At 46.6% G+C, this 144,179-nt stretch overlaps 1 protein-coding gene across 1 annotated transcript; it reads left to right on the top strand.

The window, feature by feature from the left end:
* The first annotated feature begins 38,665 nt into the window (after window positions 1–38,665).
* Window positions 38,666–88,182, top strand: Ubl3 (ubiquitin like 3). Its single transcript, XM_052754556.1, has 5 exons — window positions 38,666–39,153; window positions 81,160–81,268; window positions 83,067–83,153; window positions 86,213–86,290; window positions 86,579–88,182. Exons 1-5 carry the CDS (start codon window positions 39,127–39,129, stop codon window positions 86,629–86,631), a joined length of 354 nt encoding a protein of 117 aa, XP_052610516.1. The 5' UTR covers window positions 38,666–39,126; the 3' UTR covers window positions 86,632–88,182.
* Window positions 88,183–144,179: the final 55,997 nt, after the last annotated feature.

Raw genomic sequence — 144,179 nt, 5'->3', positions numbered from 1 at the left:
GCAGTGCAGCCAGCCTCTCCCTACCCCTGCCGCCCTCGCTGCTCAGCTTTGACCCCTTGTGCCAACTCTCATTCATGGCCACCTAGTTTGGTAGCATTTGTATCTCCTGACCTCAGATCCTCCTTTGGATAGGAAGTATTTGCTTTTCTGGCACATTTGTGATGAGTAGGGGTAGGAATATTCTAGAGTCCTACAATTCAATGCGTAGTTACTAGTCGCACCTGGCTTCTTATAGTGCTCAAAATGTAAAGACACCTGAGCCACAAATGTTTGATGGTCACGTGTAACTGACACAGAACACACCCATCAGGCCACAAAGTTCTATGGACTGGTCCTGATTTAACATGCCCACTTGTGGGGCGGTTGGTTTTTTTGGTCTTTTAATGGGTTTTGGGTCTGGGATAATTTTCATTGATTAGGGGGGTTGGTTACAAGTTGTTGTCAAGGGTTAGGAAAAAGGCTAAGCAAAGGAGATTAGATTTAAGGTTCTTATTAAAAAAAAAAAAGAAAGAAAAGAAAAATGTAAATACTTTACATTGGATTGGATTGTTTTATATTGTATACAAATTATATATATTGAAATTGATATTGTTAGAAAATGTTATATATATTTTTCTAATTGTACCGTTCATCTAACAATGTAATGCAATTTTCTGATCCTTGAATGTTATTACCAACTATTAGGATATAAAGAAATGAAAGTTAGTAGTTAGATATTATAATAGAACTTGTAGTTATATTAGGTATGTTTTCAAGATTGAGTAGATATATTTTAGATAGACAGGTTATCTTCAAACCCTTCAGAGATCTACAGAATATGGCATTTAAAATGTTTTAATAACTTAGAAAATTTTTCTTTTTTGTTATGACTATGAGACATGTCGGCTCCTGGCAGTACCAATCTACTTCAGAGAAAATATGGGCATTGAAGAAACTGCATATGGAGTTAACTTTCATTGTGGCAAAAGTTAGCCACTGGACAACAAAGTATCCTCGAATCAACAGGACAAAATGGACAGACAGGACATAAAACAAAGGATTACTGATTCTTGCCAAAACAAGTGTGGTTATGGCTTTATCAAAAGGCATCTTCAGAGGCCAGGACAATATGGCACCATCCCTGAAGTGGCCTTCGCAATTCGAAAAAGGTATAGTGCCCTTTCCTTCGAAGGCAGCTGAACAGGCAGTGGGCCGATGGCCTCTGATGTGCAATGGAACAGCAGCTGAAACAGTTATTCTTGAAGAGTAACTAAGCTCACGCCTCTCAATAGTAGACTGGCATTTGATAGAGGGATATGGAGAAGAATGGGATGCTGAGATGAAGCCATATATACACAGCCAAGAAGAATGGACAGCTGAATTAAAAAACCATCAACAATTTCCAGAATTTAAAATCCTGAATCATGACATGACACTAGTGGAATTCAGGTGTTTCTGGTACATGGACTACTCTCACTCAATGTGAGGTTGAACTGTTGACCTTGTGTACATCCTACTTCACAAATGAGTCTGTCAGATATGCTAAGCCTATAGGCTGAAGATGATGCCCCAGCACTTCGGAGAAACCTCAGGTGACTGTCCAGACAGCTGTCTGTTTCTGTCAACTCACAAATTTTTTGGAAGTTGCTTATGTGCACTTCCTGTTTTTATTTTTGTTAGCTAATATTATTTCCTTCTTGGGTCTCTGAGGGAGTTGAAGATTAGTTAGTTATAGTTGAAGGTTAGTTAGTTATAGTTGAAGATTAATTAGGATACATTTTGGACTTACCAAAATAGGATAGATAATGAAATTATTTTCTCTGAATTTGTCAAATACAAATGGACTAGACATTGTTTAGGTATTTATTACTTGTATATATTGTATATAGTTATTGTCCTTTTGTATATAGTTTTTCTTATATTAGTTATAAGCTTTTTCTTTTTTTTCCTTTTTATTAAAATAGAAAAGGGGAAATATGGTGATATTTTATTTGTATTAAAATGTTATTTGTATGTTAATAAATAAAGTTGCCTGGGGGTCAGAGCTATTAGCAAGCCATAGGAAAGCAGGGCAGTGATAGCGTACGCTTGTAATTCCAGCACTTAGTAGGCAGAGCTGGGTAAGTCTCTGTGTGTTCAGGGATACAGCCATTATTGGATACACATGCCTTTAATCTTAATACCAATCATGGAAAACCTGGAGGCCTATACAGACAGGCTGTGAGGAGGCGGTCATGTGGTTGGGTTTACAACCAATGACAAGGCAGGACAGGAACTCTATATAAGGACTTTAACACAGGGGTAGCTCTGGTTCGGAGAGGTAGGACCACCGCAGGAGGAAGGGTAAGGTTTTGGCTCTTGGCTCTGACCTCTTGGCTTTCTTCTTTGCATTGGTTCTGTGTTTATTGTTTGATGGGAAGGTTGGATACATCTACACCCACTCCTGTCCCAACCCCAAGGGGCTGAGTATCTTCACAAACATCCTCACCAAATCTCCCTGCAGTAAAAGTGCTATGAAACCCCAACTGACAGAGATGGGCAGGACCCTGCTGGCATCTTGCGACAGCTGAACGTGTGGCTCCTTCTGAGGCCTCCACAATGCCTGCAGCAGCATTTAAACATCTGCATCACCAAACACATGGACTCTCAGGACCACACATGATGGAGATCTAAACCTTCCTCATTTTCCAACCCAGAGAAGTCTAGAGAAGACAATCATGATATCCAGCAAGCAAGCAAACTTTGGCTGCATGGCACACAGAAGACAACACTATGACACATGTTTGTTTTCTGGGGGGCGGGAAGGGGTGGCTTTGTTGCAGGGTCATCTGGCAGGGAGGCCAGAAGATGAAAAACTAACTCTGTCTATGGGATGGGTTGCTAGTTGGGAATTTTTAAAGGAAGGAAGAGAGAAGAGACGGTGCTTATTGACCAGGGGGTCAGAAGAGTGTGTTAGCCTTCAGCTCTGCGCATGCTCAGAGGATCATCACACATCTCTGCAGATCTCCTGTTCTCTTTGGGAGGAGGTACTATGTTCTATTTAGGAGATTTTGAGCTGGCGGCATCAGAAGGCCACTGATGGGATGAACTGGCTTGTTTTGCACACACCTACTGTTGGAGTCAGCTAAAACAACCTAAGCATTTTTCTATTTAAAGAATGTGAGCTCTGGATGTGTCCAGGCCTTAACTGATTTCACTAGAAACACTTAAATACCTCTTCCAGGAAGCAGCGAGAACAGAGGGGCCAGGAATAAGATATAGCCCCCAAGAACACACTCTCAGGGACTTTCTTCCCCCAATGAGACCCAACCTCTAAAGGTTTCTACCACCTCCCAGTAATGCCCTCACATTGTGAATCCATCAGCAGATTCACCCATTGACTCAGTCAGAGAAATCTCCATCCAGTCACTCCCTAGAACTTCATCCACTGGCAACTAAGCCTTTAACACAGTGAGCCTTTTGGGGAGACTTCCCTTCCAAACGCTAACAAATGTTATTGTCATGGCCACTCATCACAGGAGTGGGCTTCTGGTGAAAGGATCTGAACTCAGCCGTGTTCAGATGTAGCGGGAAGATGATACAGATATGATAGGATGAAAGGGTAGTGTAGTCAGAAGATTTCCTGTGTTGCAGCTGGCCGGCCATTGGGATAAATCTCTCCCATTCTCATCCCCCAAGTAAACACACAGAGGCTTATATTAATTTTAACTGCTTGGCCATTTGCTCAGGTTTATTACTAACTAGCTCTTACACTTTTTTTGTAGTTCTTTTTTTTTCTTTTATTTAATGCCAAATGCTGTTTATTGAAGGAGGGAAGAGGTCTTAAATATAGGCTTACAGCACAATGGGAGAACCCTGGAGGGCAGAAGTTTGCTACCGATGTTTTACAATCTTGCATCTAAACTGTTAATGCCCATTATGCAGGATACACAGACAAGGAACTTCCTTTAAGCATTCAGGAGGGTGGAACCCAGGAGGGAATTAGCATAGGGAGGAGATCAAGGTCAAGGTCAGCAAGCAAGGCAACAGTTACCCAAAACAGGGGCCAGGACCCTACAGGTCCCCCTTTTACTAAAAAATGAGCTTCTGACTTAGGTTGTGTGGGACATTAGCAGGTCACCTTACCCGTCATCGAGACGCCTGCCCAGGCCACACAGGCGCTCTGTCTTAGGTTGGTGAGCGCCCCCTAGGCATTACCCATCTCTGAATACTCATTATCATACAGGCTCAATCATGTGTGAGCTGCAGAGTTAACTGCTGCCAAAGATCTCAAAGTGGCACTGGACTTGCAATCTGTGTGTTTGACACAGAAAAGATCAACAGAGGTCCTCTCCCACCCATAGCCAGTAGGCTAAAGGCAACTGAGCCATTCCCTTCCTTAATGTAGCTCTTACACTTAAATTAACCCATATCTGTGTTTAGCCATGTGGCTTGGTACCTTTTCTCAGTTCTACCTTCACAACTTGCTTCCTTTGTATCTGGCTGGCGATTCCTGACTCAGCCTTCTTCCCAGAATTCTCCTTGTCTGCTTATCCCATCTATATTTCCTGCCTAGCTACTGGCCAACCAGCATTTTATTTATCAATCAATCAGAGCAACACATTCGCAGCATAGAGTGATATCACCCACCAGGGTAGATTATTGAATCTACTTTTAAAGAGCAACTTGTTTAAAAATGTTTTACATTGCTATAATTTTTGATACAAATTTAAAGTTAATTTTGTTTTACTGTATGTATATTTCTACTCTTGTTTAAACTATTTTGTTTGTGCAACTCATTTGAAATTGTAGTGTATAGTTGAGAAATACAGATTAATAATTAGTCATCTATGATAATCAAACTTATAGTCATGTTAGTTAAGTTTTCTAGGTATACATAGATATATTTCAATTAGGTTGGTAATCTTCAAACACTTCAAAGACCTACAGAATATGACATTTAAAATGCTTTAAAGCTTAGACTTTTCTGGACAGTGAGACACATCTGCTCCTGGCAGCACTGATTTATTTCAAAGAGAAAGATGGGCATCGAAGACACTCCATATGGAGTTTATCTTCTTCTTGGCAAAAATAGCCATTTGGGTAAGAAACTGTTCTTGCCTGGACTGCTTGACAAAATGTTGTATCAACTGGACATGCAGGACCCATAAAAGGTGACCACTGAAATTTGCAAGACAAAATGGTCCTTCAGGTTCCTACTTTGCAGAGGAGACTGCCAGACATTCTACAGGACACAGAGAAAAAAATGACTGAGAGACTAGGCCTATGGGCTGAAGATGAATGCCCCAACATTACAGAGGAACTTTGGGTAACTGTCCAGGCAGGCAGCTGTCTCTGTCATTTCCAGAATTTTGGAAGTTGCTTACAATGCATTTCCTGTTTACTTGGATAATTTTATATCCTTCTGGGGTCTTTGATGTAGTTGAAGACTAGATAGCTATAATTATAATTTTCCTTGGTTATGATAAAAGATAAATTAGATATGAAACCTTAGACTCACAAATACAGGATAGATAGAAATTTTTTTTGTTTGTTTGTTTTTTGTTTTTCGAGACAGGGTTTCTCTGTGTAGCTTTGTGCCTTTCCTGGATCTTGCGCTGTAGACCAGGCTGGCCTCGAACTCACAGAGATCCGCCTGGCTCTGCCTCCCGAGTGCTGGGATTAAAGGTGTGCGCCACCACCACCCGGCGAAATTTTTTTCTTTAATTTTACAAAATACAAATAAGCTAGATATTGTAACTGTAATTCTTGCTTGATAACTGTTTCGTTATATATAATTTTAATAGGTTAAAGTTAAAACCTTCCTTTTGTTTAGACAGCAAAGGAGAAGTGATGGAGGAATGTCTTTCTGAATGCTGCAAATATGTGTTGCTCTGATTGGTTGATAAATAAAGCTGTTTGGCCTATAGCAAGGCAGCTTAGAGGCAGGTGGGAAATTCAAAGAGAGAGAGGAAGAAGGCAGGAGGTGGGGGGTGGGGGTGGGGATGCCAGCGAGCTGCCCAAGGAGCAACATGTAATGGGACGCAGGTAAAGCTACAGAACACGTGGTAATACATAGATTAATAGTTACGGGCTAATTTAAGATATAAGAGCTAGCTAGCAAAAGGCTTGAGCCATGACCATGCAGTTATAATTATTATACGCCTCTGTGTGTTTATTTGGGGGATGCGAGTGGGTGAGATTTGTCCCCACTGCCAGTAGGCCAGGACACAGGACATCTTTCGACTACAAGAAGATGCTAGACCAAGCTTTCAGTCATCCTAGCTTCCTGGATGATGAACCAACTAACTCTGTTCTTCTGAAATTCTGTTACAACCACAGAAAACAAACTCAGGACAGTGCCTAATTGAGGAGCCCCCAAAGAACAGTGTCCCACACATGACGGAACTTCATTTCTTTCTTAGGAGGTGTTCTAGATAGTTTTAGATTGGGAAAATGGGGATTTATTTAATTATATGGCCTGACCACACTCCATCACGGAAGGCAATCAGGGCAGGAGCCTGGAGGAGGATCTGCAGCATGGAGGAGGAGCACTGCACACTGAGGTGCTCCCCTGGCTTGCTCAGCAACCTTTCTTATATAACACAGGACCAACCTGCCCAAAGGTGGCACCACCCACACTGGGCTGTGACCTCCTGAAACATCATTAATTAAGAAAATGCCTGCTCTCCCCCCTCCACTGCCCTGCTGGCCCATCTAATGGAAACAATCCTTCAGTTGAGATTCCCCCTTCTCACAAGACCCTAGCACAGGTCAAGATGAGCACAATAACAACAACAATCTACAGGTGGAAAGATAAAGTTGGCCTCTAGAACGACATGAAGGTTCCTGGTCCTCCTTTGGCCTTATTTAAAAAATGTTGGTCCATCACTTTATGACCTAGGTTCTGCACTGTAGGAGACAGAAGGATGGGAGACCACGGTCTCTCGCTCTGTAGGAGCTGCTCTCTTCCTCTCCCCCACAATGCTTAGTACCGTGGCTGCACGGGGTTACAACAGAGGTTAGAAAATGTCATCCTTACACACACAGGGCAGACATCTAGTGTCCTCTGTCACTTACCACCCACTGGCCTAAGGTGCTGTGCTCCTCTGAAAATCCTACCTACAGAGGTAAAAGCAATAGCCCATGCCTGTCGATAATGAGAAGAGACGGCATTAGGCCGAGGGTTTTATTCACATCGCCAATATTCTCTCCATAACGCTGACTGCCAAGCGCAAATCTCATCTCCCGAATGCTTATTATTATTATTTTTTTTTTTACTGTGAGATAAAAGAAAAATTGATATCGGTAGGCATGACCATTACAAATGTTCTTATACATTAAGACAAAGCCCTTGCAAGGCAATAACAAAGCCATAAAGCACTCAAAGCGGGGAATTAGAACATCTAAGTTTACATATAAAAATAACATCAGCTCGGTTGTATTGGCTATGGTATTGTAAATTTCCAATTACTCAGCTAATTGCAGAATCTTAGAAGAGGACGTGGGAAATGGGGAAATAAATGAATGTTGCCATGAGAACCCTATTTTTTTTCGATTGTAACTTTGAAATAACTCCATGTCTTTCATTTTTATGCATAAAAGGGAGGAAAGAGCAGAATGAAAATGCCACTGTGCGACACCCACAGTGACGGAGTCCTCGGGGACTTTGATGCTAGAGAGCAGCAGAGTTAAGAAAGAACGGGTCACATCTCACCTGCTGCTAATGTTCTGCTGGGGGTAACGACACCTCCACGGAGCTTTCTAAGCTGCAAACAGATATATTTTGCCATGAAGTCCTTATTCCTTAAACATACCCACAGATCTCTTTTAAATTGGGACTTAGAGGAAACTGACCAGTGTCTCCCTGGCTTTCGCCCGATGGCTGATGATCGATCTGATGACAGAGTTCCCCTTCTTTTCCCCACAGCTTTCTGACTGCCTGGATAGAAAACACCTCCAGGACTCGTCAGAAACTGTCAACAGAAAGCCACCTTGTCCTTTTTTTCGAAGCATCCCTGGCACTTCCTGACACAGGCCATCTCTGTGACTTGGTTCCCTACGGCATCTCAAACTCTGCTAGTCACTCAGGGCCCCCAATTTCATGTCCCAGGGACACACATTGTACACTTCAGCAGCATTGTCTATAAAAACGGGGGAAGCTGGGGATGGTGAGTCTCTAACCTCAACGAGAAGGTTGGTCTGTAGCAGAGACTCAGTCCCCGTTGTTTTTACTCATCTTTTCCTGTGATAAGTTCGACTCTCTTTGTTTGGTTGCTGTTGTTTTGTTTTATTTTTTGAGACAGGGTTTCTCTGTGTAGCCCTGCCTGTCCTGGATCTCGCTCTGTAGACCAGGCTGGCCTCAAACTCACAGAGATCTGCCTGCCTCTGTCTCCCGAGTGCTGGGATTAAAGGTGTGCACCACTACCACCTGGCAAGACCACATTATTCCAGTTATGTACGTGGCTATCTCAAAATAAATGCCAGTGCCTCCAGTTTCTTCTGCAATTAACTGTAAGAGCACATGTCTGCCTCTGGCTAAGAAGTTATAAATAAAAACAGAAGCAAAACATTTTGCCTTTTCCCTCCTTATCTGTTGATGAAAAGGTACATGCAATGGCAGGAGCTCCAGCAGCTCTCCTGGGCTATGAAACGATATAGAGGATGGAAACGATGCAGGAGGTGAGGGGGGAAATTGGAGGCTCCCTCGACACTGGCATGCTTTAGCTCAGAACCCACTGCTCAGAATTACAGAACAAGGAGGAAAACACATCTTTCTTGATTGAGCCACCGTTAGTAGCCTGTTAGCTAGAACCAAACTTAATCTTAACTATGCTAAAAACACACACACAGCCATAGTTAAAGCAGAGACTAGGTATTTTATCTTCTGGACCATTTTTTAGAAACCTGTCTCACATAGATCCCTACCTTCCGAAGTTTGTTGACCCGACCCGTCCCGGTGCCGGCACCCTCCAATGTCACCCCCGTGCACTGCTTTTTACTCATTTACCCATTTCGTTGCTTGTTTATTTGGGTATTCTCTGGTGCTGGGATCAAGCCCACAGTCTTGTCTATGCAGGGCAGACCCTGAGCTCTGAGCTCTGGTTCCTGGGTCCAGGGTTGCTCATCCAGTATCCCCTTGGGATCTGACCGCCGCCGCTGCTGACTGACTAGGTGATGAGATAAGAACAATTACATTACTATCAATGTGGGAGTGGGGGGCGTCAGTGAGTATGCGCGCAGAAGGGCTAACCCGGCACCTGGCAGGCAATTACGGCAGGGGTTGTCAGGCAAGCAGGCTTCTTGACGTTTGGTACAAGAATGTCAAGTGCGGCAGACTGTCAGGCAGCATCGAGCTTACACACGGCACATGTCGGATGCAGTTAGCGTCTCCAGATATGTATCTCATCTTTCCCTGTGCGTTGCCTACCACTGTTGTTCAAAACAGGTCACATGGAACTAGGGAAGTGTGGAGCTCAGGAAGATTCAATAAGTGGCATGTGTTTTCTTTCACACACAGAATGTGTGTGTGTGTGTGTGTGTGTGTGTGTGTGTGTGTGTGTGTGTGTGTGTGTGAGATGGAAACAGAAGGAATTCAGAGTGAAAGGAGATAGATATGAACAAAACACACATCATATATACATACATACATACATACATACATACATACATGAAAATGTCATATTGAGCCCCCTTGTTTTGTTACTTAACTTCTTCAAAGATTTATTTATTTTTGTTTGATGTGTTTGAGTATGTCTGCACAGTGCATGCAGACATGCATCACCTAAAGAGGCCGGAAGAGAGCATCAGATCCCCTGGAACTGGAGTTACAGATGGTTGTGAGTCACCATGTGGGTGCTGGGAACCAAACGCGGGTCCTCTGGAAGAGCAGCCAGTGCTGTTAACCACTGAGCCATCTCCGTAGCCCTATTATTTTGTACAAAGAACATGTATTAACTGAATAAACAAATAAATGAGGAAGTGTGGGAGCTACAGCTGGGAAGCCTTCAAGTTCCCACAAATGTATTATATGAGTTTTCTTCCACAGATATTAGAAACTTTTGAAAAGAAGGCCCTATGTCCAACAAGTGTGCAGGATAGTCTTAGCGCCCCCGCCCCTTCCCCCCAGTCCCCCCTCTCCATGTACCCACCAGCTTCCCTCAACCCTGCACTTGGGCTTATCACATAAACAAACCACTCTGTAAAAACAGTACTTCCAGACCACCCCCTTGAGGCCAACCCTCCCAAGAAAATTGGGATACCCCTCCCCCTCCAGAGCCTTCTATTTAAAAATCCTGCGCTACTTACTACTGGATGGCACAGTATCGTGTTCTTACTTCTTCAGATCCACAAAACCAAGTATAGTAATGCTTTGTACAATGGCAGAGTTCTTCTTATATGAAGAATTCGCTTTTCTCTAACATCAGAACTCACAGCGGGCCGACAGGGGTATGTACAAGGAAATGCCGGCTACGGCCTGGGTCAGCAGACAGACTGAACACACACACACACACACACACACACACACACACACACACACACACACACGTCTTCTTAGCTTCCATCAGCATCGCTTCCAGTAGAAACAGTCATTGGAGCTCTCGCCCCAGACCCCAAGGCAGCATCTTGTGAAAGACATGTAACTATAAACCAACTTCCTTAAAGATATCAGCGCCCTGAAACCCCTGTTGGCCTTGGAAACCAGGGAAGCAGTCAACACCCACCCCTACCTGCCCAACCTCCCTTACCTTCCTTTCAACACCCTTCATATCAGCCTCTTCTTTCCCCATCTCTTTTCCACCCTGTTACTCTCTGCAGCTGCATAGACCCCCTGGCAGAAAAGAGAAATAAGTTGTTCCCCACTATATATCAGTGTGTGTGTGTACAAATATATGTATATTGTAGTATACACATCCATGTTTACATATCTAATACCTCTCTCGTTTCCAAATTTGCCCATTTGGATATACGTGTGTGTGTGTGTTTATCAAGTTATTTTCCCCCTTTTTATTTTTCCCCTAAGAAATGTCTGTTGGGGGAAAACCTCACAGGGACCCACCTCTAGACGAAGAACTAAAGGCCACTAAAGGATGCTGACAGCAGAAGTACTCTTCCCCAGGGATGAGTCTCTTAATTGGTTATCCAATACCAAGTGCTCAGCCCCGAAATCATATACACACGAGCACACTAAAGAGACTCAGCAAGTTCTATGTAGGTCTCTATGTATTTCTATACAACACACACACACACACACACACACACACACACACACACACACACACACACACACCAGAGAAAGAGAGGATAATTTGGTGGGGGGCGGGTAAGGAAAGGGCTGGAGAGGAAAGGGAGGGGGAAGTAATATAATTATATTGTAATTTAAAAAATTATTTTACCAATCCCAAACCTTCAACAAAGAAAGAAAGAAAACGATCCTGTGCTCCTGTGTCCAGCCCCTGACTCCTGACTCAACAGGTTAGAATGCCCCTCTCTCGAGGTCACAGTCCCCAGGCACACAGAGCTGGGACGGGGCTCGGGGTTGGAAATACACCCCTTGGTGCTGCCTCTCTTCTAGGCGTTGTGCAAGAGGAGATGGCATCCTCTGTCATGACTGGGACAGGCAGTCATGTGGAAGACAGAGGCGTGGTGGATGACCCAACCACAGAGCAATGACAGAGGAAACTAATTAGCAGTGACGTCATAGTGTACATCAGACCGGGAGGTCATGACCTACACAGCTAAAAATAGATCCTCGGTTAGTAAGGACCTGGGCAGGCAGGTAAAGGTGCAAGCCTCAGGCCTAGGAGAGGTGTGAGCCAGGACAACCACAGAGAGTTTTCAAAATGGCTCCAGGAAGTTGTGTGGGTGGAAACTGCAATCTGCCAGGAGTCTTTGGTGATTTTGCAAGAGGGACTCTGTGTGGGTCCACTTACTGTTTTCTAGGAGTGAGAAAGCCACCCAAGTGACGGCATAATGACCCTTAATTCTCAGGACACCCATCTGGGGAAGGGCCCAGAACGTCCTTTGAGATGCATCCAAAAAGGACAGCAGGAGATGTCACTAAGACTCTGCTGGAGGGAAAAACGAAGAAGAAATGAGATTTTAATCTTCCTTCTAAGTCATATTATGCATAATAATGACTAATTCTAATCTTTTTGTAAGATGAGCAATAATTTAGATGCACTAAAGTCAATATTTAATTACCCATGAGTTCAAATAATTTTCCCTTTGCTAATGTAAAATTCTTGCCATTAGGAAGAAAAACCCAGTTAAAAGGAGTAAGCTTGGGTTTAAATAAAGACTGCTTCAAACATGGTTTAACTTGTTGGGGTCATCAAATCATGGTTTTATGTGAAGTAAGACAGAAAATGCCCAGGACACTGGCTTAGGAAATGCTCATTTATTCTTTGTTTTTAAACAAAATTGTTACAATTAAGTTATAACATTTAGAGATACAAGTTATTGGCCATTCCAAATTTGTCATGAACTCGCTCACCTCACGTTTTCCCCGTTTTGGAAGAAATGAGAATTGTTTGAAAATGTTTAGCTTTTAAATTCTGCCGGACCCTTTCCACGACTCTCGCCTATCAGGGCTCTGGGCCAGAACCTTCGTTTGTGGGCTGGAGAGGCCAGACAGCCTCAGCAGAGACCGCTGATCTGCAGCTGGATTTAGCTTCCTGTGTCAAAGGGGTCTCCACTGCTGACAAACCAACCTGCAGCTGACACAGTTCATTAAACACACCTGCAGACAACATGCCTGCTGCCAACACAGTGCATGCAGCACACCTGCAGACAACACAGTACATGCAATACACCTGCAGACAACACAGTACATGCAGCACACCTGCAACTAACACAGTACATGCAGCACACCTGCAGACAACACAGTACATGCAGCACACCTGCAACCAACACAGTACATGCAACACACCTGCAGACAACACAGTACATGCAGCATACCTGCAACCAACACAATACATGCAGCATACCTGCAACCAACACAGTACATGCAGCACACCTGCAACCAACACAGTACATGCAGCATACCTGCAACCAACACAGTACATGCAGCACACCTGCAACCAACACAGTACATGCAGCACACCTGCAGACAACATAGTACATGCAGCACACCTGCACCTAACACAGTACATGCAGCATACCTGCAACCAACACAGTACATGCAACACACCTGCAGACAACACAGTACATGCAGCACACCTGCAACCAACACAGTACATGCAACACACCTGCAGACAACACAGTACATGCAGCACACCTGCAACCAACACAGTACATGCAATGCACCTGTAACCAACACAGTACATGCAGCACACCTGCAACCAACACAGTACATGCAATGCACCTGCAGAGAACGCACCTGCAGCCAACACAGTTCATGCAACACACCTACAGTCAACACAGTTGGTTAAACATACCTGCAGCCAACAAAATACATGCAACACATCTGCAGCCAACACAGTGCATGCAATGCACCTGCAGACAACAAGCTGCTGCCATCACAGTACATGCAACACACCTGCAACCAACACACCTGCAGCCAACACAGTACATGCAGCACACCTGCAGCCAACACAGTACATGCAGCACACCTGCAGCCAACACAGTGCATTGCAACACAGGGAATATCGGTCTGTCCTTCGTCTTTAACGACTGCCACCAATCAGCTGGTCTCTACAGTAGTTACAACAGCTGATATTCTTTAGCAGGTGGTTAGTGTCTTTGGGCGTTTTGACCACTCGCAGGGCACTGCATGCTTGCCCAATAGGAGGCCTTCAGACAAATGCCGGCAAGCCCAATTATTTTAGATGCAATCGAGCTTTCCAGCAAATCCTCTAGCTGCTCCTCTGCAAAGTGAAGGATTCTCTTACAAAGCCAATAATTACATCCTAATGCACAGGGTTGGCCATGCTGGAATTTCATCCCCCAGGTTTGCTTAAAATGGGCATTTGCTAATCTAAGGATTGGTCTCTGGGCTTAATTTTAATTAAAAGAATAAAAACAATCAAGAGAAGAGTGCCCTCATTGCATTTGTGTTTTGGAGGAGTTGGTGATAGATGGGTAGAGAGGAAAATATTTATTCTAATGGAAGGGCATTGGAGGTGGGGGAGGGGTGGTAGGCTGGTGGATCATCAAAACCACCAAGATCACAGCACAGCCAGAGTCCAAATGCCCTTGATCATCATCAAAATCTCTGAAGTGTAGCACCCTCTAAGACAACCAAACCTGGAGCTGGAGAGATGGCTCTGTGGTTAAGAGCACTGGCTGCTCTTGTAGGGGACATGGGTTCAGTTCCCAGCACCTACATGGTGACTCGCAACTGTCTGTACCTCCAGTTCCAAGAGACCCAGCATCCTCTTCTGACCTCTGGAGACACCAGGTGGGCACACGGTGCACACACATACATACAGATAAGCACTCATACACATAAAATGAAAATAAATCAATATTTTAAGCAACAACAACAAAACCCCCAGTATTCCACATTTCACCAAGGGAAGGCTAATTCAGCAGCCTGATAGCATGAGCTGGAGAATCTAGCAGGAAGAGTCACTTAGACCTGGGCAATCAAGCTCGCGTACACACACACACACACACACACACACACACACACACACACACACACACCCCGCACTGTTAATGTCCATCAAAACCAATAAGGTGGAAAAAGATGCAATTAGTTGGAGATATACATTTTCCCAACCCAGAACAGAAAACTAAAACTAAACCTTCTTATCAAGCAGGGCAGGCCTGTGCCTTTAAACTCATCCTTTGTACCACACATGCCCATGCTCCTGTCCTGTCCTGCTGCCCGCAGGCCCTCTGGGGAGGAAAAGAATCCGGCCTTGTCTCTGTCAGACCTTTAAAAGAATGTCGCCCTTTTGTCTCGGAGCTGCTTCTCCTTTGCAAAATGCTGATAGAGTCCCTACAAACTGGACGAAACCTGATGGTGGGAACACAAAAAGAATTTTCCTTCCTGTATCCAAGACGGGATGCATTTTACATCACTGTCCCAGGAACAAAGGGCATGTCCAGCTGGTGGCCTAGACCCTGCATGCTTTAGGGGTTCCTTGCTCGGACCCTAAGTCAAGCCCTGTGAGAATTATGAAGAAAAATAAGCCTGCCCCCATCTGTCTAAACTGAGGGTTAGTTTGATGTTCTTTTAGGTGGTGCGTTTGTAATTGGAGACCTCCACCCTGACTGCTTAGCTTGACCAAGCTCTTTGAACTTGGGTTTTCTAAATCCTCCGTGGGCTGGACGGCTTGAAGCTGAGCAAGAGGGCATTTTAGGAGATCAATGGCAGGAAACAGGAGGCTCCTGAGCATCTCCAGTGTAAAAGATGCTGTTTCTAGCAGTCAGGAGCAAGAGTATTCGGAACAGTTCATTATTTGTCTGACTACGTTACGAAGTCCTCCATTGCTAGAATGTAATGCTAAGACTGCCTTCTAATGAAATTTGAGCGAATTTCATGTCACAGAAATAAGACTTAAAAATCAGGCTGGCCAACAATGGCATCTCCCCTTTGTTGGGTCCTCAGAATAGAAACGTTCCTGAAGTGGGAGACAGGACACAGACGTAACTTCCACCCCAACCCCCAAGAACCTAGTTATGCAACTCCAAAGATATTGTGGAATCTATTTTTAATTTTTATTACATTTACTTATTTACTTATTTATTCATCTGCATGTGAGTGTATGTGTGTGGGCATGCATTCGATGGTGCATACACGGGATGCATATACATAAATGTAAGCAAACACTCATATGCATAAAGTAAAACTAAAAAACTTTAAAAATAATCACAAATGCCAAAGACCTACTTTATCTGCATTCGATAACGTTGAAAGGATGTAAAGCCAGAAAAAAAAATTCTATCCTGAGACCTAACCCTACCGTGACCCCAACCATTATGCTTATTTCTAAATTTATTTTAAATAGTGGAGCTCAAACTGCACGTCTAATTTAGCATCCGGCCCTTTGTGCTACTGTTACCATTTGAGAGCATTGGAACACTTTGTAAACGCCAGTCATCGATGGTGGCACACTACTTCATTGTAAAGTCATGTCACAGCATCCATAACTTAAAACCTACAACTCCCTCATTTAAAACTGGCGGAAGAGCTGTGTTTATATTGGTGAGTTATGCTTCTACTGGGAAATATCCTTCATTCCATTATCTGCCTTTTCCAACTAAATACATTCAACTTTATTCCTTACTTTAAACATTTTTAACATTTATTTTATGTGTGTGTCTGCCTGCGTGTGTGTGTGTGTGTGTGTGTGTGTGTGTGTGTGTGTGTGCACTGTGTGTGTAACTGCTGCCCTTAGAGTCAGAAGAGGACACCAGATCCCCTAGAACTGGAGTTTACAGATGGTTGTGAGCCACCATGTGGGTGCTGGGAGTCAAATCCAGGTCCTCTGCAAGAGCAAGCAGCCTGTGCTTTTAGCTGCTGAGCCGTCTCTCCAGCCCCAGCGTTTGTTAATTTTAACCAAGTTTTAAAAGATAAATTCACGTCCATGTCACGTCAGCACCGAGGGATTCTCTGTATTATTATTGTTTCGTGTGCTTATGTCTGTGGTCTGTACGTGTTCACGGAACGTGCGAGTGGCAGTAAGAGGACAAGTTGCCGGAGTTCTCGCCTACCATGCGGGTCCCAGGATCGAACCTCAGTTGTCAGGCGCGGTGGCGGCAAGCGCCTTACAGGCTGAGCCACCTGGCCGGCCCCTGAGGGAGTCCTAATTCATCCTTTTCTCAATTTTGCAAAGGGCCGAGTTAAAGACGTCCTGTCGGTGTCACACAGGACTCCCCAGGGGCTGTGGTGGTCACAGTCCAGTTCCACGGAGAACAGACACCAAAAGGCTGGCTCAGGAGAAGTAACACATTCCCCGTGCCGATTCAGCCGATGGCGGACTCCATGTACGACCACAGTGTCCCCACTTCGTCACTGGTACCGCTGTAACTGCTTAGTTAGTACAATCCGTGATGTTCCCACAATGACTGAACTGCCTGATCACGCGTTTCTCAGAGCACGTCCTTCAGCATCACATGACTGGACACGGCACACTGCATACATGTTAAATGACCATTAATCATTCAAGGTTGCACTTTAATAGGAAATAAAAAGGTTTTTGTTTTTTTTTTTAAATATTATTATTACTGCAGGGAAAAGCAAAGGGCTTCACCCTGGCAAACATGGAAGCCGAGCATCTGAGGGGACCCTGCCCTTGAGTCAGGGACATCTACCAGGAGCTCTGCCGGAATGGAGACTAGAGCTGAGCTCCGAGTAGGGCGGGGTTGGGATTAGCACAGCCTAGAAGGGGACACAGGAAGACCAAGTTTGTCAGAGTCTCCCTGAAATCAGCCCTGGCTCATGAGATCAAACAGATCCACCTTGGGACTGGAGTCACCAGACCAAATGCGACGATTTTCTCACCTGTGACTAGATGGCACTTTGCAGAATACAGAGACGTTTTCATGGCCGGATTCACACATCCCAACCATGATGACCTCCCCCAGAGAAAAGTGCAGAGACTTTGGCTGAGGGATAAGGGAAGCGGCTTAGGCTTTCCTGGAGACAAAGGGAGAGGCCCAGAGCTCTGCGCAGCCAGAGGGACCTGTAGAGAGCAGTGGTGCTAATTCAGCTGGAGCCCCTCATCATGGCTGCAGGCATTCCTGGGCATCACTCAAATGTCAGCACGGAGTCTTGAGACGTTATCGTTGGCCTTTTTGTAAGCTTTTCTCCTGTCTGTCACTACGATCCCAGGCTGAACCCCTGCGCAGAGGGGAGAATATTCTAGAGAGACCTTTGCACCAGTCTGTCACGTTATTTTTTCACTTATAAAATGATCGTATTAATGTGGTCTGCTGGAGTCAGAGCTGAAGCTGGTCACCAAAGAAAAGATACATAAGGCTTCTCTACCCTACATTCGTCAAAGGAAAGGTCTACCAGATGAAGAACTCTACCAAGACCAATCTGGAAAGAGTGGGATCCTACACTCCTTAGAACCTGATTCTTTTTCTCTTTCATAATGGATGATCTTTTTTGAAGTTTATTTTTATTTTATGTATATGAGTGTTTTGTCTGCACGTAGGGCTGTGTAGCACATGTATGCAGTTCCCACAGAGGCCAGAAGAGGGCGTCACAACCTCTGGAGCTGGAGTTACATATGGTTGTGGTTGCTGAGAATCAAACCTAGGTCCTCTGGAAGAGCAGTCAGTGCTCTTAACTGCTGAGCCATCTCTCCAGCCCCCTCATAATGGATGATCTTTTAGATTTCATTTTCCTCAGCCCAAACTTGAATTTAAAATCCTCTCTGTAATGGAGAATAGCTATAGCCTAGGACCACCTCCCCTACCCAGGAAAGAGCTGGTCAGTATGTCTCACGTTTCAATTTACATTGGTTTTATCTTTCCTTGGGGCTTTTTGTCAAGGATAAGGTGGTTATAAGGATGGTGAGCAAAAATTACACTTCTTTCTTACCCCATTTTGGCCAAACTGTAAATAACTTAATTTTCCTTTGCCAATTCCTGGTTCCTAATTTCTTTCCATATACTACGGGAAACCATGGCAGACACAGGTGCTAAGTAACATTGCTGGAGTACAGTGTGCCTGATCAGGTTGTCTCTGCCTTAAACACATCCAGAACCAAGTCACCCATCCTCATCTGCTCCCTTCTGCCCAGTTAGTCAGCATTATTTCCTTTATTAGAAAAACTAAATTATCAGCCAGGCATTGTGATTCATGCCTTTCATCTCAGCACTCAGGAGGCAGAGGTAGGTGGATCTGGGTTGTAGAATATCAGTTTAACTATGTAAAGATGTGTTCCATTTGTTTATGCTGTGGGGTATTGCTTTAACTGTGTAAAGGTGTGTTACTTTTGTTTATGCTGCATTTGTTTGACGATGTAAGGATGTGTGTTTAATGACGTAAAGATGTGTGGCATTTGTTTCGCCTTGCCTGCCTAAGGCACCTGATTGGTCTAAGAAAGCTGCCCAATAGCTGGGCAGAGAAAGAATAGGTGGGGCTGGCCGGCAGAGAGGGAATAAACAGGAGGAGAAATTTAGGTTCTAGAGGAACAAAAGAAGATAAGAAGGAGAGGGAGAGGGAAGAGGGAAGAGGGGAGAGGGGAGGGGGGAAGGAGGAGGAGGGGAGAGGGGAGGGGGAAGGGAGAGGGGAGGGGAGAGGGGGAGAGGGAAGAGGGAGGAGGGGACAGGAAGGAGGGGAGAGGGAGGAGGGGAGAGGGAGGAGGGGAAAGGGAGGAGGGGAGAGGGGGGAGGGGAGAGGGGGGAGAGGAGGGGAGAGGAGGGGAGAGGGATATGCCCGGGGCCAGAAGCCAGGAGTTCACGAGCCAGACAGGAGAAGCAGTGTAAATAAAATATACAGGAAGAAAGAAAAGTGAAAAGCCCCAGGCAAAAGGTAGATAAAGAGAAACGGGCTAATTGAAGTTAGAAAAGCTGGCTAGAAATAAGCTACCCTGAGGCTGGGCGTTTGTAACTAAGAATAAGTCTCTCCATTCTTCCATCCTTAGCTACTGTCAACCGCCATTTTATTCTCTGCTCGGGTGCTTTGACAAGTGGTCATAAATACCTAGAATATGGTTAAAAAAAAATCTCCAAGGGCTCATATAAAGACTTGTTCCCTAACACCGCTCAACTGGGAAGAGGGTGGGACCTTTAAGGGGTGGGTTCTAACGGGAGGCTTTGGGTCAATGGAGGTGGGTGCTGGAAATGGTAACAGACAGGGGACTCTGTCTTTTTCCTCTCCACGAGATGAGCCTTGTTGCTCTACCATACACTCCCCACGGTGAAGTACTGACTCACACCGACCAATAGCAAGAGAGTATGGGCTGAAACCTGTGATATCAAAAGCCAAAATAAACCTCTTCTGATAAGTTTCTTAACAGGCCAGTGCAAACAGCCAGTGACATGCCTGTGCAGGGCATCAACCCAAACCTTCAACTGGGTTGACAAGCTGACATGCTGACCTCTGACCTCTCTGCGGGCACCCGGGTCCTTCATTCACACATCTATAAGCTCTGCCTCATCTTGAGTGCCCTGAGCCAGCTACTAGATTTCAATTTCAGCCCTTGATGGTAGCTTTATTGGTGTAACTTATGCCTTTCTTCTTTTTTAAGAAAAAATTATTTTTCGATTTACTTTATGAGTATTTGCTTGCATGTGTTTATGTGCACCATGTTCATGCAGTTCCCACAGCAGCCAGAAGAGGGCGTCAGAGCCCCTGGAACTGGAGTTACAGGAGGTTGCAAGCTGCCATGTGGGTGCTGGATCCTCTGTAAGAGCACCAAGTACTCAACCACTGAGCCATCACATCACCCCACCCTTTTTTTTCTTTAGTAGATTTTTTTTTCAAATACAAAGTTTTAAGTGACCACTCTTAAATACTTTGTAAAATCCTATTATTTTGCTAAGCAAAGTAACCATTGTGTGCTTCCCACCGTGCATCATGCGGTGGGGTGGGAGCTTGTGAGAGTTTACAGGGGAGGAGCACAGTGACTGCCCCCAGCAGGTCTGTTGGGTGATCCTGTAAGAGCCTGGCAGAAAGGACAACGTTCTACAGAGGAATGTGTGCCCTTCCCTTTAACTACCAGGGTGTTGAAACCGCAGCACTCAGGGAATTGAAATTTCCCAACATTCTCTTGCTGGGGGCAGGGAAAGGTTGAAGCCTGCTGCCGCCGGCCACAGGAGAAACTTGCCTTCTAGAGAGAGAGTCTACACAGTCCTGACAACTTGTCTGAGACCTTGCGGGAGAGACTGGAACCACGACAATGGTAGGTCAGCAATGAGTGGGACCACACCTTGGCTGAGGACCGCTTCGCTATCCGAATCTTCCTTGTGTTAGACCTGAACCGTGTGTTAGAATCCTGAAGATGAACTTGGGGGAGGGGGGTCCACTGGGCCTCTTTGCTTATCCCTCTTCCTGATGTGACCACACTGAATACATCTCCTTTTTCTGGCTTTCACTATTACGTGTTTCTTTAATTGATCTATTATGGATGGGTGGCCAAGCTTAGCTCGGTACGGCTGCCAGGACCCAGGCTCCATCCCAGCAGCCTCAGCAACAATCCCACAGGAACTTTACCAACATCCAGGCTCTCTGGACCTTGGGTTTCTCCTTCATCTTCCCGTGGCTTGTCTTCTTGCCATAGTGCTCAGGGTAAATGTCGCTCTTCAGAGAAGTCCTCCCAATTATTCCGTCTAAACTAACCTGCCCCATCATTGCTTTGTTGGGCATGTTAATTGGCATAGCCAATTACATTAACTGAGCTAAAAATATAGGCTAACACAAACAAACAAAACTAACAACATTTTAAAAAAGATTTTTAAAAAAAATCCCCAGGGCTGGAGAGATGACTCAGTGATCAAGAGTACTTGCTGCTCTTGCAGAGGACCAGAGTTCAGGTCTCAGTACCTCACAAGTGTAACCCCAGTTCCAGGGGATCTCACACACTCTTCTGACCTCTGAGGGCACCAGGCATGCACATGGTACACACATACACATACATATATATATACACACAAACAAACACTCCTACACTTAAAAATAAATACTTTTATATGTCCTATTTTTATTCCATGGTGAATTATCCCATAAAACTTGGCCCTTTCCAAAACTGGTAGGTCTCTGTCCTTGATACAAAAGCTCTGTCATATATTGCCGTCAGCAAAGAAGTTTTTACAAGAATGAAAATAAACACACATCTACGCAGCTATAAATAAGGAGGCACGCGCGCGCGCGCGGGGCCAGCTCAGAGGCATTCCAGCGTTCCGAAAGCACAGAAGTTCACCCAGCAGCTGTTTAGGGCAGCACAGCACACCCTTGACAATGAACTCACTGGGCTTTATAACTAAGTTTTGTTTTGTGCTTGGGCCTCATTGCTCTCGTTGTCTGTCAATCTGAGGCTTCGCACGTCTGAATTCCTGAGGACAACACAGTGAATACCGGCCCGTACTCAGGTGTAATTGGCGTTTAATTTTTGGAAAAGAGGAGCATCTCCAACAATAACAACGGAGCCCTCCTCAGAGTATTTTTGGGCCTGCAAATTGGCCCTTTCCAAAGGAGTGGCCTTATTTATAGTAGGGCAGTTTGTTAATTTAGTTCCTCTGCAGTGCAAGCCCAGTAAAACCACCGTCAGGTGTCCAACAAAAATCACCATTCATCGGACTCAGAGGGCTTTACTTGTATCCTTGGGTCTGGACAAGAGAAGAAGGGGTAAAAAGTTACCAGGTCTGCTCAGTTAGAGTACCAAAGATGTGCCTAAACCTGCCATTGTTTTTTCTAAATAACTATTAGTGGTGTGATTCATTTTAAAATAAGCAATAAACATTGATTCTGTCTTTATAAAACTACCTCACGATTCAGAGCCACCTAAAATCATACTTACATAGAGATAGAAACACTTTTCTAGGAAAAAGACAAGCCCAGGAGTGGATTTGATGAATAAATCATAAGAGAATCCCAAAGGCCAGCATTTCACTATGTTAATTACTTATTTCTGGATCCCAAGAACTCCTTGCCCATTTTGTCTGTTTGTGGAAGAGAAACGTACTTACAGGCATGAGGTACCGAATGGGAAGCCTGTGTTCTGAGGTTGTAACTCAACTCTGTATTACTGAGTCAGTACAAACAGCCATATGGCGCGTCTAAAAAGATGTTTATTTTCCCTTCAAGACAGAGGCTCACTCTGTTCTAGATGGTCCCGCGGCACACACTGTAGTTCAGTCTGCCCTTGAACCCAAAGAGATCATCTTGCTTCAGCCTCCCCGGGGCTGGGATTACAGGCACACACCACCGTGCCCTGCTTAAACGGCACTTGGCCTAACTGTCCCCTTCTTCATCCTCTGAGTGAAACAGACTTGAGTGTGAACTTCAGGGACTAGAGGGGGGTGCGTGAGTCTCTAGTTATCACTTCCAATAGCACATGCACGTTCTGTGACATTTCCTGAGGAGACACAACACCCTGTGTCTCCTCACCCCAGACAGGGGACCCACAACAGACCCAAGTACAGATACCACCAAAGTCGACCTTGGTGAACCAATGAGTTTTATGGGGTTGCTGACAGGGGCAGATATGACTCACAGACAGCTGCATCCCCAAAGCCCACCCCAGCGTGGGTGACGGCTCACAAAGCTGGGAACCTGGAGCCCACTGCACAGCCTGCAGGCAGATCAGCCAGATCGGAGTGCCCTGTCCGAGCGACTCTGGTCCATGTCTCTTCCAGGCAGCTGGTCTCTCTCAGAGTCCTCACTGCGGTTCATCCCCCTTCTGTCTGAGGGGACTCTAAGCTTTGACTGCTCACTCTGGCAGGGTTGGGAGCCTCGTGAATCTAGTCCGTTTCGGGAACTTCCTGAAGCTGCTTTGAGTTGTTCACCGTCTTGCTTAAGGAGGTTCCTGCAGGGTGGAATGTTTTAATCTCAGAGGGAACTGTTTTGCAGCTGCCTGACATAGCGATGTTGCCGAATTGCTTGCAAAGCCCCAGAGACTGTCTGACATAGGGTGGTCCCTTGGGTCTAGCCAATGTCATCAACGGCCCTTCCTTTTCCTTCGACTCCTCTTTTTCTTCTTCTCAATTTGTCCTTACCACTACCCCTGCTCCCAACACACACACACACACACACACACACACACACACACACACACACACACACACACACACACAGAGGCAGATCTGTGGTCGGATTCAAGAAGGTTTGCCGGGCACACTCTAGGCCGGTGGTTCTCTGTTGGAGCACCCTGTACTTAAGGCTGCAGCCCACCATGACCAAACAGCTCTCTGGGCTCAGTGCAGAATGGAGGACACCCTTTTCAGCAGGACTCCCTCCCTACCTGGATAGTGTCTCTAGCCTTGGAGGCCTGACCTTATTTATCCGGAAGCTGTCCCTAAGCCTGGATGCTTGACCGATCTCAAGCGAGACCTTTGACTCAGGTCCCTGCAGACCAGCTGCTCCCCTTGCTGCCACCCATATGATAACTAGGTGTTGTGCTCCAGCTGTATGGTAGGACCATCCTGCCAAATGCAAATCAGGTGTCGCCCCAGCTGCTGTCCCCATCCTATATATCTCCCTTACTCTGGAATAACGCTGGGATGTAACACTGAAAACTGTCTCCCAGAAAGGGCAAGCCGTCTGAACCCCGTTCTCTCTTCTGCTCCCTGCTCCCTCTCGGTCAGGGGGCCAATGATCCTTGGGGAAAAGGAGACCCACAGCTCTCAACCTTCCTCATGCTGCGACCCTTCAATACAGCTCCTCATGTTATGGCGACCCACCCCTACCCCCATGGAATTATTTTATTACTACTTCATAACTGTAATTTTGCTACTGTTATGAATCATAATGTAAATATCTGATATGCAGGATATCTGATATGCGACCCCTGTGAAAGGATCATTTGATCCCCCAAAGGAGTCACAACCCAGAGGTTGAAAAACTCTGTTCTAGGCTCTTTCCCTTCTGCTGAAGCCTCTGGAGCTGGAGGATGAGGGAGAGGGTATGCACAGGGCTCAAGCATTGGTCCCCACTCATGCCCTAGGGATGGCTGCAATTGAACAAGGTAATTAAGCAGTTCAGAACTAAGCTGCAACATGGGAGCTCAGAACCAGACTGATGGAGAGAGTCAGCATCTGCCCCTGGGTCCTCAGAGGAGGGAAAAGGTGGGCAGGGGTACCCATGCCCTTTTGGCCTCTTGCTCATATTGGCTGCTGTTCTCATCAGTTGGCTTATTCTTCTGAAAACTTCATGCCTGGGTATATCATTCATCACTCTTCCATTTCTGTTAGTGTCCAACCTGGATTCGATGTTGCACCCAGAAGTTTCTGGGGGTGAAGCTTGCTCTGAGCTCACCAAGAGCTAGGGGAAGATAATCTGTTAAATGTTAACTGTTGATAGTGGAAATTGCTGGGCGTAAAGTTTTACGTCTTCCGATCAGCACCCGATGTCGCCTAATATATCTTTATGCAAATTGCTATAGTGTTTTCTAGCTATAAAAGAATATATTTTAGGGAAACCCCTCATGTTGTATGGTCTGTTATAAAGAACCTTTACTCTCAAGTTTGAGGTTGGTTTTGAATCCGTGTGTTTCAGTTTCAAGGTGAGTCTAAGTGTTTGTAACTTCTAGTCTGCTCTAGCACTGCTGAGCATGCATTCCCTGCAACTGTGAAGTTCTTAGCTTGTAAGACAGCAGCAGGGATTGGGAAGGTGGCTCCGGGGTTTAGAGCGCTGGGTGCTCTTGCAGAGGACTCAGGTCAGGTTCCCAGCAGCCACATTGGAGCTCACAGCAGTTTGTAAGTCCAGTTTCAGGGGACCCAACACCCTCTCATAAACTCCGTGTACACCCAGCACACATGTGGTGCACAGAAATGCATGCAGACAAAGCCCCTATACAGAGGACAACTCAAATAAAATAATAAAAAAGGATCCAACAATAACAAGCTCCTCAAGACGGCCTACTGCTGCAGCGTAGGACTGGAGTTTGTCTCCCAGCTCCAAGGTCGGATGGCTCCCAACTGCCCGGAACTCCAGTTCCAGAGGAATCGATGTCTCTGGCTTTAGTGGGCATGCATATGCACATGTGCGTATGCACAGACCCACCCATATACACAGTTAAATTTAAACCCCCGATCACGGTGTGGCCGTCTCTTCCGCGAGCACCTCGCTGAGGTTCTGCTCGCTGTGCTTTAACGTCACTTGGGTGCACAGTTGGGTCAGTCAGACAAGTGACGATAGGGAAAGCGACACAGAAAGCGGCATTCTGAGCAGAACCCACCGAGCCCCCGCAGAACCTCAAAACTGCCAGGCTGTGCCTACTCGGGGGCAGAGGCCAGCTTTGATCTTGAGTCACAAACAGCAGCCTCCCACCCACACCCCATTCCAACCCCATCTCCACCCCTGCACCTCCGCAACCTTCTCCTCCACCCCGTCCCCTCCCCACCTCTGTTTTCCCGCCTACCCCAGGCAACGCAATGAATGTAATAAAGGAATGCTTTCCCAATGGGGAGACGGTAGGAGATTCTCAAAAGATGAAACAAAACAAAAACAATTTTCCATCCAATTCTCAGTGTCTCCTGAGCTGTTACCACTCCTTAAACCCTGACGGCACAGCTGGGCTTTGAGATATTTTCACACAACTACCTTTATAGGCTAGGGTCTGCACATGAGGGAGAACAGTCAGGTTTTTCCTTTCTGAGACAGGCTGATTTTGCTGAGTATTACATCCTCTAAGCCCGTCTACTTTCCTGCAAAGTTCTGATTTGAGTTTGGAAGCACCGAGAAACTGGCTGTTTTTCACTCTGTTCTCATTCTAAAATGCATCATTGTTGCTGAATGAATGCACTTTCAGATTAAACACTGCGGGGCAGTGTGTTTATGCGGGGTCATCAGGAATGTGTGCCTCATGCAGACCACCAAGCTGGCCAGGGACGTCCAGGCCCTGGGTGGGACCAGCGATCCGTACAGTGTTTACAGTGGGCTGTGGAATTTGCAGATGTGAAAGGTGTCGCTCTATTGGAGTCAGAGCAAGAGAGAGGAGGCAGCCCTGATAGGGACTGGGGCCCTACATATAGATCATTTGGCCCACAGGAAGATGGGCAACTGTCAGATAATGTACTTCTATTCTGTGTAAGATGCATATTGACATATAGGATAAAGATGATCTATAATAATGTCATACATAATCTAAACGTATTTGAATCACTCACCTCCCCATTTACCCATTGCCCCCTCTTATCTCCCACCCACTCTCATTGATCCTCTTCTTCCCAATGAGTTTCCTCCTGCTCTCATGTGTGTGTCTATGTGTGTGTGTGTATGTGTGTGTGTGTCTATGTGTGTGTGTGTATGTGTGTGTGTGTCTATGTGTGTGTCTATGTGTGTGTGTGTCTATGTGTGTGTGTGTCTATGTGTGTGTGTCTATGTGTATATATATATATATGTGTGTGTGTGTGTGTCTATGTGTATATATATATATATGTGTGTGTGTGTGTGGCTCTGTGTGTGTATATGTGTGTGTGTGTGTCTATGTGTGTGTCTATGTGTGTGTGTGTCTATGTGTGTGTGTGTCTATGTGTGTGTGTCTATGTGTATATATATATATATATATGTGTGTGTGTGTGGCTCTGTGTGTGTCTATGTGTGTGTGTGTTTATGTGTGTGTGTCTATGTGTGTATATATATATATATATATATGTGTGTGTGTCTCTGTTTGTGTGTCTGTGTCTCTATGTGTGTATGCGTGTGTCTGTGTGTATGTCTGTCTATCTTGTGTCTGAATGTGTCTGTGTGTATGTCTGTCTATCTTGTGTCTGTATGTGTCTGTATATGTGTGTGTCTGTGTTTATGTCTGTCTATCTTGTGTCTGTGTGTGTCTGTGTGTGTCTATGTATTGTGTATGTGTTTATGTGTGTATATGTGTGTGTCTATGTATTGTGTATGTGTTTATGTGTGTATATGTGTGTGTCTGTGTGTGTGTCTATGTATTGTGTATGTGTTTATGTGTGTGTCTGTATGTGTCTTGCGTATGTCTGTCTATCTTGTGTCTGTATGTGTGTCTATGTTTATGTCTGTCTGTCTTGTGTCTGTGTGTGTCTGTGTGTGTCTATGTATTGTGTATGTGTTTATGTGTGTATATGTGTGTGTTTGTGTGTGTGTCTGTATGTGTCTGTGTGTGTGTCTGTCTATCTTGTGTCTGTATGTGTGTCTATGTTTATGTCTGTCTGTCTTGTGTCTGTGTGTGTCTGTGTGTGTGTCTATGTATTGTGTATGTGTTTATGTGTGTATATGTGTGTGTCTGTGTGTATAACTAACCAGCAGCTACACCACTGAAGAAAAAGATTCCCTTTTCTCTGGAAACCACTGATTTCCACTTGCTCCCCTGGTAGGTCAGGGTGGACACTTATGAAACCTTCTTCCGTCCCTGATGGACTGTAGATGGATCCAAGCTTCAAAAGCAATAATTTTAACATTAGGAAGACAGGGAGGAAGGAAGGGTTGTGGAGAGGGTGCTGTTATATTCTTGCCTTGAAAGCAGGAGGATCTGAGTTCAAATCTCAGAACACATATGAAAGGTTAATACTATATTATGCTTGTAATCCATCATTGCAAGGTAGAGACAGAGGCGTCTGAGGGGCTCACCATCAGCAAGCCTAGTCTGTCTATTGAGTTGGGGGGGGAGGTGAGGGGGCTCTGCCTCAAAACAGAAACAACAAAAAATTTAAAGTAGGTGGTGTGCCTGGGAAACCACACCCAAGGTTGTCCTGTGACTTTCACACATTCACGTGCACACACACTTATGCACATGAACATGTGCCCACATATACATACACTCATCAAAAAAGGAAGAACATTCTTTTTAAATAAAGAGTAAATGTGTAAATTGGAAAATGTTTTCTCTGTGAAAATTGCATTGTGTTATTTTCAACATTTCATCACAGATTAGTAAGCATTCTGTCTGGTGCTTGGGACCTCTGACACCAAGACTTAACTAGATGATATGAGCTTGGGTACACAGGAGAGCATCATAGGAAGCAATTTATCTCAGGAAAAAATGGTGGAAATGCAAATTAAGGATGAAAAAAATGGGTATGAAATGTGACTGGTCAGCTTCGGATATATTGAGAGTTAGACTGGGTAGGATGTGGGTGTTGGAGTTGAGCAATGGGAAAATGCTCAGGAAAAGGAAGATGGACAGCAAGGTGGAGAGAGAGGCTTGGGACAGTGTGGGATGCTTTGGTTTGCAATGTGTTGGCTTTGGGATTCCAGCCGGACAACCCCATAAAAGGTCTAGTAGGAAGTCAGGGTGTCTGGCTGGAGCCCAGGGAAGCAGGTTATGCCTGAGTCGTGAAATCAGACGATGTCAGTGAGATGTTGGCAGCTGGTGAAGCGGAGGAAGGAAGGGAGGGAGGGAGAAACGGAGAGAGGGAGGGGATGGACAAGAGCCTACCATTAGCCTCGTGGGTGGAGAGCATCAGCAGCCAAGGGTCAGGTATAGCCCAGACAGTAATGAAAGTGAAGGAGAAGGAACAGAGAAGTGGTTCAACCCCAGGAAAGGGGGTCCTCATTTAAACCACGTGCCAGTCTTAAAAAGATAACCATCGTGATGATTCAACATTTATCTCTCCTGCGCTGTGCTAAATGCCTTCCAAACCACTTCCTGTGACCCTCACAGCAGCCCTATAAAACAGAGTCTATTGTTGGCCACATTTCACAGCCTAGATGCTCACATTTCACCTAGATTCGGTAAATGTGTCCACGGTGCCAGTGAGTGGTAAAGCTGGAATCCATTCTGACTCCAGAGCTAATTCACAGGTGAGGGAGTGGCCCGTGATGTCAAGAACTCAGGGCAGTGATCCAGGGTGACAAAATGTTAAAGACGTCCTTGGCATTTGGCAGTTGAACATCTTAGCTCACGAGCTGGAGTGAAGTGTGCAGGATGTGAGAAGTCAGCTGCCCCCTGAAGTGGGCAGGGCCCCAAAGCATGGCTCTGACCTTGGCTGCTGCACTGTTCCCGGGGACACCGTGCATGTGGATTCCAGGGTGACCCCTCCTGCATGCTGCCATGCAGCAGCTTTGAGTTCCAGCAGAACGCAAGACATTTCTTTGCAAGTGGGTCCAGAATCACCGCAAGAAGCCCAAAGCCTCAGGTGCTCAAGTACCTGTATAAAATTCCACAGTAGTGCCTGGCCAGCTACACACATCTTCCCATGTGCTTTAAGTCACCCGTCATTCATTTATAATACCTAACATGGTACGCATACCGCCCAAGCAGATGGTCTGCGGTGGTTCGGGAACCATGACAAGAGAAAAAAGTGTGCAGCTATTCAGTGCACATGCAGCTTTGCGCTCCTTTTCAAATATTCTCAAGGCACAGTTGGCTGGCCCCGTGAATGTGGAAGCCTTGGCTATGGAGGGTGGTTGACTGGAAGATTCTTGATGTTAAGGGAAGGAACGAGAGTGGAGGAGAGCATCCAGAAACAAGTCAGCCTGGTTTCTTTAAAAAAGACAATTGCAACGTGTTCCGGTTCTAAGGAGGAGTCCCCTGGCTTATGTGGGGTAGAGCCAGCCAGCTTGCCCGCTTTTCTAGCGTCTTTGTCAGTGGCGTTCCTTTCTCTTCTACCGTTTCCTCGGTGGAATTATGCATCCTCCAGACAACTCTCAGTGGAAGAGCCAGGAGAGAAGGAAAGCAGGCCGTTGTACGAGAGGACGGCCGGTTTGTTGGGACAAGTTTCTGAAGACAGAGCAGCTACCTAAAGTGGGTAGAGGGGGAGACCTGAAGGGAAGAGGGAGAGGCTCCCTATGAACTACTGGAAGGGCGGATGCTGACAGCTAAGCCTATGCTCCAAACTCGTACAGTCCCTGACTCGACCCCTTCCCCTGTGAAGGGGGCACCCACGGGGCTTTCGGTTGGAGTGTACGTTTTCAGCTTTGTTTGCTTTGCTGTTTCAGCCCTTGAGGTAACCTCCTCATAACGCATTCCCGTGGCTCTCTATAAGGAAAGGCAGACAGCCTGGGGAGAACCGTGCTGAACCTGAAGGAGTAGGTTAAACACAGTGTGAGGGTCCGGCTCGGCTGAGGTCTCAGCTCATGTGAAAATCAGCACCTTGCTTCATTCAGACGATTCCAATAGTAATTATTGAAGGCTTATGACCTGCTAGAAAGTGTCCTAAGCTTTACATTGTCATGCTTTTCAGAAAATATTTAATTTTATTTTATGTATAGGAGTGTTTTGCCTACATATAGGTGTACTATGTGCATGCAGTGCCTACTGAGGCCAGAAGAGGGCTTCGGGTCCTCTGGAATTGGTGTCCAGGTGGTTGTTGTGCCACCCCGTGGGTGCTGGGAATGGAGCTTGGATCCTCTGAAAAAGCAGCACGACTCAGCCTCTGAGCCATCTCTCCAGCCCCAAATTCGCATGTTTTTAGGAAATGGTCCAAATATATACTTTTCTATTTTAATTTTATTATTTCTTTTTAAAAACATTGATTGATGAGAAAACAAGTAAGTTACCCAGCTTCTCCATCTAGTAAATGTCAATCCTGTTTTGAAAGGTGGGTCTGCACTCTTAGTCAGTATATTCTCTCTCTCTCTCTCTCTCTCTCTCTCTCTCTCTCTCTCTCTCTCTCAAGTTCATTTCAGGTCCTTTCTTCTCTGTGGCATCAAGTCAAAGGCTGACATCCTGATCAATTAATCATCTCGGAATCTTGCAAAAAAGATGAGCACGTAATCTGATAGGCAGGCTCCTGGCAGCCAGACCAGATGCCAAGTGAGAGGATGATCAGCTCTTTACAGCATGGCCCTGGGAGCCGGTGAGGATTGGTTCTTACCTGAAGTTTCTGTCAGTGTGCTGCAGAAGGTGCATGCTAACTGGATTATTCAGTTTAGGAGACATGGTCATGAAATCCACACACGTGGGCCCTTGCCCAACAAGGCCTGACTCAAGAACTGAGTCAGCCACGGCAGAGAGGCCACTCTTCGGCTACAGCCATCTTCCATGTCATGACCTCTCGTCAGTGGTAAACCTTCAAGAATAAGCTGGAGGTTTGGAGTAACATATCATTGATTCTCAATGAAGCTCTTTTAAATGTCAATGATAATTTCAGTAGCTTTATTTACTTATGTATTTATTTGAGCTCAAGCTGGCCTCAAACTTGTAACCCTCTTATCTTAGTTTCCCAAGCACTGGGATTATGGAAGGATATTGCTACACTTAGAACTTGGTGTCCCCTTGGTGACTGCAAAAGAGCAAAATTTGAATATGCAGAATAATGATGGATGATAATTCTATTAATAAAAAATAATAAAACACTCACAAAATTACATACCATGACTAGGCTAGAGTTATTGGGACACAAAGAAACACGATTATAACCTCAGTGTTAAGGAGAATTTGCTCGCCTACACTGAGGGGAATATATTGCTTACACAGAGTTGGAAAATGTTTTGAATAGAATTTTACTACTTTTGGCATTGACATTTTTTCATGAACTAGCCTTATAATTGTGGGATGATTGCTTATGACAATGTGAACCAGGAATAACGATCATTGTGTCTTCTGATACTAATTTGGTAGTGAATTCTATACTTGGGGGGTATTTGTCATGATTTCATATAAAGCTATGTAATAATTCAACAAATCCATAAGGCCCACCACAGGAGGCCTTCTGTCTTTGTTTCTCGGAACATCTTAGAGGCAACACATTCTCAGGTGCCTTAAAACTTACCGAGAAAATGCGGCTGCTTCTCAAGAAGTCTTCATTTCCTCATTTGTTAAAAAGAAACAAACTGGAGATGATGTCATTGCTAAGCTTCCTTCCCATCAGCAACTGCTGTTTGAGTGACCCCACAGCACAGACAAAAGTGGGGTCACGTCAGGAAGAAGTGCATCATGGGACACTGGCATAGGACAAAAAACGTAAGCAACCCTTCTCTGGTGTTCCTGGGTTCTTGGGCCCCCCCAGTTTAAACCAAGATGTGCTTGTAAAGGTAGCTGTGGCCGTACCTCAGTGGTCCGAGGAGAACCATGTCCCGCTGCTCTTTGCTCTCCCCTCCTCACTGTATCTGACTACAAGACGTTGACTTCTTTCTCCCTGACACCAACCAAGTCCCTGTCCCAAGATGTTCCCCACCCTCCTTTACTGAGGGTCCAGTAAAAGATACAGACGGGGTGAAAATGAAAACACAACGTCATGAGGGCGTGGACACTCCTGTAGGAACAAGGTGGGCACTTGAAAGCATAAGGGAGAAAAGGCCGAGACCCCTTGAGGTGCGTGGCATTTGGGCATGAGGAGGACAGGTGATCAGATGGGCTGGTCAGGAGAGGATGCCTGTGCCAAGACTCAAGGGCAAGGGGTGGAAGCGAGGGCAGCGGCGGAAGCGCCCCCTTACCCCAGTGGCCGCTGGGTGTTGGGGTTGCATGGGTTTAGGAAAGGCTGGAGGAAGGAAGTAAATCAGGAGGGACGGTGACTCAGGTGAGCTGCCTGGGGTTAGTCTCTGAGAGGAATGGGAGACATGGAAGGGTTTGGAGTGAGGTGGGCACCGTCCTGATAAGCTGGGTTTTCATACTAGCGTGGAAAGAGGCTTCCACACTCATAGAGAATTTTTCGTCTCTAGGTCCTAGGTCATTGCATAAGCATGAGGTGATTCTACAGTTGAATATCTGAAGTGACTCTTACGCTGGCTTGAGTCAATGAGCACACTTAAGAACGTCAGGCATGACGAGAGACCTCTTTGGTCCCAGGTGCTCTTCACTGGAAAATCTTGGTCTGTGCCTAGGCTCTGGGCACCTGTAGACTGGATCACCTTGAGCAGACTCAGATAGAGGTGGCCCAGACCTCTGAACCCCGTGGTATATGGTATGTCCACTGGGTCCCCTCACCCCTCACTGAGAAAGCCTTTCTCTGCCTCTACCATCTGATCATTTTGTAAAAGACAATGAACAGCATAGTGAGGTGACCACATGAAGAAACACCTCACAGAAGGACATGGGTTTTCCCACTTAATTTTCTGTTTGTTTTATTTGTGTGTGCAAGCACATGTATGTGGAGGCCATGGGGCAACATCAGGGGCTTTCCTTAATCCCTCTCCACATTTTTTCAAATTTAATTTGTGTGTGTGTGTGTGTGTGTGTGTGTGTGTGTGTGTGTGTGCATCTGTGTCTGTATGTGTGTGATGTAAAGTGTATGAGTGTGTATGTGTGTGTGCCCATGTGTGACTAGAGAGTTTGTGTTCATGTATGTGACATGAAGAGTGTGTGTGCCTGTGTCTTTGTGCATATCAGCATGTGTGATGTGAGAGTGTATGCGTGTATGTGCATATTCTTGTGATGTTGGTGCCCCCATGCCCTGGCCTGTGTGTGGCAATCAGATCTTCCCCAGCCAGTGTTTATCTTTCCACTTGTTTTAGATCAACAGTTCTCAACCTGTGGATTGTGACTCTTTTGGGGGGTCGAATGACCTTTTCACAGGGGTCACCTAAGGCCATCAGGAAACAGATATTAACAAGTCATAATGGTAACAAAATTACAGAGATGAAGTAGCAATGAAAATAATGTTATGGTTGGGGGTCACCACAGCATGAGGGACTGTATCAAAGGGTCGCAGCATCAGAAAGGTTGAGAACCACTGATTTAGATGATCTCTTCCGGCTTGTATAACCCAGGCTAGCTGGCTAATGAGCTTCCAAGCTTCTACTGAGTCTCCTACGGACCCTTAAACGACCATATTTGGTTTTTCCACAGGTTCTGAGGATCTGAACTCAGGTCCTCGGGCTTTGTGGGAAATGCCTTTCTGCACTGAGTGAGCTGCCTCCTTATTCCTCTACCTTAGCTTTTGAGATGCAATCTGAGTCCAGTGGTCATTCACTGGCTGCAGAGGCAGGCTAGGGGGTCTGTCTGTCTTCCTCCCCCCGCCCCAGGGTTCCGTGAGCACTCGGCTTTTTTACGTGAGTGTTGGTGGTCTAACTCGGGTCCCATGAATGCTTTCCTGACTGAACCGTCTCAGTATAAGTCAAGTCCTTCTTTAGATACAGGTGGCTGTCTGGGTCTGGTGGGCATGTCCAGAAGGGTTCTAGGCCTTTGTGTCTTAGAACAAGGAAGTAACCAGAGAGATAAACTGATGGTAGCAGAAGCTGGGGTGGATCCTTAGGACCGTGGCAAAGGATGAATCAGGCCAGAGCAGAGACATTTAGAAACGCGGCAGCTGCTCTGTACAATGGGTTAGAGCTGTTCTGTCGCCCAGCAGAGGCTTTGGGGGGCGTTTGCACAGCGCAGGCTTTTCCATGCACGCTCTGTTCACCTAGCTCTACGTATTGCTTCATGCGTCACATGTCTAGCTAGTGATCTTATATCTCCACCCAGGGGTGTGCAGCTTAGTGTACTATGAGCCACAGGTCACCTTCAGACAGCCCTGGAGTGTCTCTGTGACTGTACCAGTGGCTCCTGCCGTTTCTAGTCTGCCTTGGCCGGCAGGTTTTTCTCCTATGCTAATTTTGCAGCCTGCTCAGAAGGCCTTCCGGACCTCATCCTCCACCCTACTCTCCAGCCTCACTTTCATCCAGTTTCCTTGGGAAAACAAAGCATGACTCTGAGATGAGAATTGCTTTAGACCCTTCCCATGGCAGCTAGGGCGGACTTTGTGGAAACTGCTTTATGGAGATATGACTTCTATATTGTTAAATCCAGCCGGTTCTCAATAGTGAGAGGGTCTGTCCATGGATATGCGTACAGTGACGTATAGCTTACCCTTAAAAATGAAGGGAAAATTTTCACAGGCTACAACATGGATGAACCTTGAAGCTATTATGCCAAAGGAAAGAGGTCGTTCACAAGAATACAAATGCTTTTTCCCTTCCCATGAGGTACTGAACAGAGGGGAAAACAGTTGTCTAAACAGAGAGTAGGGAGTGGGAGAGGCGAGTTACTGTTTAATGAGCACAAAGATGAAGAGAGATGAGTGGAGGGGTAGTGAGGATGATTCCTCCATAAGTGAATGGACTTCATGTCACAGAGTCGTACGACTAAAAAGGTGACCATGGTCGCTTTTATTTATGTGTATTTTTCTGATATTAAAAACTAACTTCAAAGCCATCCTGGCCTACAGAGCAAGATCCAGGACAGCCAGGGTTACACAGAGAAACACAGTTTCAATCAAACAACAAAACAAAAGAAAACAGAACAAAAACCTTCCAGGGCTAGAGAGATATCTCAGTGGTTAAGAACACTGGCTGCTGAAGCGTGCAAGCTCACGTGCACACACACATACACACAAGTAAAATTTAAAAGCTTTAAAAAGAACTTCTAAAGTGCCCAATTCAGTAGTTTCTAGAATGTTGACAGTTTTGCAAATTTTTTGTTTTGTTTTGTTTGAGACAGGGTCTTGTTATGTAACCCTAACTGCCCTGGTGTTAATGTGCAGCCCAGTCTGGCCTCAAACTCAGGGCAATCCTCTTGCCTCGGCCTCTGAAGTGCTGGGATTACAGGTGTCTGTCACCATACCCAGCTGTGACCAATGCCATAACCTCCTTTTCTAACCTTTTCCTCACCCCCGTGCCCCTCCAGAAAAAACCCTTTCACCTCTACAAACTGGAGGGAGCTATTTTTGACAGGCCACCACGGTGTCATCGCAGAGACTCAGAAGGGCCCTTGGAGATTTAGATGAGGCTCCCCGGAAGAGGTTTGGAGAGGCATAGCAGATCGGCAAAGGCCACACAACTCGCTTGTGGCAGAGTTAGCTCTTTGATTTCTTGGGAGGTGAGCTTTTCCGTATCAAAAAATGCTGTGTCACTCACTTCCTCCCTAGTGATGCTGACAAGAGCTTCTGGGCACACAGACAGTGTTAGATGTTCCCAGGCTCCTCTCCGCAGGCTCTCCCTCCACTCTCCAGAGCCTGGGAGCCAACAGCGGAAAAGTCTGTATGTGTTCCGCAATGCTCCTTCACGCCTTAATTACGTCTGAGAAGGGTTCCAACGAGTTTTGTTGATAATAATATCTCAGCCTGTCTTATTAGAAATGCAACCAGGCTCAGTGAGTTCACTTTTGAAAGTCGTGGCCTTTTACAGCAGGGGCAGTGGCGAACAGTATCCTATAGCAGAAATGTCAAGGGCGTGGGCTCAAAGTCGGGGTCATCTCATCCCTGGAGCGGGGCTGGGGGACAGCTGGCTTCCTCCTTCCACGGTCTGCCTCTTGCCTTTCAACAGCACTCAGGTCTGGCAGAGCCATGGTCAGGGAAACTACAGGGAACCTAGGTGTGGTGTGGGGAATTACCATCGGGGAGTGTCTTTAAATGGTAATCCAGTATTCCTCCAGAATCTGTTGGCGGATTGAAGGTTTTCAATGGTCGGGTTGATGGTGGAGAAGGGTCTCACGGTTATTAAACACAGAGAAAGAGAGACCACGTTAACAGAGGCTGTGGCAAATCGTGGAATCCACAGATGCTGAAACAGCGAGAGTATGGAAGCCTCACTGGGTCTGTATTCCTGTGATATCGGCCCCTAAGAGTGCATGGAATTTCTTCATCCAGGCCACTCAAGTGACAGGTAGGTACTCTCAAGCGTCCTGTGAGTTCCCATCGCATGAGGAAAAACCTGACTGAGGAGATGGTTATGGGGGATGACACAGGCTTCTAGACAACGAGCTCCCTACGGATAGGGACTATACAGCTCATGTTTGAACTCTCAGTGGCCAGAGAGTGCTTGCTTGCTACGTGTGTCTGCTGAGAGAGAGAATGAGTAGCAACAGTTCACGTCAGGAGATGTGTTGTTATTTACAAAATGACTGATGGGCGCCATGCATGAACTCATCTTCAGCAACACTCAGACCTTAGCCCTGGAAGGTAGGCAAGGCTGCTTCGCAGGTGAGGTCACACAGCTGTAGGTAGGAGAGGTGGTATCATGTCGAGACTGCCCTCCCCAAAGGCCTGAGATATGAATAAGGCTCAACTAGATACCTGTGGCTTCTGTATTCTAATCCCGTATCCGTCCGTGGTAGACATATTTTTCACCTAAATCTTGCAACATCAGCATTGTATTATGCCGTTTAAATTGTCATAAGACGATTACATCACCGGGCCAGACAGGGGCTAGGCCGGCAAGTGGGTGAATCCACATGCGGTCTCTGCTACAGATCTAGCATGATAGCGCTGCTGTGCCTAATGCAGTTTCTAGTCCTTTCGATGAAGTAGCTTGTAGCTTTATGGCCCCGGGTCTTCAGGAAATGTGTTCAAACATTGCCTCTGCTTCATTGAGAGCCTTGTTTCTGTTGAACTTCCACGGCCTTATCGGAAATCAATGATTGCTTCAGATCTTCCAACTGTCATGTGGAGGAGACCTAAAGATGAACTCACTCACAATGGTTTGAGATGGCAGAATGTGGAGAACTTGCAATCACTGAAACGCGTGCTCCTGCACCAAGGTGTGTGCCCCATTTTAACTGTGTCCACGTCGTGCGCGAGGGAATCTCTCCATGCAGATTGTTTTCCTCCAACAATCCGCACGATCATAGCATTTCAGGACAAGGGTAGGGGCTAACTCCCGGGCAGAGAGCGGCCAAGCTGAGGCGAAACAGAGGAGCTATCCTATCCTAGCAACTGTTGCCATGCGGGGGCGTGGCATCGATGCCAGCGAGGACGCTCTCGCGACCCCGTCCCCTCACCGGCACGAACTACATTTCCCATGATGCTCGGAGAGGGCTCCGTTGTGACGGAGGGAACGAGCGCGCACGGGGGCGGGGTGAGGGGGGGGGCGCTATTCCCAAGTCGGCTCTTGGGTTCGGGCTGCCGCCGCCGCCGCCGCCGCCATGTTGGGCTGAGGCGATGACAGGAGGCGGCCGGGGCGTGTGGGATTGAGAAGTGGCGGAGGAGGCGGAGAGTCAGGGCTCCGAGGGGGAGCTGTTTCCCTAGCTGAGGGAGGAGCCCCCGGAAGACGCCGCGGAAGGCAGCGAAGCGGAGGCGGCCGGAGCCCGGACGCGATGCAGCCCGACCCGCGCGGCTGCGCCGAGGCGCCCGCGGCCTGAGCCCCTCCGGCGCTGCGCTCGGCTCGGTTCGGCTCGGCTCGGCCCGGCCCGGTTCGGCTCGGCTCGGCTCGGCCCGGCTCGGCTCGGCTCGGCTCGGCGGCCGGCGAAGTCGATGCCCTTGAGCGCGGCTGCGCGCGGCCCGGCTGTGCGGCCCCGCGGCGCGCGCTGAGCCTCTCGGCGGCCGGGGCCGCCCTCAGCCCCGCGCTCGATGTGTCGCCACATAGTTATCTGTACACTTGGTCGCCGGGGCTTTAATGAGGACCTGAGTCGCGAGCGCGTGTGAATCACCGCCTGGGCCCGGCGAGGAGGAGGACGGCGCATTTAACCCCCTCCCACCCCGCTCCATGTCCGTGTGTCACTCGGCTCCGTCCACCTGGCGCGGCGGGTCCTGGCGCTGCCACTGCTGCTGACGACCGGCTGCTCCCCTCGCGCCTCTCGCCCCAGAACCTCCTGGGCTCCCACGGAACTTGTACTTGTTTTGTTTTCTGTCGTTTTTCCTCCTTGGCAAAGCTCGGCAAGGAACCACCGATCGGAACTGTGAAGCTTTTCCATTTCCCGTAGCCCCAGCACTTCGGCCCTTGTCTTTTCTGTTTTGTTTTCTGCGTAAACCTCTGGCCCACTCTCAAAAGGCAAGATGTCCAGTCATGTCCCGGCGGATATGGTAAGTGAACGATAAGTTCTGACGTTCGGATTGCATTGTGGTTTCCAATCTGATTTAACCCGAAAACGACGCCGGCGTCGGGGCGAAGGTTTCTGGGGCCGGGCGGGGGGTTATGGGGGGGGCACTGGTGTCAAAGCCACTTGGCTTTGGGGAAGTTGTCGCTTCTGCTCCCCCCCCCCCCTTTTTTTTTTAGGAAGCGCTGGTTTTTGGTGTGGTTTTGCTGTTTTTTTTTTTTCCTTTCTTTCTTTTTCTTCTTTTTTAACCTCGGGAGTCACTGGCTCGTTTGTGTTTTCTAAGTCGCCGGAGGCAGGGAAATGCAGCTGGAAGCGGAGGAAATTCCTCCCCGATTGCTAGAAGGCTCTGAAGGCTTGGGTTTAAACGCTTCGGGGAAAACGTCAGGGGCAGTGTGGGCAGAGCCGGGGACGGGCGCCCTGCTGGATGCCTAGGGCAGGGAGAGGAGATCTCGCTCAGTGACAGACAAAATCATTCGGGCAGTAGGTGCACACCTGATAGGTTTCAGGGACAGAGGCGCACCTCTTTGGAAAAGTCTCGCTGCGAGCCCTTCGAAAGGTCTGGCTGAAGAGCTCTGACAACCCGAGCTATTTAGGATGCTTTTCGACTCTAGGCTGATGGCATAAGAGATCCTTCTTTATCTAGATAGTCCGATGTTTAGCAGGATTGCATTTTAGGTTTTTTGTTTGTTTAAGCCAACGAAACATGCTTATTGAGCTGGATCACTGGGCGACGAGAACTGGAAACAAAAAGTGCTCTTGTTTATTGAGGCTTTTCCCTTTGGTTTCTGAAGGTTAGGGTTGTGAGTGTGTTGACTGACAGTTACTTTGTAGCCTTACAGTGCTGAGGGGTGGGTTTGTGGGAGTGTGAAACGACACTTTGCAGTCCCGAGGGCAGACAGAATGCATTTAACAGGGAGATGAATAATCCTGTTTATGAAAGAATTGAAGTTAATGTAATCATGCCCACTTATGTCAAGTTGACATTTGAATGTATGTGTATTACAGTGCAAAACCAGAGTTGAACTTTGCTAATGATTACATTTTTAAAATGTCAGATATTTCTATGGAGGGGACCACTTTTACCTCTGTAAAAGAAAAATGACCCTTAAACTGTATTTTGACCTTGGCTTAAAGACATTTTGTTTGATTTTCCACTTAATAACCTATTCAAATGCAAAGGAACCACTGGGTCTGTCTCCTGGGCGCCACACCGCACACAGCCTTTGCTTCCGGAGTCTTTAAACCCGGCTCAGTCCTTTTAGTTGTTCCTTCCTCTTGATGTGCACAGAGGGAACGGTCTCTTGCCTGCTAGAGTGGCTGCTGCCATGGTTCCCTTTACACTATTCTCAAAGTTGCCTAGAGAGGTCTCTACACAGAGCTGCAAATGCGATTTCCCCTGTTTGATGAGTGATCTGTGGGCTCATAGCCTCCGGCAAAGATTTGCTCTTTGTAAAGCCTCCATTCTACATCATCAGCACAGTGCAGGCTACATCACCTGAGTGCCATTTATTCTGTCAGAGAAGTTGTGATGGAATAGGTTTGTGTCATTAAAACGGTGCCACTACTTTCTTCAGGCCCAGTGATAAAGGAAAAGTGGGGCGGACAGCATCAGCCACACATTGAGGTGATTTGGGGGAGTGCCTTCTCTGAAGATTGGAAGCTGTGTTGGGGCTGGGGGGCTGAAGTAGGGGCAAGGTTTTATTAATAGCTGCAATTACAAACTGTAACTACTTGTCTGTTTGAGATTGTGTGTTCAGGCCTGATGACTCAGTGGTGCTTGAGATCCCTGATTAAAGGTGATATGCAAGGGCACAGCAGCATTATGTAATAAACATAGACTGCCTGATGATGCTCTTCAGAGGTAGCCTGACGCTGTGCGGACTTCCAAGCTCCAAGTGGGTTTTGTAGCTCGTCTTCATCTTGCTGGAGGATGTGATTGTTTGTGAAAACCTTTTAAACCTCCATTTTCCATTACTTCAGTTTTAGTTTTCCTTCAGACGTGTCTTTGTTTGATAAGTTCCTAGACTCCTCAACTTAAGAAAATACTTATAATATATTAAATACTGGCTTGAAGTTGTTGATTTAATGTTTCCTAGTTAAACTCCTCGTACTAGTACCTGACAGTTAGAGTTTGCATCGGTGACTTACAGTGAGGACGGTTTACCACTTTTTCATCTGAAAGCCATCTCGTCACTCCCATCCATGTGCCCACAAGGTAACATTTCCTTGCAGCCTGACTCTAAATTGATTAGAATACAAGCTGTCACAGACCTCTGAACTTGAACTTGCAAGTGCAGAATCCCTTCCTGTTAGGTGCTGTGATGTGAACCTTTCAAGTGCTGACAGCCCTCTCTGCTGTTTAGACACAAATGTTCTACTGTTCCTTTACATCTTAATGGTGCTTGTCAGCCCGAGGAACAGCCTGCTCGGAGGTGGGGTGGAGCATGATGTTAGAACCCCTGCTCTGTTTCATGTGCGGTGATTCCTTCCAGACGATGATAATTGCTAAATCACTTGACATGTGGGTAAAGTCTTCTTATGGCTACCATTGTGACTCATTTTGCAACCTGTATTTTAACACCAGTTTTAGTTTTGTAAATAGAAGTCTCACTTAAAATTTACTTTTAACCATTAAGTACATTTTTGTTTTACTATAAAAAACATTTTTTATAATCCAAATTTAGAAAGTGCCCCTGTAATGAGTGGATTTGTTGCGCCTTCTATAAAATAATTTGCCAGGAGCCTTTTGCAAGGAGCCTTCTTATCGACACACACACACACACACACACACACACACACACACACACACACACACACGTGTGCACATTCTAGAAACATAACTGTTTCTATATACAGGATATATGCATACAGGAGATGCTGATGTTTTCTTGTTAATAATGATAGAGTTGGAAGTACTCTATTTACTAATATCTCAGTGTAGCAACCTGCCTGTGGGGGGGAAAGCTGAAGATAACTGGCGCAGAATTTCATTATAATACGTCATATTTAAATGGATTCCCTTTATGTTTTTAAAAACTGAGTTCACAGTTTGTGGTCTTCCTTGGGCATTAGCCATTGTTTATATTTGTGTAGTGATCTGTGAGCCGCTCTACAAAAAGACATCTACTGTGAAGACAGGACTGGGGAGGACAGCATGCGAAGGTGTTGGAGCACATGGGCATGTGCTCATAAAACTGTTCCTTCGCTTGGGAAACCACTTAGGACTTTGGACTAGAATTGGACTGTATGACTTTAGGACGTCTATTACGTCAAAAACTATCTGCAAACCACCTGTGAGCCGGGTGTGGCAGCGCACGCCTTTAATCCATTGCTCTGGAGGTGGAGGCAGAACCTGGGAGTTCAAGGCCAGCCTGGTTTGCATAGTACGTTTTAGGCCATCAAGGGCTACATAGTGAAACCTGTCTCAAAAACGGGAAGAAAAAGAAACTACCTGCAAAGGAAGTTGTATGAGGACAGTGGACTCGGGCTGTTATCTTACTGCTCGTTGGGTTGCTGAACAGTTACTGATCAATAGATTGTAGTCTGGGGACAAAAGATACCCTGACAGTTTTGTCAGTTCATTTCATGTGTTTAGTAGAATATTCTAATTGTAATGCTTGTTTTATTTCTTCTATTCACGAAAGAAATATTTTTGGAGCCCTCTAGTGGGCAGGAAATAAGTAGAATAAATTTTCTTTCAATGTGAACTTTGATCAGTTTCCTAAGTTAAAGTGAAATGACGTGGGAGGAGGGGCCAAGCCCAGAATGAGATCCCGAGAACAGAATTGGCTATGGGAAAGTATCCGAGATAAAATACCAGACTCCCTCCTTGCTTACAGTTCCTTTTTCGTTTTCATCTCCTGCCTCGTATACTGTTTTCCAGTTGAAGTCGGAAGAGCCCTTCCAGCTCAGGAGTCGAGTGAGTATGGCTTGCCAGTCTGTGTGACTTGGTAATAGTGCAGTAAGCAGTCTCCCTGTTGAGTGGTCCTCCGGTTGGTTTACTTGACTGTGATTCCCAGTTTTTGAGCTGAAATGGATCATTCTGGGTCCAGGAGGACTTTCCCTTCTCTCCGAAACATTTTCTTCGGCGCTTTTGTTGATGGTCTTATACTTACTTGGTCAGGGGTGGGGACAGGTGTCTTAGATTTGTTACGTCTTCCATGATTTCTAAATCAGAATTGGTGTTTTAAAACTTTGACTCATGAAGTGGTCCAGTTTGTTACTTAGAGAAAAATAAGAGTGTTCCACCTCTGCTCGTAGATGGGGATTTATCTTGTCCTCTTTGGCACTTTGAATTGGAAAGCACGCTGTTCAATGTTGAAGCTTGGATGTCCTTCTATTAGTGATAAGCGGTGCTGGCCCTGCTCGTCTCAGTGGGGAGCACATATGTGCTTTGGTTTTCAGGTTTCGTTTTGTTTCTTTCTTTCTTTTTCTTTTTTTGGTTTTTGGTTCTTTTGAGACAGTTTCTCTGTATCCTTGGCTGTCCTGGAACTCACTCTGTAGACCAGGCTGCCTCCAAGTCACAGAAGCCTGCCTCTGCTTCCTAAGTGTCTGGATCAAAGGTGTGCGCCACTACCACCTGGCTATCAAATTTCTTTCTTCTTGGAGAAGAAATTGAAGTGAATTCAATTCGTAATAACCTGGGCAGGCACCTTGGGTCATTCTGAATTGGGGATTTTTTTCCCCAGTTCATGAAGGTTTTGAAACAGCCCAGTGTGATCGTTTTGAGTTGCTGCTTGGTTAAAATAGGATGTGGTGTGCTTGGTCTAACTTCCCTTGTTTGGGCTTTTTGAGTCAAGTACTGACTGTGTTGCCCAGGCTGGCTTCCCACTAGTAATCCTCCTGCCTCAGTCTTAGTGCTAACACTATAACGTGGGCCACAAGCTTGTCTAGCTGAGTTTTGGTGGCTGTCAATTCTGTTTGAGTGTACTGCAGACACTGTAATTGCAAACTTCTGTATGCACCTGTGAGGAGGCCCTGAGCTTTCTGCCCCTTCTGGATCACTGCCTTATAAAATGAAGTGAGGCAAGTCAGTCAAGGTCTGAGAGTAAGAAGATTAGAACTTGCTGTTGGTAGACTTCTGGCCCCCACAGTGTGGGTGAGCTCTTTTTCCCCTCCTCCTCCCTTCCTCCCTTCCTCCCGTCTAGATTAACCGTGAATGGAGTTTGCTGAGGAAGGTGGGAGAATTGTGGAATGAGGCGGCCAGCAACAGCACTGTGAAGTCAACTCCTCAGAGGTTTTGCAACTGATCCGTTCCTGCAGCTAGTTAATAGAACCTGCTGTTGACTTAGGATTGAAATGATGGGCAAAGCTGTGCTTTCAAAACTTTAAATCCCAAGTGAGGAAGTTCTTACGCACTGAAGAATCTAGTGCTGTGGAAGGAACATCCAAGAGCACATTTAGATATTGCCCATCTGTTGAAAGGCCTTCTCTGCAAACAATTCCGGGGAATTTTGACTCAGCAGAAGCAAAAGACAAAACTAGTTTTCCAAAAACGAAGACATCAGGAAAAATGAAATTTTATTAACAATATCATTAGGTAGCTAACTTCTAAGATAAACTAAGTTGATAATAGAATGGAAACTGTCGTGACTTTGTGAGCTGGTAAGTGATGTGCCCTACTCTGGATCTGCACCTCTTTGTGAGCTAGGGTTTTCATTTTGCCTTAGGACAGCTCTTAAAACCACATGTCAACAATCCCAGCCAAAGGGAGGCTGAGGCAGGACAATTCCAAGTCGGAGCTCAGCCTGTCTATGAGACCTTGTCTGAAAACCCAGAACAGATAAAATAACAATAATGGAAGAAAAACCAATGTCAAAATAAACTTACCTTCTTCTGCTAGAAAACTAGTTTTAAGAACTAGAGAGGCATGTTCAGAAACAGCCCTTTTATTAATGTGCTAATACTTTCAGTGGTTCCAAGATCAAAACAGATTCATACATAGTTAAATATAAAGTGACTCAAGCATTTTACTCTTTTGTTTCAGTTCTGTGAAGTACGTGTGTTGTTTGACTTACGGGTGGATATACACACGTTGCAGGTCTGTGCACTGTATGGCATAGTGCAGAAACCAGTGTAGTAAGTGACCAAGCTTCCTGGGCGTTTTAGCTGGTGTTTGATATGTATTTTTCCTGAAATCAGGATGCCTGCTTACCCTTCTCTTTTTGTGGGTGTTGACTGTAATTTGCTGTAGATGTAAAAGTTAAGCGTTCTATAATATAATGCATATTAAGGCAGAGCAAAAGATGCCTGGGCAGGTTGCTCAGGAGTCTGTCTTCAGTAAGGTGAAACGTCCTGTGATGTTGTCTTCAGTTCATGGTCTTGCCCTGTCTTTGGTTGTCTGTACATTTGGGAGTTTGCTGACTGGCTCTTGGCTGTGTTTGGGTTGTTGATGTTTGAGCCAGTAGTCTCCCTTATGTTGTTAAAGGTAGCCTCAAACTCCTGAACTCCAGAGATCCTCCTGTCTCAGCTTCTCAAGAAGCTGGAACTACAGGTGAGATTCCTGGTAGTGAAGAGCTAGGTAAATGAATTAAAGGTAAAGTTGTAGCTGTTGTTTCCCTTTGAGCTCATAGAGAACTTCAGCTTGTTGGGTACTTGCTGTTTACTGGGCGGATACTTGGTACTTTTCACAGTAGCATATCATTTGCAGAGACACTGCATAGACAGACACACTCATGAAGAAATTGTTGGTGCCCACCTGGAAAAGACCACCAAGGATACATGTATAGTGAAAGAATTTAAGGTTTGGTTTCGCAGCAAGGACACTGCTTAAGGAACTCTACAGTCTCCTGAAGCGGGGAGTGGCCTGGGCTGTCTGTGCCTGAGGACTCTTAACTCCGTACTAGGAGGGACCAGGATTGACCATCACCATGCATGAAGTAGAGTAGGTTAGTAACTAGGTCTTCCTGCTCAGAGGCAGGGGAGATGAGGGAAGCTGGGGAGACAGTGTCACAAAGTGGGAACCATTTGGACGGAAGGAGTTGTAGTGCGGCCTTAGAAAAGCTTCAGTGTAGCTGGGCGGTGGTGGCACACGCCTTTAATCCCAGCACTCGGGAGGCAGAGGCAGGCGGATCTCTGTGAGTTCAAGGCCAGCCTGGTCTCCAAAGCGAGTTCCAGGAAAGGCACAAAGCTACACAGAGAAACCCTGTCTTGAAAAACCAAAAAAAAAAAAAAAAAAGAAAAGCTTCAGTGTGCTGCTTTTCTGCTGGTCTCCTCTGTCCTCCAGACTTGAGTGGGATTATCAGCCGAGCTCCTGCTACCTTCTTAGAGGACAAGAAACTTGAGGTCTCATAGCTAGGAACACTGAATTGGTGGGAATTTGGGTCTGATGGCATCGAATTGGGCGTTCTGTGCCTCCCCTTCCCAGGCAGTCACTGCTGAGTTCCTCGGGCACATTTTCCTTCTGATGCCTCAGATTCCTTCCCAGACTGTGCTTCACGTTTGTTACATGGTAAAACTTCCTGTACAGGTGCCTGTTGGAATGTCTCGTGTGTAGCACGTAAGTTGACATGTAAAGAGCTGAGTTAGTTCTACTGAGCTTTTTCCTTCTGTCTTCATGCTGAAGCTGCTTATCTGCAATGTGGACTGTCTGTTGACTGAGTCAAACCTACTAGTATTTTCTAATGGTCTCTCTTCTCTGGGCAATAGTTCATGAATGGATTTTCTTTTTGTAATGACTAGCTTTTGAGGAAAAACATGTTCTTCCTGGTGAAGAAAACTGTTGAAGTTCGGCATTACATCTCATTTAGGTGCTTAATTTAGGCAACACTTCACTATGTCTAGACAAAATGCTCTTGCAATATGTTTAATTTTCTTTAGTAGAAAAGTAAATTTTGCTTTATAAATACTCATTTTTGTCATACATGCACATATTGTAAACATCATTCATACAAATAAGGATAGAACCGCACTGTAATTTTAAACTGATTCTAATAGATGCCAGTTATTTGTATATTTACATCTAATAGATGCCAGTTATATTGCGAATACAATTGTATATTCACAAGCATCGTTTTGTTGCATTTCCTGTTGCTATAGTCTAGAGAACACATGCATGCTGAAGGAGAAGAGGAGAACCGGAGGAGTGGGGAGAGGGCCTCATCCCTTTCCTAAGTCCCCACCACTCCCCAGGCTACTTAGGGATGGAGCTCCTCATGCCTGACTCTTCAGGACATGTTTAGATCACAGCAGGAATTTAAAAGCTGTGGGAAGCCATAGTGTAAGGACTATTCCCAGACATGTCTCCTGTCTTGTGAATAGTTCTTAAAGTTCTTAGGATTGTAGTTGCTGTGCCAAAAGACATGTTAATTTATTGAAGTCATAGATGGGGAGGGTACCAATTTCATAATTAAACAAAATTCTAGCCTTCCAGATGAATCTGGCCATTTCACTATGCCTTCTCTCTTCCCTCTTCCCTTTTGTTTTTGTTTTGAGACCAGGGCTCCAGTGTATCTGCATAGCCCAGGCTAACCTGGAACTCGATCCTCTTGGTTCAGCCTTCTGAGTGCTGCAATATGCCACCATGCCTAGCTGCATTCTCTTTTTAAAAATACTTTATTTTCAGATTTACTTCTTTATTTATGTGTGCGTGTGTTGTCTGTATGTGTGTGTGCACCACATGCATGCCTGGTACCCGAAGAAGTCACACAACGACATTGGATCCCCTAGAACTGGATGTACTGATAGTTATGAACGACTATGTGGGTGCTGGGGATGGAACCTGGATCTCTGCAAGAGCAGCAAAGTGCTCTTAACTACTGAGCCATCTCTCCAGCCCCACAGTTTTTAGGATGCTAGCTTATCCCTCACATCAAATGCTTGCATTTTTGTTCATGGAAATGGTTGATTAGCAGTTTTAGTTTCTTGTAAAAAAAAAAAAATCTTTGGGAGCTATAAGTGTCAAGATTATATTGACCTTATCAGATGATCTGGGAAATGTTTCTGAATTTTTGGACGAGTTTGTGGGTATTGATTTTATTTCCTCCATAAATGTTCGAAGGAATTCAGTAGCAGGGCCATCTGGGGTTTTCTCTGGAGATTGCCGGTACTGTTTCTTTAGCACATGCAGCACTCTGCATTCTTAGTGTGTCAGACTTTGCTTTTTTCGGGGTTCTGACCATTCACCTGAATTCCACCTCCCCTTGAATTTTTTTAGTGTCCTTGTCATTTTGATGACCCCTGCTCTCAAGATCTATCTGCTTGTTGGTAACTTGTGTCTCCTGGTGATTTCAGGAAGGCAATTTAAAGTTTATTGTCTGCTGGTTTCTATTTGCTCTTTCCCCTCTACTTGAACAGAATTTAACATGCTGTTCTTAGTCAGTCATTGTTACCAGCCACTCCCATTTTAGTTCATACATTTGTTCATGTAGGAAATCTCCTTCTAACTACAAATTAGCTCGATCACACAGGTTCAATCTATGTTCTTTTTATTATCGTTTAATTCAAAACATTTTTAGATTTCAAAAAAAAAATCAATATGCTCTAAGATTTCCACTCAGGTGTTTCTATTGACCCATGGGTCACCTAGAAATGTGTTACGTAACAGTTAAGATTTTCTACCTGTGTTTTGTTATTAACACCAGTTTGTCCTATGACTTCACAGATGGGTCATTTGTTGAAGCCTGTGTGCTTTATAGTTTCTGAAACCTGGGTGTGATGTACCATGTATATCAACTAAGTCAAATTTACTAATCATGCCAATCTGCTCTATCTGTATTGCTTGCTTTTGCTTTGTGATTCTGGGGGTCACACTCAGGGCTGTGCATGCTAGGCAGCCACTGGGCTATACCTGTAGCTTGCTATTGCCCCGCCCCCCTAACATTCAGTTGAAAAAAGTGCATTACAGTTTCCAGGCTTGTCCAGACTGTATGATCTTTCAGTCCTCTCAAGTCCTGCTGAGAATGACTTCATGGGTGTTCCACTTTCCTGTTGGCGCAGTCTGCTTACAGCCTTTGCCATCTTTCCACTTTCATCCTTGGCCTCTACAACTTGGCCTTGAAATAAGTTTGAGTATCGCACAGTGGACTCTTGTTACAGTGTGAAAACTACTGTGTGCCTTCCCTGGGTGGGTTTTCCACTCCCACCCTCAGTCCTTCCTGTTTCTGACTTCCGTTGGGAAATGTCAAGTACTTACTCTGAGCAGCCCTCAGTGTGTTTGTTACGGTCCTCTTCCTGTCTTCGCTGCTTACACTGAAGGTGACCATGCTCTTTGCCTTACTTGGCCTGGGGTAAAGTTCCAGCCTCAATCCCAGGAAAACGGAAGGGCTTTACTACATCTTAGTCCAGTCTACTCCTCTTCAGCACTTTGCTCTATTTGAAATCCAAAGACATCGTTGTTGTTGAAATAATAGTAACCATGGTAATAGCAGTAATGCTGTTTAAGAAGTTTGTACTTAAATTATTCCAACAATTATACTCTAGGGTCTTCATTTTTTTTCTGTATTGCTGCATTTGCATATGGGTGATCTTACTTTTGGTGATGCTTTTAGTGGACACGTCTCCTGGTAATGAAGTCTCCATGTCTGTGCAAACATGTGCATTTGCTTTCATCTTTAAATTCAGGTTCTGTGGCTTGAGTGCCCTCAAGGTAGTTCCCAGTGCATGTGGCCTCGCTGTGCCTTCAAGTCAGCCTTTGTGCCTCTCATCCCTTGTGGCTAGGGTTTCTCTTTGCTGCCTTTGGGATGATTATTTGCCTTTGGTTTTCAGGGTTATGATTAAGAGCCTTTCCTGGTAGTTCTTGTGCAGTTTGTAGACACCTTCCCTGAGTTTGCCTTGGGCTTGCTACCTTTTGTCACTTGGAAATTTTCCTGGTGTGTGCTCTCCTTTAGTTTTTGAGACAGTCTTTCTGTGCAGCTTTAGCTGGTCTTAAACCCATGATCCTCCTGTCTCAGCTGAGTGCCAGGTTTACAGGCACCCTATGTTAAGTATGTGTATTTTGTTGTCCTTCTTCCCTTTCAGACTTGAGCTGTATGGGTATCTCCCCACCGCCCCCGCCCCGTGTCAGTTTGGATATTTTCTGCCAGCCTGTCTTGTGACTCATTTATCTTCTCTTTCTAGTACCCAGTGACTAAGTTTTGTATGTGGAGTCCTAAAGTACTTGTAGGTTCAGTTTCTCATGATAGGCTCATATTTTCTTGGGTGCCTTGCACACTGTTATGAAATGTTTCCATGTTCTTGTTTTTAATTATCTGATTGTTTTTCCTTGGATTGTGATGAAAAAATATAGAAGATCTGAATAACAGTCTATTTCACCAGGTAGGCTCTCCTATTCTCACTTGGCAGTTAGAGACACATTCTCAAGTGCATACATCTGTGATTGAGATATGACATGTGGCCGAATTCATCTTATTCTGATATCCTCTCTTCTGGTGTGTGGCCCTATTAAGGTCTGAGTTGAAGTGTGATGTCTACCAAGATGCCTCTTCTTAGTAAATTCTGGATTCAAGTATAGTGAGTAAGGCTAGATGACAGCCCTTCTTAGCTTGCTTTCTTTCTTCTTCTTTTTTTTGGGGGTGGGGCGGAGGCGGTTCAAGACAGGGTTTCTCTGTGTATCCCTGGCTGTCCTGAAACTCACTCTGTAGACTAGGCTGGTCTTGAACTCACGGACATTCGCCTGCCTCTGCCTCCCAAGTGCTGGGTTTTAAGGCGTGCACCACCTCCACTGGCTCCTTAGCTTTCTTTTTAGCCTTTTCCTGCTTTCCCAACTCTCAGCTGGGTTATGTGTGATTCAGCACGTGCCTTAGGGACAGAGGTTGAGTGGATGCCAGGCTTACACATCAAAAAGATGGTCGCTTTTACCTGGGGTCCTCAATTCCAGGCTACTTTGGTAGTACGAAATCCCAGGGTTTGTCTTTGTGGGTTAGGAAGATGGATTAAGCTCTCTCTGGCACCTTTCCTAGTCATTGGCAAGTGCCCGAAGACGATGACATCTTCCCATGCCCTTGCTCCCCCCCCACCCCCATTTTCAAAGAGCTAGATTATCAGGGACAGGATGGTCATAGCGTGTTGTAGTTGTTTCGGTGGCAAGTTAGGTGTGACGTCACTGGCCCCTCATAGCCAGTCTTCACTGTTTCTTCTGTCCGTCCTTTAAAGTTAGCTGTGCTTCTGGCTTTGTCTAGTGCTAATATAAAGTGGTCTCACTTTCTTCCTCATTAATTTGGGCAGCAAACATATTTAGATGCCACTGTGCTGGGAAGAGCCTGTCAGTAGTTAGAGCCAATTACTTTCCTTTAGGTCCCTGAAATCAATTCCCTTGCACTGTCCTTAGCACCTTTACCCTCCAGGAGACTTCTTTCTGTTACTGTATGCCTTCCATCCTTTCTCCAGGTTTGCTTTTTGAAAGCCTCTTTTATCCGGCTGTTTTGCTTGACAGTGGCTGGTCTTCTTTCGCTGGCTAATGGACCAGGCTCCCAGCCAGGGAAGCATTCAGGCTCCAGCACTGGGCTTCCAGGCCTGTCTCATGGCCTGCCGTCGCCCTGCTTGTCCACAAATCTTGCCCTTTGCTGGTTGCTTTTCTTCCTTTGCTTCTCTTTCCTCCTCCAGGCTAGTCTGCCTCAACTGTGCCTCTCGTCCTTTGCAGTTAGCTCCTCCGTGCTGTCTGTAGTGTGACCAGGCAGCAGTCACTTAGTAAGCCACATGCTGGGAACTGTAAACCAACCGAGACAGTTGGTCAAAGCTGTCTCCTTGGAGCTGTCTCCTCGGAGAGACAAGAAAAACACCAGAATGGCAGGATGGCTTTTCCCTTTGGTATAAAGCACCCGAGGGACAGAACTAACATTCTGCTCAGATGTTGACATCTTTGGTTCTGATGGTTCGGGAATATGTAGGGAGCAGTCACAGTATCACTTGCTGTGGAAGGCTGCATGAGCCAAGTCCAGCCTGCAGAGAGAAGGCAGGTTCAGGAGTTGATAAAGGATGAGAATGTTGCTCGTTGGTTTAGAATTCAGAGTAGGCACCACAGAATTGGTTGCTCTCATAAATACTGCTACCTCTATTCTCGCAATTGTAACAATTGCTGTTTGCACACCAGCAGACAGACATGCTTTAAGGACGAAGATGGCTTATCTTTCTGTACCGCTGCCTGTGCCTAGCACAGTACTGTTAATCCCAAAGATTCGAGGAGAAAGACCACCACCCAAATTATTATGACCAAATTCATTAAAACAAACAATTAAGTAAAGCAAGCTTTTTTATTACTATACAATGGTTGCTTCCCCCTAAGGTGGGGTTTGTGAGGTCAGCATTGGATGTGTGGAAAACAAGGCTTATAGCTCAGGAGTCGGGGGTTTCCAAACGGAGGATTTGGTGGGCAAAATAGGTGGGTTACAGGAGCAGAACATAAGCATAACAAGGTAGTCCTTCCTGAAACAAAAGATGATTGCCGGGTGGTCATAACAAGGTAGTCATAGCAGCAGGTTGTCAAGGTAGTCATAACAACCTTCTGAAACAAAGGTAGGTTTGCAAGATGGTCAGTACAACTTTCTGAAACAAAGACATGATTGCCATTCCTGGCAGTGCAAAACCATTTGTAGTTAAGGTTACAGGTAGGGTACAGCCCAATCCTTGAGAAATAAGTTTAATCATAAACAGGGATGAACCTAGTTTGCCTTATTAGAAGATGCTTTCAGGCCTAAGATGGAGGCAGGCTGGTTTATCAGTACCTAGCACAGTGAATGCTTAAAATGTAGACTAGCCCTGTACAGTAAGCTAGTCACTAGTGGCCTGAGACTGTTGAGCATTTCTAGTTTGGCTAGTGTAATGGAGGACTGTATTTAGTTAAAGTAGAAATAGGAACATGTTGCTGGTGGCTGTTTTGTTGGACAGGGTAGTAATGTGATTTATACAATTAACCTTCATAATGAGGTAAGTAGACTTCTGTGACTTTTTTAAAAAGTATGTTTGTGTGTGTGTGTGTGTGTGTGTGTGTGTGTGTGTGTGTGTGTGTGTCTTTTCTGTGTCACAGGCTAAGCATTCCATTGTTCTCTGTGGTCAGTTTAGTGGAGTAAGGCAGACTCTGATGAAGCTGGTGTTATCAAATGCATATCTCGTTAGTAGGTTAAGGAAATGGCAAACATTTCTTAGCTTTTTATCACAGATCCTTTTCCTACCTACATCTCCTTGCCTCATGTCACTTTCAGCAGTTAAATACAATTCAGTGAGCAGGTATTGATGGGCCAGGCCAGCACTAGTCTAAGTGCTTTATGCATGCTATCGGAAAAGTTCGCTACAGTTCTCTGAGATCAGTATTACCCTATTTTACAGGTAAGGAAGCTGAAAAGAGATTTTTGAGCAATTTGCTGCTGCCTGATTTAAACCCAGGCATTGTTTGCAGAACTTGATAGGACTCAGGGAAGGTGTACTGAGCTATTTACTATGGGCAAAAAGACAGCATACAGGCTTGGGTGTGATGCTGTCCACCGTGACCTCAGCACTGAGCAAGGAGGACTGAGAGTCGAGGGCTGGGCTGCATGACCTGGTAAGGCCTGTCTGGAAGAAGCAAATCAAAGCAGCAAAGACAGCATTCATCCAGCACAGAAATGGAAGCATTACAAGGGTCAAGTCGGGGTCTTCAGCATGTGGTCAGTTCACTGCACATAGAACCTAGTCTGCTGTTTTTAGTGATGCTGCTGTTCATAGTGAAGGCTTTGGGACGGCGGCCCTCGAATAGAGTAGAAAAAAGTTACACATATTTTTTAAAGTTAAACCAAGTTTCAGATAATAGGACCCATGAGTGAAAGTCTCATGGGTCGCAAAGAATGTGGAACATCCGTAATGTGGCTAAGGGCCCCTCCCTGAGACCCTATGGATCCTGGTATACCTCATTGTGGGTTGCTGACATACTACTGTCACTAGGAACTTGATAGTGCTTTCCACCCAAGGGCAGAAAGTAGCCTGGGTTAGTGCTGTGAGTTAAGTAAGAGACCTTTATCTCAACACTGGAGACAGCCTTTAGGGTTCTCAAGAATAAACTGACATTCTATCCTTGTAGTTTCCGACAGAAAAGTTTGGGAGTGGGGATGTCCTTCAGTTATCCTGTGACAGGTCTCAGATCTTGCTGTCCATTCCTTGACATTGATGAAGGTTGATTATTAATTCTTTGTGAAAGCACATCCTTGGATTCTTTCTGAATTATTTCTGATTTGCCAATATGCTCTTTTCTAACTTTTTTCTTTATAAAAAATGGTGGCCTTACTGATTGAAGAATAGTTTTGAAAAAGGCACATAAAAGGAAACTGACAAAATATATGATTATGTAACTACATTGTATTTATTTTTAAAACATCCATAATCCCTAATCATGCCTTAAAAATCATCAGTATTAATATTATCAAGAGTTCAAATACAAAGCTTATATAGTCACACTTTCTGTTAGCAATTTGAAAGGAAGGCTTTGAAAAGTGGAGCATTTGAGATTGTCTTTAAATGGCTTTTATTGGAAGGAAGCATTGAAGAAGGGGGAGAGCCTTACAGAGGAAATTTCCAGTTCTTGGGTTTTTATTGAGTCTGCTCTCTGAGTATGCAAACTGTTATGTACTGCTAGTGTTGACCACGAACACATTTGTTCCATACATGATGTATGAAATAAGCACTTTTAAAAATATGGTAACTTTAACAGGTACAGAAAGTGCATCATTGTTTAGAAATAGCTCTTGGTCAGAGAAATATCTTTAAAGTGATTGATTGGCTTTATTTGAGAGCTCATTAGGCCTCTCTCTGGCTGTTTATTGGCAGGAAAAGGAAGGAAGCACACAGTGTTTATGCTCTGGTCAAGTGACCGACCCCTCTTTTCCTCTGCTCTAGAAGAGCCTGGCTGCTTCTTAATAATTGATGTGAAGTGTCTCTGAATTCCTGTGGTCTGAAGGCTTTACGGATAGTAACTTTCTCTTCCTGACTGAAAAGGATGCATGTGATAATATCCTTTCCCCTTAGTTTAAATTTAGATGTCTTGATCGTGAGTAAGAAAGCTTGTGAGGGGTGATCTGGGCTTGTTTTCTTACTTTTCTTCCTTGCCCCAGCTAAATGGTGGGGTAGAGCAGCGTTTGGGCGGTGCGTTCGCACATTCTATGTGCTGTACTGGGGACCTGCCATGAGGACCAAAGATAGTTTCTGAATGAACCACAGTCATTTGCTAAACTTGCAGCTGTGGAGGAGGCATTGAAGACATACAGATTCACACATTCATTCATACATGTATGTGTGGATTTGTACTTAGATATTCCATTTCACAGACTTGATTCTAGTATTGATCTTCTGATGATGTGATTTTTAAAAAGCATCTATAATTATGCTCTACTGTAAGGCTTGGGGTGCAGATTATATTTTTTAAAACAACTGAAAGACCAGCCCAGTAGCATTGATGGGGCTTTTGTCTTTGGGAACTCACAGCATGAAGCCAATAAAACTTGAGTTCTACCTCTTGGAAGACAGGCTAGATGATTCCAGTTTACAGCAGTCTCTGCTCTCCAACAGCAAAAACACAGACTTTTATAACCAGATTTATAAAATACACTCCTAGAGGTTTTCAGAGGTCAACGTGGAGTGTGCTATTTTGCTTTTATTTTTGACATACTTGCTGATAGTTTAGACATTAATTTAAAATTCAGCCCATCACAAGAGCTTTGCAGTTTATAGTCTTGACAGACAGCTTCTGTGAGAATGGTTGCTTCCCAAGATAAGTACCCCACAGTCCATGGTTGTTTTCCTAACAGCATCCTCAAGGCCAAATAGCTTTGAGAGAAGAAAGGAACTATACACAAAATAGCATAGTAGAAACACTAAAATTCTTTGCTAATACAAATGCTGTTGCAGTGTTTACAGAAGGCCCCACAGTTCAAATTATTTCATTCATATTTCATTTGCATATCATTTATTCTAAGTCAACCCTGCTGAGAGTAGGGGAGAAATCCAAAAAAGTTGGCAGGGTTCACAGCCAGCACCCTGAAAGTGTAGTAGAAATATCCTAAGTGTCTGCCTGCTAAGGACTGGGGTCCTCATTGCATAATAAGTGATGGTTCCTCTCAAAAATGGTAACTATGGGAGGATGCTGAAATTATCCACATTACAAATGTGTAGATTATTGAGCTTGAGGTAGCCCCAGAAAATAAAGTAAGTTCAGTCCCTTCACTACAGGAAGGAGGGGCTTCTAGACGTTTTTTGGTAGTTTTCTCTTTGGACTGTAATCTGCTACATCAGAGTTATTCAGTAGTTGGGGAACTCATCTCAAGCCTCCATGTGGTTTTAGGTGTGGAAACCCATCTGAAGCCTCCATGTGGGTTTATTTGTATGTAATCTGAGAATTACACAAAAATTCCCCCCAGATGTTTGACCCCCACATCGCCAAATGCTGTTTGTGGTTGTAGGCTGAGAAAACAGCTTGTGTTTGGGGGCTAAAGTGGCCTTTAGATGAACAAAAGTAAAATGAGGCTTTTTGTTTTTTAATTGTGCTTTGCGAATATTCTTTGGCTTCTGCGCTTTCAAATTTTCTTTTTTCAGGACGTTCACAAATTTAATGTCAGAATGCATGAACTTGGGTAAAGTAATTTTTGTGTTAGCAGCTTTGCCGCATAGTAGATTCATGGCCATTTAAATGCTGTGTTCTCTTTTTCTAACATTCTGTCTATAGGCTCTCAGAATCCTCCTTGCCTTCTCTCAGCAGCTCCTCTTGGGAATCTGTCTCCCTTGAGGAGCCCTTTTCCTCAGGGACTTGCTGTGCTGTGTGCCACAGTTGGTATAGCTCGGTTTGGTTCTTACTCACACTGCAGCAACATAGCAATTGCTCCTGAGCTTAGGGATGGGCCACACTATGTCATCTGGGAACTAATAGTAATATTCTTTAAATATTTATTCCACATGTATTTAATGGAGGAGGAAGAAATTGATTTTCTTTTAATAACATTTCTATGCAGAAGCAGATGCCTTCCTGAGTCGTTCCTACCTGCCGGTGCCAGCCAGTTCTCTAAAATAGGCAAGACAGCTCCCAAGGCACGGCAGCTTGTTCCCTTTTAGTTCATGACTTTCCTGAAGTAGACTTTGAAATTAGGTACTAAATGTATCTGGTGAAAACTGTATTGTTCAGTCTTGGGACTTTGGCTGACCGCTAGCACATGTGACCAGTTATCCCAACAGTGCTCACTGTCTGTCATAGAGCTTTATTTGCAGACAGCAGCCCCCGCAACCCTACGTCACCAAATTTAGGCCATTGCCTCTGGTCCTGACGACACAGGGTAGAACATGAGTATGTCATTCTTGAGTCCTGACCTGGTACAGTGCTTCAGAGAGGATGACGAGCTCACCCTTGTGTGACTGGCTGTTGAATGTCTTGGTCTCCTCTCCTCTGCCGACGTGCAGTATTTGGCCTGGCGCCTCAGACATGAAATTATCGTTATTTTTCATTACGCACTTGCTGTCTCTCGCTGTGTAGAAAATGGTCTCTTTATGTGAACAACAGGAGTTTCTGTTTTATTCTTAGTACTTTTACATTGCTGCCATGAATTTCTTTTCTAGAGTAAGTTTGCTGTCTGGTAGAATCTGTTTGTTTTTCTTGATAAAATCTAAGCGAACAGTTAGTGTTAGGTAAATGCTGAGGTCTGTAGCTGTTGAAAAACTTCATTGCTTGTAATATTTGAGGAACTAGGTCACAAAGCCTGTAGCAAAATTACATATTCTACTTTTAGAAACATCATAAATGGGACCTTAAAGGTACTATTTTCTCTTAGAGTAGGCCCAGTTACTCAGAATAGAAGTTAATCTTCTTGAACACATAACTACTTTTCCAATTCTGAGCCTCATTCCATTAGCTCCTCAGAGAAGTGTCACTAATTCTGTGATGTCTTTTTCTTCGGCATGCTTTCCTTGAGATTCAAAAGGTGGCTCCCATTCAGCACTGCGCTGACTGAAGGCTCCTTTATTCTCATTGAAAACAGTACATTCAAAAACAGCCACTTGAGTTAGTGACTACAACTTTTTATATTTTATCAAAATGTGTTTGCCTTTGTCTTACATTGGTTTTTAGTGTTTATCCAGATTTTGGTTCTTACTGCCAGTAATTTGCTTCTTTGTTTAAAAAAAAAAAACTTGAATTCCCAGAAATTGCTGCTGTTGCCTGTTTCCCTAAACGTGCCGAATACCTTCCTTTTCTAACTTGAAGTCTCCACAGCCTGCATGTGATGTTGTGCGGTTACATCTCCCTTCTCTCCTGACCTTAGAGAGTTGCCTACAGAGACTCTGCCCAGCTCCTCCAAGTGCCCTCTTCTGGAAGGCTATGGTTGCCATTGGAACACTGGACACAGTTGCCTGGCTCAAGGCATGCCTTCCCTGCCACAGGGTGATGGTTTTTTGGGGGTGCTCTTGCCCCCAAGAAAAAGTCATGACACACGACAGAATCCACTAACAAGGGTTTTATCAAGACAAAGAGAAAGGGATAGATGTGATCAGGCCTGTGGAAGGACACATGCGAAAAAGTGAGGGGGGGGACATGGAGCCCGCCTTATAAAGGGCAGGACACACCTGCGCACACAGGCCCACGTGGCTATTCCACGCATGCGCATAGATCACGTGGTCACACATGGTCACGTCCAAGCAGCTACTCGACCACTGTAACCATGGGGCATAGGTCATGCAGGATGTATGACCCGGAAATGACTAGGCGGAGATGACTAAGTGTCCCACCAGGCAGGCACGACCATGGGGGTGTGGTTGGAATTCCTATCACAGGGCCACACAGTGAGTTCCATGTCAACAGAGGCCTGTGGATGCTTCTCATTCTGTGTTCCCAGTGGGTCTGTCATAGGTGCTGCAAAGAACTCCTGAATGAATGATTAAGACTTACATTATCTTGAAGAACAGTTGGTACTGAGTTAAATATGATACTGTGTGTTAATGTTCCTTAGGTAATTGGAACCCCTTTTTTTTCAGTGCTGAGAGTTGAACACATGCTAGGGAGGTGTTCCGCGATGAGCCAGGTCCCAGGCTGTGAAGAAATCCATTTCTTTCCAATTAACATTTCTGATATAAAAATAACATGTCTCCTAACTTGCGGTTTTACATCTAGACATAACTTTGGAGATTGGAGCCACTGCCTCCTTCGTAGTCCAAATAGAAGTATTTGGTGAGTCCTCTACAAGCCGAGGAATGAGGTGTTGGTGTCCCGTGAGCTAGTATTTATATAGATGTCTTGTATAGTGCATTGAGTGTTTCACTGGTCTTGTTCCATTTTAGGGGCCAGTGAGGTGGCTTAGTGGCTAAGGTGCTGGCCGCCAAGTCTGGTGACTTTGATTCAGTCCCTGGGACCCATATGGTGGAGAGAGAACCAACTCCTGGAAGTTCTTCTCTAACCTCCGTGAGTGCCCTGGCACACACGTGCCCTCAGACGTGCAAAAACACAAACAAAACGTAATTTTTCAAAATCATAAGGACTTTGGGAGGTGATTGTAATGGTCTAGCGTAGATCATTACTGACTGACTGCCTTGTAAGTTGGCGTTACATAAGTGGCCTTGCAGCTCTACGCTGTGATCGCGGCAGACATGACAGTTAATCACAATTTATTTACACCGACCCAGAATGGCTTCAGGATCCCATCCTTAATGGAGTAGTTTGTTGTGTTGTGTTGCTTTTCTGGAAGCTCTTATAAGTCAGTAGGAATTGGCAGAGTGCTGAACCCTGTTTTCCAGCCTGGCAGTAGGTATTTTCTGATTATTTTCCTTTTTAAAAAGAATAATGTAAAGGTTAATGAGTCAGTCAGTCATTCTTTGTACATGAAAACTGTCATTAGTGGAAGACTTGTTTTTCTCCGTAGCAGTTTATCCATTGGATACCATGTATATAATTTGATAGAGAAAGTGGGACTGTACTTTGTGTTTACAACAGTTTATTCTAGAAGTGTTTCTAGTGCCCATAGTTTTCTAGAAATCTTTACACATATACACATACATAAAATTATAGTACGTGTGTGTGTGTGTGTGTGTGTGTGTGTGTGTGTGTGTGTGTGTGTTAACGTGCACATGTGCTCAGGTATACCTGACTCTTGTGTGCAAGCAGAGGCCCAGGGGCAGCGGTTGCCCGATGTCTTCTGTCAGTCTCTGCCTTACTCCTGAGGCAGTCTCCCTCATCCTGAAGCTCCTATTTTTTGGCTAGGCCGGAAGTCAGAAAGACCCCACAGCACTGGGTCACGTGCTTGGCTTGTGAAGTGGGTGCTGGGCTCTGAACTTGTGCTCATGGCTGCACAGCCAGCACTTCCAACCACTGAGCCATCTCTCCAGCTCTGTCTTAATGTTCCTACCATTCTATATAGTAAATGTGGGAAGACAAACTTCTGGAAAGAGCAGTGAAGTTCTTCGTGGTTCGTCTAGTTGCACTGAGTAGGGGAGATTCTGTAGGTGACTGTTCTTTTGAGAAGATACAGCCATGTTCCTCATGAGAAGGGTGGGCCAATGGAGTAAGCACCCATTTCCAAGGATTTAAATACCTTTAATCATCGAGTTGCCACTTTATAGAGTTTTGTTTATAATAGTTAATCTGCCTTAAATGGTCGCATGTTTCTGATTCAGATGGTGGTTTTACTATTTAATTTTCTGAGTCTTCCAAGTTAGTTCTGATGCCCTAAAATCCAACATTGTGTGTGACTGTGTTGTATCTATTGGACATGGGTATGAGGCCATATATTCCTACAGTCAGATCATTGTGATGTGGGCTGGCTTACTGTGCCATAAGCTCTGTTTCCATAATCTATGGACGGAAAAGTACATCAGCATCATTGTAGAGACTTTGGGAAGAAAAGGATAAAGCAGAAGTCTGAACTCACGTATCCTGGCTGTCACCAGTCTTATGCTTTGAACTTTAGGTGACTACTGTGAAACGATCATGTTCTCGGGATAGCATTCATGCAAATTAAAAAAAAAAATCTCCCCTCTATTGTGTAACAGCCCTGACTGTCCTGGAACTCACAGAGATCCCCTGCCTCTGCCTCCTGAATGCTGGAATTAAAGGTGTGTGCCACCATCTGGCTCTGGTTGCTAACTCTTATGTCCAGAGTGTAAATCTGTCCTCTTCAGCCTCCAGCACGTGGCCGTCCGTTACCGTTAGGCCTCCGTATTGATGACACAGTGAGCTGGAGTGTTCTGCTGCAGTTAGTTGGAAGGCTTGGGTGTGTTGTCTGCTCAGCGTTCTCACAGTTAGTCCCTAAAACCAGGAGTTAGCTATTGTCACACAGGTTGTTGACCACTGAAAATGTGTCATCTCCTTTTACTGTGGGGCTCACATGTCTCCTGGCAGTTGTGTGGAATTTCTTCTGTCTTCCAGTGTGCTCACCTTGAATACGTGTGTCACTTTATTGTGATTATATCGCTAGCAATCCATGGAGTCTATTTAATGAGCAAAGGAATTTATTTGGGGGTTAACTCACAAGACAGAATAAAGGATTTGTCACTGTACTCTGCTGTTCTCTGGTGAGCTGTGCCCTGGTCTGTTACAGCATCCAAAACCACAAGGTAGCAAAGAGAGAGCACATGTGTGCATCCCAGGTCTTAAGGGTCCCCCAGCGGCCACGCCCCAGGGGCATGTACCTCAGGGTCATAGGCAGGTGTAACAGTTACCTGCTACCTCACTAGGGGCTGTGCTTCAGGGCATGGCTCAAACAACCACCCACTACATCTCCCCCTTTGTCTAAATAAGAAAGTTCTAACCTAACACAAAACTATATATAATAGATACAATAGGAATGATTATTAAGTATTGGCCAGGAGAAATAAAGGGTAATGACATAAACAAATGGAACCACCACCACCAAGAACAACATCAAACAAGAGACACTAAAATCCAGAGATGTCCAGAACATAGGTAAATGGTATGTTAGAGAGATTATTCCAAAAGCTGTCCTATCCTGAAGAATCTGAATCTAGTACTTAATATGTTCTAGCTAAGACACGAGAAGATTGTAACAGTAACTGTTAGTCTTCAACCCCATCAAAGACCTGAGAAGGAATATAATAATACCTGAGAAATCGGGAAATGCATGCAAGCAGCTTTCGGAAATCTTTCAAGAATAGACAGAGACATCTGGCAGCCTAGATAGTCACCTAAAGTTTCTCAGCACCATTAGGGCATCCCATTTGGCTACAGGCCTAGAATATCTGACAGACCATTTTCAGAAGCAGGAATTTTGAAAGACCATCTTACCCTGTCTTGGCAGAGTTCAGTAGTCGCTTTTCCTTGTCTCGCTCGTCCAGAAAGGACAGCATTCGTACTGTCAGCAGTAGAGACAAGGGCAGTTCTTTGCCCAGCAGATCATTATGCACCAGGAAGAAGACAAACTTCCATATGGAGTATCTTAAAAGCCCAACATTCTCTCGGAATCAGATTGGTGCTGCCAGGAGCAATCGTGTCTCATGTCAACAGACTTCTAAGTTACTTAAATGCCATATTCTCTAGGTCTATGAAGTATTTGAAGATTACCTGTCCATCTGACTTATGTATCTGTAAATCTGGACAACCTAACTAACATAACTATAGAGATGACAAGCATGGGTGACTATAAATCTTTAAGTCTTATCTACCTAAATAACCTAAGGACCAAGGCTTCATATAAACAAGGTAAACCGTCTGTAAGCAAATGTACAGTAAAAGGACAATGACTTCAAAATTGTGACAGTGCACAAAATATCTTAAAGGTAGAAATGTACAGTACAGTATGCAATATGACAACAGGCTGAGATTGAGACACCGTCTTTGCTAAGGAACGTGAACAGAGAAGTAGGGCTGTAGGGGTGGTTAAGTGGCTAGTTGGTGGTGTTTACCTAGCATGAGTGCAGCCCTGGGGTTGAGCCCCAGCACCCCACACACTGGGTATGGTGGTACACACCTGTCATTGAGGTCTTGGGAGGTAGAGGCAGGAGGATCCAAAGTTCAAGCTTATCCTCAGCTATGTAGAGAGAGAGAGAGCTACGGTGAATATTCCACTGTAACAGATACCTAACCTCACTGAAACTGGAATCTGCTAACCTTGTATAGTTATAGGCAACAGTTTCAAACATGTGGTAAGCAGTAAGCATTATTCCTGCTGTTATCACCACCAATTCAAATATATCGAAAATTACTAAAATGATGAAGCATGTGAATTTTTAAATGGATCCTAACACTTGGGGTTTTCTTTACCGCTTATTTGATAAGATGTGCCTTCAGAAAACATTTTTACTAATTATTTGTCAGTAATTTGTAATTGACACGCCACTGTTTAAAGGAAGGAGATGCTGAGCTATGTTCTCTTTCTATGATACGTGTTCCTTCATCTAAGGGTTTTCTCTAACATCTTTCTTTCATTTCTCAGAATCTGGAATATGAAATCTGGGAATACCAGTTGAATTCAAAACAGTACCCAGTAAGAGATTAAAATAAATCTGCAAATGATACCCCTTATCTCATGATAAGTAGTAGTCTTTATGTAATGGCGTGTTGCAGCAAGTGAGACCACGAGGAGCTTTTGCCTTCTGTGTTTCCTAACTGTATGTGCTTCGTGAATGCTTATTCACACTGAGATGGTCTAAGGGACTAGTCTAGACACTGGAAATGTAGGGTGCTGGTAGCTCCCGAAGAGGACCTTGTGTGTTTACCATGGAACTCAGCTGCTGAGGCTTATGGGAAGCCCAGTCTGCCATGGCAATCATGGCATTTCCCTTCCTCTCTAAATGGCCCCTGGTGGTTTTATTGACGCACTTTAGGGAGAACGATCAGCTGGTACAGTTCTTGTTTGAGTTTTCATAAGGATATTTATTGCCTGCGCTACCACAGATACTGTGAAAAACTGGCTGACAGTGGGAAGAAGGGAAGGGAGCAAAGAACCAGGAGTCCAAGGCCTTGAGATTCTGCAGCCTAGTTGTGGAGGTTTAATGTGCATGCATATTTAATTTGCACTGAGAGGATTTACAGGCCTAAATGTATGCTAGACCGTGAGGGTCGGGTAGGAAGAGGACTCGTAAGGCACAGCCATTTTCATTGACGCTAATTACTCTTTGCCAAATCTAGACTCACAACACTTTGAAGATGTAGACTTTACTTAAGTTTTTTTAATCTTTCAGTAGATACAGTTACATAAAGTGCTCCCAAGCACATGTGGCTACTGTGTAATGTCAATGTTGAGACTGTGACAGAACATTGCTTCGCTCACTCTAGCACAGTGGTTCTCAACCTGTGGGTCAAGACCCCTTTGGGGGTTACAGATATCCTGCATATCTATAGCAACACAGATTCATAACAGTAGCAAAATTACAGTTATGAAGTAGCAACAAAATAATTTTATGATTGGTCACCTCAACATAAGGCACTGTATAGCTGTATTAAAGGGGCATTAGGATGGTTGAGAACCGCTGGTCTAGGATTAGAATTGTTCTTTCTCCACTCTCCTTCCCAGTGGGAAGAAGTACATTGGGAGGCTCAGCTAAGCCTGTCGGACGACAGCAGCACACAGAGACAGTGCACTTCCTTAATGCTCGGGTCCTCTGATCCACACACAGCTCTACCTGACTGGGAGCGTGGCATCTGATTCACTAGAGTACCTCGGACTTGATTCTCTTTCACCCTCCCTTTATCTGACTGAAGGAGTGGAGTTTTGGTGTCGAGGCAGAAAACAAGAAGTAAAATATGGAGAACAAGAAAAGTATATTAAAATATTTTTCTTTGCAGTTTATTTGATAAGGTGTATCTTCAGAAGACATTTTTACTAATTGTAAGTAATTTCTAATTGATGTCACTGTTTGGAGAAAGGACGCCAAGCCGTTTTCTCTTTCTATAGTAGTGTTCCCTCACATGATGGTTTTCTCTAATGTCTTTCTGTAATTTCTCTAAATCTAGAATATGAATTCTGGAGGGTACTAGTTAAATTCAGAACATTACCCTGGAGGAGAGTAAAAAGAATCTGCAAATGATACCTCTTCCCTGGAGTAATAGTATTCAGACCAAGTTATGAGAGTGATGTGAGCAGATCATTTGTTAGTTTACCTAAGAGTGGAGGCCCTGGAAGATGGGAAATACTTGAAAAGATGTGTATTCTAGAAAATTCAAAGTGCTTGTATGTACAGTCTTATCAGAAAACATGCGTCTTAAGATTCAAATAAAATTCGATTCAAATAAAATCAAGTAAAAAAAATAAAAAGATTCAAATAAAAAAATCCAAATTAATCAGTATCACAGACAAGTTTATGGATTTCCTTCAGTCGGCAGAGAAATTTGGGCCTCTGTGTATTTATGAGCATGCACAAAGTGGATATGGTTATGTCCCTGTGTGTGTATAAATAGTTGTTCAAGGTGAGCACCACTCATGTCAAAGGAACCTTTGAAAGATTTTTCATAGTTTTATTGTAGTTGTTGGAAGGCTTGATTCTGACAGTTTCCCGGCAGCTGATAATCAGGGTCTTGTCTGTAGCAGGGAAGACATTGTTTAGGTTCATGGCAGGTACTGAGGAACCTGTTCTTTTAGGGAGGGAGTCATTGGTATAACAGCTGTACAACAGCTGGTTTGATTGAGCAGGCAGGAATCATCCTTATGGCAACAGGTGTCCTGGATTCTGGAGACACTGTAGCAATCTAAGAAGTCCATAGAAAAAGCCCCTAAGTTATGATAGAATTCTTTTCTTTCTAGAAAAACGTCTTTTGCTCCCTGGAAAATTATCAGCCACCTTATAACAACAATTTTAAATTGTTTTCCTTGCAGAAAGTTTCAAGTATTGTTAGAAGTGGAAAAGTTACTGTGACGGACCCTTGTCTGTCACCTCCAGTTACAGCACATACTCTTAAACCTGTTCACTGTCTCCCTCCCAAATTAATTGGTTTTTTTTTTTTTTGTTTTTTTTTTTTTTTTTTTGGATTTTTCGAGACAGGGTTTCTCTGTGTAGCTTTGCGCCTTTCCTGGAACTCACTTGGTAGTCCAGGCTGGCCTTGAACTCATAGAGATCCTCCTGGCTCTGCCTCCCGAGTGCTGGGATTAAAGGCGTGCGCCACCACCGCCCGGCAAATTAATTGTTTTTAATTGGCTATTTTAAGAGTTCTCATCTGTCTTATCATTTTACCCTGTCATCAGATAAGACATCCCCAACAAGTAAAGGTGTGTGTGACCTCTGCTTTGTTACCACGGTCAGGAGAGTGCACTGCACACAGACTACACCTGCTAAATCACAGTGACTGCAGGTGTTGTCAGAGTGGCCGCCATTACAGCCAGCAGCGTTTGAGGGGAGTTTCCACATGTGTGCCAACTCTTGTTTGCCCTTCTTTGTGATTGCAGCCTCCCTCTGTGTTTGCAATGGCTCCTCCTCACGCTCAGCGCCTCTCCTTGTGCTTACTGCTCAGAGTACTTGCAGTGTTAAACCAGCAATGGACTGCTGTCTCAGTTAGGGTTACTGTTGCTGTGATGAAACGCCATGACCAAAAGCAAGTGGAGGAGCAAAGGACTTATTTCACTCACAGTTCCATGTAACAGTTCACCACCAAAAGCAGTGAGGTCGGGGACCTGGGGGCAGGAGCTGATGCAGAGGCCGAGGAGGGGTGCTGCTTACTGGCTTGCTCCTGCTTTTTTTTTTTAAAGTTTATTTATTTATTATGTATACAATATTCTGTCTGCTTATGTTCTTGCAGGCCAGAAGATGGCACCAGATCTCATTATAGATGGTTGTAAGTCACCATGTGGTTGCTGGGAATTGAACTCATGACCTCTGGAAGAGTAGTCAGTGCTCTTAACCGCTGAGCCATCTCTCCAGCCCGCTCCTGCTTTCTTATAGAACCCAGGACCACTAGCCCAGGGATGCACCACCCACAATGGGCGGGGCCCTCCTCCATATATCACTAATTAAGAAAATGCCTTACAGGCTTGCCCACAGCCTGACCTTGTAGAGGCGTTTCCTCAGTTGAAGCTTCCTTCTCTCTGATGACTCTAGCTTGCGTCAAGTTGATATAAAACTAGGCAGTGCAGCTATTGATTTTACTTTTCAGTATGTTTTCAATGCTGTGTTCACTAGAATTTAAGATCTACCGTGCTCTTAAATTTAGTTTATTACATTGGAAAGAGTCATCAGGTAATTGGGAAGATTTGGTCAGATCATTAAAATATCTGAAAAGGAAATAGAATCTCAGTTTATAATTGTAATTCAAACTGTAATTACAGCTGTCCTTTGGTGTAGTAGTGGAAGTTTCAGCACCCCCAGTGGGACCCTGAAACCTAATGAATCCTATGTGATGGTGTGGTACTTGTGTGTAACCTCGCACGTTCTCCATGCACTGGCCTCCCCTGTAGATGCTTGTGACAGCCAGTTCGAGCAAGTGTTTGAATAACTGCCGTACTCTATTGTTTAGGGAGGAACGACAAGGAAAAGTGCCTGAGTGTTCAATACAGATGCAGTTTTTCTCTGAATATTTCGGTTTACCGTTGGCCCTGTTCATGGGGATGTGACTAGCTAAACAAAGACACTCATCCGTGATAACATACACAGACTTGAATAAAAACTTAGAGCTAACTGTAAAACTAGGACTGTATTAGAGTTTATAACTATTCTTTTGTAAGTCAGGCTTTAATGTAAAGGAACAAAATCAAGAAAGACTTGTAAGTGGCTTTTTTTCCTGCACAAAGGCAGCCTTGGAGCTCTGTTTTTCGTGTTGCCTCTCCTGGGCCCGTTCTGCCCTGCACCTCCATTTGCAGCATCTCTAATTCTTCTCTTCTGTCTTGCTTGGCTGTCTTAAGAGCTGGGGAACAACTCATTTCTTTTGAACTAAAATGTTAAAGCTGTTTCTTTTAGAAACAAACACCTTTCCTACTTAGCATCACTCACAAAATGTGCAGAAGTGATCCTAGATACTGATGTTACATTCTTTGGAACAAGTTATTCACGCAGAAGTGTGATTTAAAGACGGCAGCATGGTCCACAAAGGGTTAGACACTGTTTCCAGAGAGACCATTATTCTGAAGCCAGTGCAGGTGGAGGTGGCCCCCTAGTCTGAGGCTCACTGTCCTCACAGGGCATACCCTTCTGCTCTTGCACTTCCAGGTGGGAGTGGAGGTTGAGGGGTAGATTTCCAACTGAGCTGTTGTTTGTTCCTCCTAGTCAGAGGGCAAGCCACTGCCCCCGCAGTCCTGCTCTTACGTGGAGTGGTTCGACTAGAATTACTGGCCTCAGTTGTCTGCAATTCAAGGGGTCAGTCAACAAGTGATTGACGCGTCACCCCTGTGGTCTCCAGAGACTCTATTCCTTTTCACTTAGAGAACTGTCTTCATGTTTTCCCTTTAGCCTTCGTTTCAGAAAGTCTGATGTTTACAGAAGTAGGAACAGCACTCTGATAGACCCTCCCTGTGGTCTCTGTATTTCCCCTCATGGAAACCATCTGCTGCCTCCATTCAGCTCTGCCTTAGGATGAATGTTTTTAATGCTGCTGGATTTGTCTGTAGCACGCACAGTTTAGGATTCGGGGATCTTGAAGTGATAATCTGAAGCAGTCCCTCCACTCTCCTGCACCAGTGCTCATGCTGGGCAGCACTCTTCGTTCAGGAAGCTCCCACAGACTTCCGCTCTGTTTTCCCTGTTACATAGCAACATTGATGCATCCATTATTCAGTTGTTCCTGTCCTTGTTTGTGTCTTAGGAGCCCTCCTGCTAAATAATTTGTTATGCCAACCCTGAGTATATTTGGGTTTTAAATTTTAGTTAATGATAATAAACAAACACCATTGTATTAAAGTCAGAATTCATGAATGTTTCAGAGACGTTAATTAATAAATGAGAGCCTCAATATTAAGAGCCCATGAGGTCATAGCTATCTGGGGCACCATTGAGTGACAGTATCACTAGTCACAGGTTGATGCAAATTGTCTGTGCAAGCTGAATAGGACTGCAGAGCGCAGGCAGCATGAAACAATTGCTTTCTTCCTAGCCAGACAGAACATCTTCTTCATAAACAGGAGTGCTCGCTAGCACTTTGGAATAATGAGTTGGCAGACATAATGTAAAGAATTAGATGTTTTTTAAACTTTCTTTTCTTCTGGGAGCAACTGTCTTCTATTATCATTGTGGTCTTTATCAAAGAGTTTGCATTCCAGAATGCATGTAGAATAATGAATTTGTTTTTACCTAGTTGTGCTTAACAGCAAAGTAGAAGAAAACATTATTTTCTTAGTGATTTCTAGGAGATTACTTTCTGCTTATACATAAGGTGTTTGTCACTGAACTGTTGACACTGAATCCAGCTGCAATCTGACGTACCCTGGTCTGGTTATTGATTCATCCTTCCAGTCAAAAACGGTGGTGGCGCACACCTTTAATCCCAGCACTCAGGAGGCAGAAGCAGGTGATCTCTGAGTTCCAGGCCAGCCTGGTCTACAGAGTGACTTCCAGGACAGCCAGGCTCATACAGAAACCCTGTCTTATTATCTTTTCTTTCTTTCTTTCTTTTTTTTTAAGCCTTCTCTTTTAAGGCAATGATTATATGGATTATTTTTAAGTGCATTATTTTCCCTATTTTTATCTAATAGCAAGATTCAGTCAAGAAACAATATGGTCCAAAGGTACCTCATCTCTAAAATCCATGGTATATGTGATAATTATATTTGGTGCTACCAGAATTAAATTTTTAAGATTGAGTTTTCAAAACTGATATACTAAAAAAAACAAAACAAAACTAAACTAAACTTATACTTTTCTAGATACTAAGCCTTGTCTGATACTCGTTTCTGTGAACTTCTCCGGGCTCCCTCGTACACTGTAACACCAGAGCTTGGAGCCTTCACTTACTCCACCCCCGTTTTCTCCTGTTCCCTTTGCTCTAACTCTCAGATTCTGGCCACTGTTGGTCTCTCAGCCCAGTCTGTTCTGTAGAGTACCACAGGGTTCAGAATTCACCAGTGTGCTCTGAACATGGTTTTGAAAAATTATTCTGTCTTAGTTAGGGTCTATTGCTGTGATGAAACACTATGGCCAAAGCAGCCTGGGAGGAAAGGGTGTATTTGTTTTATACTTCTCGTTCATCATTGAAAGAAGTCAGGACAGGAACTCAAGCAGGGCAGGAACCTAGAGGCAGGAGCTGATGCAAAGACCATGGAGGGGTGCTCTTTACTGCTCCTCATGGCTTGCTCAACCCACCTTCTTATAGAACCCAGGACCACCAGCCCAGGGATGGAACCACCTACAATGTGCTGGGCCCTCCCCTATGAATTACTAATTAAGAAAATGCCCTATAGATTTGCCTACAGCCCCTCTTATGGAGGCATTTTCTCCTCACCAGTGCCTAGCTTGTGTCAAGTTGACATAAAAACTAATTTCTGGTAGCACTAAGTATAATTATCACATTTATATCATACAACGTGGCTACAGAAAGATTTTGAATGAGGTGCCTTTGACTATGATGTTTCTTGACTAACTCTTGCTATTTGATGACCGCTTATGGATCAATTGATTGGAAAGTAAATGTAGGCAGAGTATATCTTGCTACGGTAACTGATACCATCTATGTAGGATCATCTTACAACTTATTGTCTAAATTGAGGTACTTTAGGGATTTAAGGCAGATCTGCTCACAGTAGGGAGTGTCTGTGCACCTGGGATTAAGCTGAGGGCCGACTTAACAGGCAAGCGCTCTACCTCTGAGCCATAGCCACAACTGCAGAGTGTTCTTTTTAGAAGTCGGACTGTCAGAAATGGTGATCAAAGGTACAGTTCATTAAACACACAAGCCGGTACGTAGTACTTGAAGGTCGTTATCCAGCATTACACGCTGCACATAATTGTATGTGCTACACTTGTGTGTTCCTGACAGCACAGTGACATGTTTACAGGAGTGTCGTCACAGTCAGGAGGAATTTGCTGTGCTGGTGGGTCTGCCATCACACGTGATTGTCTTTGAACTAATTGTTGCATTGTGGGTGACTATTCCAAATAAGTAGCTTATCTTTCCCGTGCACTGTTAGGAAAATATGAGGAAATGGTTCAGACTTGATATTATAGTTTATATTTAACTTGTAAATTGTGATAAAATATGCATAAGACAGAATTTCACAATTTAACCATTTACTGATATTTAAAACATTGGTAATGATGTTTAAGGGATCACATTTCTAAACCTCTTTTACAGTAAATAATCCTTTTTCTCTCTTAGAATCTATTCCTCTGAAGTTCCATGGTTCAGAGAAATGCAAGACTAGTTTTTAGTTTGTATGTCGCAGATAATGCCTCAGAATTTGTTTTCTATCCTAAGAGAGAAACAAGCAAGCCCTTTGTGTGCCTGAAGAAGACTGGGGTCAGGTACTGAGGAATTCCCAGGGGAGTGGGGAGAGGGGCCTGGCCTTAGTTGAGGAGCACTGGAGCACATGGTCATCTAGGAGAAACCTGGGGGCTTTAGTATACTTTTCTGTTGAGGGCTGGCCTCTCAGGACCGCAGTTCTGTCCTTCCTGTCGGAACTTGAGGAGTCAGTTCCGAAAGTCCATGTTAAATAACTGAGGTCCCAGGATCTAATGCAGTACTGCGAGCTTAGTGATGGTGTGAGTAAGTAGGAAGAGACGGTCACAGAAGGATAGACACCCCAGAGGAATAGTGTAGGAGATCCCAGTGATGGAGCAAAGCCAAGACAACTTTAAGCTCTATCCCATGCCATGCCAGGATTTACCTGTGTAAGTAGGTGACTGGAGAAAGTACAACATAGAGATGTTGAAAGACAACCTGCTAGAACCATTGGGGACTTAGAAGGAAAACCTCTGCAGTCGACAGTGCTTGATTTCCCTTCCTGTGACTTCAGACTGACTTAGGCACAAACTGGACTGCTGTGTTTCTCCTAAGAGGAGGCAGGCAGGAGAAAGGGAGCTGTCCCCTTTCTGAAGTACATGACTGTGTGACAGGGGAGAAGCCGCTCTCGTCCCCGGGGCCTCTCTACTACTGTGCTTCTGCCAACTCCCTTTCTCCTGCCTGTAGTTAGTCCCTTTCGTTTCTAGTTGTCAGGGACAATTGTCCTGAATGAACAGCCCTTCTTCTAGTGAGCTGAGGGACGTAAGAATCCTGTTTAGAACCAAGACTTCACACACACACACACACACACACACACACACACACACACACACACACACACATATGTATATATCTGTATGCCCCTCCCAGAGCAGAGCAGGTACTTTAGTGTTACATCTGTTCCTCAGTTGACAGTGTGTGTAAGAGCCTTGCATATTAAAATCAGTTTGAAGCAGCTAGTTGGTATCCTGTGTGCAGATTTTATATAGTCAGGCCTTAACACACTGCAGAACCAGAACTTGATTTCAGAAACATATAAGTTTATAGCATTTGGAACTTCTAAATTTTATTTTATTTTTTTTTTTTTTTTGGTTTTTCGAGGAACTTCTAAATTTTATATTTTCAATGTTAATTTGCAAGAATTTCTAATCTTTGAGGTAGGAAGAGAGAGTAAAATACTTGTTAGAGGAGGCATAAGAAGAAGTTAGGCTGCTGACACACCCCAGCACTAAGGAGCTGTAGACAGGCAGGCTCACTGACTGCTCACGCAGGCCAGCCTACCCAGTGAGCGCCAGGCCAATGAGACCTGACCTTAAAAAGGAGGCAGATTGTATTGAGTCTTTGTCTGCCCAGCCAGCTCCCAAATAATGAACAGAGACTTCTTATTAATTATGAAAACTCAGCCTATAGCTTAGGCTTGTTTCTAATTCTTGTAACTTAAATTAACCCATCTATATTAATCTACATTCTGCCACATGGCTCATGGCTATTACTTCTCTTCCTGCACATTCTGCTTGCTCTGCATCTCCTGGTGTCTCCCTGTGTGCCTCAATTATCTCCTACTTCCTCTCTCTGCTGGGAAGTCCTACCTATACCTCCTGCCTAGCTATTGGCCGTTTGGCTTTTTATTAAATCAATCACAGCAGTCCATCTTCACACAGTGTGCACATGTCCCACAACAGCAGATGGCACCTGAGGAGTAACCAGATTGTCCTCTGACCATCAACATGCTCCTACACTACTAGTTCATACGTGCATGCGCTCACTCTCTCTCTCTCTCTCTCTCTCTCTCTCTCACACACACACACACACACACACACACACACACCCAAGCCTATGCACTGTAGATCTTCTCATAGAATTTTAATTTTGCCAAAATTCCCCAAACTTATTTCAAAATAAATGTATATTATAAAGTACTTAAAAGGAGAGTGTTTTGTAGTAGTGTTCAGTGACTTGCTAGGCTGATTATGGTTATTACAGTGTTCAGTAATTTATGATGTTAGTTAATTACCTTACTATGTGACACATTTGATACTTTGTATATTTTGTACTGCATATATTGATTCTAAACTGAACTTATAAAAACCCTGTGCTCTTTATTCTGGCAATAGAAAAAATAAATCTGCATATGAAAGCAAGTAAAGTAGCCACTGTTCATCTTCACGGCTTCCTACCTTCTTGTTTGTGTTGTGATTGGAATTGGGTTTTCTTTGTTGTTGTTGTTTGTTTGTTTTCGAGACAGGGTTTCTCTGTGTAGTTTTAGTGCCTGTCCTGGATCTCACTCTGTAGACCAGGCTGACCTCAAACTCACAGAGATCCGCCTGGCTCTGCCTCCCGAGTGCTGGGATTTAAGGCATGTGTCACCACCACCTGGCCTGGAAATTTTTTTAAATCAATAAATAGTTGAACAATTCAGGAAATATAAAATACTGTTTGGAACGTGGTTCTGGAAATACACATTCCAAGTAAGTGGGAAAATGTAAAACTTTCTAGAGCAGTGGTTCTTAACTTTCCTGATGCTGCAATCCTTTAATACAGTCCCTCATGTTGTGGTGACCCCAGCCATAAATTGTTACTGTTATGAACTGTAATGTAAATATCTGAGATGCAGAATATCTGATATGCCACTCTGTGGGGGTCATGATCCACAGGTTGAGAACCATTGTTGTAGAGGAACTTTAGTTAGAGACCTTTCTGATCTTTTATCTCCACTTAGTGTAGGCGGATGTTTCTAGACCATGAAACAGGGCACCTCACTGAGTGAGTGTCCCACTTACAGGGTTTACTATGCAATGTGTGATTAGAATCTGTATCACATAAGGTGCTAACAGAGTGTAGAGAAGATCCAATCATCAGGTTTCAGTGTGGTTAGTCATCACTCCAGGCCTTAGTTTACTGAGGGTGAGTGAGATCATAGGCAGGAACGCGGGTATATTTTGTGTAGCGTAAATGTGTTCATAGATGCCGTGAGTAAATAAACTGCTCGAATGTTTTTGCTGCTCCTTTTCAGTGGGAAATAGAAACACTTACTTGTCTTCTCCAGTTCCTCCTTGAAATTGTTTTCCACAATGTAGCTTTAGTGTTTCGTCTGCAGTGATTGTTTTGAGGCTGGGTTGGTTATAGCCAGTGGAGTCTGGCAGAGCTGTGCACTGAGATTTAGGTGTGTGCATGGGATGGGGATGGCAAGCATTCCAGTACAGGACGGCCTGCGTGGAGGCTTTGAAGAAAGTAGGACCTCGGCAGTTTCAAGGACTGAGTGAAGATGCCTTGCTTTGAACAGGCGGAATGATTCTGGAGACTAAAAAGCAGGGCCGTGGGGACCGAGCACTGGGAAGCACTGCCTGCAGCCACTCCTACAACTCTGAGGTGGGGCTGTGGCCTCTCTGCTTTGGAGTGGGCACGATGGGGTGGTTAAACACCATATGAGGTGTCTCAGTAAGTTGCACACTGTAGGCTTTTATTTTACACTCACTGTGCTGTGCTCTGTTGTGGACTCAGCCCATGAATGCTTCCTCTGGTTTTTATTAAAACTCACTCAACAAATCCTTATTGAGCATTTCTAATTTTATATCCTAGACAACCCTCCTTCCCACTGTTGGCTTGTTTGTGTGTTTCTTGTCTTCAAGACTATGACCTCAGGGGCTGGAGAGATGGCCCAGTGTTTAAGCACTTGTACCACTCTTGAAGAGAACCTCTGTTAGGTCCCTAGCACACACATCAGGGGAGTCACAGCTGCTGGAACTCCAACTCCAGGATATCTGATGTCTCTGGCCTCCGTGGGTACCAGCACTCATGTGCACATACTCACACAGACACTTAAGTACATATAATTTTAAAAAAGTCTTTTAATAAAGATTAGGAAGTCCTATTTTCATACTAAATTTTTCATGATGCAAACACAAAGCCGTGTGTTTCAGATGTTTGAGTGGATGGAAAATGAGTTTGTTAAATATATGGTTCTCATATTTTAGTGCTATAAAAGTGTTTGGATAATTTTTATTTTAAATCAGTCTTATATTCTCCCTCATTCTTTGTTGCTTTTATAAAAGCATTAACAAAACTTAAAATCTGGCATTTATTAACCCTCAGTTCTAGGAAAAGGAAAGCCACATATCTATTTTTAATTTCCTCTATTGTCTTAGTACAAGTCACTGGTAGAGGCTTGTATCTTTTTTCTAAACTAAGTAGTTATTGAAATAGATTGTATACTTTAAGAACATTGCCGTCTTCAAGTGGAAGTAGGAAAAGTAATTAAAATAGATGCATGTTAAATCCCATGTATGTGTTTAGGAAGTCGGGCACTTGCGTTACCTGTTGTTTGTTCGAGCTCTCTTGAGCAATCACCCAGGCTGGGCTCCACTCCAGCATCTTACATAACTATAACATCACAGCTGGAGTTAGACGTTGGTAAGATCCACAGGCTGTGCAGACTTGCTTATGTCACGGGGACACAATAGATGTGTGTACTTAGTTCTGTATAGTTCTGTCACATGTCATTTCTGGGACACTACCACATCATGACACAGAGCAGTTGGATACACGGCTCCCCCCCGCCCCACTCCCATAGATACAGCTCTCTTTCCCTCACACTTGCTCAAGGCTGGCCTGCTCTCCACCTCCAATCCTGTAAGTTTAAGAGTGATGTAAGTATAGACCCTTGGGGGTGGCTTCCATCACTCAGCGAGATTCCCCCGAGCTGTAGTGAGTGCCTTTTAAAGTGACTTGCTAGAGGTCACCTAGGGCCTCCACTCACCACTCGGCCATGGCCATTTAGCAAAGAATGGTGGCAGGGTAGGACACATGGGACCTGGAGACACACAGCACAGAGGCAGCGGTGTTTCTGCTGATCTTGTTCCCCAAGAGAAACTCGTGAACATAGTCCAGGCCTTGCTGCTTGCCCCTTCAGGCTTTTAAGCAGGAAGTGTGAATTCCTCTTCTGTTCAGCATGCTGGTCTCTGGGTAGACAAGAGCCATGCTTCCTCTTAAAGGGGGTTGTTGTCCACCTCCATAATAATCTCATTTCTAACAGTCCTCTCTCTAGTCCGGTCTGTCTTCCATTCTTTTGACTCCCCTAATCTTTCTGTCCTGACCAGCTTAAACAAATTATATGATTAAGTTCTAAATGTGGTGTCTCCCAATTTTTTTTTTTTTTTCAATTCTTTTTTCAGAAAGAGGGATGGTGGTTTGAAAGCCTGGGGCCTCTTGATCCATTGCAATGAGTGACTGTAGGCCATGAACAGTCACCAGTGGTTATGGTCATCTTGCCTTGCTCTGCCCCGAAGTTGTTCAGCATGTAGTTGGTCTGGAGACTCTGAATGCCACCTCTTAGGAATCTCAGTACAGTCTGCTCCGTTCACACCAAGTCATTTTGTCCTGATGCTTTAGAGAGGAGTTTTTACTCATTGTTGGGTGAAGGACCCTATTACCTCCCAAGGGGGTGATTGTTTCTGAGTGGATTCTTACTACAGTGCAGGAATGGTTAACTGCTGGCCAGCCTGTGTGCTGTGCTCATCTGAGTGGTTAGAATTCAGTCTTTTCCTCCATTGCTGTTAACAACCCCAGACTATCCGGCTGTGTCCGAAGCAGGTTACACTGCTGGTGTAGGACCAAGTTGGCTATATTAATAACTCACTCTGTCTTCATTTAGAAGCTAGGTCAAGTACGTGGATGGTAGCATAGAAGTGGCTTTACTTTGCAAAATATTCACTCGGTGACCGCATGTAGACTAACTGTGGCATGTTACGAGCTCTGAGGACTACCCATGCATTCATACTACTACCCAGAAGCCATTGCTCACCCCTGTGCTCCCTGCTGCACAGTTCAGTGGGGTACCAGTAAGTGAGGCATGGCTTCATGCCTTCCCTATGACCTTTCCAGTTTGCATCTCCACGTGGGTTCTTAACACCGAAGCTCAGGTATTGGCCGACCAAGTGACTAGATGCCCAGCATGTGCCAAGCACGGCGGGTACTTGGGCCGGGAGTGAGTTACTGTCTGTAACTCATGCTGGCTGGGTTGTTGTCCCAGTTTTGCTCTCACCTCCTTGAAGCAGCCGCCATCAGCTCAGCTGCTTTAACTGTGGGGCCATGAACCCCTGGCCTTGCAGTTGTCCTACTCTCCTGCCTCTCGTGCGAGGCTTTGGAAGACTGAAACACCATACTTCTGTAGTCCGGGGCCACCTTCAGACTCCTCCAGTTTCAGGGGTTCTCTGGAGCCAGGCAGGACACTAGGCTGCGATGACAGCCTAGATGGGTACACAGGGGTTAGTAGGGCTGTGTGACCGAAAATGTGTATCCAGCCATAAATATCAAAGAAAAGTAATTCTTTTAAGATGGTACCGAACACATGTAAAGGGCAGAAGTTTCTAGTGCTGGGACTAGATAACAGACAGTTGATGTTTTTGTCTGTCAGCTGATTGTTTAACGATGGTGCAGGTTTTAAATGGGAAGTGCTGAGGACTTGGCATGTATCTGTGGAGTAGGGTGTGCCTGTGTGTGCTGTGGTTCCTTGAGGACTTGGCATGTGTTGGTGGAGTAGGGTGTGTATGTGTGTGCTGTGGTTCCTTGAGGACTTAGCCATGTATCTGTGGAGTAGGGTGTGCATGTGTGTGCTGTGGTTCCTTGAGGACTTAGCATGTATTGGTGGAGTAGGGTGTGCCTGTGTGTGCTGTGGTTCCTTGAGGACTTAGCATGTATCTGTGGAGTAGGGTGTGCATGTGTGTGCTGTGGTTCCTTGAGGACTTAGCCATGTATCTGTGGAGTAGGGTGTGCCTGTGTGTGCTGTGGTTCCTTGAGGACTTGGCATGTGTTGGTGGAGTAGGGTGTGTATGTGTGTGCTGTGGTTCCTTGAGGACTTAGCATGTATCTGTGGAGTAGGGTGTGCATGTGTGTGCTGTGGTTCCTTGAGGACTTAGCCATGTATCTGTGGAGTAGGGTGTGCATGTGTGTGCTGTGGTTCCTTGAGGACTTGGCATGTGTTGGTGGAGTAGGGTGTGTATGTGTGTGCTGTGGTTCCTTGAGGACTTAGCCATGTATCTGTGGAGTAGGGTGTGCATGTGTGTGCTGTGGTTCCTTGAGGACTTAGCATGTATCTGTGGAGTAGGGTGTGCCTGTGTGTGCTGTGGTTCCTTGAGGACTTAGCATGTATCTGTGGAGTAGGGTGTGCCTGTGTGTGCTGTGGTTCCTTGAGGACTTAGCATGTATCTGTGGAGTAGGGTGTGCATGTGTGTGCTGTGGTTCCTTGAGGACTTAGCATGTATCTGTGGAGTAGGGTGTGCATGTGTATGTTGTGGTTCCTTCAGCCAGAATGGTCAACTGAGGCTCTGTGAAGAATCTTCAGAGGACACCAGGACATCTTGTAACTTGGTGTACATTTCTATATTCAGAAGCATAGCTCCTTCTTTAAAGAAAACAAAACAAAACTGAAGAAGAGTTTGAGTTCCCAGCAAAATTAAGAGGACGACACAGATTTCCCATGTGTCCCCTCTTACATTTTAACACACACCCAGAGTGTGGGGGGCATGTGGGGGCTAGTGACAGCTTTTTACTTTTCCAGTCTCAAGAAGAATGTCTTCTTAGGAAAATGCTGGGGATTAAACTGTTTAAGTCTTGCAGACGGCTACCTGAGCTTGCTCTGATGAGAAAGTTTCTGCACAACATGGGTTAAGAGGACCCTGATTGGAATGGTTGGGGCCAGAGGTACTTCAGGTTTTGAAGCATTACTTAGACTTGACTTGTTGAACATCCCTAAACTGAGAATCCACAGTCAGGAATGCATTCAGAAAGGGTTAGGATTAGGAATAGGGGGTATTCAGCATGAGCTTCTTTACAATAGTGTGACTCATTTCTCTCCCTATATTAGGATTTTTTAGTGTAATTTCATTTTAAAGTAGCTCTAAATTCTTACTGATATAGTAAAAGCTTTTCCCCTGGAATATAGAGTTCCTTTTTCTCTTCTGCTGAGTTATCCATACAGTTGGAGTACAGGTTCTAATTCAGCGCCCACATCCATTCTGTCTGATAAGAATCCAGTTGATTCTGCATTGCTGGTGAATATCAATTCTCAGCATATGTGCTTCGTGGTGAGGGAGCAGGGGTGGTGTTGCCATGGCTGATTAAAAAGAGAAAGCAGTGTAGTGCAGTATTGTGGTTTAGTGCTGATATTGACTTATATTGTGCTTATATTGACGCTGGGCTCTAGAGGGCTTCTGATTGCTTTAATTTAAAAAGTGCATATTAGTAACTGAAGAGGAGAGAAGGTAACCTGGGTCTTGTCACAGTTTGCCATGATACAGTGACATTCTCTGGCCGTATATAAAGAAGCTAGGCTAGATTGTCTAATACTCAGCTGGGACCAGACCCAACTTTTTAGTAAGTCCTTTTACAAAAAGAAAAAGTGTGTGTGTCCAGAAGAAGGCATCGGAACCTCAGGAGCTAAAGTTACAGGCAATTGTGAGTCATCTGTCATGTGTATCAGGGTCCAAACCTGGGTCCTCTGCAAGAGCAGTATGTGCTCTTAACTGCTGAACTGTCTCCAGCCCCGCTAAAGTCTTTAAAATACAGACCTGAAGATGTTGGAAACCACACCTATATCTATGGCTTATAGGGAAATGAGTAGATACAGTGAATTTAACAACAGTGATAAAAAAGTGAATTATGGAAGATAAAAATTTTAAAGTGGACTTTTCGGAATATTTGCTTAGTTGGAATACATATTGACTTGCAATGTAAAATCCAAGAGATGTAGAACAAAATTGTTGGATTCTTCTTGTTTGCTTTCGTGTTTAGCAACAAGCCCTACAGGGCTGTCGTTTTTTAATAAGTTTTGAATTAAAGCAAATTCTGTAATAGCAGTCACAATCTGCAGTTTAGTTGCCGACCTTGTTGTATATTCAGAAGCATAATGACTTTGGTTGTCTGTGTGTGTACAAGTGTATGGGTGTACATGCGAGGCCAGAGGTCAGTGTCAGATGTCTTCCTGTAGCCCCCTTATTTTTTGAGACCATCTTCTCACTGAGCTCTGACTCATCATTAGGTTAGACTGGCTGGCCAGCAGCCCAGGATCTGAACCTGGTCCTTATGCTTTCTTTCTTTCTTTTTTTTTTTTTTTTAAGATTTATTTATTATGTATACGGCATGTATGACTGCAGGCCAGAAGAGGGCACCAGATCTCATTACAGATGGTTGTGAGCCACCATGTGGTTGCTGGGAATTGAACTCGGGACCTCTAGAAGAATAGTCAGTGCTCTTAACCTCTGAGCCATCTCTCCAGCTCCGGTCCTTATGCTTTCACAGCAAACACTTATCACCAAGCCGTCTCCCCAGGCCCCATGACTTTGGTTTTCTTTTACTTGCAAAGGTAACTGCGCACGCTCGCTGTAAATGACAGGAAATAAAAGTTATATACCAATTCCCATTGTAAAAACTGCTTTGAAAGAACTGAAGTAAGTGCTGTGACGTGAAGTAGAAGGGGACGGGACTATTGGAGAGGAAGGAGCCCAGCTAGAGTTTCCGGGAAAGGCAGGGGCGGGGCGGGGGCATTTCAGCAGGAGGCTGAATAAGAAAGCAGTATAATGACACGTGTATGAAAAATGCTATAATGGAACTCTTACTGTCTGATGACATAATAATAATTCAGATTTGAAATGAAAACACCAGTGGCACCGGCACTGGAGATGCGGTGTAGGTGAGAACCTGTGCAGGTCATTGTGTGCTCTCCAGTTGAGATGTCTATTGAGAGCATCTCTCTGCTTTCAGATTAACTTGCGCCTCATCTTGGTGAGTGGAAAGACGAAGGAGTTCCTCTTCTCCCCGAATGACTCCGCCTCCGACATTGCGAAGCATGTCTACGACAACTGGCCCATGGGTGAGTGCTGCCTGCTTGGTTCTTCATCCCCACTTGCTCCACACTCTTTGAGGAAGTACTGAGACCTGAGACCGACTTAACGGGCTCACTACCCTAGATTGTGCCTTTCTCACCACAAAGCGGCGAAGGCGCAAGGAATGCAGAGGCCACGTTTGCCTTGGTGCCAGTAGAGTATGTCCAGTGCACATCCACTTCCGTGGGAACGAACCTTCAGACCAAACACTGAAGGAGAGAGACTAGCCTTATCATGGCAGCAGGCTCTGTGGGCTCCTCTGCGTGGGGCCGGCTCCAGAAAATGAAGCCTGGAACAGGCTTGACCTGCACTTCATGGTGCATAAGTTCCATGAACAAGGCCCAGGAAGGGTGAAGTCTGTGCATGGTGCTTTCAGCTACTCCCCAGTGAACACTTCGGGGAGTATATGTGGGAGCCCCCCTCCCCTATCTAGTGAGACTCTGCCTTGCTTTAAGTAAGTCCTTAGTTTTCCCCATCACGATTTCCTCGGCATGTGCCATCTAGTAACACTGCTTTGCCCATCTCATTTAACTGTTTCCAGTATAGGATTGAACCCAGGGCCTTGTGCATGCTAGGCAAGTACTCTATTACTTAAGCTGTATCCCTTGCTCCCTGTTTTAGAAAGTCTTGCTAAATTGCCCGGCTGCCCTCAAATTTGCAATCCTCCTGCCTTAATCTCTCCAGTATCTGAGATTATAAGCATGTGCCACCGTGCCAGCTCTATATAGTACATTTAGCAAAGTCAGTTCTAACCTCTTTTCTGTATGGATTAAAGTTACTGTCACTTGTCTGTATAGCAAAGGAATGCTTGGCCAGACATACTCTGTAAACAATGGTTTTAAAGGCAGTGCATGCAAGTCATTCATACTGGAGCAGAGTGGCTCACCTGATCTTATCCAGAAGAGACAGTGCAGTCAGAATTCCCAGGAGAAGAGGGGGCCTGCTGGGGTGGGGGCAGGCATGGCACAGGTGCCTGGGAATGAGAAGAGTCATTGTGCTTGAGTTGCTGCGACAAGGGGATATTGTCAAGTGCGTGCACATACGTTGTTCTGAACATCCAACAAAACCAAACCACGGTAGAGACTAGCCTCCCTTCTTTTCCATCACTTGCTCGCAGAGTAGTCTAGACTGTTTTTTTGTTGTTGTTGTTGTTGTCCATTATCTCCTCCTGAAAGCAGAACCTAGGATTTTGAGAAAGGTGAGCAGGAATTCTCAAATCTTAACTAAATGCAGAGCTCAGTTCTTGCAGCAGCAAGCTGAGGGGAGCTGCTGCAGTGGAAGCATAGCCTGCCTGCACAGCAGTCTGTGAGCTGACGTTTCCAGATGGTGTCTGCAGTAACTGCTGGGCCACCTGAACCACAGCTATCCTGTTTGTCAGTGGGCCTGAGAAAGACGTGACAGTGCACCCCGGCACTGACATGCTGAGCTAAGGAAGTGTCTGTGGAACTTGTCACTGCCCTGGAGCGTGCATCTCAACAGTCCAAGCCCTGGGACTATAGTGCTCCGCTAACTACTGAGAACGGAGTGATCTTCAAATGACAGACCCTTCCCGAGACTATTCTCCAGCCCACTGTTTCAGGGCAGCAGCCTACAGTCGGCACTCTTGATCTCTGAGAGGCAGGCAGTCTTTGCAGCTCTCTGCTGCTTCTGAGGAGGGTGGAAGGAGCGAGGGCTGCAGTGCCTGGGCGGTGGAGGCTCTGGCCACGCCCTCCCTGGTGGCCTCTAGTGTGTGACCTGCACAGCCCTGTTGTGTTGCGGGGCCCTAACCAGTTCCGTTTCTTTCAGACTGGGAAGAAGAACAGGTGAGCAGTCCAAACATCCTGCGCCTCATTTATCAAGGCAGATTTCTACACGGAAACGTCACGTTAGGAGGTAATTGACGTCCTCTCCTGCCAGTCCTAGGCCTTTGTTTGTTTTCAGTGACAGTGCCTTTGTGCTTACTGAAAAGCAGACTGAGACTCTGAGGTCCCCTGCTGTGGGTGTGCCCTCTCCCTGTGAGATAAGCCCCCCCCAGTGTGCAGTCCGACTGTGTTACAGGTGGATTTCATTGTGCTGCCCGATGATGTAGTCTAGATGTGAGGCTTGCTCCTAAGTGAACCCCCCCAGACTAGGGCAGCTTATCACAGCAGGTTTCCAGGCGAACTGGGAGGTTGCTCATTGTGTGGAGAGAAAGCAAACAGCTGCTGTGGACGCAGCCTCCTCACTCCAGCATAGTCACCTTGTCCTCTAAAGCTAAGGTGAGGTCTGCAGTCTCTTCTTCCTCAGGCGGACTGTGTATTCATTCGGTTACTGTGTGTGTGTTGAGCTTTCTTCTGCTCTGCATTGATAAACAACGCTCGACAGACAGCGTTGAATAGGACCAGACGCCCCCCTCTTCAGGTTGCTCTGTTATGTGGGACAGCAGAGGTCACTGTAAATAGACTTAAGTTGAGTGTTAGAGCTGGTGACCTCAGTGACTGACAGTGTCACATTAGTGGGCGACTTCAGAGTCTAGACTCACATGTAGCCTAGGCTGTGGCAGTGTTAGATCTGGTCTGAAAAGTACTGTAGTCTACAAGAAGTAACTGCCATTTAGAGGTAGAATTATTTGGCTTGCTTCTCTATTTGTAGTTTTGCCTAATTAGATGAGGCCTCTGGTAATGTGGAAGCTGACTGTTAGCCTCCTGGATGTTTTGTGCCTATATTAATGATGGAGCCGTCTTTTTTTTTTTTTTAATTTCTATGGTTCAAACAAGATCTTGAATTAAAATTAATAAATAAACAGCCAGGCAGTGATGGCGCACGCCTGTATTCCCAGAACTCACCCACTCAGGAGGCAGAGGCAGGCGGATCTCTGTGAGTTTGAGGCCAGCCTGGTCTACAGAGCGAGTTCCAGGACAACCAGGGCTGTTACACAGAGAAACTCTGTCTTGAAAAAAAAAACAACAAAAAATAAAAAGAACCAGCTAATTGTTGGTTGGATGTGCTCTCTTGACTGTGAGTGAGTCTCCATCGCCCTCTGAACACTGGTCTGTTGAGCAGTGCCTACCAGCCCTGATGCCCAGTGTCAGATTAAAGGCCACAGGGTTAGGGTTAAAGTCAAGGTAGTTCGTTCAGTCTCATTAAATTAGAGAGTTTTTAAAACTGTTTTTTAAAAATTGGTTTAGAATTGTCAGCAGAATGACTCATCTCATTATGACAATCATGTGGCTGTCAGTCTTTTTAGAAGCAAATTAAAGGACTTCCAGCTTTCATGATTCAGACAGGTGGTGTGGAGTACAATGGCCCTTGGTTGGCCAGTGCCACCTGGGACTTGGTTAGACTGGGTACTAGCGCCCCACAGTCCAGTGCTGCTGGGTTCCTGGTTGATCCACATGCTAGTGCCCCACAGTCCAGTGCTGCTGGGTGTCTCGTTGATCCACATGCTAGCGCCCCACAGTCCAGTGCTGCTGGGTGCCTGGTTGAGCCACATGCTAGCGCCCCACAGTCCTCCTTCCAGACTGCAGGTTTTCTTTGTGGTCTGTGTTAAGGAGATGGCACCTGCATTGGCAGGTGTTTCCAGTGTTTGCATGTCTGCTCTGAAGGTGGGCTTCCTCAGTAACCTGTGAAGGAGCCTTAGACCTACAGCTACGGATCAAAGGCAGAGACACTTGTGGGTTTCTAATAGAATCAAGAGTATTTGACAACAGTATTTTAACTTGTTTACTTTATTACCATGAGGGACAAAGCACAGGTATGGAGGACAGGAAAACTTCATGGAGTCAGTTCTCTTCTCCAGCTTTACCTGGGCTTCAGGATGATCACTATCTCACCAGCTCAGAAAAAAGAATGGCCCAGGATGGGAACAAATGGAGCCCTTGTGATGTTCGAACTGGGGGAGGGGAAAGTAGTGAGGATGCAGACAGGTGGATGGCCTTCCGCAGCTGTGGGGCGTGGGGCAGGCAGACAAAGTAGGAGGTCTGGGTCTGCTCATTCTTGGCCTCTCCCCACCCCCATTAAGACCTGGTCTCACTGTGTTGTGCAGCTTGGCCTTGGACTGTTGGGCTCCAGCAACCCTCCCGCCTCAGTCCCTTGAGTAGTCTGCACCTGGATCTGTCATTCTGTGAGATTCTGTGGTTCAGTCAGTTTCAAGTCCTCGGGTCTCTTTAAACATTGTTGTATCCCATTTTGAGTTGTAGCCTTGTTAATCAGGAGAGGCACAGTGACAGCTCCACTGGAGAGGATGATGGTCCGCTGACACTGTGACATTCAGTGGGGTCCAGAGAGAGTGGGGCATCACCCAGAGCACTCACCTCCATTCTCGTCCACTTACGTACTTGTGTGGCTAGGAGTGCACCCCAGGCCTATGGCACGCTGTGCAGGCCCTTTGGCTCTGAGTCAGCAGTCCAGCTCCAGCCTGACACTCATCTACAGTGCAGACTTGCCACCAGTGTGACTTCGGAGGTCCAGGAACAGGTGAAATCCTATCTTCTGGACGTCGCCCAGTGTGTAGGAAAGTCTTCCATGGAGGAAGGCATGCCAGTTTCTGGCTTCTCCTTCACCTGCTGCTGCCAGCAGCCATGCCTGCTGTTTGCTGGAGTCGGGAGCAGAAGAGAAGTACCAGCCCCGCCTGTTAGAAGGCAGCTTCTAGTGCACTGCCAGTCTGGAGTGTCCCTGCTGCTGTGAACTGTGGAGACGTCATCGCCAACCAGCAGTCAGGAGATCGCACAGCATGACTGGAAAAGCAGGGGCACACTTTATAGAAAGTTGCGCCTTCTCTCAGATAAGACGGCACAGCTAGGAGAGTCCCCCGGAACTACTGTACACTTCCCTGTGGGAGGGAATGTCTCCTTGTGGAGGAGCCACAGCCTGAAGCCATTCAGAACCCGGCAGCCTTTAAGTGCTTTCCGCCCTGGCTGGTGATTTGACAGAAGGATGTGTGTGTAACAGATTGTCTCTTCCTTTTCACACAGCATTAAAACTTCCTTTTGGCAAAACAACAGTGATGCATTTGGTGGCCAGAGAGACCCTGCCAGAGCCCAACTCACAAGGTAAGCCTTCCCTGGCAGGCGCCTCATCTGAGCCGTCAAGACAGGCATTCATGGCTGCCTCCGTGTAGACATTTTCTGAAAAGGAAATGCAGTACGTGAATTGAACTTAGAGAGCAAGGAACCAGGTGGTTCTTGAAACATGCCAAGGTTAGATTCCTTGTTTACAGGGTTGTCATTTTTCTAAAGCAAGCTTTGAGCAAAACTCAGGCTGTTCTGACCATGCCTCTGCGTTTTGCCTCTCCACTCAAGACTCCGCATGGCTGAACCAGGCTGCCTTTGTTTCCCCAGGTCAGAGGAATCGGGAGAAGACTGGAGAGAGCAACTGCTGCGTGATCCTGTGACACGTGCAGCGCGTGCTGCAGTCTGTTGATGCTGCTGGACAGAGGACTTCAACAGCGTCCACACCTGTAGGACAGCCACACCTGCACATCAGGGGGCTGAATTACTCGGGAACTCTGTCATCTCTTCTTAGAAAGTAAAAAGAACCAAGAAGACTCTCACCTGGTCCTTTATTCCTGTCTCTCTTGTCTGTGTTGAGCACTCAGAAATGCACAGTGGTCTCCAAGGGAAGTCACCTTGCTGCCACGAAGACTCATCCACAGAAGTCAGAAGTCAAGTGTTGCAGTACAGTTTGCACTACAAAAAGACAAAAGATCATTGTTATTTTCCTCATCAGCAGAATCTGCCAGCGCCTGTGGTGCCCTGAAATACTCCTGTGACAGCTCACACTGGAGGACACTCGGCATCACTGAAGTTCATCACCAGGCCAGTCGCACAGAGGAAATGGGAAGGGATCTGAAATGCTGGGTGAATTCTACCAAAGTCAGCCACCGTGGCTGTCCTCACAGGATATCAAACTGGGTGTGACTGTCCTCACTGCAGCAAAGAAAAAGCCATGCCTGCTGCTCACAGCACTCTGCAGAGGGAACCTCTGCTGCCTCAGCCCTGACTCCTCCTGGCAGGGAGCTCATCCAGACAGCACAGAGGGCAGCAGGCAGCAGTTCGACCCTAGCCTTAACGTAGAGGGCCAGTCGCTCGCTCGCTCGCTCGGGGGCGTCATTGTGCAGAAGCGGTAGGCAGCCTCAGCAGCAGATCCGATTGTGTACTTGAGTATGAGAAAATTGAAGACTTCCACCACTGTCACTCATCGTCACCACGCCCTGCACTATGCTTACTCACTAGGACAGAGGAATCCTTTTAAAAAGTCTCCAGATACTAATTTTGTTACTTTATGTAGTTTGCATTTGGAATCAGTGCTTGCAATTGTATTAAAATCACAAGCTGGTTTTTAAGGCATAATGATTAGTAGCACCACTCTTATTTTTACCAGTAATTTAAAGATTGATATGCTATAAATAAACAATTTGCACAGCACTAAAGCATGAGCTAATTTCATCTAAACCTGTAAAAAAAAAGATTTTATATTTTTTTCACTGGGAAGAAATCTTCCTGGATGAAATTACAAATATGTGTAGATTATATTTAATAAAAAGACATAAAATATCTAACTTTAGAACACAAATATAGATTGGCGTGTAGCATATAGACAGTATTCCATATCGATAACTTTATGCAGCCTTTTTAAAGATGAAGTTGCAGACTGCTCTGGGTTCTGTATCTGATGAGGGTTCTTCGCTCTCAGCAACATTCAAGTCAATGGTCTCAATGGTCATCTTTGTTTAAATGCAATCAGGTTACTTTATTCATTGTTAATGCATTGATGAAGAGGCTTTATATGCAGTAGATCTACGAAAATATTGTTCATACTGATCAGAATTAAATTTGTATAGAGCAGAGTTTTAAAATGAATGTAAATAGCACTAAACCTTTTCTTTCTGCAGCCTGTACTTAATAGATTCCTTCTGTAAACTAAATAAAAAAATTGTAGTGCATTCATTTTGCTGGTGATTTAAAGGTCAATAACTGTTTAAGCGTTGTTTCGTCTATTTTACAGTTAATCTTCTGCTCCCCTGGGTCTTTTAAAGTTGGCTCCCTTACCACTCAGTGGCTACTTGGGAATGTCCCGGTGTCTTCCCCGCTTACCTGTGGGAGGCGCGGCAGCTGGGGTTCTGTCTCATCATCACTGAAATGCGACATTCAGAAGATGGCACACATCCATCTGCTGTGTCGGCATGGACTAGAGAAGAATCCAGCAGGTGGTTAACTGGGCAGTCTGTCATAGTGACTGTATTCTTGTGGGAGTCAGACGGCGGGTTAATCTTTTGTAATAGTTTGATTCTAGTCACTCCCTGTCTTCCCAGGTTAGAGGCTTTCAGTTCATTGTGATTGTGTCTGGGACAGTTACAAATACTCTGTTGGCCTTCGCTCATTAGCAGAGAAGGAATGCTCTCACTCAAAACCTAATACTATACTTGTACCAAATTAAAAAGAAGCAAAATTCTATACCAAAAACACCAGAAACTTAGTGTATACGTGAAACTGCTGGACTCTCCCTTTAAAACAAAATCCCGTGGACCACTAATGGCTGCAGTGGGGTTGATCACACTCAAGTCTGAAATCAGAGGTCTCTGCCTAGACTAGCCACAGCTTCCCTAAGGGTGAGTGGTGCATAGACCCAATGACCCAGCCTGTAAAGAGAGCCTGAGTCATGGGCCTGACTGCCATCTGTCACCTACAGCGTCCTAGACTTAAGTGTTCTGCCCAGTGGGGCCTTTTATGTTAAACCTCAGCATGCCTTCCTGGTTGGAACCATTGACTGTCTTCAAGAGAAGTTGTATGGGATGCCCTCATTCGTGCAGAGGTTTTCACACAGCCAGACAGGTCCCTGGTGTCGTCTTGACCAATGCTGCAGCCTTTTCTGCTTGCCAGTGCGTGGTAAGCAGTGTTTAATGTGAAAAGAAATTAAAGCTCTCCTTACCTGTTGAAGAATAGGCCTCCTCTTCTGAATGACTTCCATTCATAATATTGGGATATTTTTCCTATTTCTTTCTCTACTCTTCTTTTTCCTTTTTCAGTTTATTTTATGGCACTCAAATAAAATTTGCCATGACCCAGCCTGTCCTCTGCTGTTTTACCATGCTTCTGTGCCATCCTCGTTGAAAACCGTCCTGGGCATGCCACACACCGCCCCCAAACCCCATCATTTTGTCCTGCAGTCACTCACTAGCCAAACAAGACTGCCGGCAGCCAGCGATTACTCAGCACCATGGCCAAGGTGTGCAGTTCTGGGGCGCAGGCAATAAGTAGTTGATCAGCTGTGGCTCTTAATGTACCCCACGCCCCAGGTGCCTTCCTCAGAGGACTGCCACCTCACGCCTTACATACAGAGCGCTGTGCTGAAGGAATCGTGAGCAAAACAGAGTCCGCACTACCACAATGGGTTTGTCTTCCACCTGGTAAATTAACGTTTGGAGAAAGGAGCGTCGTCGATCTCATTCACCAGTGAGGAAAGAAAATGTGCCTTTAAACACCTCTGCAGGTGGGTTGCTTGATGGAGAGCTGGGGTCAGGATGTCGCTGCTGCACCAGATGACAGTGGTGGGCCCCGACTCGCTTGGCTGTTACAAGTCCTTCTCCAGGCACGCTGGGCATCGGAGCATCTTTAGTGCGTGGGAGAGGCTGCCAAAAAAAACCGTTGAAGGAGGTCACAGAATCCAACTCGGCCACCAGCTGGGACCCCAGGCTCCCTTTCAGAATTCAGGAAAGCTAATGTAGAAGTCTGGTAGGAAGCTCTGCAGAAGCAGAGCAGTGCCCCCAACTCCCGCCATGGTCCTCGTCAAGTGGCTTCTTTAGGGATGCCACGTACTGAATCTCACTAATTGTTTCTCAGAACAGTTGTTGGGTTTCACAGTGTCTGTCCAGTTTGATAATATTGCATCATCGCATTTCAGTACCATAGAAATAGCTGGGCTTTGGGAGGGCGACTTCAGGAAAGTTGGTGTTTGAGCCTCCATTTCCCCACCATTCAGGTAATAGCTGGTAGGTTTGGTGTAAAGATTGCTTTGGAATAAAGCCCTCTCTGCCCAAGAATGTCGCACATGGCAGCCCTGTCGCACAGCTGCATGTGCTGGACCAGGACAGTCGCTCTAAATTTAGGAAAGCAGCTTGCAGAACGGCCGGAGGACATGGCCTGAGGGAGTCCAGGTAAATGTCAAAAGGAAGGCGGCAGTGAAAACCTGGAAAATGCGCTTGGGGTTAGCAAAGGGCCTGGTGGTTCCATGAGATGTGACTGTAGGCTGTGTGCCCGGCTTAGAGCCTGGACAGAAGAACCGACGTGTTAAACTTGTCAGAACTGGATCTACATTGTTTCTTAACATAAACCTAGCTGGGTGTGGTGGCTCGTGTGTTTTCAGTCCAGCCAATGACTACGCAGTAACGTCCTATCTCAAAAGTATAAATAAATAAATAAATTAATTAATTGAATAAATAAATAAATAAATAAACAGGCCCAGAGTTGGAATACAGCTCAATGAATGATTGGGTACTTGTCAAGGCTCTGGTCTGGGTTCATCCCAGCGCTGAGAAAGTTACAAATGAAGTGAGAGGTGTATGTCATGAGGAAGTCTGAGTAAAATACTGTGTTTCTAATCTAGACTGAGGCTGCTGGCTTCTGTCTAACTCCACATCAGAAAAACAGGCAAACCGAAGGCCATGCAATGCCTGCAGTCCGGGCTGGTGAGGCCCCGTTAGTCTTAGAAGGTCTAGCTGCTGCTGGGGACATACAGACCTGGGTATCCAAGCTACTACCCAGGGCCATGGTGTCATCAGACCGTGGGCCAGGTCTGTGTTCGTGACCCTACTGCAGCCAGGGTCTGTGTTGATGTCCATGGCTCCTATTACCATGAAAGGCTGAGCAGATACCTGGGGTCTGCACTACAACCTGGGGAAATGCTGGCATCTGGGGGCCACACCACTGCTTAGGCCATGCCAATCTGGGCAATCTGCAATCCCAACTAGGGCCACAATGACATCTGGGTCCATGGTTCTACTGCAGCAGGAGTCTCTGCTGTCTGTGGCCCCTCATGTTGCCACCAAAGGCAACACTGCTGCCCAGGATCTGGGCCTCCACCTGTGGCCGGCTGGCTTGCCTTTGTGCCTGAGGGCTGTGTTACTGCCAGGCCCACACTGACTTGAATAATATACGCTGTCACTGGGGGCCAGGGTAACACATGGTTCTGAGCTGTGGCCAGGGCCATGTCTAGGTCCATGGCCCTACCACAGACAGGACCCACACTGATATCTGAGGCTCCTGTTGCCATCAGTGGTAGTGCAGATACCCAGGACTTGGGCCCACACCTGGGACCGTGTGGGGGTGTAGGAGTTCAAGGGCTGTGTTGCCATTGTGTCCATGCCAGTCGAAGTGACCGGCACTGCCAACCAGGACCATGGTGACATCCGAGCCCGGGCTGCTGTCAAGGACCATGTCTGGGTCCATGGTCCAACCACAGCTGGGGTCTGTATTAATGTCCATGGCCCATAGCGCCGCTCAGGCCACATGGACATCAGAGGCCTCGGCAACCACCTAGGGCCAGGTTTGTGTTCGAGGGTAGAGCCTCTGCTAGGGCCATGCAGATCTGAGTAGCCTACGTGCCACCCAGGGTCTGGGCCTGGGCTTCTGCTAGGGGCCGTGCCTGGGTCGATGGCCCTGCCACATCTGTGATCTGTGCAGATGTCCGTGGCTCCTGTTACCACCGAAAGCAGTGAGAACAGGGCTGCGGAGTTGGCCTGGCCCCTCACCAACTGTACCACTCTGGAGAGCAGGCAGGCCCTGCACTTCCCCAGGGCAGCACAGTAGACTGCAGGTGAGCTGACCCTGAATATACCACAGTAGGAGAGCTGGCTCCATGGTCTGTCACATGGTGTGGGCAAGGGAGAGGTACCCCTTACTCCTTTCCCATCGCCCCTTGACACCTACTGCAGGCGGGAAAAGCAGGTCTCAGGGTCACAAGTGGGAGAGCTGATCCTGCCCCCCACAGGCCGTGGCACTCGGGAGAGTGGGCCCTGCAGCTAGCCCGGGTACCGTAGTAGAGCTGACCCTGTGAACAGAGGTGCAGGTGATCCAGTGCCGTGAATGCACCTGGGAGCTCTGTGCACCCTCCACCTACCATGCAGTGGAGCAGGTGAAGAAGAGCTGACTTCTCCCCTCCCTCACCCTTGCCCCCTGTGGCGGGCGGGAGAGCCAGCCCTGAGATCACGACGGTGGGAGGACTGGCCCTGTCCCCCACCGGCAGCAGCACTAAGGAGAGCAGGCCCTGCACCTCACCCCGGCAGCACAATAGAGCTGACCCTGTTGGCAGGGGGTGGAGTAAGGGGTAGGGGGGAGGGGGGGAGGGGTGCCGGGGAGGGGTGCAGATGAGCGGCCCCAGGGGGCATGAGAGCAGAAGGACTGACCCCGCCTCCTTGTCTGCCATGTGGTGGCATGGGTGAGGATAAAAAAAAAAAGCCCTCCCTCCCCTCACCCCTTGCCACTTGCAGCAGGCCAGAGAGCTGGCCCCAGGGCCCGAGGGAGGGAGAACCGGCCCTGCCCTCCACCAGCTGCAGCACACGGGACAGCTGGGACAGCACCTTGCCTGGGCAGGACACCGGAGCTGACCTCTTGGCGGGACGCAGGTGAGCCAGGCCTGTGAGTGTGAGAGCAGGAGAGCTGCCCCCACCCCGCCCCGGTATGCCATGGGATGGCAAGGGTAAGGGAACTATGCCCCGCCCATCACCTGCGACAGGCAGGAGAGCCGGCCTTGGGGACAGGAGAGCAGAAAGAGAAACAATCGAATATCCAAGAGGAGTCCCAGTGAGGGTCTGGTATGAGGGGTGTAACAGAAGTCAGAGTCCTCAACCAGACCAATGACTCAATGAACACTTACAAGTAGATATGTGGACTAAAGGGTAAACTGTGACTCACTGGGCCATGCCTGAGTTTGATCAACAAACAAAACAAGCTAACACCCCTACAGAAGCACCACTCCATAAAAGTCAGCACCACCTGACTGAAAACAAAGACCCGATCCATCACAGTCCATGGTTCTGGGAAAGTCTCTGAATGGACTAATGGAGCAAGGTTAGCTCTTCTGGCTTCCATAGTTCCGCTTCTGGCTAACTGTTCTTGTTAACTAACCACATCAACCCAGGATGTGTTTTTTGTGCTTAAAAGCTCACCCTGAGAAAAGTTCAGGCTACACTGGGATCCCGAACACCCAGAGTAGCTGCTGGTCGGCTAATAAAGACTTCCTATTGGCTTGAACCTATGTCTGAGTAGTCTTCTCACAAAAGAACCCATGGTGGAGGGAGAGAACTAACTCCCACCATTCCCTGACTTATGCACACCCACAACAAATAAATGTAATACAGTATTTTAAAAGATTATCAGAAACCTTGGCCAAGCAAGATTCTGAGTCATCAAACCATGATATCACTGCAGTATCTTGCCTGGTTTTTCTCTTTTTTAACTTTCTATTAAGTCTTTGTGGATTTCACATCATGCATCCCGATCGATCCTACTCATCTCCCCATCCCCTGGCTTCCAACCTCTGACCTTGCATCCTCCGCAAACAAAATTTAAAAGTCAACCCCCCCCCCAAAATCCAACCAACCAACCAACCAACCAACCAATCAACCAAACAAACAAAAAATAAGTAAAGAAAAATCTGGCCATGCCTAGGGTGGGTCAGCTAAGCTTAGAAAATAGTCTTTCAAAAATATTCATATATATGCCAGATTCAAGCCAAAAATGTACACTTACAGGGTATACCATTGATTCTCAAGCCTGACCATACACTAGAATAATGTAGGTTTTAGAACTTAATTATTTTTGAGACAGGATCCCATGTAGCCCGGGCTTACCATACTCCACACAGCTTCAGAAACCGACCTAACTAGGGTGATGAGGGAATGAAGAAAGGACAGACACACAGACAGCAAAAGTGGGATCGGGTGGGCTGTGCTCACAGCAGTCTGATGGAGCATCACCAACCATTACAGCAATCCAGAAACTCGGCACATTTCTTCACAAATCTGAATGGAGGAGGCAGGTGTACTGTGTACAGAGGAACAAACATATGAGCCTATGTGGGCCAGGATAGGGATGTAGCTCAGTGGTACAGTGCTTGCCTAGCATGTGGAATATTCTGGACTCCATCCTAGCATTATCAAAAAGAAAGTCCTGCACTAAGGAAAAGGAGCTGGGGGTTGGGGGGCAGCAGAGAAGAAAGAGGGCCATGGAAATGCCAAGCCCCCACTGTGGGGTGTGGGCTGGCCAGGAGACTATAGCCCCTCCACAGGACCAAAGCCTGGAGGATGTAACTCCTAGAAGGAAGGAATAATCAAGAAAAGTTGAGTTTGGCTAGCTAAGCAGGGACCATGACATGAGCAACCTTGCAGGTCTTGCCAGCGATTTCGGGGTCGGGAGCTTTTCCCAAGACTATTTGCATAAGTCAGTGATTTTGAAACGGAGGAGAAAGAGAAGGATGAGGAGGCAGAAGACGAGGAGGGAGACGTAGAAGGGGGAGGAGGGGCTGATGACTAGTATTTGTTTTTTCCACTTGGTACTGCTTAATTTTTGCCAACTTGATGTAAACTAGAGCCATCTGGGAAGAGGAAACTTCAGTTGAGAAATGGCCTCCACCACATTGGCCCGTAGGCAAGCCTGGGGGGCATTTTTTTATTGATGATTGATGTGTCAGGGCCCAACCCACTGTGGGTGGGGCCACCCCTGGGCAGGTGGGTCTGGGTTGTGTAATAAAGCAGGCTGAGCAAGACACAGAGAGAAAGCCAGCAAGCGGTGTTCCCCCGTGGCCTGTTCCAGTTCCTGCCTCCAGGTTCCTGCCTGAGTTCCTGCCCTGGCTTCCCTCCATGGTGGACTGCAAGCACTGGGCTAAATGCAGTTATCCGTGTATGTTTTGTGGTTTTAACACGTCCACAAGTCTTTGTGTGCTCTTGTAACTGTCGAGTTTTAACGGCATCTCTCCCTGCTTTGCAGTCTTTAATCAGGACTTCCTGCCCCTGTGGTTTTTCTGTTTGTTTTCACGGTTTTATTGATGGTGGTGGTTTGGGGTTACACTGGGTCTTACACTGTCGCTCAGGCTACCTAGAGCTCCTAGCAATCCTCCTGCCTCAGCCTCCTAAGTATTAGGATTGGAAATGCAAGCCACTGTACGTGGCTCTTGGCTTGTTTTAAAATCATGGTTCCTCTATTGGTAAGGTTTACCTTAACGCTTTCCCAAGAAGATGTCTGCAGAAGCCTGGCGCCTTTACACATGAGTAGCACATGACAGGGTAGGTAATGACCTTAGGTGGCACTTCCCTTCAGCGATTTGTAGACATTGTTTTGTTGTTTTATAGCCTTGATTGTTTTTTGTTTTGTTTTTTGTTTGTTTTTGCAAGACAGGATCTCTCTATGTAGCTTTGGCTGTCCTAAAACAAACTCTGTAGCCCAGGCTGGCCTCAAACTCACAGAGATCCTCTTGCTTCTGCCTCCTGAGTGCTGGGTTAAAGGCGTGCACCACCACTGCCTGACTATGGGCTTCACTTTTATAAAGAACACAGCAGACCAGTTTAAGTTGTTTTTAATGCAATTGAATTGTTTTTTCTAGATGCCTGGACATGTCTTAGTTTGTCTTGGCATAGAAACTTTAGCACCAAAAAACCAAATGAGGTATACCTTTAGTCTGTGGGTTCAATTTTTTTTTGGGGGGGGGCGATGGTAGTTGGGTTTTTGTTTGTTTGTATTTTTGGTTTTTTTGTTTTGTTTTGTTTTGTTTTGTTTTGTTTGAGACAGGATCTCACTAAACCAACAGCCCTGGCTATCTAGGAATTCATTTTGTAGACCAGGCTTACCTCAATCTCAGAGATCTGCCTGCCTCTGCCTCCTGAGTGCTGGTATTAAAGGTGTGTACCACCATACCTGGCCTCTGTGGATTAATTCTATCTGGAAGATTTTGTGTATACACACACCCCCACACACTAATCCCTTCCCTTCTTCCCATCCCTTGTTGTGGAATATTATTTTAAGATGTGTTACATTTGTTTGTGCTATGGAACACTTGTTTAATGATGCAAAGATGTGTCGCATTCTTTCATGTTGCATTTGTTTAACTTTGTGAAGCTTTGTTATGTCTAAAACACAGCTGTCTAAATACCTGATGGTCTAATAAAGAGCTGAACAGCCAATAGCAAGGCAGGAGAAAGGACAGACAGGGCTGGCAGGCAGAGAGAATAAATAGGAAGAGAAATCTGGGAGGAGAAATAAAAGGAGAAAGAGCAGGAGAAGAGAAGGAGAGGAGGACGTCAGGTTCCAGCCACCCAGCTGCACAGCTAGCCACAGAGTGAGAAGGAAAGAAAGGTATATAGAAATAGGGAAAGGAAAAAGTCCACAGGCCAAAGGTAGACGAGATAACTTAAGGAAAGCTGGCAAGAAACAAGCCAAGCTAAGGCCAGGTATTTATAAGAAAGAATAAGTTTCAGTTTGTGATTTACTTGGGAGCTGGGTGGCGGGCCCCCCCAAAAGAGCAAAAACAATCAACAATACTCCCCTCCTCTCTTCTTTTTCTGTTTTTCAGATAGCATTCCCCAGGTAGATCTTGGACTCCTAGGCTGACACCATCCCCTCTGCCCCATCTCAGTTCAAAGGCCACAGAAGCATAAGTTCAGAGCCTGCCAAGCCTGCCTGTTGTACACACCTTTGTGAATGTCTTGTGACCCCCTTGCCAGCCCCCTCCTTCATACCCCCCATTATTTTTGGGTTCCCTTCTTCCTGTCTGTTCTCCCCTCCGCTTGCGTGGACACTTCCGTTTTCTTCGTTTGCGCTCACTCGCTTTCATTTCCACACAACTGTCCGCACTTTGATTAGCAGCTAGGTCCAGGGCTTTGAGATTTTTTTTTTTAACTTTACATGCTGGCTCTCTGATGGCTGTGGTCTAGGGTTTGAAGAAATGGAGTGGGCAGAGCGGGGAAGGGAAGCTGGATGTGCAGGCTTGCTGGCCAAGACACACCCTGCAGCCTCTGCTGGTGTGGCCCAGGACTCCTCCTGGCTGGAGGAAGGTAGCTCGTATTCCCACCTGGGCTTGTCCTCGGGCTTCCGGTTGTCCTCCACACTCACGGACAGCTCTGAAAACTTCGTTTCTGCTAGAAAATCCCTTCTCTCTTCCCTTCCTGACATCTCTCCTGATACTCTACACCTCTGTCTTCTCAGCTCTCCCCTGGACTCCTGGAATGTGTTCTTTTATTTATTTCTCATTCTGCTGGCCAGGATGAAGGGGAAGTGGCAGGGCCTGCTGATGCCCATGGTTCACATGGTTATTTAGTCACTTGGCTTTTCAATTATTTTATTGGAATATATTAATAATACAAAACAGGTCTCATGGTGAGACTTTCATACAAAGCACATACAGATAATGTTCTTGGATCACATTCAGCACCCCCTCCCATTCCTCAAAATCTCCCTTTTACTTTTATGTCTTGTAGGAAGCCAAGGAGGTCCTGAGAGGATTGTAAGGAGTGAGTGGAAGCCTGAGTGAATGTGTGAGGAGCGGATGGAGTCCTGAGTGAATGTGTGAGGAGCAGATGGACTCCTGAGTGAATGTGTGAGGAGTGGATGAGTCCTGAGTGAATGTGTGAGGAGTGGATGGAGTCCTGAGTGAATGTGTGAGGAGCGGATGGAGTCCTGAGTGAATGTGTGAGGAGCGGATGGAGTCCTGAGTGAATGTGTGAGGAGTAGATGGAGTCCTGAGTGAACGTGTGAGGAGTGGATGGAGTCCTGAGTGAAGGTGTGAGGAGTGGATGGAGTCCTGAGGGAATGTGTGAGGAGTGGATGGAGTCCTGAATAATGTGCATTATTGACAAGGACCAATGCCTCAGACTCGTAGATTTGATAGTGTGTGCAAAAACAAGCAACTGCAGCTTCCTGCTCCCAAGCAACTGCAACCTGAGACTCTGCCTACAGAGGCCGCCCACCAGGATTAGCTAGCTCCTCGCCGTGTACTGTACATAGTAAACTTGCGGAGGCTGCTGGTTGGGTTGTCGCACTGTATCGTTAGATGGTGTACTCCATCAGAATGAACCCAGTCCACCTGATCCCAGCTTTTCTGTGTGTCTGTCTTCTAGGGTTAAGTCTGTAGACATATAGGGCACCTCAGTGTCTCTTTTTGTTTTTGAACTCTAGAGCCTGTATGTAAGGGAAAACACATAATATTTGTCTTTCTGAGTTTGGCATATTTCTCTTCCTGCAATGACTTCCAGAGGCTTCCATATTCCCATAATTTCATTGTTCAAGATGGTAGAATAAAATTCGATTGTATACATACACTACACTTTCTTTACTCACTCATCTGGATGTGTAGGCCCGTTCTATATTTGGCTATAAACATGGATGTGCAAGCATCTCTGTCGTATGTTGGCCTAGAGTCCTTCAGGGGATACCCGTCTTACTGGGTCCTGTGACACTTCTGCTTTGACTTACCTCCATACTAATCTCCACAGCACCCCACTACCGTCATTCCCTGATAATCTTGAACTTGCTTCTCAATGCTAACCATCCAGGGGGCTCCCACCATGTGTCAAGTTGTGGAAGAGGTCCTAAGAATTTGAGGACAGGCGACCGGGTCTCTCCCTGTGGAAGGTGGATTTCAGTCCTCTCAGCAGGACTGAAACGTCCTCAGCTCACTGTTCATTATTATCCTCTCCTCTCTGCCCGAGTTGGTCTCCCACGCTCCTTCTCCTCTAGGACCTCTCGTGACAAACGTAGTACATGTGACATGTCCAAAGAAATATTTTCAGAGTCACTTTCTGACTTGACCCTCCTCTAGCCAAGAAATGAGCGGCAGCTTCCTCCTGACCACGCCAGTGGATTCCTGAGCGTGGCTCCTCCTTGAAACCCTATGTGTGAGCTCTGCATGCTTCCGTTCTCCTAAGTCCTGCTCAGAGAGAGGGCCCCCGTCAGACGGCCCCGGGTGAGATTTCCATTCACAGCTGAGTGTGTGGAAAGTGTAACTGAGTGAGACGCATTCATTTTGCTGCAGAGCCAGGTCGGTGGTTCTGGCTTGGAAAGCCGCGACTTCCTCATTAGCAGGTGACTTCTCAGGGTGGCAGGCGACGGTTGCAGGGTCTGTCCAGAATCTATAGTTTTTGTTTTGTTTCATTTCCTTGTGGTGAAGAGATTAAAGCCACTATGCATGCTGGGCAAGTAGGATAGCCCTGAGCTAGACTCTCAGTGGCTGTTATTTCTCACCAGACAGTATAGACTAACGGCTATTTGCATGGTATTCGCCTTGTCTTGGGTATTTACAGCAACCCAGAGGTGATCGAAAGCACCCAGGAGGATGTGCGGAAGCTCAGCACAACCATTTCACACTTGAGCATCTGTGAATTTGATGTCCAAAGGGGATCCTGGAACCCATCACCAAAGACGCTTGGAGACCAGATTGTCTGCCTTGACCCGTGTGCCATCCGACCTGAACTCTAACTTCCCACTAATGCCTCTCAGTCTAGGCTCCTCCAGGCTTCAGGAATGCCTGCTCTTTCCTGGCCCTGCTAGGCTTTAGTTTTGCCTTGTCTGGTGCCCATCTGCCCCAGGCCCTCGAGTGCAGAATTAGTGCATCTCCCTCTCACCCCCAGAGCCTCCCTGTGGATCACTGATCTCACATATGCACAGGAGACACCCAGCACTGAGTTGGGAGCAGGCTCTCATCTCCGCCCTTCCACTGATCAGCTATGATACCAGAATAACTTCATCCACAGGATCCTTAGCTCTGATATGTGCAGGTTGGAGCAGTGAGCACAATGTTCCTTTCAATGTTAACGTATTCAAAGAAAAGCCCCTTCCCTCATCAAGAAAGCCTCACTCTTCTTGAGCACATTTTCTTTCAAATTCAGTGACATCTTCATGTCCCGATGCCTTTCCCTAGGAGGTTGACGGCACACAGGTCAAATGGCTTATTCAGCTGCTGGAAAGTAAGTTGCCACCACCCGCTGAGCCCTCCACTGAGTGATGAGGGCTGGCATCCTCTCTGCTGCTCCTCAGAGCCAGGCTGTGCTTTATGGATGGAGCAAACAGCTTACAAGTGTTCAGTTACTGGTTTGTCTCCTGCGCCCTCCTGGTCACGGCTAAGTCTGATTGGTGACAGACCCGAGCAAGAGTTCAGCGTAAGGGGCCAGAGGCAGTGACTGAGCAGGCTCAGGGGACAGAGTATGGATGGGTTCATTAGGGGCCCTGCCAGTCAGCACCGAGGGACAGAGGTTCACGGAGTCTGCAGGACGATTGACTTGGCAAAGCAATTAGGTCATGGTGTGAAATCAGGCCCCGCCTCTTCCTTCATGGTGAGCTATGACACAAAGGCAGAGGCTTCCTGGTCCTTCAGTCAAGGTTCTGTGGAAAGGTCACCAATGCCCCTCCAGCGGGGCCCTAGGAAATGCACCACCACACTGAAAACTGTATGTGTGTGAGTATTTTGCCTGCATGTGTGTATGTGCACCATGTGCATGAAGTACCGGTGGAGGCCAGAAGAGGGTGTCCCTGGAACTGGAGTTACTGATGGTTGTGAGTTGCCATGCGGGTGCTGAGAACTGAACCTGGGTCTTCTTCAAGAGTGTGTCTCAGTGGTGGGGGTGTACTTATCATTCACAAAGTTCTGAGTTCTACTCCCCCCATTCTGAAATCAAAGCATGTAAGTGGTGTAAGTTTGGGTCAGGAAGGATTCCAGACTACTGTTTGTACAGCCATCTACTTTTAGCTCTAGTGTGGTGCCTTCTTCCATAAGAGCACACAGATGGACCTGGCCCCGTGTGACTTAGCCACCCTGCTGGCCAGCCGCTTCATTCTGACCCTGGCCTTTCTTTAAGATCTTTTTTGGATAGTTACCACCCATTCCCATCTTCTATCTCAGGTTGCCTCCCACAACTGGGCCACATCGTCTTGGCCTTCTGCTCTAAAGAAGAGATTAGACAGTTCCCAGATGTGAGAAAACTGAGCATAACGACATGGATCCCACAATTTAAAAGGATTTTTGTAGCAAATTTTTCAGGAACTTACTCTTCATGGTGTCAGGTATATTAGCTCATTTTTGTCACTGTGACTAAGTAGCCAGGCAGGTTAACTTTATAAAGAAAGAGGGTGGGGGGCTAGAGAGCTGGCTCAGTGGTTAAGAGCACTGACTGCTCTTCCAGAGGACCCGGGTTCAATTCCCAGCAACTACCTGGCAGCTCACAGCTGTCTGTAACTCCAGTTCCAGGGGACCCGACACCCATGGTAGAACACCAATGCATGTAAAAAAAAAACAAAGAAAAAGAAAAAGAAAAAGAAAAAAGGTTTACTCAGTTCACAGTTCCACAGACTCGATGGCATGGTCCCACCTGAGCTCTGGTAACCTCGGCCAGTGACAAGCATAAAAGGGAAAGTCGTCGGGAGGAAGGGAGAAGAGAGCCGGGGAGGAGAGAGAGGGGGAACAGGAAAGGGATGGGGAAGGGAGTGGGAGAGGGAGAAGGGGGGGTTAGAGGGGAGGAGAGGAGAGGGAGAAGGAAGAAGAGAGAAGGGGGCGGAGAGGAACATCTGAAGCCCCCTCTCACCTCTGAGGGAGCACAAGCATGCAACACAACACACACACAGGCAAACACTTATACACATAAAATTGAAAAACAAAATATTTTTCAATCAGTTAATTTCCTTTGCTATGCAGAGCTTGAACCCAGGCCTTGTATTTAGGTTGTATCCCCAGAGCTCTCATACGCCCTTCTTTATTTTCTTTGTGTTTGTTTGTGTTTTGAGACATAGTTTCTCTGTGTAGCCCTGGCTATCTGTCCGGGAACTCACTCTGTAGACCAGGCTGGCCTCGAACTCAGGGATCCACCTGCCTCTGCCTCTGCCTCTGGAGTGCTGGGATTATAGGCATGCCCCACCACCGCGGGCATGCTTCCTTCTTATTACTAGTACACATTAGTTTAAGCAAACGGCAACCTTAACTTCACTCCATAAAATATGTGAGGACCTTGGGTGGAGTGGAGCACTCTGCATGGTGTGAGAAGAAAGCTTTCTCCTGTCACCTACGATCCACAGTCCTGTCCACAGGAGACAGTGAAAGTGGAGTAAGGAGCTCAGAGAACCAAATTCAGGAGCCATTCCTGGGAATGGAAGCCATGGGCCAGACACCCCTCCAGGTTCTCCTATCACACAGCTGTGGACTCACTAGGGCTCCACACTCCCCACTGGGTGCCTTCAACCCTGGGATCTGCTGCCTTGGGATGCTGGAGCAAGAAGTCGGCAGGGTTTGTCTTCTGGGAGCAGGGAAGGAGGCTCTGTTTGAGGCTTTCCACCAGCTCCTGGTGGCTCTCTAGCAGACTCGGACAGACAGGACGCTGATCTGCCTTCATGTTCATATGGCATCTCCCTCCCTGTCTGTGTGTGTCCAGATCTCTCTGTGACACCAGTCATGTTGAATTGGGATCCACAATAGCCTCATTGTGGCAAACCATACCTGTAGTGACCCTGTTTTCAAGTGCTGTCCATTGGAGGCACTGGAGGGAAAGAGCAACACCAGCCTGGGGCACAGGATGCACTTCAGTCTTTAACACCTGCTATATCCGGTCCTTGCTGTTGCTGTAATAAAACACTATGACTTTGAGTAACTTGGGATACAAGCGTTTACTTTGGCTTAAGTTCCAGAGGGCTAAGAGCCCATTACGGCAGAGGCATGCCAGGAGCAGGAAGCCAAGAGATCACATCTCCACCAGGAACGCAGGAAGCAGAGCGTGAACTGGGAGAGGGGCGAGGCTATAAACCCTCAAAGCCCACCCCCACAAAGATGTCCCTTCCCAGCAAGGCAGCACCCTTCAGGGTTCCATGACCTCCTCAAACATCTCCACTAACCGGGGACTTGAGCCCGTGGGGGACATTGCTCACTCACGCCCCCACACCCACTCTGCATCAGGCCCTCACTAGATGCTGAGAGATCCTGGTCTACAGAGTGAGCAGGTGAGCAGTCTCTACACTACTCCAGCAGAGTGACCTGTGTCTGTGGGACAGACAAGGAGCAGGACAGCACACAGGTGAGTGAGGTTTTACAGGAACACAAGGAGTGACGGACTCTCCTGGAAATGGCATTTCAAGGCTGGGTAAATAACCACCTTTACCTTGTGTCTAAGGGAGACTCTGTTAAGGGTGTGTTTAAAGGCAGGCGCCTGAGGTGTAAAATTATGTGGTTAGGAGAAAGAGGAAGCCTTACACACCGTTGCGAGGGTGCATACCGATGCAACCTCCATAGAAATTAGTTTTGGGGGGTTTTCAAAGGGCTAAAAATAGAACGATCATATGACTCAGCTACACCACTTCTGGGTATCTATCTGAAGCACTCCATGCCACCAGACTACAGAGACACTTACACACCCATGTTTATTGCTGTTCTATTCACAATAGCTAAGAAATGGAACCAGTCTAGATGCCCATCAATGGTGAATGGGGGGAAAAATCTGGGAATTTACCCATCTGTTAAGAGGAATAAAATCATGATGTTTACAGGAAAATGGAAGGAGTGACAGATCATTAAGTGAAGTAAAACGGACTCAGAAGGACAATAGCACATTTTCTCACATATGCAAAATCTGTCCATCCATCCATCCATCCATCCATCCATCCATCCACATGGGGCATGAGAGCAGAACAGGGATTCTGTGAATGGTGAGGGGAACAAGAAAAGCTAGTGGAATACTTGTGTGTCCTGAAAGCATCAGGGGGAATTTTTGGGGATAGGATGGGGGCCAGCATGCCAGCAGAGGGGGACGGGGAGAGCAGTAGGCGATGTGTGTGTGTGTGTGTGTGTGTGTGTGTGTGTGTGTGTGTGTGTGTTGGAGAGCTGGATGGATTGATATGTTACTTGCCGTGCAAGCATAAGGAGCTGAGTCCAAGCCCTTGCACCCACAGAAGGCAGAGCGCAGCAGCACATGCCGGTCCCTGTGCCGGCCAGCTGTGTGCCAACTAGACAGCTGGACTCATCTGGGAGGGGGAACCTCAGCTGAGAAGACGCCTCCAGAAGATCCACTGCAGACAAACCTGCAGGGCAGTTCTTTAATCAGTCATCAATGGGGGAGGGCCCAGCCCATTGTGGGTGGTGCAACCCTGGGCTGGTGGTCCTGGGTTCTATAAGACAGCAGGCTGAGCAAGCCATGAGGAGCAAGCCAGTAAGCAGCATTCCTCCATGGTCTCTGCATCAGCTCCTGTCTTCAGGTGCCTGCCTTGACTTCCCTCAGTGATGGACTGTTACCTGGAAATTTAGGCAAAATAAACCCTTTCCTCCCCAAGTTGCCTGAGATCTCAGCATTTCACCACAGCAATAGACCCTAACCAAGACACTCCCTGCAGAACCAATCTAGCCACCTCTGTGGGCTTTAGGTTCAATGAGAGAACCTATTTCATAACGAAGGTAGACAGCAATTAAGGAAGACACCCAACATTGACCTTTGACCCTTGACCTCTACACAGAAGCAAGCACGTGTGTGCGCATACACACACACACACACACACACACACACACACACACAGTAGCATGTAGACGCATACAAAGCACACATAAACAACCTCTAATACAACAATGTTGCGCCTTTAAACATGCAGGACTTACACCTAGACCAAAGAGGACTTGCAGTTTGTTAGTGCTTAACTCTAGGATGCTTCGGGCAAGGCTTGGCTGTGACAGTACTTTCTCGTTGGGACAGCCGGCTCACAAATGATAACACAGAGAATAATTGTGAAAGCTTGGCCTTAGCTTAGGCTTGCTCCTACCTAGCTATTATAACTTAAATTAACCAGTATTTTTTAAATTTACGTTATTGCACACAATCGTTACCTCATCTCTATACGGTCCATGCTCCTTCCTCCACATCTGGCCGGCGACTCCGCCTTTCTTCTTCCCAGAGCTCTCTCTCTCTGCCCAGCAGTCCCACCTATACCTCCTGCCTAGCTATTGGCCATTCAGCTTTTTACTACACCAATCACAGCAATACATCTTCATACAGTGTGCACATATCCCACAACACTTGGCTGGTCTCTGTTTCTTTAGTCTTGGCTAGAATTCATGAAGTGTACAAGGCCTGGTCGTCATTAGCATTTTATTGTGATTCAGTATGGGTCTGAATTGTTTTGGGTTAACACAAACTTCCAGGCTTGAAAGGCTGACATCATTCGGTTTTGGCTTTGAAAGGTGTACTAGCTGCAGCAGCCCCTCCAATTAGCCAGTGCCTCTGTGAGGTGTGAGTCTGGCTGTTTTACAGCGCTTGGGGAGCATACAACCATTGTAGTCTGTTTCCAAAGGATTTTTGCTTTAAACATCTCCACAAATGATTACGGTTGTTACCTCTATATTTTATTCATTCAACTTAGCAGCAAGTAGCATTTATCTGAAGCCTCAAACAAAAGCAAACTCAATATGCTGATGGGACCCATGCCCAGTGGAACTAATCTGGAGTTGTATTTAAAACTCAATTTGATACAAAAGGCATCCAAAACATGTGTGAGCTGACACAGTAGCAAGTGCCTCTTACCTTGTAGTTAGAATATACAACGTTAAGAACAGTAGCAGTTTAAAAATAATGCTCTCAAATATTTATGATACCCTTAAGAATCTAAGGTTGCCATGCACTGGTGGCCCATGCCTTTAATCCCAGCACTGGGGAGACAGAGGCAGGAAGATCTCAGTTCAAGGCCAGCCTGGTCTACAGAGTGAGTTCCAGGACAGCCAGAGCAACACAGAGAAACCCTGTCTTGGGTGGTGGAGGGAAACAAACAAACAAAAAATTGTGAAGTTGGCGCTTCTGAGCACAAAAAGCCATAGAGGTTTTTCCGGCCACACTGCTGTCCTTCCTCCAAAACCCATCGACTTATTTGTAGCTGTGGGATCCACACAAAGCGGCAACTGCTGACAGCGGACGGAGTAAGGCCCCCCGACCACTGGTCAGCAACAGCGGCGATAACGGTAGTGGGAGCTCTGTCTAATTCACAAACGAGATTTCTGCAATTGAAAACGCACAGGACACCTCTGTATTTGTGGGAGCTTAGCGAGAGCCTCCGTAGGCGTTTCCGTAGACGTCACTTTCTCCTCCCGGAGGGCAGGCGTGAGAGAGGAAAAACCCTTCTGCTCTTGCCTTGAGCCGGGAGCCAGCACAGAAGGGAGCCCCCCACCCCCCAGAGCTGTGCCCTGCTCGGTATTTGGAAGCACTGCTCAGCTTGTGCAACCCAGAATTTGGTTCCTGAATCCTGCCCCAGTTCCGGCACAAGCCCAAACCCCTTTGGCCACCTGCCCTCGGAGAGTTCAGAACCAGTGAATGTGAAAGTGCGGTCTCTGTCGGTTCCTGCCACAAGAGAGGAAGGCGAAGAGGAAAGGGCTTTGGTCACAGCCTTGTGACCTGCATGGGACTCTTGGTTCCCACACTCACTAGCTGCGAGGACTAGAGAAATCACTGGGCCATTCTTAGCTGAGGAGAGTCACTGGAGTGGTGACCATACGTCCTGTGAGGGCTCCTTCCCTGCCCCCTAGTTAAATAACTGCTGGCAGCAGTTTGGGCCAGAGTCGCCCACCCGGTCAGGAGGAGGGAGAGGCAGTTAAAGGGAGTCGGGGTGTCAATCAGTGTGCAGTGCTATGTGTCAAGCTTTGGTTTGATCCCGGCACCGCACACCCCCCCACACACACTGGAAGGGTGAAGGGAACGGGCTGCAGACCCTTTGATTATCACACCTGGATCGACACGAAGCATCCTGTAACAGACATTGTACCCCTGTATGGGCACAACCAGGCACGGGTGGCCGTCCGGTTACCAGGACAGAAGAGCAAGGTTGCCATGTTGTCAACTTTACTTTAGATTTATAATGAACGGTGGACACTAATACTAACATTTTATACATAAAGAAGTTAAAAAAAAATCAGTGAAAACAAATATTTGCTACTTTAGACCTCAGAAATTATAAATATATAACAAATAACATAATAGCTGTATTTTATTATTCAAACATCAAATTGTTAAAGACAGAGTCTTTAAACATGAAGAGTTTGAGAGCCAGGGAGATGGCTCAGTGGTTAAGAGTACTGACTACTCAGCCGGGCAGTGGTGGCACACGCCTTTAATCTCAGCACTCGGGAGGTGGATCTTTGTGAGTTCGAGGCCAGCCTGGTCTCCAAAGCAAGTTCCAGGAAAGGCACAAAGCTACACAAAGAAATCCTGTCTTGAAAACAAACAAACAAACAAAAAAAAAAAAAAAGAGAGAGAGAGTACTGACTACTCTTGCAGAGGACCTGAGTTCAGTTCCCAGCATCCACATGGCTGCTCACAAGCATCTGAAACTCCAGTTTCAGGGGACTCCATGTCCTCTGGCCTCCATGGGCACCAGGCACATGGTGTACATGTGGTGTACATGCAGCAATTAATTAATATACATAAAATAAAATAATGACATGTTTGAAAAATAAAGGAAAATGACACAAAATGAAAAGCATGTAATGCCGGGCGGTGGTGGCGCATGCCTTTAATCCCAGCACTTGGGAGGCATAGCCAGGCAGATCTTTGTGAGTTCGAGGCCAGCCTGGTCTACAGAGCGAGCTCCAGGAAAGGCGCAAAGCTACACAGAGAAACCCTGTCTCGAAAAACCAAAAAAAAAAAAGCACGTAATTATATATAAATGAAAATAAAATACTTCAGTCTTTTCCCAAGTTAAATCTGAAAACAGCGTGGCTCATGTATGTTATTGTTTAATCACGAACATATTTCTGTTGAAAAAAGTTGTAACCATTGGAAGGTCTGGAAAACACGTTACACTAGTAGAGAAACTGTTAGGAACCCCACGCATCTCTGAGATTCATCTTCAAAGAATCCCATCTCCTGCCCATAGCAGGCTTTCTGGGACCGCTAGCCCCCAAATCATGACACAGAGACTTAGTAGTTATGAATGCTCAGCCTTAGTTTAGGCTTTTCCTACTAGGTCTTACAACTTATCTTAACCTGCTTCTCTTTATCTACGTTTTTGCCTTGGGGCTTTTGACCTTTCTTTCCTTCTGTATGTCCTACTTTCCTGCTTCCTCTGTATCTGGCTGGCTGGTAGCTGGCCCTCTGGCATCTTCCTCTTTTTCCCTTGTTCTCTCTGGAGCCTAGATTTCTCCTCCTACTTATTCTCTCTGCCCACCAGCCCCAACTATCCCTCTACTGCCTAGCTATTGACTGTTCAGCTTTTTATTAGACCAACCAGATGCCTTAGGCAGGCAAAGTGAAACAAATGTAACACATCTTTACATAGTTAAACAAATACAGCATAAACAAATGTAACACATCTTTACATAGTTACACAAATGCAACACATCTTTGCTTAGTTAAACAAATATTTTATCCCACAACACCTGCCTGTTACTCTGCCTGAGTCTCTTTGCATAATTCCCTGGGGCTCTTTGTTGAGGGATCTGCTCTCAAGCTGGTATTGATAGCAAGCTAAATTTTATTTTAAAAGGAATATGCTAGCCAGGCAGTGGTGAAGCACGCCTTTAACCCCAGCACTCGGGAGGCAGAGGCAGGCAGATCTCTGTGAGTTCGAGGCCAGCCTGGTCTACAGAGCAAGTTTCAGGGTGGCCAGAACTGTTACACAGAGAAACTCTGTCTCGAAAAACAAAACAAAAGAAAAAACAAAAATAGGAATATGCATTTTATTTCTGCCCTTTTTGCTTGAACAGTTACAGATGTGGCTTCCAAGGCAACTTCCATTTCCACTTCAATAATATTCTGCTAGGAAAAGTTTTGATTGCCATTCTGTAGATGTTTTTCTCCTCTTATGTCTTCTAAAAAGTAGGTTGTGCTGGGGAGCATAGCTCAGTGGGGAAGCCCTAGGTTCCTGCCCTGAGCCACAGAATGTGAGGACCTGAGTTCAGATCCCCAGAGCCCACAGGAAGCCAGAGGTAGTAGCACCTCCCTGTATCCCAGCATTCCTACGGTGGGGGTGGGTGCAGGGGAATGCCTGGGACCTTACATATCAGCTAGCCTTGTATTTGTAGCAGCAAGAACCCCTCCCAAAGGCGCCCTCTGACCTGCACATGCTGTTGGCGATGTGCATGTGCACACACAGACACACAAAGAAAGGGGTTTTGTTTGTTTGTTTGTTTTTTAATGTAGCCTTTTTTCCATTTAAAAATAAAAGTGAGATGAGATTCTGAGCATGTCCTCAGATGTAACATGACTCCAGCTCCAGATTATTTAAGTGTTGAGAAAGCTACACACACACACACACACACACAAATAAATAAATAAATAAATAAATAAAATAAAATAAAATAAAAACCAACCAACCAAAAATCTATACATAGTTAAGGACTCAAAATCAGAGCCCTGAATGACATACTACTATTTACCATCAATGTTATTTTTATGGCCTCATTCCCCAAACCATCCCTCTTTGTACATATGTGCCAAGTCTACTGCTGGCCATTGAGGATATATGGAAAAGATAGCACACTCCTACCCCTGCCCTTAGGATAACAGGAGGTGTAATAATAAATTAATACCAATGGTCATTTGTACTGGAGAGAAATAACCATTAGAATAGAGAATAGGGTGGTCCAGCAATGGTTGTCTGAGGACCCAAAGTCATACATGAAAAAAAAAATAGCTATCATCAAGGAAATGATCATGTGGTCTTCACAGAGGAGTGGGTGAATACAAAGGCCTTGAGGAAAGGGGGTTCTTTGAAAATTCCAGAAATTTCTGGATGGCCTTTGTGATGGGTGTAAAGGGATCTAGCAGGAGACGGTCACGGGATGCATCTGGGAGGTGAAGGAAGGCAGAACAGACAGGACTTTGTTAACATTTCTCTTTAGGGTGGAGGGGCGTCACTGAAGGATTTTAAGCATGAAATGACATAATCCTGCTTCTCAAAGAATCTTTGTGGGCCGCTGGTGGGAAGAGGCGAGCGAGGGAGCAGGAGAGCAGCCAGGAGGCTGCTGCCATCAATGTATGCGACCCGATGGCCACTTCTGTGGAGACAAAGAACAAAGGACTTGGAACTTGTTGGTGGGTTAGGTAGAGGAGAACAGCACGCAAGAGTGAGCGGTAAGCCGTGAGGGGCCTGGGCACCAGCTGGATGCTGGTTCTACTGGTTGAGACACAGAAGAAGGGGGATGATCCTGTTGGGCTGAGGAAAGGACTTCAAGGACTGTGTGTCATCATTTGGGATGCTGACGAGGCATCTAAATGGGAATGTTGATGAGCGGGTGACTTAAGGAGGAAGCAGGAGAACACGTTAAAAGGGAGACAAGGGCCAAGCGTGCCAGGCCAAGAAATAGGATCAAAATCACGACACTGTATTCCCTTAGATGCCAAGAGAGATGCTCAGAGGCTGCCCTGGTTGGTCTCTGTTGCTGTGATAAACACCGTGATCAAAGGCAATTTGGGGAGGAAAGGGCCTTATCTGGCTTACTGGTTACAGTCCCTCATCAAGGGAGGCCAAGGCAGGAATTTGGAGCTGATACACGGACCACAGAGGAATGATGCTGTCTGGCTTGCTCCCCCTGGCTTGCTCAGCTACCTTTCTTATGCAGCCCAGGGCCACCTGCACAGGGTTGGTACCACCCAGTGTCCTGGGCCTTCCTACATTAACTAACTAGCGGTTAAGAAAATGCCTCATAGGATAGCCATGGGCCGGCCAATCCGGTCAGGGCAATTCTTCAGCTGAGCTTTCCTCTTCCTAGGTGACTCTAGGTTTATGTTGGCGTCTGACGCTAACTATGACAGGGCCGAGGACACCGTCGTGTTGAAAGGAGAGTGACCCCATGTGTCTAGTCTTGCAGCCTAGACACCCTAAGCTTCCCTTGGGGTTGTCGACATGGAGGTCTCTCCCACGGTGCCAGTGCAGAGGTAAGTAGGTGGGTTGGTCCAGGCTGCGTAGACGTAGGCTGACGAGAGGGTGAGAGCGACTTTGCAGACGCCTCTACCTCTGAAGCCCCTTTTCAGGCACGGAGCCTCTTTGGCCAGGTCACCTTGCCTTTCTCCCACCGAGGAGACTGAAGCAAAAATGGGCCACTTGCTTAGATGTCTGTGAACTGTGCTGCCCAGGACCACTCGGTCGCTTTGTTTCTGTTTGTTCTGTTTTTCCTTTTATTGGGCTGGGGATCGAACCCAATGTATTATACATACCAAACAAGAACTCTATCACGGAGCTACCTCCCCAGCTCTTTTTGCTTGTTTATTTTGTTTTAGACAAGGTCTCACCATGTAACCTCATTATGTAACCCAGGCTGACCCGGAACTCATTATGTAGCCCAGGCTGGTCTCAAGCACACAGAGCTCCACCTGCCTCTGCCTCCTTAGTGCTGGAATTAAAGTCGTATGCCACCACACCTGGACTAATTCTTGGGGTTTTTGTTGCTGTTGTTTTCCGGGGTTTTGTTTTTGAGACAATATCAGCCTATGCAACTCAGACTGCCCTCAAATTCTCTATCCTCCTGCCTCAACCTCCAAAGTGCTGAGATGTGCACCAACAATCTCAACCCTGCCTGTAGTAATTTGAATGTAATTGGCCCCCGTAATCTCATAGGGAGTGGCACTATTAGGAGGTGTGGCCTTATTGGAGGAAGTGTGTCACTGTGGGGGCGGGCTTTGAGGTTTCCTATGCCCAGTGTCTCAGTCCACCTCCTATGACCTGCAAGATGTAGGACTCACACTACTTCTCCAGCACCATGTCTGCCTGCATGCTGCCATGTTGCACCATGACGATAATGAACTAAACCTCTGGAAATGTAAGCCACCCAATTAAATGTTCATTTCTAAGAGTTGCCGTGGTCATGGTGGCTCTTCACAGCAACAGAACACTAAGAGCGAAGTTGCCATACTTCTTTTGATGCTCACTATCTCGTCCAGTCTCCACCATTTATCACCAAGAGGCTCCTAACCAATTTCTCCCTTATTTTTCTTAAATGGTTCAAAAGCAGCCTTTCTGGCTTTCTCCCTTAGCCAAAAGGGAGGTGAGACCCTGAAAACGTCTACAAAGCGTCAGAGGGAAGGACATGAAGGCGGACGCTCAGAGTGCAGTTGCTCTTGCAGCAACTTTGATTTTTTTTTTCCCCCAAATTTTATTTTGTTAAACTAACCACATTATAGGAAATTGCCAATGGAGGAATATCGACTTTTTGAAGCAGAGTGGTGCTTTGGAAAGAGATTACACGGCTTTTATTGAAATCGCAGAGTAACTTTGTGTCGTTTGTGCCCTCTGTAATGGCCTGGGGAGAGCGAAGGATGTGTAATGGATACAAGGAACAGAATTTCATTACAGGGTGGGAGGGTAGGACGAGGACTCCAGCTCTTAAATAACTTAAGGGTAAACATGGGAGCTTGGGAACAAGAGGAAATAAATGAAACAAGATGCAGTGAGGCGAGTGGACTGAGTCTGCCACCACCAGCCAGTTACTGTTCTCAGCAAGTCTGACACCTTCTTTCCACCTGGGGCAGAGCTTCCCAGGCCCAGGCTGGCGTGGGCTATGAGGCCACTGCAAACTGGAGCATCTACTCTGCATCCCTCCCTCCCTTCATCAGTTAAGTCCCTCCACCCAAAGCAGGGGAGGAGAGAGAGAGAGAGAGAGAGAGAGAGAGAGAGAGAGAGAGAGAGAGAGACAGACAGACAGACAGACAGAGACATGAGAAGAGAATGGGCTTTTCTTCCTTCCCTCCAGTGTCCCCCACACCTCCTCACAATACACCACATTCCTCACCTCCCCCTAAATGCCCACATCTCACTACTGGGCAACTAGAAGCCACAGGGGACCCAGGGAAATGTGTGTCTTCTCTCACTCGCTTCAGGGAGTTCCCAGCATTCTAGGGCAAAGCAAGATCTGTTTTGTTCATTGTGTGCCGGGGTGCCTGGCACACAGTAGACTCTCCATAGTCTTCCTGGATGAATAGATAATGCATGAATGAAGCCTTCGAAGACGGCAGATTCACACACTAGCTCACCCCCCATGTCCACATGCTTCCACTGGTCTCGGAAGAAGTTTCTCTTGTTGATTTTTTTTGTGGTTTTGCTCCCTGGGGTGGGAGATGGAGGTGACGAAGGATTTGGAGCTGGATCCTGAAGGACAGAAATGAAAAGGGAAAGCTTGGAAAGTCCTCAAACCTGATGATGATGCCTTTGATTCCTTTTCAGGGTCTAACCCTCAGCCCCATCTCCATTCCTGCTCTCTCCTTCCCCTCCCGTGTCCTGCCTCCCAGCACCCCCTCACACACACACAATTGATCTCAATTAATTCAATTTCTCTGCAAAGCTCTAGGGATTGAACTAACTGGGCCACTGAGGGCATGAAGAAGGGACAGACACAAAAAGAAATAGCAGACAGAGAAAAGCTGGGATCAGGTGGTTTGGGCTCCCACATGGAGAAGCAACAGCACCCCAGGAGCTTAGTGTGTTCATTATATGCAGTGGAACTTGGAGGAAGAATTATTGCACACAGCTGAACAAGGAGGAGGTGTTATTACATACAGATAGACAAGGAGGCGGGGCTATTGCATACAGATAGACAAGGAGGCGGGGCTATTGCATAGAGGTAGACATGGAGGCGGGGCTATTGCATACAGATAGACAGGGAGGCAGGGCTACTGCATACAGATAGACAGGGAGGCAGGGCTACTGCATACAGATAGACATGGAGGCGGGGCTATTGCATACAGATAGACAGGGAGGCGGGGCTACTGCATACAGATAGACAGGGAGGCGGGGCTACTGCATACAGATAGACATGGAGGCGGGGCTATTGCATACAGATAGACATGGAGGCGGGGCTATTGCATACAGATAGACAGGGAGGCAGGGTTGTTATAAACAGCCGAACAAGGAGGCAGTGTTATTACATACAGCTGAAAGTGGAGGCAGGTTTAGTTAATCTTGGTAGGAGCCATCTCTGCAGGGGAACAGTGTTCAGGCCATCAGACAAGGCGGTGACTGGGGGTTGGGGGGGAAGCTACAGTGGACATTTTCTGCACACACTGTCAACATGTGCACCTGGCCCAGAGGCAAGCTCTGCCATCCATCTGAGCCTCACCCCAGGAAAGCTTTGCCACTCCCATGGGTCTGAGACTCTGGGGTCCTTGGCATGGCTGTGCCTGCGTCAAATAATACACATTTGCTCTGGACTCCACCGACTCCCTGAACCTCATATAGTTTCTGAGGATTTAACTCAGTGAGAATTACTTGATTTTTAGTAGAAGGTTCTTGAAGATCACCCAAAGGAATAACAAATTTCTGGAGAGAGGAAGCCCATGATTTAGGATCTTCTGCTTTAAATCAGCCCTGCTCATCAAACTGCACGTTCATGATTCAGAAGGCTGCACCTGCCCACGGATCTCTTTCATGAACTCCACTGGATTAAGAGCCAGGGCTGCAAGACTGTCTTTCACGAGAAACAACCATCCTCGCCTCCATCCATTCATCAATCAGTTCCATTAGTTCAGTCACCAAGTGCCAGTGAGGAAAGCCAGAACTACACATTAGTTTGTCAGCAGCCCACAGACTCAAACACCAAGCGAAACACCCAGGGAGCAGCGGGGACAGCTCAGGTAGAAGAGGCGGCAGTAGGAGCACGCCTGCGCCAGCAAGCGCGCGCCCCAGCAAGCGCGCGCCCCAGCAAGCGCGCGCCCCAGCAAGCGCGCGCCCCAGCAAGCGCGCGCCCCAGCAAGCGCGCGCCCCAGCAAGCGCGCGCCCCAGCAGGGAGGGGCAAGGGACGCTTCTCAGAGGAAGGAGAGGAGACTCAAAGGTTTGGGGGGCATGGCTCCACAATGCAGAGTGGAAAGCACACATCCAGACAGTTAAGTAGCAGAGAAAGAAAAGGCCAAACAATTGGAGCCGTGTTTCGGATTACATAATTTTAGATTTATTATCATCATCTTTTGAGAAAGGGTCTCACTGTGTAGCCTTGGCTGTCCCAGAACTTGCTATGTAGGCCAGACTGACCTTAAATTCACAGAGCTCCACCTGCTTCTGGAGTGCTGGGGTTAAAGGCATAGATTTCTTTTATTGGGCGTGTGTGTTTAGATGTGAGTGTGACTATGCGCACATGAGTGCAGGTGCTGGGAACTGAACTTGGGTCTTCTGGAAGGGAAGTATGTACTTCTTATCGCTGAGCATCTCTCCTGTGCCAAGATGGCATATGTTGACTCTATTAGTCAGCTTTCCATCGCTGTGACGTGAGATATTAGATTTACATGAGAAAATGTTTGTTGGGGTCATGAATTGACACATTTCATACCACATAGGAATCTCTAAGACATAGGGCCAGGAACCACACACACGTTTTTGGGCAAACTGCATGTTATTTAAATCATCATAATTACAGATCATAATGCACTTTAGCTGTTGTTTTTCAATAGGTATAACATTTTTATTTACAAAAACCATTAAACCATTAAACAACTGAACAATTAAAGTTTCTAGCACTTTTTTTAACATACAGTGCTGTGTTGTCCTTTTATTTGGTTGTTGTTGCCTTTTTAGCCGTGGCTGTCCAAATCAGGAACTGCAGCTCCGCCTAACAGCTGCAGTTAGGCCGCAAGGGCCATAGCCAGAGGGGATTCTGTTCCCTCATGCTCCGACTCTTGCAAAGCTAGGAAGGGAACGTAACTAAACCTCTGTCCCTCTAAAACACTCAAGATTCAAAGGTTGTATAAGTACCGTGCGATAACTGATTGTGCCCCGGGCGGTGGTGGCGCACGCCTTTAATCCCAGCACTCGGGAGGCAGAGCCAGGCGGATCTCTGTGAGTTCGAGGCCAGCCTGGTCTACAGAGTGAGTTCCAGGAAAGGCGCAAAGCTGCACAGAGAAACCCTGTCTCAAAAAACAAAAAAAAAATTCAAAGGTTAAGGTGGAATTCTGCTCTTCAGAGAGGCTGAATAGCAAGTAGCTCATCTCCTCTCCTTGCTCAGGTCCTCCAAAAAGCCTGCGCACTTCCCCTCACCCCTCCTTATAAACCCTTCTCCACCTGGCTCCGCCTACCACTTCCTGTCAGGCCCCCTGACCGCAGGTGAATTTTATTTCATCAAACACATCTTTGCATCATTAAACAAATGTTCCAGAGCATAAACGAAAGCAACACACCTTGAAATAATATAATATTCTACAACAGTACTGCATAAAACGTTTTCCTCTATGAAGAGGGACCAAAACAAAAATTAGTTAAGTATCTAGAGTCGCTCCTTTTTCCACGGGCGACACGAACTCCTCGTAGGCTCTCGTCGGAAATTTTTTCTTTCCACCCTCGGGAATACATGTAGGTTCATGTTGCTTCGTGCCACCTGACAACCTTTTGGGTGGACCTTTACAAGGTGCTCTCCCTGCACCCCCAGGGGGAGGGCTGGGCAGATTTGTCTCTGGTTCCGGAGAGCCTTCATTACTGTCGTCCATTATCCAGGCTCTCGCCGCCGAGAGCAGAGACTGTCTGTACTTCAGTTTTGCTTGTGGATCGAGGACGTTGTGCACTCTAAATGAACTGCAAAGTCCACGGTTTATAAGGGACAGCACTCCTTTTTCTGTCCATTTCATTGTTTTCCTTAGAGCAGAACAACACGGAAGGAATTGATCTGCGTGGTCAACGCCTTCCATGTGGGCATTGGATTCCTCGATGCAGGTGGGTTTTATAATATTCTCCCCATTTCTCTTTTTCTTCTTTCCTGATGTCGAGACAGAAATGTCATGGATCGTTGATATCATTCGGACAACCCGCTTGTCTTTCCATGTTAGGAGAAGAATGTCATCTTTTCTGGAAAATATTACGTCGCCTTTCTTCATTCTTGATGTTTTTATTTTCAAATTTGGAGGTAAACCTCTACTCTCTCTAACAGTCCCCCAGACTCGAACTTTGTTCTGTAGCAGCAATTCAGCAGCAGATGTAGCGCTGTAATAATTATCCTGGTAAATATAGTGCCATCTGCCAAGATCGGGTCCAAGGACTGAAAGAACAGATTCTTGCAATTCCTTTCCTTCAGCAGTGTGTATCTCTATATTGCAGATACAACCAGGGTCATCCTTGTGGATTCCTGGGAGTTTCCCCAGCACCAGGTTTCTCCCTGACCCTGAAATCTACCCACCCCCATCAAGACATCTCTTTCATTACTCTCCCCCTCTGTCCCAACCCCAACCCACCCCCATCCGTCATGTTACCATCCTCCCACACCTGGTCCCCAGTTTACCCAGGAGATCTCTTCTATTTTCCCTTCCAAGGGAAATCCATGTGTCTCCTCTCGGGCTGTCCTTTCTACCTAGCCTCTCTGGGGCTGTGGATTGTAGCCTGGTTATCCTTTACTTTACAGCTCATATCCACTTATGAGTGAGTACATACCATGTTTGTCTTTCTGGGTCTGGGTTACCTCACTCAGGCTGATTTTTTTTTCTAGTTCCATCCATTTGTCTGCAAATTTCATGATGTCATTTTTTTTTTTTTTACAACTGAGTAATACTCCATTGTGTAAATGTACCACATTTTCTTTATCCATTCTTCATTTGAGGGGCATCTAGGATGTTTCCAAGTTCTGACTATTATGAATAATGCTCCTATGGTTACATAGTTGAGCAAGAGTCCTTGTGGTATGATTGAACATCCTTTGGGTATATGCTCAAGAATGGTATAACTGGATCTTGAGGTAGATTGATTCCCCATTTTCTGAGAAACCACTATATTGAATTCCAGAGTGGCTGTACAAGTTTGCATTCCCACCAGCAGTGGAGGAGTGTTCCTCTTACTCCACATCCTCTCCAACATTGTCATTAGTGTTTTTGATCTTAGCCATTCTGACAGGTGCAAGATGGTATCTCAGAGTCACTTTGATTTGCATTTCTCCGATGGCTAAGGATGTTGAACAATTCTTTAAGTGTAAATTGGGACATGAAACATGAGAATTGGTTGTTGGTTGTTTTTGCTCTTTTAGGGGCCCAACACTCAGGTCCCAAAGAAATCACACACGGAGGCTTATTTTTTCCTATGAATGCTTGGCCTTTAGTTTGGCTTATTTCTTGCCAGCTTTTCTTAACTTGAATTAGCCTGTCTAACTTTTACCTCTGGGCTTTTCTCTTTCTCTTACTTCTGTAATCTTACTTTCACTCATACTCCATGGCTGGCTGTGTCACTAGGTGTCTGGCCCCTGATGTCCTCCTCCTTTTCTTGCTCCTTCTCTTCCTTCTTCTATTTCTATTCATTCTCTCTGCCTGCCAGCTCCGCCTATCCTTTCTCCTGTCTCGCTATTGGCCATTCAGCTCTTTATTAGACCATCAGATGTTTTAGACAGGCACAGTAACACAGCATCACAGAGTTAAACAAATGCAACATAAAAGAATGCAACACATCTTTGCATCATTAAACAAATGTTCCATAGTGTAAACAAATGTAACACACCTTAAAATAATATTCCACAACACCAGAAAACTCATGAGCAGTAGGAAATGTGTTAAGAATTATCAGTCCAAAGCACAACACTGTTGCTTTGGGACCAGGGCAAAGCAGAGCATCATGGTAGAGGTGTGTGGTGGAGCAAAGCTGTTCACATAATGGCAGCGGGGATGCAGAGAGAAGGAAGTGGATCCTCTCTAAGGACATGCCCTTAATAATCAAACTTCCTTCTATCAGGGCCTGTCTGGGTAGTTTTATGTCAGCTTGACACAGGTTAGAGTCATTTGGGAAGAGAGATTGGCCTATAGGCAAGTCTCTGGGGGTCTTTTCTTGATTGATGTGGGAAGGCCCAGCTCAGTGTGGGTAGTGCCACCCCTGGGCAGGTGGTCCTGGGGTGGATAAGAAAACAAACTGAGCAAGCCAGTAAGCAGCACTGCTCTGTGACTTCTCCATCAGTTCCTGCCCTGACTTCCCTGGATGATGGAACTACAAGCTGTAAGATGAAATAATCCCTTTCTTCCCCAAGTTGCTTTTTTGTTTGTTTGTTTGTTTGTTTTGTTTTGTTTTTTTTTGGTTTTTCGAGACAGGGTTATTCTGTGTAGCTTTGTGCCTTTCCTGGAACTCACTCTGTAGCCCAGGCTGGCCTCGAACTCACAGAGATCCGCCTGGCTCTGCCTCCCGAGTGCTGGGATTAAAGGTGTGCGCCACCACCACCCGGCCCCCAAGTTGCTTTTAGTCATGGTATTTTCTCATGGCAAATAGAAACCAAACCAAGACAAGACCACACTTCCTAAAGATTGACTCTCCTGATCACACCAAAACCATGCCTTTAGCATGTGGGCCTTTGGAAAGCACTCAAGAACCAACCTACAGCATTATCTTAAAGGCAGTAGGAGAGGCCCACTCCTGAAATGCCAACACTTAGGAGGCTGAGGCAGGAGGACTGCTTCAAGATCAAAGCCAACCTGAGTTACATAGTAAGTGCCAGGTGAGCAGGACTACAAAGAGCCTGTTTTTTGTGCTGTTGTTGTAAAAAACAAGGGGTGGGGGGATAGATCAGGAAAGTGCTTATCATGCAAGCATGCATGCGTGAAGACCTGGATTTGTTTGTCATACAAGCATGCAAGTGTGAAGACCTAGATTTGCTTGTCATACAAGCATGCATGTGTGAAGACCTAGATTTGCTTGTCATGCAAGCATGCATGTGTGAAGACCTGGATTTGCTTATCATGCAAGCATGCATTCGTGAAGACCTGGGTTTGATCCCCAGCACCCAAGTTAAAAAACAACAACAACCCAGATATGATGACATGTACTTGTCATCCCAGCACTGGGGGTACAGAAACAGGTAGATCCCTGGGTCTCACCAGCTGGTCAGCCTAACCTAACTGACAAGCTCCAGATCTTAGAGACTCTGTCAGAAAAAGAAGATGGACAGTTTTCAAGGAAGTACATTTGAGTTTGATCTCTGACTTCCATACATGTGTACATGCACCCTCACACATGTAAACGCACATATGCATTCCACGAGAATTCCACGAGAAGCTTCAAGTGGGAGAAGACAGTGCCAGTATCCTGCTGAGATGGCTGAAGTGATTCACGGAGACAACATTGTCAAGGGGAAAGAGCACCTCCTGAGGAGAATGAAGACTTCCTGGGAAGCAAAGACAAAGGCCCAGCCAAAGTTCCACCGCTGAGTTAGTCCTCAGGTAATGGGGAGAGGAAGCAAGTGCTTGGGTCTGGAGGAGAAATGGTTCCAGGGACCCCCAGGCAAAGCCAACTAACTGAGCGGGCAGAAGTTCACCCAAGAGGGAGAAGGCAGGGCTTCGGCATATAGGGGGGAGAGGAAGCTAAGTATGGAGGGCAGAATCTTGAATCAGAGGAATGAAAGAGAAGATGAGGCCTGGAGAGGCTGCCCTGCTCCAAGCCAGAGGTATGAGAGGCCCCGTGGTAACATCCAGAGTTGCTTATACATGTGGGAGAGCACACAGCCAACACACAGAGTGTCTACACCTGATGGAGAGCACACAGAGTGTCTACACCTGATGGAGAGCACACAGAGTGTCTACACCTGATGGAGAGCACACAGTGTGTCTACACCTGATGGAGAGCACACAGAGTGTCTACACCTGATGGAGAGCACACAGAGTGTCTACACCTGATGGAGAGCTCACACTGTGTCTACACCTGATGGAGAGAACATAGAGTGTCTACACCTGATGGAGAGCACACAGAGTGTCTACACCTGATGGAGAGAACACAGTGTGTCTACACCTCTGGAGAGCACACAGTGTGTCTACACCTGATGGAGAGCACACAGTGTATTTATACCTGATGGAGAGCTCACACTGTGTCTATACCTGATGGAGAGCTCACACTGTGTCTATACCTGATGGAGAGCTCACAGAGTGTCTACACCTGATGGACAGAACAGAGTGTGTCTACACCTGACGGAGAGCACACAGTGTATCTACACCTCTGGAGAGCAGCCAGGCAGCACACACAGGCCACCAATACATGCTTACGAGCATGTTGCCTAATGGTGGCCTGTCCTGGGTGTTTCTGGCTGCCTGTCTGCTGCTCATCATTTTCCTTGCAGGGATGATATCATCTCGTGTGCACATTCAAACCCTCATCTAACTCAACAGCTCATCACCCAGTGAAATCCCTTCTCTGGGGAGCAGTGGTTATGCTGGGTTACCAGATGGGGTAGTGTGCCTGAGAAGGAAACCACGCCTTGTTTTCCGTCTGTGGACGAGCAGAACAGAACCACCTGGGCCAGGGTCACAGGCTCATATCCTTGTCGTAAACAAGACTGGCCTTTCTCTAAAGTTCAGGCTGCTTCTGTGCAGAAAACCAATGCTAATGGCCAGAGAGGAGGTTACCATGGGAGTCCACGGGACAGTGGTCAGTGGTCACAGTGTGGGCTGAGGGGATGGCCCCTGGAGACCAAGAACGATGGGATTCCCAGGTGTCCCTGTGACACAGGGAGAGGATTTAATAAGCCAGCAGATGTGGAAGTGGAGATACCACTTTAACTGTCAATTATGATGCTGAATAACGGCCCCACAGTGGCCTCACAGTGGCATCCTTGTCTCTAGGTCTGCAGGGTACAGGCTGCAGGATAGACTCAAATGTCTCATTCCAAGCAGTGGCTACGTAGGGGCAAGTTGACAAACAAAACCATGCACACGGGCAAGGTTGATACATACACCTCCACATCCCAGTGGCCAGTGAGGGGTGAAGCCCACAGGCAGAGGGTCAGGGCTTTAACTCTGTCCCAGTCAGCCATGGCAAGGACGTGTATCAGTTGCTTTCTCGCCTTGGTCACAAAATACCTGTCCAAAGCAGCTGAAGATGGAAGGGTTAACTCTGCCTCACAGTTCAGGTCCATCATTGCGGAGAAAGCATGGCAGCTGGGGAGCCTCATAGCCATGAGGAGCAGGTAGCTGCTGCAGGCATGTAGGCAGATCAGGAAATGAAGGGTTCAAAGTGAGGAGCAGGGCTGGGCTGGAGCCCTCAAAGACCCTTCCCTCTGTCAGCCATACCTCCTGCCTCAAAGGCGCCACAACCTCCCCAAACAGCGCCACCAACTGGTGACCGAGTCTTCAAATACATCAGCCTGTGAGGGACATTTCAGGCCTCAGTCAAGATAGCTGTGTTAAGGATGAATAATGCTGTCTCTCTTTTTACATTTCTTCAATTACATTTGTTTGTTTGGTGTGCCATGGTGTGCACGTGGAGGTCAGAGGACAACTTGTGGAAGTCGGTTCTCTCCTTCTACCGTGTGCGTCCTTGGGATCAAACTCAGATGGTAAGGCTTGGCAGCAAGCACCTTGACCCACTGAACCATCATCTTGCTGGTCCTAACACTGTCTCCTTTAGGAATGGTGGCTGGCCACTATGTTTCTGGGTTGCACAGATGAGCAGACTGTGGTATCCATCGCTGCTGAAGGGAGTGCTGAGAGTAGACCGGGTGGCCTTGGACATCTGCATTCAGGATGCCTTCAGATACTACAGTGCATCTGCATTCAGGATGCCTTCGGATACTAGAGTGCATCTGCATTCAGGATGCCTTCGGATACCAGAGCGCATCTACATTCAGGATGCCTTCGGATACTAGAGTGCATCTGCATTCAGGATGCCTTCGGATACTAGAGCGCATCTACATTCAGGATGCCTTCGGATACTAGAGCAGCAGGAAAAGAGAAGCCAGGCCTGCCTGTAGTATAGGTTTTGGAGTTATAATAGAAACTACCATATGTCTCCTAATATCTACACATTTCCCTTTCTTCTTTCATATTAGAACATGAGAGTTTTAGCTGGACACCTGAGCCAGCCAAACTTAAGCCAAGATGGTTACCTAACTAAATTAACCAGTGAAACTTAACAAGTTTGATGTATGGATTACATACAGACTCTTTAAAGGAAAGGTTGTGTTCATTTTTTTTCTGCTTTATTTCTCCCCCCCCCACCCCCCCCCCCCCCCAACACACACACACCTTCCATCAAATCCAGTCCTGGGAAGAGAAGAGTACTGGAAGCCACTGTTTAGAATCAAGACCCCAAGGACAGTGCAGGTTAAGGAGTAAGCCTCGAGGAACCTGGCGTGTGATGCCCAGCAGAGAAGTTCTGTCCACAGGGGCAGGGGCAGGGGCAGGAGGCAGGGGCAGGGGCAGGAGGCAGGGGCAGGAGGCAGGGGCAGGAGGCAGGGGCAGGGGCAGGAGGCAGGGGCAGGAGGCAGGGGCAGGAGGCAGGGGCAGGGGCAGGGGCAGGAGGCAGGGGCAGGAGGCAGGGGCAGGAGGCAGGGGCAGGGGACAGGAGGCAGGGGCAGGAGGCAGGGGCAGGAGGCAGGGGCAGGGAACAGGAGGCAGGGGCAGGAGGCAGGGGCAGTGTAGCAGGAAGAACTGGAGAAGCAGCAGCAAGGATGAGAAAGGAAAAGAGCATCTCAGGCAGGACGGGGAACCGGTCCCCGTCGGGGCCATTTGATGAGTCAAAGGCAAGAGGGCAGTGCTCAGTGCAGGAGGGTGACATGCCGCCTGGGAGACCTAGAAAGGAGACGATTCAATATAATCCTAAGAAATTCTAAAGATTCCTAAGCTACTGTCTGCCTGGGTGCTGTCCAGGAAGCTTCAGAAAAAGCCGGGCTCCTGGGCCCTCACTTTCCTCTGGAAGAAACCCAGAGCAGATGGGGCACACATGAGGCTTACCATCACTCTTTGCTTTACTGTTCTGTTTACACACGTGTGTGTGCACACATACTCTTGCCTGCTGTGCCGCACCTGTCCCGGCTTTCCAGCCAGCCTCCACTGTTCTGGCCTGCCTCCTGCCCCTCCCCCCAAACACTGCTGCTTACGATTTTTCTGATGGACTGTCCGATGGCCTCCCTTTCCTACTCAGCTTTCTTACAGCAATTCCCGCTGACTACGTCATGAGGGCCAAGTCCATTAGTCACACATCACCATCTTTCAGAGATATGAGCACAAAACCCTTCTCTACCAATGCTCCCCAGCTGTCCTCATCTCTCTGCCTTACCCTCAGCAATGTCAGATCCCAAGCACCAGCCAGCATCAAAATGCAGTCATGTGAAGGACCCTAGTGAGTGTCACTCGGCTGGGAAGAGGCAGCTGCCAGGATAAGGAAGGATGCTTAAGACATTCTTTTATGTTTTAATTTCCTGTTATAGGTGGCTGATGGTGAGTTTGGTGGTAAAACATGCACTTTGCATGTACAAGGTCCTGGGTCCAACTCCTGGTACCAGTTTGTTGTTTTGTTGAAACAGGGTCTCACTGTGTAGCTCTGGTTGTCCTGGAACTCATTTTGTAGACCAGGCTGACCTTGAACTCAACAGAGACCCACCCACCTCTGCCTCCTGGGTGCTCAGATTAAAAGTGCACACTGCATGCCTGGCTCCTAGTACCAGTTTTTAAAAACATTATCTCCCGACAGGAAGTTTCAGGATGGGATTTTACACAGCAATAGATAGACAAAATCGAAATTGGCGTCAGGAGTCATATATTGACACTGCAAAGATGTAAACATGGAGCCAGTGAGATGGCTCAGTGTGGAAGAGCACTTACCCGTCAAAGCCTGATGACCTGAGGTCAATCCCTGGACACACGTGGTGGAAGAGGAGAAGTGACTCACTCCCCCAGGATGTCCTCTGACCTTCACATGCAGGCCATGGTGCGCACACACGGGACAGACAGATCTCCATCAGTGAGCTCTACCACAGGCCAAGGCTCACGGAGTCTCAGGTGTTACGGGGCACTCCGGGATACCAAGGAAAGCTACTGGAAGCCAGAAAGGATTTGCACAGTGAGATGTCAGAAAGAACAGTGAAGCTGCCAGGCTGTGGTGGCACATGCCTTTAATCCCAGCACTCTGGAGGCAGAGGCAACCTATCTCTGTGAGTTCAAGGCCAGCCTGGTCAAAGCAAGTTCTAGGACAGCCAGGGCTACACAGAGAAACCTTGTCTTGAAAACAACAACAAAACCAGCAAAGCTGTGACCCACAGGAACGAGGAACGCAGACGTGCCTGTTGGACAGTGGGTTTTGGGAAGCATTAACTGCTGTGTTTTGTATTAAAGGATGGAGGGAAACAAGTGGACTAGGTTATAAATAGTTCCACTTTTCAACACACTTTAAAGAGAACATGAAGAATCAAGGCGTGACTTCAAAGTCTGTGGGTTCCACACTCTCAGCCTCCCCACATAGCAAATTACCCTCCAAGTAGACGGCTTGACAAGCCGAAAGGACTCTCTTCAAGATGCAGCTCTATTTTAAGGCTTCCGAGGATTTAAAGACAAGCCCACAGACTTCCTAGACCCTTAAGGTTGTCCTTCCAGAGCCCTGGTTCTTACTTAAGCCGGGCAGACAGGGCCTTGTCTCAGAAGTGCTTGTGAGCGCGGCTTCTGTCAGCTCTGGAACAGTTCCCAAGAAACCCTGCAGTTGTCTGAGGTTAGAACAGGTGTGCCCTCAGCGTGGCCTGATCAAGACAGGGATGGTTCAGAAACAGGGGGAAAACTCTGGGCCACTACATTTTTAGGAGGAGGAGGAGGCAAGACAAAGACTATCTTCACCAACATGTGTGAGCTGCTCTCACAACAGGGCAGAGCCAAGGACCAAGGAGAAGGGCTCCCTGGAGCAAAATGCTGCGCAGCTCAGAACTCAAACGCATGCCTAGCTGCCTATTTCAGGCTCACTGTGATGAGCAACTGCCCTGGGCCTCCCTGCGTTGCCTCCCCCACTGCCATGAGTAGGGCTGTCTGTCAGGGTTACCCCCATACAGCCCGCTGTATGCTGGGTGTGGATGGTGAGAGGGGTGTGGGTATCCTGTTCTCTTAGTTTTCCAGGTACTCACATTGAAAGGAAGCCTTCTGAGGAGACTCATTTGCATCTTGGCCTGATTTGGAAGGCAAGATCCTGGTCCATTCCCATAAGGCTTTGGAAACATGACAAGATGTGACTTAATCATGCCCAGAGGGCAGTCTGCGAGAGTTCGTATTTTCCAAATATAACCGCAACGGTATGGTCATCTCAGATGCTTCTGTATTACTAGCCTGCGGCTCCTTCATCAAGAGGTGTTTTGTTAGCTCAATAAGCTAATAATATCAGTACGAGCATGAGAGGTTTCTTTCCAAGCCCCTCCTTTTGTTCCATTGTTCTTGATTTTGTGGGGGTTTTTTTGTTTGTTTGTTTGTTTTTCATTTCTCTCGGCCTCCAGGACAGTCTCCTCACGGTTCTGAGATGGCTGCCTATATAACAGCCATATACCAAGCATGGAGAAAGGACTGGTTTTCTGTTTTATTTTTAAAGTGGTCAAAACGCCTCCAACAGACATCTGCCTCCTTGGGGAGAAGTACATCTCAGGTCTGTTCCTAACCCGGAGCTTACCAGGTGGTTTAACCTCGGATTCAAGCCTCACCCCTAGGAGACATCCCTAGATACAGAAACAAACTGGAGATCACGTGGCCTGGGGGTTTAGCAACCGAAGAGACAACCAGCAACCAAGAGCTACTACCACATGAAAAGAAAATGAAGGAACTGAGTCAGTGTTCGCTGCTGGGTAGTACCTCAGGAACATTCCTTTTCACTGTTTTTTATTTATTTATGTATGTATGTATGTATGTATGTATGTATGTATGTATGTATGTATGTTTTGAGACAGGGTTTCTCTGTGTATCTTTGCGCCTTTCCTGGAATTTACTTTGTAGCCCAGGCGGGCCTTGAACTCACAGAGATCCTCCTGCCTCTGCCTCCCGAATGCTGGGATTAAAGGTGTGCACCACTACCGCCCAGCTGTTTATTTGTTTTTTTCCAACTAAAACTTGATGACAAAAAGCTTCCTGTCTGCCATCTTTACTATGTAAGCTGAGCATGCCCAGAGGCGCTGCTGTCTGTCTACTTTAACCTTGAGCTAAGCATGGTCCAGAATGTATCTATCTGATTTCCTGACGGCCCAAGTCACATACCTCCAGTCCCTGTGTGTTGACATTTTTAGTCACTGGAACCTGAGCCCATTAAGTTACCACAGAGTTTTGAAGTAGGCTGGGACAAGAACTGGTGTTGGCCTCCAGATAGAGTGGAGGGTGAAGAAGTTCCTGAGTGTGCACTTCCTGTGTCTCTAAAACAAGTCTGACTCGGCATCTCGTCCCACCGCTGAGAGAAGAAAGACTTGGCCCCTGGGTGGCCTCCCCGTTTGCCTAAGGGGCAGTGACGACCTGAAGAAGAAAGCACCTGACACATTGCTGAAATAAAGCAGGTGTTCTCTGTTGAGCTCCAGGCATCAGGGAACTCAGAATGGCCAGGGCAGCATCTGAGGAGACGGCCCCTTGGCCTGGGGGAGGTCAGACATTGAGGCTCTTTCTAGCTGACGGGGAGTTGGCACAGCTGGATCTCACCCTCGGAGGAGGGTGGGCCTCTGTAGGATCTGCAAGAAAGATTTTCGTGCTCTCAAATGAACACCGGTGTGGGGAATTTTTGTGCAAACGATACCAGGCAGTTGCCTCAGCAGACTGCAGCCACCACAGGAGGGCTGTGGGGGTGGCTCTTCTGCCCCCACCCCTCCCTGGTGACCTTTGAACCTCTGAAATCCAGGCTAAGCCCACGTGCACGGGGAGCGCGGGCCCTTTGCTCACGGCTGGTAACACTGTGGATACCGCTTGAGGTCGCTTTCTTCACAGAGACTGTACCACCCCTCCTCAGACCACTTCCTTTAAGGTCTCCTCCCTCACCACAGCAGGACAGATGTGACACTTTTGCGTACCTATGGCCTGTGTACAACCAAGCTGTATTTCCTCTTAGTGGCGTCGCCAGTAGCCGCTCCATTCCAGTTCTCCAAAAGCTCAGGTCAGAGGAAACAGGTCAGAGATGCAGGATGAGGCAATGACAGCGCCCAGTGTGGCCGCTGTGTCTATTGGGCCACTTTGCTGAGTGGTGTCCCCAGGCTGACACACCTTTGCCCTTGAACTAGGGTCCTGGAAGCCGAGAAAGTCCAGGTTTCAGCTTTTCTGCTGAGTGAGGCCAGACAGGAACAGTGTGGGACAGGCAGTCAGTGCCCTGGCTCTTACCTCCACCTACCTTCAATCTCACAGTCTAGAAGTCACAGGTCCTCAGTCTGGGCCCCTCATTCACCCTCCTGTGCATGCTACATTCAGCTAGTCTGTCTCCTCCCTCCAAGATGACACAAACACTCCTGTAATATCGTCTACACCTGGTACCTGGGATGTCCAAAGCATGTGTTTAGTGAACAGAGAGATGCTGGTGGTACTGCTGCTGGACTCATATGTCTGCAACAACACACACTGTTTGGTGGCTCCCAAAGCAGCTTGTTGGGTAATGCCGGAGTCTCTGTTCTCCGAGCTACTGTCTCCCCAGATCCTCCTGGCAGGGCCTGAAAGCTTCCCAAATCTGTTTCAGAACAGCTCGGAGCCCTTGCCAGTGACCACCTGTCTTAGCTAGGGTTTCTATTGCTGTGAAGAGACACCATGACCAAGGCAACTCTTATCAAGGAAAACATTTCATTGGGGTGGCTCACTTACAGTTTCAGAGGTTCAGCCCATTATCATCATGATGGGGAGCATGGTGGCATGCAGGCAGACATGGAGCTGGAGTAGTAGCTGAGAGCCCCACATCTGGCAGGCAATAGGAAATCGACTGAGAAACTGGGCAGTATTTGAGCACAGGAATCCTCAAAGCCCACCCCCACAGTGACACTCTTCCTCCAATAAGGTCATACCCACTCCAACAAAGCCACACCTCCTAATAGTGCCACTCCCTGTGAGATTATGAGAGCCAATTACATTCAAACTACTATCGCATTACCTCTGGGCCCTGCGTGGCTTCTGCCACTGTCCACATGTCTGAAGACCTCTCTAGGCCAGAAAATGGTACAATTCACCTTTCTCCAAGATCACAGTTTTGTTGACACCCCAACAGACCCTTTTTCGTGGAGGCTCTATCACCATGACCTTGGTGAATAAGCCCCTGATCCCCATGGCTCCAGTGTCACCAACACACTGGACCAGCCAAGTGTCACTGACCTCTGTACTCTGTCCACTTCCTTTTTAGGTGTAGTAAACAACATTTCAGAATTCCCTCCAAGATGTACCATTCCGGGCCTTGTGCCTAAGTGATGTTGTGTGAATGAATGAAGTCCTGAGTGTGTGTGTATTCTTGACATGAGCACAGCCATGTCAAGAACCCCAGTGCCCCAGACCCATGGGAATAACAAGGCCCTTCTCCTGGTCGAGTACAGACATTGACAGCACTTGCAGAAAACGTCAAGCACAGCTTCTTTCTCCAGAGTGACTGCAGCTGGAGACTGCAGGTCCCAACCGAGACCTCCCACGGAGCTGAGCTAACCTGCCCATCATTCCAGGATATGTAATACTCACACCAGATGCCCTAGGCCTCCCCCCTGCCCCCCAAAGCTATTGCACAGAAGATGTGAGCTCTCTGGAAGCTATCAGTGATAAATTCTTTCCAAACCGCGCAGTCTGGATGTATTCACACTATAGGAATCGCCTCAATGCCAAACAATCCAGGAAGAGCCCAAACAGTACGGCTAAATAAGCTGGGCCGTATGTATATTACAGATGTATATTACAGCGAGGGGGGTGAATGAACTATTGATACCAATACACCACAAAATCAAACTGCTGAACAGAAAAACTGAACAAGCTCTGAGAGAATAAGGGTGTAGGAAAAAGGGGCCCCTGGTGAGGTGTTTCTGGGAATTACTGGGAAGGCAGGTCCTTCAAGGACTGCAGAAGGGGTCCCGGATGCTGGGATGCTAACTGCGCTGTGGAAGGTAATATCCGGGTTGTGAGGCTGGTCCCTGGGTATTATTTCTTGTGACTTGCAAATCTCAAAACTGAGGCTTTAATTGTAAGAGTCACAGTGTAGTTATCTGGCTAGAGCAGAAGTTGTAGATTGTTACGCTTATTGATTCCCCGATCAGACCAGTTCACTTATCAGCCTTAGCTCCGTTTGCTTTTCCATGTAACAGGTCTCATCTATTAGCTGTGACAGCAGGAGCACACGCCTTTAATCCCAGCACTCGGGAGGCAGAGGCAAGCAGATCTCTGTGAGTCTGAGGCCAAGCATGGTCTACAGAGCGAGTTCCAGGACAGCCAGGCCTACACAAACCCTGTCTCAATCCCACCCCACCAAAAAAGTTTTAAACCCGACAAACATTGTTTTACTGAGAAATGTATTCATGGTAGTTTGAATGAGAAGTCCCACCCACTCCAGACTTTTGTATTTGAATACTTCTTCCCCAGTAGGTGGCGCTGTTTGGGAAGGTTGTGGAGCCTACAGGAGGTGGTCCTACTTCCTGTTCTCCGCTGGTGCTTATGGATGAGGCTGTGGGCCGCCAGTCTCCTGCCCCTGCCGCCATGCTTGCCGCCATGCCTCTGGAACCACGCGTCATATAAACCCTTCCTTCTATAAGTTGGTTTTCATGGTGTATTTTTATCACTGCAACAGAAAAGTGACCACTAGACTATGTAAACCCACACGATCGTTTGTCAAAGGGCTTTAGAACATAGCTAATTTACTTCCTTTGAGCATTTCAAACACATTTATAATTAAAATAGGTTGAATTTTCTTCTTAAGCACTTCGGCTGTCCAATAAGCACGAACTCCCCAAATGCTGAGATAAGGCCCACAAGGTAAACAACCAACCCCTTCACATACACTAGGCATTCAATTCTTCTTACGGCAGCCACTGGCCGCATCTGATGACCTCCTAGAGTCCGGCTGGCTGCATTGTACTTATTTTGTATACACATTACACACACACACACACACACACACACACACACACACACACATATGCACAAACAACAAAAAAAACAAAAACAAAAACAAACAAACAAAAAACAGAATAGACCTGGTGGACGCGATATAAACTGCAGGGAAATTCCAAGCAGACTCTGTGTTTGCTGTCTGTGATCCATTTCAAGCCCCAGCAACGGGAAGATGAGCAGAGTATTCTCCATCTCAGAACACCCTTCCCTCCCTCCTTCCTTCCTTATCTGCATGTCCAGGTTCTGTCCACAACCCAAGACAGAGTCAAGATCTTTGTGAGTTATCACTTTTACAGTTTGGCCCTTAAATGCCCCTCCACACCTCTGGAGACTCGGGAATACAGGCTTAGCTGTCAGTCTGTGGTACTGCTGAGAGATGGTAGAACCTTCAGGACAGTGGTTCTCAACCTGTGGGTCATGACCTCCAAAGACCATTGGAAAACATAGGTATTTACATCATGATTCCTAACAGTAGCAAAATTACAGCTACGAAGTAGCAATGAAATGATTTTACCATTGGGGATCACCACCACATGAGGAAGTGTGTTACAGGGTCGCAGCTTCAGGAAGGTCGGGAACCACTGCTTTAGGAGGCAGCTTTAGTGAGAGGAATTAGGTCACTAGGGGCATACCGTGTGTGTGTGTGTGTGTGTGTGTGTGTGTGTGTGTGTGTGTGTGTGTGTGTGTTGATTAGGGGTTTCTTTCCCCAACAAAATATTTTTATTAATTATTTGGGAATTTCATACAATGCACCCTGATCACACTGGCTTCCTCTTCCTCTCAGGTTCACCCTCCCACCCTTGCGCCCTCCCCTCCAAAAACAAAACAAAACAAAATAAAACAACCCCCCCCACCATCACTAAGCCCAATTTGCGTTGCTCATATACTCACTGGAACATGGTCAAACTCTCAGTGGCCAGCGCCTTACAGGAAACTGAGTCCACCCGGCCGGAAGCCATTAACTGTGAAGAGCTCAGCATCTTTATCACTGTTTTAAGGACTGTCTTCAACAGCTTCGGGTCTGGACTGTTTCTCTTTGGGGGATGCGGGGGTGGAGAGTGGGAGGTAGAGTGGGGCGCGGGGAAGGTTGGCACAGAAGCCTTCAATGTCTCTCATTCTCAGTGATGAGTCTGCACTCATCCATACCACTGCCGAAGAAGCTCCCTTGTCCACAGCAGCCGGTGGCAGCATGGCTCATGGACAGCCACGTGGTCCCCAGTGGCAGCTCAGATCACGGACGTCAATCTGGTCCCCAGTGGCAGCACAGACCATGGACATTAATATGGCCTCCAGTGGCACCATGGATCGTGGGCATCAGCACGGCCTCCGCATGGACCACAGAAGTCTTTAGAGGAGGCTTCATCCAGAAAATGAACAGTTCTTCATCTTGGATGTCTGGTTGTTGCTCAGAGTCCGGGTGATCGTGGGCTTGGGCCGCGTGTCTGGGGGCAGGACCTGTGCGAGCTCCACGCTGTGGTACCTCACCCTGCCCTTGGCACATGCTGCTCTGCCGGGACCCCAACCATTGTGTTTGCAGCCCACGGGCAGCACGGTGGTCCTGTGTTCTCCTCCCAGGGGCAGCCGCAGCCCCCGAGGCTCCATGATCTGGCTGGGCCGCTGGGCCAAGTGGTACAGCACTGGCCTAGCGGGCGGTGACAGGTCAAGGCAGGCCAGGCGGTGGCCCGTGTCTCTCGGCTGCCAGAGGACCAGTCCCACTCAGCCATCCTCGTACACCACCGCATCCCGCCATGCTTCCCATCTCCCCATCACACCTTCATCTATTAAAGTGATGTTGTAATCTGTTGTGTGTCACACGGTTTTATTATTTTGTCAAAATAACTTTACATGCAGATACTTATAGCAATGAGTCATTGATCTGGTTCAAGGTTTCTGGAGCGCCGTAAATATTGGACTACCACTGAGACTCATCTCAGATACCCGTTGCTGCCCAGAGTCAAGGTGATCACGAGGCTGGGCACAACCATCTTGCTTGCAGCCCGTGGGCCCTGTGCTCTCCTTCCCTCAGCTGGGTGAGCAGGGTAAGTGGAAGCAGCCGTTCCATGCAGTGGGCTGGGCCTGCAGGCCAGGGCCGAACCTCCAGGCAGCCCAAGGACCAGACCAGGCCTCCTCAGCAACAGCAGATGTTTACATTATAACTCATAACAGCAGCAAAGTTACAGTTATGAGGTGGGTTGTGGTGGTGCACACCTTTAATTCAGCACTCAGGAGGCAGAGGCAGGCAGATTGCTGTGAGTTTGACGCCAGCCTGGGCTACAGAGCGAGATCCAGGACAGGCTCCAAAACTACACAGAGAAACCCTGTCTCGAAAAAAAAAAAATTTACAAGATAATTTTATGGTTGGAGGTCATCACAACATGAGGAACTGTATTCCAGGGTGGCAGCATTGGGAAGGTTGAGAACCATTGTCTTAGGAGGTAGATTTAGTAAGAGGAAGTTAGGTCACTGAGAAATCTCTTGAAGAAGATCTTTTGGGACCCTGGCCCCTTCCTCGCTTTCCTCTTGCTTCCAGGCCACCATGAGGGGAACAGTCTTGCTCAACCATACACTCCCTCCATGATGTTCTCTGACACAAGCTCAGAGCCAAAGAACCAAGTAACCATGCACGAAAACTTTGAGCCCCAATCCGTCTTTCCTCCCTGTGAGTTGATTTCTATGAAGTACCTGTCTCTGGACGATCAAGCCTACCGCACAGCTATCTAAGTCTCCAGCTTCTGTCCTTGAACGCTCCTCTGTCTGACACTTTGGTTTTCTCCACAGGCTTCCTTCCTCTTTGTCACTCCCGGCCACGACTCAGAACATCTCATGAGTGCTTGCAACCAAAGGAAGGTCAGACCAAACAAGACCATCTTAGCACCAACGGGCAATTACTCTGCACAGCCACAGAGGAGTGGGCGAAGCCCAGAGCTGACCACAGACTAGCCCAGAGCTTCCTTAGCCTTCCAGAGAAGAGCTGGGAGGTCAGAAGAAATCATCTAATGTTGACAGATGGTTCAGACAGACTTGCTCCAGCTCCAAAACCATCATGGAAACCTTTTCCCTGCCAGCTTACAGCTCACACATCAACTCGCTGGTCACACTTTGATTGTGATTTCGGGAGATGGTGGAAACTCAAAATGCCGGAAGTCTGGGTGGCTGGAACCCTGTCACAGCTCAGCACTCGGCCCCGTCCTACCTCAAACACTCTTCCAGCAGCACACAGGCATTCAGGGCAGCATATGGAAAGCTGAGCCCTCGAGTGGGCATGCTGCCTCTGAACTCTTCCTGCACGTCAGAGGTGTCAGGAGACACAGGACTACGGTGGCTGAGCATTTCGGTGGCAGCAGGTTAGCAAAGGGGAGCCATGGCCGTTTAGAAAGCACATGGCCTAAGGCTCTGGACATCCCTGGAGTCTGCATGTGGGAGAGAGATGGGAGGATTGTATCCCTGCTCAGTGGACTCACTAGGCAGAAGGCAGACAGCAAGACCAGTTGCTCAGATTTTCAGAGGGAAACTCTGGAGTGCAAGGAAGACGGAACGAAGCAGTTCCCGGGGCTGGAGAGAAGGTTCTGTGAGTTCCTATCATTCCTGCAGAGGACCCAGCTCAGTTCCCGACCATCTGTAATCCTAGTTTCAGGGAGTCTGATGCCCTCTTCTGGCCTCTGTGGGCGCCAGTCATGTGTGTGGTGCACGTACATACATGCAGGCGAAACATTCATACGCATAAAAACAAATAAATCTAGAACAAAACAAAAATAATAAAAACAAAGAGATCCCTGGCTGGCATGTGACTCAGTGGTCAGAGTGCTTGTCTAGCACGTGGTGGACCACAGGCTGAATCCAGAAAGGGGGAGTGGAGATCTGGGCACAGGGGTAGAGGGGAGGCTGCTTCAGTCTGGACCCGCAGGGGAAGTGGGCAGAGGGTCCGCAATGCGTGTAGGAAATGCCCCTGAGAGAGTCCCACCAATCAGCCTGAGCAGCGCCCCCCCAACAACACACACACACACACACACACACACACGCTTAGCCTAATCTACAGCCTCGGGGCAGAACCATCTTTGTTATTTGTCTTCTCCCCTGTGGGTAGAGCCCGTGCATGAGGTGGGTACTCTCTGGCAGACCTTGCTATAGCGTGAGGTTCCCTCGGTAACAGAGGAGTGTGTACCCCATGTATATATTCTCATGAGGGAAGGAGACCGGAGAGAGCCACATGCTTGGGCCCCCAGGTGGCAATCAGAAACACTGACCATGACGGTTACTCCCACTCAGACTGTCTGTCTGTCTGTCTTTTTAACTTCGTCTAGGCACGAATGTGCACTATGGCACCTATGTCAGAGGTCAGAGAACTACTTGTGGGCATCAGTTCCATTATGTGGGATTTTGAGCTAGAACTAAGTCCCCAGCCTTGGCAACAAGCATGTTTACGTACCTATGCATCTCACCATCCCTTGTCCAAGCTTTAACACTGGCCAGTGGACCGCTGATTTCTTAAAGCTGCCTCACTACCCCAGGCCCGGAGTGGCTCCTGGGATCAAAGGAGTTGAGCAGTGAGCTTATGATTTATCTACAAAGGATGTAGCGCAAACCCTGATTGCTCTTAATAATACAAACCCGGAGCCAGATGTTGGGGTAAATGCTGAAAGATCAGTGAAGGAGCCAGCCACTCGAGAGACTTCTTACCTCTACAAACCCTCAGCCTGAAAGGGCCGAGCTCCTGTCTCCACCCTGCCCTATCACTTCCTCTCTGCCCAGCCTTACCACTTCCTGTTTCCTCCTCCCAAATGCTGGGATTCAAGGTGTGTGCCACCACTGCCTGGCCTCTAGCGGCTAGCTCTGCACTCTGATTTCCAGGCAAGCTTTATTTGTGAGAGCACAAACAAAATATCCCTTGAGAAACTGGAGTGTTTGCTGATAGGAGGCAGGAGCCGTCTTTTCTGATTAGCAGGGAGCTGGAATTTGCCTACAACTTCAGACCACTTCTCCAGTAGAGCACTGTCACTCTTTAGAAATCACTTTGAAAAAAAAAGATTTATTGGTCTTTATGTGTGTGAGTGTTTTGCCTGTATATGTCTGTGCACCATATGAACGCAGTGTCTGTGAAGCCCAGAAGAAGGCAACAGAATCCCCCAGCCTGGAGTTACGGAAAGTTGTGAGCTACCCTGTGGGTGTTGAGAATTGAACCCAGATTCCCTGGAAGAGCAACCAGTGCTCCGAGCCTCCAAGCTACTTTTCTTGTTTTGGTTTTTGAGACAGGGTTTCTCTGTGTAGCCCTGGATCTCCCTCTGTAGACCAGGCTGGCCTCGAACTCACAGAGATCCGCCTGCCTCTGCCTCCTGAGTGCTGGGATCAAAGGCGTGTGCCACCACCGCCGCCGCCACCACCGCCACCCAGCTGCTCATGGGTTTTTTTTTTTAAGAGCAGAGCAGAACCTCTAAATTAGTCAAACGACCCTTTACAGGGGTCCCATATCAGATATCCCGCATATTAGATATTTATACTACAATTCGTAACAGCAGCAAAATTACAGTTATGAAGCAGCAATGAAATAATTTTATGGCTGAGAGTCACCACAGCATGAGGAAGGCAGCATTAAGCAGGTTGAGAACCACTGCTCTAGACTTTTAATATACGGAAATCACGCTCGGCACCACCGTCTTCACCAAATCACGCTCGGCACCACCATCGTCTTCCGTGCTCCTTCTAGGATGGCCCACTGAGCAGTGCTTAAAGCATTCCACTGCTTTTCTAATCCATGGTCCCAAGGTCCATATTCCTTCAAACAAAAGCATGGTCAGGTCGGTCACAGCAATATCCCAGTCCCTGGTACCAACTTCTGTCATAGGGCTTCTATGTGAAGAGACACCATGACCTTGGCAACTCTTATAAAGGAAAACATTTAAGTGAGGCGGCTTACATTGTCAGAGGTTTTGTCCATTATCATCATGGTGCACCATGGTGGTGTGCATGGTGGGGAAGACGTGGTGTTGGAGAAGTAGCTGAGTTTCCTACATCTTGGCTTGCAGACAACAGGAAGTGGTCTGTCTCACTGGGCATGGCTTGAGCATATATGAGACCTCAAAGGCCGCCTCCACACTAACATGCTTCCTCCAACAAGGCCACACCTCCTCATAGTGCCACTCCCTTTGGGGGCCATTTTCTCAGAAACCACCACACATACTATCATGGAAGGAGGAAGTCTTGCAGAATCCAAGCCCTGTAAAAAAGAACCACAGACAACTAACAACTAGTGAGAGAGGGTAAGTGAGGGATGAGCCCCCTGATTGGTTATCCATATCCAAATGGCCACACCTGAAATCGTATACATACAGGCAACAGCAGGTTGGATTCAGCAGGTTGGATTTATGTATTTATACACTTTTTGTGTGTAATTATAACAATTAAAGAAAAAAGGTCATAAATTTGGAGTCGGGGAGAGGTGGATGGTACATGAAAGGGGTCAGAGGGAGGAAAAGGAAGAGGGAAAATGATGTAATTGTATTTTAATTAAAAACATATCTATAAAGATTAAAAGATATATTTCTTGTTTCTTCTCATATAAAAGGTGAAAAAGAAAAAAAGAAAAAGAAAGCACAGAAAAAAAAAACCCAAAGAAGACTAGGCACACAGGAAGGGATAAACCAAAGCAAAGCAAGACCAAAACCTCAGCAGAGAAAATACCAAATCTTGCAGCTCCATGACAGGCATTTGGAATGCATGAGCGAATCATCTGGGCTCCAATAGGCTCAACAAGGCAGCCCCTCTCCCCAACTAGCTGCTTACAGCACACAGATCGAACAGCCGATGTCACAGGTACACGTACCTCACTTAGAGAAGCTAATGAGCAGAGTTCTGTCCTTTTTGGGTCCTCATAGATTCTGATCCCTGATACAGAAGCACCTCGTGGCTCAGAAGAGAAGTTCAGTAAATAATTTATCTATCTATCTATCTATCTATCTATCTATCTATCTATCTATCTATCTATCTATCCATAATATAATATATTTCTTGAAATGCTGGTCAGAGTACATGGGGGCTACTTGGAGTTTAGAAGGCTTGATCTTTGGGTTTTGCCTATAGAGGTGGGACAGCTGTTGGTGACACTGTATCCTCCTTCATAGGCCCTTGTGCCAGTGGCTCCTAGATCGACTTGGGTCAGCTCAGGCTGATTTTATCCTTTCTGCCTTCAGGCTTGACCAGAGGCTCTCCATGCTGCTCATTGGTGGCTTATAGATGCTCTATCTGGCCCCGGGGACAATGACTCTCTTTCTGCTCTGATGCCTTGGACCAGGTTTGCCATACCTGGAGCCACGTGGAACATCCTGCATTTGATCCCCTGGCAGCTTGACGAGCAGCCATCTGGGGAGCCAGGAATGTCAGAGGATAAAGGGAAGCCATGCCACAGAGTGGGTGGCATTTGCAGCTGGTCACTCCTTGCATGGAATTCAGCAGGGCACAGATTTCTGGGACCTGCTAGAATCCCTTTGCATAGTGGATTTTAAGGCTTGCTTCTCTGTGGGGAGCCAAGGGATCCTTGTGAATGTGGATGGTTCTGAAAGGGATGCTCAGCTCTCCTGGGAGCACCTACCCTCTAAGAACTCTCCTGAACCCACTGTGGGACTTATTTCCTTTTGATGGAACGGCTTTCCCTCCTTGGAACATCGCACCCATTTCGAGGGACTCCTTTTCTAGACCTCGAAGATGATGCCGAAGATGATGGTCCTGTCTTAAAGCTGCTTGAAAACACAAAGGCATCTGCGCAAACAGCACCTCCTATAAATGGCCGCTGGAAGAGCTCATGAGCTTGAGGGATGGCTGCTCCTCCCTGGAAGACCCTTGGCGGTGGCTTCCCCTTCCCAGAAAGTACGGCTGAGCTCTTAAGGAGCACAGGATCAGGAAAGACACGCTCCGAGTGTGTCTAGTCCTTGTCTTTTTGCTGCACAGACGACCAGAGCCTCTAATGGGCATTTGGATCCTCTCTGTACTGTTGGGAAACCAATACCTTCCCTTTGTTTCTGATGAGTGAATGTGGGGGATGCACCCGAACTGGAAAAGTTCCGATGAGTTTCCTCTGGACTTTGAGTCTGGGAATCCTTGTGGCTGGCTGGGGGCCTGCTCTGAGCATCTTCAATGCAGAAAAGGATGTATTTGAGCAGCTGGCCCAGAAATCGACTGAATCTGTCTATAGCGGTGCAGAAAGAGCTGGAAGACAAATTGAGGATGTGGGTGGAAACAGAAGGACCGGTGGCAGAAGGGAAGCCAGATGGATGAGCCCAGACACAAAACACACACACAAACAAAGGCTGCTGGGGTACCAGGAGGGCTCATTTGCATGTGGGGACCAGAACTCGACTCCTTGGAGGCAGACAGGCCCCAGGGCTGCTCCTGGGACCACACAAAGTTAGGTTCCACAGTGGGTAATCACCATGGCAGGTGGTTCAAATTGGCCTCATTAGTGAGTTCAGAATGCAAACTCTCAGATTAATTATTCAATTCCTTAAAGAGTTTAGGCTCCAGGAGGACACAGGGGTCTGACCAGAGCCCAAGATGTGTGTGTGTGTGTGTGTGTGTGTGTGTGTGTGTGTGTGTGTGTGTGTGTGTGTGATATTTTGGTTACACACTTTTTCCTTTTATATAGCTGCGTTCCGAGGCAGTCTATGTTTGGTTTGCAGTGTGACAGAGGGTGGCAGAGCTCGCCTTTCATGTGGTAGAGTACAGTACACATGTGACCCTCCGGTGCCATGTCTGTTGATAAATTTCACTCTTTGATAGACCCTTCCCACAGCAAGGAAGACCGGTGGTCGAGCGCATCTGCTGAACGGTACCCTACTTTCCTTTGTCAACAGCAGATGGACAGATGCCACCAAGCAGGTGACACTTCCACACTGGCTTAACCTCTACGTTGGCTCAATGCATACTTATAATTAAAGAATAATAGAATCTGCATTTGCTTACAGACAGTGGCAATCTCCTCACCCAAAAAGAGTGAGGTGGAGACCATCACAGGGAAAAATGACAGCGGGCCAGATGCGTTTCACAGCACAACAATAAATAATCACGTTGCCATTTTCAGGGGCGCCATGCATGACCCACCTAATTAAGCCCCCCAGACCTCCTCCTGATGGCCCCTTCCTTCCTGACATCCCTCCCCCTTTGCCATACCAGCTTCGCTCTGGGCCTCCGCTTTCGTTCCCAGTCTGCCCCCCACGCAGTCAAATTTCATGCCTCCAGAAATGAAAAACAAAACTGCCAGTTCTCATTTCTTTGGGGGAAATTAGTCTTATTTCTTCCCATTAATCATAAGCACGCTTCAGCTATAAACAGCATTAGAGACTGAAAGTAAATTAACTGGAGTTCCCCGAGAGAGGGGTGGTGGGGGGTGTGCTGAGCACAGTTTGGTAATTCTGACTTAGGAAGGGGGCAGCCAGCAGTTGGGGAGTGGGGGAGAGGTGTGGATGACTCAACTCTTCCCTTTGAAAGTGGGATGGCCTCCCTGGCTGGCTGGCCACGGGTAACCTAGGTCCTGCCAATTGCTGTGGCATAACAATTATGAACAGCATCTATCTGGAAGGGTTGCATTTCGGTGATGTAATATGGTAATTCTAATTAAAGTGTAAATAAAACAGGAGCTAAGGCTCGTTTTTGTAAAAGAAGCCAGCCCCAGAGGCCACCTACCTTATGAACTGTCCAGAACAGATGAATGCATAGGGAGAGAAAGTGTACTAATGGTTACAAAAGGCTGGGAATGGGGAATGTAGGGAGTGCCTACATTATGAGGTGATATTTCTTCTTTTTTGAGAGGTAGGATTTCCTTAGGGAAGAGGGAAATGGCCTTACGTTGAGTGTGGTAGTGTGACTATGCTAATAACTACACTGTGTACTTTGAGTGGGTAAATCGTGGTTTGGTGAAACCATTCTGCTAAAACAGAAGTTTAGAAACAAGACACAGAAGTCCCCCAAAGGGGAAAACCAAAACGTTTGCTCTCCATCTTTCTCCCAGTGAGCGCTTACTTCCCATGCCCCTCCCTCGTCCCTACCTAATGGCTGGGAGGAGGGGATGTAATGACACCCGTTGGCCTCCGGAGGGCCCCCGGAACACAGTCTGATTTTTAGGAACTGTGCTGGGGTGAGAAAAAGCAGCGGTGTTTCTCTGTGGTTGTTGCTGGAACCAGTCAGTCTTGGACTGGTTTGGAGGTGGACGCAACAGGTACAGGAAAAGCCCATGAGCTCAGCTGGAAGGCTGGCAGCTCTGGGTGGGGCTTGCCCGCCCCTAGTGGGTCCCACATAGGGAGGGGAAGGGAAGAGCCACAGGACAAGGGAAGAGGGGCGTGCTAGGGGGTTTTATTCCCCCAGAAGCTAAGACCTTTGTGTAGCCCTGCAGACAAGTCCAACCACTAGAAAGCAAAGAATGGCCCCTAAGGGACTACTTGACATTTGGACCCCTCAGGCTCAGTCTTTTGAAATTCCTTAAAATGAGCTTCCATCCAATCCAGATTTGGGGGTCACCTTTTAAAGAAAAGGTGTTGAGCTTGAATCTCTGAGAAAACAAAAATTTTCCCTTGGACTGGAGAGACAGTTCAGCAGTCAAGAGCAAGTACTACTGCTCCTGCAGAGGCCAAGAATTTTGTTCCCAGCAGCCACAGCAGGTGGCTCATGACTGTCTCTAACTCCAGCTTCAGGGGACCTGAACTCACATGCACATAACCACACACAGACACACATCAGTACACATACTCAAAAAATAAAATAAAACTTTTAAAAATACTCAAAGAGCCAGGCGGATCTCTGTGAGTTCGAGGCCAGCCTGGTCTCCAAAGCGAGTTCCAGGAAAGGCGCAAAGCTACACAGAGAAACCCTGTCTCGAAAAACCAAAAAAAAAAAAAAAAAAAAAAAAATACTCAACAGTGAGCTGGGTGGTGGTGGTGCACACCTTTAATCCCAGCACTCGGGAGGAGGCAGAAGCAGGCAGATCTGAGTTCGAGGCCAGCCTGGTCTGCAGAGTGAGTTCCAGGACATCCAGGGCTACACAGAGAAACCCTGAAAAAAACCAAAACCAAAACCACCACCAACAAAACAAACAAAAAACCCTTAACAGTGAAATATATTTAAAAAGAAATTAAAAAGCCTTTTACTGTGTGTATTTTTGTACCTTGAACTTCCAGACAGAGCATGGCATTTAGCAATGGGCATTTGGGTGAGTGGAAGAATAATGCATACAGAGTTCAGATTCACTCCAGTTCAGGTTTCTAGTCACAGGTCCAGGGCAGTTAGTCCAGGTGGCCCACAGAGGGCGCTGTCTACCTAGAGGCGCGAGGCACGCTCCCAGTGCAGAGACGGTCTGAAGACACAGACTCAGCTCTCTGCTTGCAACAGAGGCAGAGGTTGCATCATCAAACGTGGAGCTACCACCAGCAGAGAATCCCAACATCCACGTGCTAGGGGCAGGGAAGGGTCAGGCATCTTCCTTGCTTGGCTGTCCTCTCAGCATCAGGAAGGAAAGCTAGCCTCTTGAAGGACTGAGTTTTTGTTCACAGAGAAGGTATTCAAGAAAAGGAATGAATCCAGGAAACCCCACTGTGAGCTAGACCTTAAGGTCCATCTCTGGCCTTTGCCTGATGTTTCTCAGAAGCCAGAGTTACACATAAATCCCTCCGAACTATCCAGGAGAGTCTCTGGACAGAGCTGAGCACTCTGAAGGATTAGTCTGGCAAGGAACAGTATTTCTGGCAAACCGAACCTCTCCCCACCCCCTAAACCAAGTCCACAGATGCAGGGTAGACAGGGAAACAAGGGTGCCTGCCAAATAAGCCTTGAGCAACCGGAAGGCTGCTCAAGGGCAAATCAAGAAGCGATAATGACGGATCAAGTCACCTGGGCCATGCAATCGGTGGAAACGGTTGGGGGAGGGTGTTGTGATACAGTCAGTGCATGGGAGGCCCTGTCGGGTGAGGGAGACACTCGATGCAGGCACATCGGCTGCGTGGAACGCTGGAGAGTTACACCATGCAGACACATGTCCATGTGGAAAGTTTATTATTAAAGGAAAAGAGGAGAGGGGGGAGGGGGGAGAGGAGTTTTTTCTTAAAGGGGATTTTAAGTAAGACGATGTCAGGACACCGGGCAGGTCCCCAAGGGGTGGTTCAGAATACTAACAGAGGGAGCCCTGTGGATTGATGAGCAGGGAAGGCCAGAAAAGTTTATTTCCGGTGGCAATCACTATCCAGAGCATGGTAGAATCTCAGAGCCAGGGGAGGGGAAAGAATAAGACCTTAAAAGAATTGTGCATTTACAATGAAGAGAAAACAAAGAAAATGTAGTGACTAGTGGCCGGTGCCTGTCTCAATTTCTCCCCGACACCTTCACCGCCCCCTTGTGGGCGGGAAGAGGGAAATAAAGCCCTTGCTATGTGCTGAACGCCAAGGGCATCACACTTAATGGTGGTAAAGCTTTCTGCAGGAGATGGTACCAGCTCTGGTGACACATTGTTAGTGACCTTGGAGGTCACTGCCTGTGACCAGGTCTAGCTATCTGCCCTCAATACGCCAATTTAAAAAGCAAAATTATAAGTGGAAGGCAGAAAGGGGAGATTTATTCAATGTGGCCACTCTGGGAAGAGGGAGAGAGAGATCCCCCAAATCCACCTTTGTCTTCAGGGTCCTGGAGTGAGACCAGAGTTCAGACAGAGCGCCAAGGACATGCATATGTAGACAGGCCCAGCCCATCGGGTCCCACCTAGTACTGGGCCACCCTTGTCTGGGTTTCCACCTCATGCTATAAGTGACCTGTCCAGCTGTTAAAACCCTGTGAAATCTCTCTCCAGAGTTAAGCTGCCCCACTGGCTGGTGCCTTTTCCTTCTCCTGGTATGAGATTTCTGAGGAAATAAATTCCCATTTTGTGGGGGTTCACTGTGTCAACAACCTGATAGTCTGATTGAGAGACACAGCATTTCTTCAGGATGTTGTCATTTCTGCCAGGCCAGTTATAACGTCACGGGGGCCTTGCCAACCATCCTAACTCTTGAGTGTGGACTCCTAACTGTAATTGTAACCTATTTCATCCATGGAAAACCTGAGCACTCTTCTTAGAGAAGAACTAGAGAAGTCTACCTATAAAGATGGGACTAGTCCTTTGTGGGAACTATGAAGAATGGTTGGTAATCAGATGACCAAAAAGATCAGAATCACCCAAACTCAAGGGGACCTGAAGAGGTAAAGTGCCCTGTTGTGAAATATTAGTGTAAGATATGTTACATTTGTTTATGCTG

Source organism: Peromyscus californicus, unplaced genomic scaffold (genome assembly GCF_007827085.1).
Source record: "Peromyscus californicus insignis strain IS unplaced genomic scaffold, ASM782708v3 Scaffold_2__1_contigs__length_46816999, whole genome shotgun sequence".
Taxonomy (NCBI): Eukaryota; Metazoa; Chordata; class Mammalia; order Rodentia; family Cricetidae; genus Peromyscus; species Peromyscus californicus.
Note: the sequence above shows the minus strand (reverse complement) of the source record. Positions and strands in the feature narration are given on the sequence as shown.

Coding starts and splice junctions, on each gene's coding strand:
- Ubl3 (XM_052754556.1), top strand. CDS start 39,127: ATGTCCAGTCATGTCCCGGCGGATATG. Junction 39,154..81,159: donor GTCATGTCCCGGCGGATATG/GTAAGTGAACGA, acceptor CTCTGCTTTCAG/ATTAACTTGCGCCTCATCTT. Junction 83,154..86,212: donor CGGAAACGTCACGTTAGGAG/GTAATTGACGTC, acceptor CTTTTCACACAG/CATTAAAACTTCCTTTTGGC.